Genomic DNA, 102,075 nt, shown 5'->3' with positions numbered 1-102,075 from the left:
CTGGAGCAACTAACAGGGACCACGGGCACTGAAATTGATGGTGAAGCTATTGGAACAAAAAAACATACACAGAAGGTGAGATGCAATCTTTAACGACAAACGTCAATTCAATTTACTGTAAGTGAATATATATATATATATATTACGTCAGAGTGAGATGATAGAGCAGATGTAAATTAGCATGATTTTGGTAGCACACTGTTTACTGCCATCATAACTGAAGCAAATGTTCAAATCTTGAAAGATTTCTTCGTGTTACAAGGATGTGTACAAAAGTGTTAAACTGTGATTTAAAAAATGAAACAGGATGTCCACATTTGTTTCAAAGCTATATCCTGTCAGATGCAAAATCATCCATGAACTGTCACTTTGTTTCAGAGTTATATTTGTTTCAAAGTTTTCTCCTTTCACGGTTATATACTGTCAAATGTCAAATCTTCCAAGTCTTCCAACTGTTAGTTTGTTACATAAAAAAAATAATACACCACTACAGAATAGTATGTTTCATACCTGATACAACAAATGTGAAGCTTTTTGAACCTGGGCATCCATCGGAATTGGTAACACTGCATGTGATTTTATGCGATCCTACTCCAAAGGTTCCACCAGAGGTCGTCACTCCAGTTCCGCCTCCAGAAGCAACACATGTGATGCTTGCACCCGCAGCATTGGTGGCAGTCACAGTGGCCCAAGTCACAGTTACTGTAGCAGAGCCTTCATCGGTACATTGCGGACCCACGCTGGGCACAGTCACAGATGGAGAAGCTGTGTCAAACACAATATCAAATGACCAATGTCGATTGATTTTCAAAATTTGATGCATGAAGAATGTAGGAAAATACTACATTGGGACACGAATCTGGGGTCTTCTGAATACTATTAGAATACTCAACTAAGCCCTATCTTGACAGTCTGCCAACCTGTCAATGTCTTTGCCCAGTAAGCAGCCATCAATCTACAAGCGCCATGTAGCCTGAAATCACACCAAAATACAGGATGCTAGCAGCATTTTGCTAGTAATTCTGCTGACCTGGGTTTGGCGAACAAGTATCATTCAGGAAGGATATTGGCTTGTTTTGTTTTGAAATTGAGCGCACACAAAAAGTCAATTAAAAAAGGGGAAAAGGTTTGGGAGCAAATCCAATGCATACTAGGTTGAATGTATATGCAATTACTGAAGGTGGACTCAAACTTCCATAAAATTTAACTGTTGCTTAACCAACTAAGCTATCGCCTAATTGTGGCAGAATCCCAATGTCCTGACCAATTCTGCCAAAAGTTGAAACGTATGATTAACGGGATCAATTTTCACAAACTTTGGCGGCTTAATTATTCTAGTCATGCTCAATACCTGCAACAACAAACGTGAAACTATTGGAGCCTGTGCAGTTGCCAGAATTAGTTACAGTGCACGTGACCGTATGCGATCCTACTCCAAATGTTCCACCGGTGGTTGTCACACCGGCTCCATCTCCAGAATCACTGCAAGAGATGCTCCCTCCCGCAGCATTGGTGGCAGTTACGACTGGCCACGTTACAGAGGCCGTAGATGCACCAACATCTGCACACTTTGAACTCACTGTTGGCACATACACAATTGGTGTCGCTGTGTAAAAGACAATTGATCAGTATCAATCAGTTTCAAGATTCACAACCAATATTCAGAAGATGACAAAGTTACTTTTGAGTTATATGTAGCACGATAAAGTGTTCATTATCCTCCATCAAATGTTGAAAATGAATAAGTGAAAAGATGTGCTTTGGACACATTTTAAGGGATCCGGTCACATATATTCAAATGAATTTGAAATACACAGCTGCCTTATTTAACATTATATAAATTAGAGATTCATGATGTGGTTGAGTCCATTCCTTATTCCCTTAGTATACTGACATGTGAGTTGTCAAAGTTGGAATCAATAAAAGTAAAAAACGAAAAAGAAACTGGTTACTTTGAATGTTGTGTGTTGAACATAATATATTTGGGTGTTTCTTTGGAGGGGACAAAAAGATATGTATACACGAATTTGACTCACAGGTCTGATGCAAGATATTTACTGTATACTGTTTTGATGAAATACTCAGTTTCCTTCATATATTTAGTCAGTATGTTTTTTCAAGCTCACGTCTATTCACCCACGAAATCAGATAAAGACTTGGTATTAACACTTTTAAGAATCATTTTTCAAAACATGTTTTTCCCATTATTAAAAAGCGTAAGTACCTAATACGAGAAAGGTGAAGCTATTGGAGCCATAGCAATACTCAGAAAGAGTTACACTGCACGTGATTGTGTGTGATCCTGCTCCAAAGGTGCCACCAGAGGTCGTCACTCCAGTTCCGTCTCCAGAATCGGTACAAATGATGCTCCCACCTACAGCATTGGTGGCGGTTACATTAGTCCAAGTCACAGAAAGTGTGGTTACACCAACAGCTAGACACTGCGGACCAACAGTCGGCACATTCACATTTGGTGGTGCTATGAAAGCAAAGTAAAAATTCAGTATGAATAGGTAATTCCATGGTTACAGGGACATGACCCTCCATCGTGTCCAAACTGTATCACTTTATATGCATGAATTTGTCTTAACGTCAGGTTTTTAGAACCGCTAGAGAAGAGGAAGCTCAAATCTGATCAGAAATGTGTATGTAGAGTTTCCAATAATGTTCACAGTCAATATTGGCAACCCAACTGCAGTGAGTATGTAAAAAATATGGCTTTGTCCCACACCAATAAGAGTTAAAAGGGAGATATGGGAATAACACGTTAAATGTATACCTGGTGATTTGCCCAAAACATCAAGTGTGCCCAAAAAAAGTTTCAATGTTTATAAACAGCAGGCAAAATGTTAGCAGCTTGGAAGTAACGGACATCCATTGTGTAGAATTGTTAGTAATGAAGAAATCTTACAAAAAAAGTATCCAGACTTTCTATGTAATTACTGAATGAACTGGATGCCGAGGGCATAAAAATGGTCAAATAAAAATAACAAATCTGCATTGTCAGCCAATTTTTATGCGTAAAATTTCAGTTAAAATGTAAAATGATTTTGTTAAGTGTAGATTTTAATCATCTTTCACACAGTTACCCTAAAACACAACTTCCAAATTGACCCGGTGTGAGCCTTTTTAAAAAATGACATAATACATCAGTATAAAAGGCAATATTTACCACATTGTGTTGTTACTTGGGTGGAGGTTGGTACTTGGGTGGTGGTTGGTTCTGGAGTAGTGGTTGGTTCCTGAGTGGGGGTTGGTTCTGGGGTAGGGGTTTGTTCTGGAGTGGTGGTTGGTTCTGGAGTGGAGGTTGGTTCTGGGGTGGTGGTTTGTTCTGGGGTGGTTGTTGGTTCTGAAGTGGTGATAGGTCCAGAAGTAGTGGTTGGTTCTGGAGTGGTGGTTGGTTCTGGAGTGGTGGTTTGTTCTGGAGTGGTTGTTGGTTTTGGACTGGTGGTTGGTTCCGGGGTGGTGGTTTGTTCCGGAGTGGTGGTTGGTTCTGGAGTGGTAGTTGGTTCTGAAGTGGTCGTTGGTTCTGGAGTGGTGGTTGGTTCAGGGGTGGTGGTTTGTTCCGGAGTGGTGGTTGGTTCTGGAGTGGTAGTTGGTTCTGAAGTGGTCGTTGGTTCTGGAGTGGTGGTTGGTTCAGGGGTGGTGGTTGGTTCTGGAGTTGTGGTTTGTTCTGGTGTGGTGGTTGACTCTGGAGTGGTGGTTGGTTCTGGGGTTGTGGTTGGTTCTTGAGTGGTGGTTTGTTCTGGAGTGGAGGTTGGTTCTGGGGTGGTGGTTTGTTCTGGGGTGGTTGTTGGTTCTGAAGTGGTGATGGGTCCAGAAGTAGTGGTTGGTTCTGGAGTGGTGGTTGGTTCTGGAGTGGTGGTTTGTTCTGGAGTGGTTGTTGGTTTTGGACTGGTAGTTGGTTCCGGGGTGGTGGTTTGTTCCGGAGTGGTGGTTGGTTCTGGAGTGGTAGTTGGTTCTGAAGTGGTCGTTGGTTCTGGAGTGGTGGTTGGTTCAGGGGTGGTGGTTTGTTCCGGAGTGGTGGTTGGTTCTGGAGTGGTAGTTGGTTCTGAAGTGGTCGTTGGTTCTGGAGTGGTGGTTGGTTCAGGGGTGGTGGTTTGTTCTGGAGTTGTGGTTTGTTCTGGTGTGGTGGTTGGTTCTGAAGTGGTGATGGGTCCAGAAGTAGTGGTTGGTTCTGGAGTGGTGGTTGGTTCAGGGGTGGTGGTTTGTTCTGGAGTTGTGGTTTGTTCTGGGGTGGTTGTTGGTTCTGAAGTGGTGATGGGTCCAGAAGTAGTGGTTGGTTCTGGAGTGGTGGTTGGTTCTGGAGTGGTGGTTTGTTCTGGAGTGGTTGTTGGTTTTGGACTGGTGGTTGTTTCCTGGGTGGTGGTTTGTTCCGGAGTGGTGGTTGGTTCTGGAGTGGTAGTTGGTTCTGAAGTGGTCGTTGGTTCTGGAGTGGTGGTTGGTTCAGGGGTGGTGGTTTGTTCCGGAGTGGTGGTTGGTTCTGGAGTGGTAGTTGGTTCTGAAGTGGTCGTTGGTTCTGGAGTGGTGGTTGGTTCAGGGGTGGTGGTTGGTTCTGGAGTTGTGGTTTGTTCTGGTGTGGTGGTTGACTCTGGAGTGGTGGTTGGTTCTGGGGTTGTGGTTGGTTCTTGAGTGGTGGTTTGTTCTGGAGTGGAGGTTGGTTCTGGGGTGGTGGTTTGTTCTGGGGTGGTTGTTGGTTCTGAAGTGGTGATGGGTCCAGAAGTAGTGGTTGGTTCTGGAGTGGTGGTTGGTTCTGGAGTGGTGGTTTGTTCTGGAGTGGTTGTTGGTTTTGGACTGGTAGTTGGTTCCGGGGTGGTGGTTTGTTCCGGAGTGGTGGTTGGTTCTGGAGTGGTAGTTGGTTCTGAAGTGGTCGTTGGTTCTGGAGTGGTGGTTGGTTCAGGGGTGGTGGTTTGTTCCGGAGTGGTGGTTGGTTCTGGAGTGGTAGTTGGTTCTGAAGTGGTCGTTGGTTCTGGAGTGGTGGTTGGTTCAGGGGTGGTGGTTTGTTCTGGAGTTGTGGTTTGTTCTGGTGTGGTGGTTGGTTCTGAAGTGGTGATGGGTCCAGAAGAAGTGGTTGGTTCTGGAGTGGTGGTTGGTTCTTGAGTGGTGGTTGGTTCAGGGGTGGTGGTTTGTTCTGGAGTTGTGGTTTGCTCTGGGGTGGTTGTTGGTTCTGAAGTGGTGATGGGTCCAGAAGTAGTGGTTGGTTCTGGAGTGGTGGTTGGTTCTGGAGTGGTGGTTTGTTCTGGAGTGGTTGTTGGTTTTGGACTGGTAGTTGGTTCCGGGGTGGTGGTTTGTTCCGGAGTGGTGGTTGGTTCTGGAGTGGTAGTTGGTTCTGAAGTGGTCGTTGGTTCTGGAGTGGTGGTTGGTTCAGGGGTGGTGGTTTGTTCCGGAGTGGTGGTTGGTTCTGGAGTGGTAGTTGGTTCTGAAGTGGTCGTTGGTTCTGGAGTGGTGGTTGGTTCAGGGGTGGTGGTTGGTTCTGGAGTTGTGGTTTGTTCTGGTGTGGTGGTTGACTCTGGAGTGGTGGTTGGTTCTGGGGTTGTGGTTGGTTCTTGAGTGGTGGTTTGTTCTGGAGTGGAGGTTGGTTCTGGGGTGGTGGTTTGTTCTGGGGTGGTTGTTGGTTCTGAAGTGGTGATGGGTCCAGAAGTAGTGGTTGGTTCTGGAGTGGTGGTTGGTTCTGGAGTGGTGGTTTGTTCTGGAGTGGTTGTTGGTTTTGGACTGGTAGTTGGTTCCGGGGTGGTGGTTTGTTCCGGAGTGGTGGTTGGTTCTGGAGTGGTAGTTGGTTCTGAAGTGGTCGTTGGTTCTTGAGTTGTGGTTTGTTCTGGAGTGGAGGTTGGTTCTGGGGTGGTGGTTTGTTCTGGGGTGGTTGTTGGTTCTGAAGTGGTGATGGGTCCAGAAGTAGTGGTTGGTTCTGGAGTGGTGGTTGGTTCTGGAGTGGTGGTTTGTTCTGGAGTGGTTGTTGGTTTTGGACTGGTAGTTGGTTCCGGGGTGGTGGTTTGTTGCGGAGTGGTTGTTGGTTTTGGACTGGTAGTTGGTTCCGGGGTGCTGGTTTGTTCCGGAGTGGTAGTTGGTTCTGAAGTGGTCGTTGGTTTTGGACTGGTAGTTGGTTCCAGGGTTGTGGTTTGTTCCGGAGTGGTGGTTGGTTCTGGAGTGGTAGTTGGTTCTGAAGTGGTTGTTGGTTCTGGAGTGGTAGTTGGTTCTGAAGTGGTCGTTGGTTTTGGACTGGTAGTTGGTTCCGGGGTGGTGGTTTGTTCCGGAGTGGTGGTTGGTTCTGGAGTGGTGGTTGGTTCTGGGGTTGTGGTTGGTTCTTGAGTTGTGGTTTGTTCTGGAGTGGAGGTTGGTTCTGGGGTGGTGGTTTGTTCTGGGGTGGTTGTTGGTTCTGAAGTGGTGATGGGTCCAGAAGTAGTGGTTGGTTCTGGAGTGGTGGTTGGTTCTGGAGTGGTGGTTTGTTCTGGAGTGGTTGTTGGTTTTGGACTGGTAGTTGGTTCCGGGGTGGTGGTTTGTTCCGGAGTGGTAGTTGGTTCTGAAGTGGTTGTTGGTTTTGGACTGGTAGTTGGTTCCGGGGTGCTGGTTTGTTCCGGAGTGGTAGTTGGTTCTGAAGTGGTCGTTGGTTTTGGACTGGTAGTTGGTTCCGGGGTTGTGGTTTGTTCCGGAGTGGTGGTTGGTTCTGGAGTGGTAGTTGGTTCTGAAGTGGTTGTTGGTTCTGGAGTGGTGGTTGGTTCAGGGGTGGTGGTTTGTTCCGGAGTGGTGGTTGGTTCTGGAGTGGTAGTTGATTCTGAAGTGGTCGTTGGTTCTGGAGTGGTGGTTGGTTCAGGGGTGGTGGTTGGTTCTGGAGTTGTGGTTTGTTCTGGTGTGGTGGTTGACTCTGGAGTGGTGGTTGGTTCTGGGGTTGTGGTTGGTTCTTGAGTGGTGGTTTGTTCTGGAGTGGAGGTTGGTTCTGGGGTGGTGGTTTGTTCTGGCGTGGTTGTTGGTTCTGAAGTGGTGATGGGTCCAGAAGTAGTGGTTGGTTCTGGAGTGGTGGTTGGTTCTGGAGTGGTGGTTTGTTCTGGAGTGGTTGTTGGTTTTGGACTGGTAGTTGGTTCCGGGGTGGTGGTTTGTTCCGGAGTGGTGGTTGATTCTGGAGTGGTAGTTGGTTCTGAAGTGGTCGTTGGTTCTGGAGTGGTGGTTGGTTGAGGGGTGGTGGTTTGTTCCGGAGTGGTGGTTGGTTCTGGAGTGGTAGTTGGTTCTGAAGTGGTCGTTGGTTCTGGAGTGGTGGTTGGTTCAGGGGTGGTTGTTGGTTCTGGAGTTGTGGTTTGTTCTGGTGTGGTGGTTGACTCTGGAGTGGTGGTTGGTTCTGGGGTTGTGGTTGGTTCTTGAGTGGTGGTTTGTTCTGGAGTGGAGGTTGGTTCTGGGGTGGTGGTTTGTTCTGGGGTGGTTGTTGGTTCTGAAGTGGTGATGGGTCCAGAAGTAGTGGTTGGTTCTGGAGTGGTGGTTGGTTCTGGAGTGGTGGTTTGTTCTGGAGTGGTTGTTGGTTTTGGACTGGTAGTTGGTTCCGGGGTGGTGGTTTGTTCCGGAGTGGTTGTTGGTTTTGGACTGGTAGTTGGTTCCGGGGTGGTGGTTTGTTCCGGAGTGGTTGTTGGTTCTGAAGTGGTCGTTGGTTTTGGACTGGTAGTTGGTTCCGGGGTGGTGGTTGGTTCTGGAGTGGTAGTTGGTTCTGAAGTGGTCGTTGGTTCTGGAGTGGTGGTTTGTTCAGGGGTGGTGGTTTGTTCCGGAGTGGTGGTTTGTTCTGGAGTGGTAGTTGGTTCTGAAGTGGTCGTTGGTTCTGGAGTGGTGGTTGGTTCAGGGGTGGTGGTTGGTTCTGGAGTTGTGGTTGGTTCTGGTGTGGTGGTTGACTCTGGAGTGGTGGTTGGTTCTGAGGTTGTGGTTGGTTCTGGAGTGGTGGTTTGTTCTGGAGTGGAGGTTGGTTCTGGGGTGGTGGTTTGTTCTGGGGTGGTTGTTGGTTCTGAAGTGGTGATGGGTCCAGAAGTAGTGGTTGGTTCTGGAGTGGTGGTTGGTTCTGGAGTGGTGGTTTGTTCTGGAGTGGTTGTTGGTTTTGGACTGGAAGTTGGTTTCGGGGTGGTGGTTTGTTCCGGAGTGGTGGTTGGTTCTGGAGTGGTAGTTGGTTCTGAAGTGGTTGTTGGTTCTGGAGTGGTGGTTGGTTCAGGGGTGGTGGTTTGTTCCGGAGTGGTGGTTGGTTCTGGAGTGGTAGTTGGTTCTGAAGTGGTCGTTGGTTCTGGAGTGGTGGTTGGTTCAGGGGTGGTGGTTGGTTCTGGAGTTGTGGTTTGTTCTGGTGTGGTGGTTGACTCTGGAGTGGTGGTTGGTTCTGGGGTTGTGGTTGGTTCTTGAGTGGTGGTTTGTTTTGGAGTGGAGGTTGGTTCTGGGGTGGTGGTTTGTTCTGGAGTGGTTGTTGGTTTTGGACTGGTAGTTGGTTCCGGGGTGGTGGTTTGTTCCGGAGTGGTTGTTGGTTTTGGACTGGTAGTTGGTTCCGGGGTGGTGGTTTGTTCCGGAGTGGTAGTTGGTTCTGAAGTGGTCGTTGGTTCTGGAGTGGTGGTTGGTTCAGGGGTGGTGGTTTGTTCCGGAGTGGTGGTTGATTCTGGAGTGGTAGTTGGTTCTGAAGTGGTCGTTGGTTCTGGAGTGGTGGTTGGTTGAGGGGTGGTGGTTTGTTCCGGAGTGGTGGTTGGTTCTGGAGTGGTAGTTGGTTCTGAAGTGGTCGTTGGTTCTGGAGTGGTGGTTGGTTCAGGGGTGGTTGTTGGTTCTGGAGTTGTGGTTTGTTCTGGTGTGGTGGTTGACTCTGGAGTGGTGGTTGGTTCTGGGGTTGTGGTTGGTTCTTGAGTGGTGGTTTGTTCTGGAGTGGAGGTTGGTTCTGGGGTGGTGGTTTGTTCTGGGGTGGTTGTTGGTTCTGAAGTGGTGATGGGTCCAGAAGTAGTGGTTGGTTCTGGAGTGGTGGTTGGTTCTGGAGTGGTGGTTTGTTCTGGAGTGGTTGTTGGTTTTGGACTGGTAGTTGGTTCCGGGGTGGTGGTTTGTTCCGGAGTGGTTGTTGGTTTTGGACTGGTAGTTGGTTCCGGGGTGGTGGTTTGTTCCGGAGTGGTTGTTGGTTCTGAAGTGGTCGTTGGTTTTGGACTGGTAGTTGGTTCCGGGGTGGTGGTTGGTTCTGGAGTGGTAGTTGGTTCTGAAGTGGTCGTTGGTTCTGGAGTGGTGGTTTGTTCAGGGGTGGTGGTTTGTTCCGGAGTGGTGGTTTGTTCTGGAGTGGTAGTTGGTTCTGAAGTGGTCGTTGGTTCTGGAGTGGTGGTTGGTTCAGGGGTGGTGGTTGGTTCTGGAGTTGTGGTTGGTTCTGGTGTGGTGGTTGACTCTGGAGTGGTGGTTGGTTCTGAGGTTGTGGTTGGTTCTGGAGTGGTGGTTTGTTCTGGAGTGGAGGTTGGTTCTGGGGTGGTGGTTTGTTCTGGGGTGGTTGTTGGTTCTGAAGTGGTGATGGGTCCAGAAGTAGTGGTTGGTTCTGGAGTGGTGGTTGGTTCTGGAGTGGTGGTTTGTTCTGGAGTGGTTGTTGGTTTTGGACTGGTAGTTGGTTCCGGGGTGGTGGTTTGTTCCGGAGTGGTGGTTGGTTCTGGAGTGGTAGTTGGTTCTGAAGTGGTTGTTGGTTTTGGAGTGGTGGTTGGTTCAGGGGTGGTGGTTTGTTCCGGAGTGGTGGTTGGTTCTGGAGTGGTAGTTGGTTCTGAAGTGGTCGTTGGTTCTGGAGTGGTGGTTGGTTCAGGGGTGGTGGTTGGTTCTGGAGTTGTGGTTTGTTCTGGTGTGGTGGTTGACTCTGGAGTGGTGGTTGGTTCTGGGGTTGTGGTTGGTTCTTGAGTGGTGGTTTGTTTTGGAGTGGAGGTTGGTTCTGGGGTGGTGGTTTGTTCTGGGGTGGTTGTTGGTTCTGAAGTAGTGATGGGTCCAGAAGTAGTGGTTGGTTCTGGAGTGGTGGTTGGTTCTGGAGTGGTGGTTTGTTCTGGAGTGGTTGTTGGTTTTGGACTGGTAGTTGGTTCCGGGGTGGTGGTTTGTTCCGGAGTGGTTGTTGGTTTTGGACTGGTAGTTGGTTCCGGGGTGGTGGTTTGTTCCGGAGTGGTAGTTGGTTCTGAAGTGGTCGTTGGTTCTGGAGTGGTGGTTGGTTCAGGGGTGGTGGTTTGTTCCGGAGTGGTGGTTGGTTCTGGAGTGGTAGTTGGTTCTGAAGTGGTCGTTGGTTCTGAAGTGGTGGTTGGTTCAGGGGTGGTGGTTGGTTCTGGAGTTGTAGTTTGTTCTGGTGTGGTGGTTGACTCTGGAGTGGTGGTTGGTTCTGGGGTTGTGGTTGGTTCTGGAGTGGTGGTTTGTTCTGGAGTGGAGGTTGGTTCTGGGGTGGTGGTTTGTTCTGGGGTGTTTGGTTCCGGAGTGCTCGTTGGTTCTTGGGTGGTGGTTTGTTCTGGAGTGGTGGTTTGTTCTGCAGTGGTGGTTGGTTCTGATGATGTTGTTGGTTCTAGAGTGGTTGTTGGTTCTGGGGTGGTGGTTCGTTCTGGTGTTGTCGTTGGTTCTGCAGTGATGGTTGGTTCAGGGGTGGTGGTTTGTTCCGGAGTGATGGTTGGTTCTGGAGTGGTAGTTGGTTCTGAAGTGGTCGTTGGTTCTGAAGTGGTGGTTGGTTCAGGGGTGGTGGTTGGTTCTGGAGTGGTTGTTGGTTTTGGAGTGGTGGTTTGTTCTGGAGTGGAGGTTGGTTCTGGGGTGGTGGTTGACTCTGGAGTGGTGGTTGGTTCTGGGGTTGTGGTTGGTTCTGGAGTGGTGGTTTGTTCTGGAGTGGAGGTTGGTTCTGGGGTGGTGGTTTGTTCTGGGGTGGTTGTTGGTTCTGAAGTGGTGATGGGTCCAGAAGTAGTGGTTGGTTCTGGAGTGGTGGTTGGCTCTGGGGATGTGGTTTGTTTTGGTGTGATGGTTGGTTCTGGTGTGGTGGTTGGTTCTGGGGTGGTGGTTCGTTCTGGAGTGGTTGTTGGTTTTGGACTGGTAGTTGGTTCCGGGGTTGTGGTTTGTTCCGGAGTGGTTGTTGGTTCTGAAGTAGTGATGGGTCCAGAAGTAGTGGTTGGTTCTGGAGTGGTGGTTGGTTCTGGAGTGGTGGTTTGTTCTGGAGTGGTTGTTGGTTTTGGACTGGTAGTTGGTTCCGGGGTGGTGGTTTGTTCCGGAGTGGTTGTTGGTTTTGAACTGGTAGTTGGTTCCGGGGTGGTGGTTTGTTCCGGAGTGGTAGTTGGTTCTGAAGTGGTCGTTGGTTCTGGAGTGGTGGTTGTTTCAGGGGTGGTGGTTTGTTCCGGAGTGGTGGTTGGTTCTGGAGTGGTAGTTGGTTCTGAAGTGGTCGTTGGTTCTGAAGTGGTGGTTGGTTCAGGGGTGGTGGTTGGTTCTGGAGTTGTGGTTTGTTCTGGTGTGGTGGTTGACTCTGGAGTGGTGGTTGGTTCTGGGGTTGTGGTTGGTTCTGGAGTGGTGGTTTGTTCTGGAGTGGAGGTTGGTTCTGGGGTGGTGGTTTGTTCTGGGGTGGTTGTTGGTTCTGAAGTGGTGATGGGTCCAGAAGTAGTGGTTGGTTCTGGAGTGGTGGTTGGTTCTGGAGTGGTGGTTTGTTCTGGAGTGGTTGTTGGTTTTGGACTGGTAGTTGGTTCCGGGGTGGTGGTTTGTTCCGGAGTGGTGGTTGGTTCTGGAGTGGTAGTTGGTTCTGAAGTGGTTGTTGGTTCCGGAGTGGTGGTTGGTTCAGGGGTGGTGGTTGGTCCTGAATTAGTGGTTGGTTCTGGATTGGTGGTTTGCCCTGAAGTGGTTGTTGGTCCTCCAGTGGTGGTTGGTTCTGAAGTGGTAGTTTGTACTGGAGTGGTGGCAGGCTCTGGAGTGGGTGTTGGTTTTTGAGAGGTGCCCATTTCTACAGTGGTGATCAAACAGAAGACTGGTCAATTATTACCTTTACATCAACATCGGCATTCAGCATGAACTTTTAGTCTAAAGACAAGTTAAGCTCCGCATATTCATATTCTGCTCTAGTAATATCCAATACAAAATGCTTGCTACATTCAAAACAAACAGATGAAATTCAAATTTTCAATATAAAATATAATTCACCCGAGTCCAGTGGATTTTTCAACTGGATTCGGAACCCAACTTTCATGGATTGATGATCTCAATCATTTACTGTCATTTCAACTAACAAAATTGAAGTAAACCGTGGTTTAACGTGTGTTCAGAATGCTGAATTTCTAGTTTTGATAACGTGAGGAAAATTCCAAATTAAATCTTACCGGTTACATCGAAGCAAAATTTTTAGTACCGTGGTACCGTGTATGGAAATCAATCAAAACACTACTTTAACAATATTGTTTAGTCGGCTTTTAAAATGGGTTATTTTTTTATCAAAACAAACAAACCTAGTGAAAGAAATCTGTTGTATATTAAAGATCGCCTCGTTTGGTTTTATGTTCAGCATTTTATTGCCCGGCCGGCCGCACACGAGAGCTACGTGCTGGGCAAAATGTCTGTCGAGGCCGTTTTTTTCAGCACGTAGCCCACCGTGGGCGGTGATTTTTTTCCCTTTGCCTCACAAGGCGAACCCTCTCCCCGTGTGCGGCGAAAGTGAGTTAAGTACTCGGTACACGCGGTTTTAAATATTTTTGTGCAAAGTCTTAAAAAGCCTGCTGGTGTTTGTCCCCATTTTTTTCACCAGACCGACTAACGCGAACAATGTGCTTTCATTGGTTAGTTAATCGGTTAAGCTCAGCACGTTACTCAAGCCCACCGCGCAAGAAAGATGGTTCGCCGCTCACGATGAGATTTTCGCCTAGCAAGGAGAAATAAATCCAACAGCACAAACGATCCTTAGCACGAACGATTAAAATGTATTAAGAATTATGAAACGAACTAGCGAAAATAAAATAGAATAAAACTTTCAGGGATTTATTAAAATTGATAAATTTAATGATAGAAACATCAATGTCATCACCTTTGGTTGGGGTGATTGTACCTGCAGTGGTGGATGTTATTGGAGGGGTGGCTTGTGCCAGAGTCGTGTCCGGTGGTGTAGGAGATCCATCTACTGGAGGGGTGGTTGATCCTGCAGCGGTGGATGTTCCTGGAGGGATGGCTTGTGCCAGAGTCGTGTATGGTGGTGTAGAAGATCCATCTACTGGAGGGGTGGTTGATCCTGCAGTAGTGGATGTTCCTGGAGGGATGGCTTGTGCCAGAGTCGTGTATGGTGGTGTATGAGATCCATCTACTGGAGGGGTGGTTGATCCTGCAGCGGTGGATGTTCCTGGAGGGATGGCTTGTGCCAGAGTCGTGTATGGTGGTGTAGGAGATCCATCTACTTGAGGTGTGGTTGTTCCTGCAGTGGTTGCTGTTCCTGGAGGGATGGCTTGTGGCAAAGTGGCGTCTGGTGGTGTAGGAGATCCATCTACTGGAGGGGTGGTTGTTCCTGCATGGGTTTGTATTGTGGGAGATCCATCAATGATAGTAGTTGAGGGAATGGTCCTTGACCATTAAGTCGTGCTTGTACATGTATATCACATACCCCTTCTGTGATTTACATGTACAAGTACTTTGAGTACTAACTTGCCTGAAAATAATCACCCTTTTGTCTATATGTACAACTGGAGCTATGGGAAAGAATTCTAGACAATACTTCGCTCAGACAACAAAATATTTATATAAGGACCATACAATTGAACGGATAAGGTTATGATTGGAGTTCAGTGGTTTCATAAGTGTTGATTATGTGAAAGAACCACAATCAAAACCTATAATTGCATATATACTTCAAAAAATAATTAGGGAAATTTAAGTTTGACTTGGTTTACAACAGGTCTTTCAGGTCTGAGCGATGAAACATGCCTCATCAATGAAATCTAAACGCATTATTTAACCTCAGAGTGTGGTTTTTGGATACATATGCCTTTCAATCGAAACACAAATAAAACAAAACAGTAGTGTCTGTTGTGTCATCATTCCTATATTTGTTATTAAAACTGATAACATGTTCATTTCAAGATCCTTTACCTTTTAGTCAAGCTTTGATGGAATAATTACAGAAAAGTAGTCAGTTATCCTGCTACTATAGTAGTATTTTGACAATCATGCGAGGGAACAAGTCAGATGACATGTTTGTGTTTCATTTTTTGCTCTTTACTCTCACTGTGGCACAATCAAGAGTGCACGCCATAGTTTGATGAGTGGTTCTTTACTCATAAGCGTTATCGAACAAGAGGCCATGTTAGTCGTGTATTACTCTTTACTCACGCGAAGGCACAGGTAATGGGGCATGATAGTGCATATTAGTGGTTCTTTACTCACTAGAGCACACAAGCAAGAGGGCGTGTTATTGTGTTTGATAAGTGGCTCTCTACTTACGCGAGGACACAAGCAATAAGACATGTTAGTGTTACATAGTGGCTCTTCACTCACGCGATTAAGCAAGCAGAGGACATGTTGGTGTTTGGTTAGTGGTTCTTTGCTCATAAGAACACACAAGCAAGAGGGCGTGTTATTGTGTTTGATAACTTGTTAGTGTTTGATAAGTGCCTCTTTACTCACGCGATTAACCCTAAAAGGGCCCCCTCGACTATTTCCGCGATAGCCTTGTAAAACAATTCTTTTTGCGACCCGAGCTGGTATGACGTTTTAGTCTCGAGCCATGCGCATTTTTTGATACCAAAAACATACAAATCGAACCACTCGCTACGCGCTGTGAAAACTGAATTTTCCCATATTGTCGTGTACAAATAGCAGAATGCACCATTCGTACATATGAAATATTAATTAGCCATAATTCCAAAACCCTTTGACCTATTTCTTGGATATGTTTATGATGAGTTGCTATGTGCATGTACTGAGTTTCAAAATCTTTTCGTCACTCTATGGCCGAGATCTTTGGGGAGGGGGGGGTGGCGGAATTCACCTCCTCCCCCTGCTGAGAGATGGTTAAAATAACCCGGCCGCTTTAGGGTTAAGCAAGCAAAATGACATGATAGTGTTTGATTAGTGGTTCTTTACTTATGCGAGGACACAAACAAGGGTGCATGTTAGTGTTTGATTATTGGCTCTTTACTTACGCGAGTATACAAGCAAGAGGGCAGGTTAGTGTTTTGTTAGTGGCTTATATACCTCATGTGAGGACACAAGCAAGAGTTGACTGATGTCGTTGGCTTTACAATAGGACAAGAACACACTTACCTCATAGAGTGCTTTTAGGTTTTTATTATTACAACTTAAATCTTAATGACTGTAGCAAATCTGTAGTATGCCGATGACATGGCTGTTAATGACATGGTTGTTTAAGCCTTAAAAAAACTTTGCATAGGTCAGATAATCACGTGGTCCGTTATTGTGATTGCAAGAAATATACAATGAAATGGTAATTAATACTACATTGGTTGTTGAACTCATACTGAGTCTGACCTCCAGTTCATTAAACAAAATTTGCTAAAGCAGCACAATCTTTTGGCCTCACTATCGGCATGATATAGAGATAGGACACAGTAGTCTTGTCAACCGCAGGTTCAGCAGCACCACCCCATGTGTTCAAATTGACAACACACAGGTGAAAACGGTTGACTCCTTCAAATACTTTGGCAGTGTAATACTATCTATTAGCTCCCTAGACAATGACATATCGACCAGAATCAAAAATGCCGGTGGGGCACTTTGCGCACATTTGCTGAACCATCCCAACATCAAAATACAAACAAGGTTAAAGGTGAACTAGTTGTTGAACGCAAAATTGTGCTCTATGGATGTGAAACATGAACTCTACACAGAAACAAAAAAAACACATCCGTCAATGTCATAAGTATTGCATGCATTCGTTGGTTGGATTAAGTGACCAACTTAATTTGCAAGTGCTGGACTGGTCTGAATTTACACGTCGAAACCATTATCCTAATGGAAAACAATCAAATTTGATTTTTGATATTCTGACCATAACTCATGGAAAGTGTTGGTCAATGGTCCCTACATGGGAGGTCCCGCACATCCTGTTTCCAAGCTCCCTCGTGAGTCATGGAAACAGATGGGCACTTCATTCCATGAAATAAGTTTGAATTGTTTTAATGTTCCATGAAATGGGTTTATATTATAAAGTGTGCTGCTCCGGCCGGGTAGCCTTAGAATAAATTGTTTCCAATGTGCCCAAAACAGATTGATAACAATTGTCTCCTTATTAGCTGTTGTAAACCGAAACAGCTCTTGTTTTCGTTAAGATTTTTAGCTGTTTCGGTGACACACCGAAACAGTTCTTGTTTTCGTTAAGATTTTTTTTCTCCTTTTTCAAACATTTTCTCTATAGGTTTTGTACACGTTTCTTCCACCAGTCTAATTTGGCACTTTTTTTTTTTAAATCCGATCGATTTCAGACTTAGTGCATACTTTAAAGATCACCACCCACAGATGGTCCCAGAAGAAATTCGCGATCGTGATGTCATCAGGTGTCAGGCTACGTCATGTTAAAGATGTATTTTTCCCTATAGGGTTTGTACACGTTTTAAAACACCCCACTTTGGGAACTTTCGTAAATCTGATCGACTTCAGACGTGGAATATACTTAGATCACCACACACAAAAGGTTCTAGAAGAAATTTGTGATCATTACATTATCATGTGTCAGGTTACGTCACATTAAATATGTATATTTCCCCATAGGGTCTGAAAAGGTTTGAAAACACTCCACTTTGGCACTTTCGTAAATCTGATTGACTTTATACTTAACACAGACTTAGATGACCACCCACGAATGGTCCTAGAAGAAATTTGGGATCGTGACGTCATGAGGTGTCAGGTTACGTCACAATACAGATGCCCTTTTTCCCATTGGTTTTGTACACGTTTTTCTTCAGACAATACATTTTCGCAGTTCTATATGTTTGATTGACTCTACACTTGTCAGACACTAAGTCCAGCTGCCGAAGATGGTCTCCAATGAATTCGTAACGATAACATCATCATGTGTCACGTGACGTCACATAAAATGTGCATTTTTTTCAAACGCTATAACTTCGGAAGTACAAGTCTGTTTGGGTTAAAATTTGGTATGCACATTTACAGGGATGTGTTATAGATGGAAATTGAAGTGACGCATTTTATTCTTTTATAGGTCTATGAATTATAATGTTCGATTTGGTTGTAACTTGACACGTGCTGTTATAGATGTCATTTGTAGTGATGTCACTAATTGTTCATCACGTGCACAGAGTATTTTAAATATCCGAAACAGCTTGTGTTTGTCCACAAACACATTTCTAGTTTTGTTTGTGGCTCATTAAAAGCACAGCTTCAATGGACTGATCATGAGATTGACATGAATGAGTCATGCATATCACGTTAGCTTATCTATGGAGTCCTCTCACCGGCCAAAGAAACCTCGAAAGCCCTAAGAAGCGGTACAACGTCTGCATTAAAGCAAACCTACAACGCTGGTGCTTAGCCTCAAAAGAGCTGGAGGTTTGAGCCTATATCAGGACTTACTGTCATGTTACCATGAATAGTACTTTGGTCTACTGTACGCGAATCAGCTTGTAATTTCCCACAGAATGGGGAAAAAAGGTGCATGCAAAGTAATGGGACAAAAAGTAAGCCACCAATGCATTTTATGTTCTCATGAAGTGCAATCAGGTTGCATTGCTTAACCACAAACAAATGATGATAAAATTCCAAAGAGTAAAGCATCAGCAAAAGGAGCGTGCAAAAAGGTTCTGAATTATATTACTGCAAAGTGGTCGAAAAGTTTGAAAAAAAAACGAGGATATACTGCAACAGCGATTTTGTCGGATTGAACTTTATTCCATATTCAAAGGTTGTTGCCACTTCGTGAGATCAGTGAGAAAACGGGGCAGCTGCGATAGCAAACTTTGTAATCTTACTCTGAAACGCTAAAAAGATCATAATCATTTCCCAAAAATTAACATTCAGTGTGATCAGTAATTTGCTCATTACTGAAAATTAATGCACGTACTTTTCAGATCCCGCTTAACTAATTTTGTTAATTTGGGGTGAAAATGGAGATATGGTATTTGACGGCGGGTAAATAATATGCAAATTGTTTGTAAACCCGTATTTATTAACGTTTCATCTGGTTCTGCAGTATTTATTAATCTTAAACTACGTTAACGTCGCGAGGGTTGGGAGAGAGGGGCACTCACAAGGGCGGATCCAGAACACATTTTTTTAGGGGGGGGGGGCAAAAAATGTGGGTCACAAAATATCACGGCTTTGGGTTCGAGGACCGCTTAAAGGCCCAGAAATTATTTTGGGATTCTACATGCTGTGTTTTTTCTGACCACTTTAACCATTTTTTTTTTCTGGAAATGAAAGTGGTGTACTGATTGCCTGCCTTTATTGCGAGGTAGATAAACACAAAATCACCATTGGGTTCGTTTTTATTTTTTTATTTTTTTTGGGGGGGGGGGCTGGCCCCCTATGCCCCCCCCCCACCACCACCCGATCCACCCTAAGGCACTCCTCCAGAAGTGGGAAAATGAAAAATGCGAACAAAATATATACAAACAATGAAAGGGGCGTAGAATTCTGTGGGGATGGGTATTGTATCTTGAGCGGAGACTAATAATAATATTAATAATAATAACTACCGGTAATGGGGTAATAGGGAGACTTTCTCATAGACTTGTGCACACAAATCTTCCGACTTAAATGTGCCCTAAACCGATATTCCCTGGTCCTTTTTCCACGAATTTCGGTATTTTTACTAATAAGACCACCAGCAACAAATATAACCCAATTTCGAAAGCAAAATGTTGTCTCTAAAGGGGGGCTGCGCCAATAGGGAGACACCTAGGTGTCCCCCTATTAAGCCCGTGTCTCCCTACTACCGAATTTTCTACGCTAACGTGTCTCCCTAATAGTACATTTGTAGGAATAAGCATAATGATAACACGATTTATAGCGCGCATTTTTGCGCAACTAAGGACAACTCCAGAAGACAAATTACAGATTTTGTGGGGAGAACAGATCAGTTTTTGATCTATCCTTTAAGATGTCAAGAGAAGTGATATTAAGGATGCTGTGTGTTTAGGAATTTCAGCATCGAGGACCAGAGACCGAAAAAGCCCTGTCCCATGCATTTTTGAAAGTGCAAGGAACTCTTAGGTTGTTACTGGAGCGGCGGCCACTCCGGCTGGGTGCATTAAGGTTAAGTGATCCCATTACGTACTGCGGCATGTGTTGTAAAGTGTTTTGTGCATGAAAACTGCTATTTTGAAGTTGATGCGTTGTCTAACTGATAACAAAAGTAATTGAATACCCGGGTAAAGGTCATCACGTGACATAGAGACTTGTATGTGTGTGGTACCGAGCAATAAACAAGCATGACAACGGACTTGTACACGTTGGATTGTTAATGTGATTGATTGTAGTCAGATCCTGAGTAGAACACTTCAGGTGCCGGTACCTGACTTTGAACTTGCCTAAATTGTGGTGCGGGCTCATGGAATTTGGACTACCTTAAGGAGTGGCTGAACAAACAGCAAAACAATGAATTAGCCTGCTTCACACAGCCAGACAATTTTCTTCTGGTAAACGTGGAGTTTATAAATATAACAAGTATCGATTATCGATGCAAATCGATTTTTTTCAGTACCCGAAACAGTCATAACTTCTGAATGCAATTGATGTCTATAAAAACAAAACAAAAAACATAGAGGCTCGAACAACGGGTGCCTTTCAGTGATTTATTTAAAGATGATTGCCACGTTAATCCCAAAGAATTGTTAAAATTGTTGTTTTGGTGCTACCAAAAAAAAAACTACCGTACGGCAGGGAGCTGGATACTCACCGGGATGACGCCACCTGGGTGCATATCATTTTAACTTTTCCGAAGCGCGTCGGAATCGGCCAATGACGCGCTCCAATTTGTTCATGAATCTATATAAGGTACGTATAGCAATTTGCTGTACACACAACCTCGTCCCTGGGGTGTCGAGCAGTACACGCCCACCACTACCTGCTCCCTCACTCTGGTATTGGATTATTTTTAGGTGCAAGATTTTTGACCACGTATGCAAATGAGGAATAGTCTGGTGCCTGCATGTGCGTTACATTAGCGTTTGTTTTTGTACGCGGTGTCTGGTGTAAAAACAGCATCAATTCGTCGCGCAGTGAGTTATGAAAACACGATTTTTCTTTTAAGTTAAAATGTTACAATGTGGCCCGACACTATGCAGTATCACATTTCATATATGAGCAAAGTGGAAAAAATGAGTATTATTGAAAAAGCGTGGACTTCATAATTGCAATGATCGTAAAAACACGTAACGCACTTTGAAAACAATAGGAACAACTACACGAAATATATCCATTATTAGCAAATTGCGATATCGAATCAGGATACAGGAAAAAAGTTCCCTATCTAGGACTTACTATTGGAAACGAGGTTGGAAATAAAGTAAGTGCAGGGGACAAGGTTGCTATACACATGCCACTCGATGTGGTATTAAACATATGCAAATAAAACAATTGCAGCATTTACTGTTTTCCAGGCACAACCCACACTAACACTTCAAGATTATGATTCGACCTTGTGACCTCATATGGTCTTTCCCTCATTGATCATTACGTCAGTCCACCTTTACTTGTATTTTGTAAATTATGTCATACTCTGTTTTCCCCCGCAATTGCCTCTCTGTAAATATAAAATGCCCAAATAATTTTCTTTAGTACAAAATGCATAACGTACCACCATTGACTGATAGTTAAGTATATTTTTTTTTTTACATAACTACACTATCGTTCAATTTTTGTTATATTATCGGTTAGTGATACGGTATTGGTTATTTTTTGTGACACTATCTGTTGTTGATACGTTATCGGTTTTTTTTTAAATTTCATATCGATCAAACGATTCACACAACGGGAAATTATAGCATGGAACTTTGAGGACGGAAAACTTATTCTATAACTTACCTTATAGCTGTAACTTCGCCAAATGGAGACAATTGCCCACGTTTCATTCTAACTCTTTTATATGTTTATATCAGCGGGAACATAGAAAATATACATTTAAAAGAAAATGTATGTGTATGACATCTTGGGTCTAGGACTCTTTGGGAGTAGAACCTCCCCAAACCCGAACATTTCCCAACCTCCCCAAATCGAAAACATTTTACCCTTACTAATGATACATTTTCCTGAGAGTTATTATTACGTACGTACGTATCGTATTAAGACATTTATTCGACTTAAAAGCCGTAACATTTCCACCTTTTCCCCATACTGATACATTTTCGGTTGATTCTTTTAATACGTTATCGGTTGATAAAGTATCCGGTCTGTAGGGATACGTTATCGGATACAGTTTTGTGTTGTTGTAACCACATCATCCGTCGACACGTGATACATACAATTTTACTACACTATTGGTCAAATTTTGTCACATTATCGGTTAGTGAGTATAGGTAAATTTGCAAACAGCCAATACTTACTTCAAAACGTATAATCAGTCAACGAGTTGAACTGCACACAATATCAGTAAAAACCTGCGTAGCAAATCTCCTTCTACCCGAGGCCACGTACTTTTCTGGTAGCAGAAAAGCAGATGTCCCTTTTTGAACCGGCAGTGAAGGGCAAAAAGTAAAGTCTTTTCTGGTAGCAGAAAAGCAGACAAGTAGAACAATGCATTTCAGCAAATACGTTCTGTCTGCTTTTTTGATAGCAGAAAAGCATAAAAAAATGCAATTAATAAAAACGTTCAATCTTATTATTTTATTAATAATTCCCCCCACCCTTCCCCTTTTTTGGGACGTCTGCAACCCTCTGATGATTTTTTTTTTGCCATAAAGACATCCACTGTGCGAGCGGATTGGTTCCCGGTCCGTACATTATCGATATTGATTGCGGGGCGGGAACCACCTTACCCGCGCGAACAGAATTATTGCCTGGCAGACAATAATGCAAAATATTAAGGCAGTCATTCAATAATTAAAACACGGCAAAATCTTTTTTCGTCGGTTGATGTATTATTCAAAAGTGAAAACCTTATGGTTGCAGACCAGTAAATCGGTCTGAAATTGCCTACGTCGGCCAAATTACGATTTGCATGCCCTCAAAATCGTCAGTATTTGAGCATGCTGTGGGACATGAACTTGAGGGTTTGTAAACAATATGGGTGGAAGCCGTGCAAAGAACTGTGAGCTTGTAGTTCCGTTCAATTTGGATGAGATTGGGGCCCTTAAAGTGCTCTATCTTGCAATGGAGTGTAGGCATCGTTTTTCAAAATGGCGATGGGCTTCAGGACTTTTTTCAGGGGTGATCATGTTCGGATGGAAATTTCTCCTAAAAGTCATCAGTTAACCCCCCCAAAATTGAAAAGAATATGAAAGATGATGCGATAAGCTTTAATTTGATGTGTGTCTTGAACACCTTCGAGAGTTGTGAGTATTTTTCCTGAATTTCTGAAGTAGGAGCATTTACCATTGGGGTCTATGGAAGTTTATTTACTGGTCTGGAACCTTATAGCCTCGGAAAAAAAAGAAGATAAATTGGCAATATGCTAGCGAATGTACCAGGATTTTTGTGGGAAAACATGTATGTTTTTCCGAACCCCCCCCCCCCTCGTAAAAATGACCTGATATAAAATGTTACATTGGGCTTAAATTAGTTTGGAAATTATTACCAACAAAATATGAGGGACATTGTGAGTGAGTTGCAGCGGCAGGTGGAGGACCACGACCTTGACTTGTCATGACGGGAGTATGGCGCACAGCGCGGTGGGCGGGTTGCACGGGTGGGTGCCGGTGTGGTTTTATTCCAACCCTTCATCTGAAAAGAAAACGATTGTTGTTCGAAAAGAAACACAATTCAAAGTCTAACGATAGTACATGCTGTCTTCAGAACTTACCCACTGACGCTTGGATGGTTACGACGAAAAGCAAAAAGGCCACGAAGAGCGCCTCCGAACTCCGTCGTCGACGCATCTTGCTAACCTGGGTTGGCCGGCGATCGCCCTGCCTTGAAATTCGCCCAAAAATCCCGCTGTATTACAGTCAATTATCCGGTTGGCTTACGTACAGGTAGCACTTGACTCCAAGATCAATAGGCCGCGGACTGATAATGTCACCGAGGCGATATGACATGATTTGGGGCTTAGATCCCAAGACCCCTCCCCCGTCTGTGATCGACAGCTCCGAAGTGATTGTCACGCATGTGCAGAGCATGTGATTCCGGATCCTTTTAACGGTTTCTTTTTCCCTTACAACTCGAAAGGCCTGGTACATCAACAGACCATTTTTCTCCATATCCCATTTGCACTTGATGATACTTCATAAAAACTGAATTCACAGACCGTGCCCAGGTCTTTCGAAAAGAAAAGCATACAGAAGTGATGACACGTAAAGGACGGCACGTAAAGGACTCAGCCAACACGCAATACCTTATAAATAAATGAATCATGATCCACTCATGAAACACTCACAGCTCATGTTCAAGTTTGGTAATATAGCTCCTGTATTTATAGAGAAGCAAAATCCTCGCCATACAGGCCCTTATCTGTGAATCGCGTTTTTGCATCGTTATTGAGCCACCATGTAGGCCTCAAGACTCATGTGTATTTTTTTTCACGGCAAGTGTTCTCAACATTACGAAATGCGTAAAATACAACTTGTTATTGTGTCTGCCGTACAAGAATGGGGAGATATTTTCTGTCATTTTTTTCCAGGATGGGTCATAGGATCATCCCCTTCAGATTTGTTTTTGTTGCCAAAAAAAAAAAAAAATTACACAGCCCCACAAACAGAAACACACACGCAAGTTTTTATCCATTCCAATGGCATGGATTTACACAGTTAACTTTTACAATCCGTTAGATCGTCCAAAAATGGGATTTCAAGAATCGTCATCACAATTGTCTTCAAACACCGCCAGCGATAAAGCCTGAGTTTAAAAGTTTAAAATATTCAACAAAATCCCTTCTTTTGAAAAAAAAAAGTGGATTTTATAAATCACATTTTTTTGTTCAGCAGGGTTGTTTATAAATATATTATTTACTGCAGTTGTTAACAGTTGTTGAAACAAGTTTATTTGTCATTTTCTTTGTTGTTGAGAACACGCAATAAATTGTTTTTTTTCCGAGACAGGTTTTAGAGCCATTGTGGGTGAATTGTGATATTCTTTGAGCGAATTGAGAAATTTAAGCATTTTTTTTTTATCTAGAAGTAGTTTCTGAAATTGGCTCTCCAGTTTTTTTTATTAAAGGTAAAACATATATAGTTTTTTAATTGGATTCCGCTTTTTTCTTTATTCACCCTGTGTGTGATCACTTGACTAGTTTAAGTACAGGTCATTATCAATAGTAGCTCCACCATTTATCACAAACGATCCGGCTCCAAAGGATTCAGGCGATAATGGCTGGGTTTGTTTGCGTTGAGACCGTTAGTCACGTACAAACCCACTCGGCTACGTGACGTGAGTAGTGAGCAAATATGTGCTTTACCTCACGTGGGCCTACTTATATTCGTGTTGTCGCCCGGTTCTGGGGATGTTGTGGGGGGTCTTTGGAACATCATTGGACAAACTGGACAGACACTAAGACAACATATCAATGGACACAAATTTGATATCAGAGAACAAGGTATACAAACACGTATCAATTAATCAGGCCTCACTTTAGATACAGTTTAGAGTAGCTCTACTCAAAACAGATGGAATTCAACTAGGCCTTAATAGGGATCGTGGCTTTGTTTAACTCTGACAGTACATTTTTAATCATCACCATTGATAATTGATTGATCACCACTCTCTGTTTTACTGTACATGTTCCCCTATGTAAACCTTGTGTGATGATTCACCTCTTTAGTGCATCTGATGAAGTACTTTTTGCTACGAAAGCGTAGGCAAATTTTCATTCTATTCAGTCGTTAAAAGTGCTACTTTACTATTCCTTTTCACGCGGCTGCCCACCACTTTTAGAATCAGGTATATGCTCTGATTTTTTGAATAAAAACAGGATTCTGGTAAATTTGGATTCGCATCAGTGTGTGGATTACAAATGCACTGTTAGACTAGTGTCTGCTTCGCGCAGCGGTAATTTATCTGTGAACGGGGATGGAGTCCATGCGGTTGGAGTTCAAGTTGGGTTTTCATGTAGCACTGATTCAACAAACCCCGTGTATAGTCATGTTTCAATACAGAATTCACGTTTTCTTCCACAATAACTTTTCGCTGACCTTTGGAGCCACTTCAATAATAGCGATTTTGAAGGACTTATTCTGAAAGCAACCTACCCAGTTATCAAAAAGCTTATTTAACACCCCCTGAAACTGTTCGGTCTGGGTTGCTGTCATTTAGAGGAAATCACCACTTTGGGGAATGATTTTCTTTGAGTGGAAATGTCCCTCCCACCAAGGCATCGGATTACCCCCAAACAAATTGAACGGACATTGAAAGATGATTAAGCTTTAGTTTCATGGGTGTCTGGAACTTCTGGGAAAGTAATGCCTGCAGCAAATGCCGCTGCTGGCAGTACAGGTTTTCATTTTCCAACTAAGAAGAGTTAACGTACAGGAGTACGCCAACACAAGCAAAGTGATAATTGACTATTCTCGAACAATGACGACTTGTATAAGACATGCCATGCGCGGGGTTCATGGCCCATGCAGTATTTTGCCAGTAACAATGACTCTTCCAAACGCGTTTTTATCATTATCACTATATTATTTTTTTTATTTTTTTTGTACAGTAGTAGGACTTGGCTAATATTTGTTGTACAGTTCAGAGTTCTATGTGTCGTGACAAACGGTGGAATAGGTATTAATAGTTATCTAAAGTTGCAAGCGGTCAATCTTTCGGATATTTACGAGGTTTTAAGACACGCAAAATGAAAAAAAAGGGGAAAAAAGCGGCTTGCACTGTGCCGATACCTTTTGTTCACAGGTCAACACAGCGACTGCAATGTACGTAAACACACGTTTGTTAATGTTGTGAATCGAGGATTTTATATTGTTCCTTTTCATCAAATCTTTGTTAATACTCTAACAACAATACCCGCTGGTTTTGAACACGTTTTTTTTTTTTATCGAGGACGTCCTTGATTTGAATGCTGTCATCTATTTGATCTAGGTCCACCATTGCCTGTCTTTACATACTCATGCATACCCATAACACCTTACCTACTTTCCTTTGTTTTCGTGTAGGAAAAAAATACTTAACTCGCACCGTGAAAACTCTTTCAACCCAAAGGTTAATCATGATTTCCTTAAAAGCATTCATCTTCATTTGGCGATGATAACCCTAACCCAGAATGCCTCTAAATCGTTTTTGTTTTCTCACAGAGGAGGAACCTTGTGTGGACGTGGGCAAGTTCATATAACGTCTTCACTACCTGCACTGTGTTGACATATTTTGTTAAGAGGTCCACACAGTGCCTGTCAACCCGTGTATTCGTGTTATCCTCTACTTATAAGGGTCTCTTATTGTTTCAGTTTTGTGTTTCTATTGTTTGTTTTTACATCACTTGTTCTCAATATTTCGAATACGGTTTGTACACGAAAACCTCCCCAGGACTTGGCTCATGTCCTCGGGGTTATTGTTATCACAAATCCCCCATTGTTTTTAGGTCCTTAGTAGTTAAGGATGACAAGATCACCTAGACACACACGTTTGTTTATGGTGTAAATCGAGGATTTTCTTGTGTTCCTCTTCCCTTATCCTTGGCTTGTACTTTTTGAACTTTTTCGCAACAGCTCTTATTGGTTTTGAACACGAGGTTCTCGAAACTGGAGGCTTGACATTTTAGGACGAATGGGAAATCATTTACTTCATAGATTTCATGATGAGTGCAGTAACATTGGTGCAGGCAGTCTCAGGGTCTGCATGCATGTGGGCTGCATTCCAGTCGGCTTTCTTGATGTCGTCGTTCAGGCGATCTCCATCGGCCCTCTGGTAGTGCCTCGAGGAACGAGTAACAGGCTAGTGTCTCTAAGCAGGCAATGAAACTGAAGCAATGACTGTTTGGTGATCAGGAGTTCCACAGGGAGAGAGAATCTCACACTTACATCTGACTGCGGGGGGGGGGGGGGTCTGTGAGGATGAAATCCAGGGTGTTAATGGGGTAAAGTCGTGTTGGTTTATCTACAATCTGGTGTAGACCATGCATAGCCTGCGTCCGTAGACCAACAGTGTCGGCAGATGACGGGGAAACAATCTGGTTGCCAACAATGAAGTCGTCAAGGGTCAGTATCTTCATATGTAGGGCAGTGAGACGAGAATCAAGGTAGTCAATCAAGCTGACATCCGCTCTGGGCAAAGATTCAGGACGATGGAGGGCACCAAGGAGCATCTTGCCATACTTCATGTTAACAGACAGGCAGATGAGCTCCAAGACGTCCGGTTCCTCATCTTCTAAGCGGATGGCATCTGCGCCATCCTTATGAGCCCACACAATGACAACTCCACCATATCGATTACGACCACAGCGGAATATTGTTGATACCCCGGGATGGCAATTAACTTACCTGTAGTTGAATCATCAATAGGGGTTTCAGTAACGACATTGTAAGTTGGGTTATGGCACGGTGCATAAAATTGGAGCATATCCAGATTACTTGCTTCACCAGGATGATGGCCAGACAAGCCGCAGATGTTAGTAAGCAGTACACAGAACCCTTCCGATGCATGTTGAGAATTGCGAGTTCGCCCTCTACGACCAAAACGTGCACTCATATCGGTTGTACATTCATGATGAATCTGAAAGTGGGTGGGAGGGGTAAAACTCTCAGCTGGACCAGTTTTCCTGGACAAATGAAAGACACTGCTCAGAAAGAAGGATTTATCCGCCGACTTTTATACACTTTTTTTGGCGGCTGAACGATCTAGTGCAGCGTGATTTTCCGCATGGCGCAAGCCGGGCCGGTACCTCCAGTGGACGGCCAAACATTGGCCGCCCGTGCACGGTGACTTCGTTTTTGACGGCGCGAGGTGCGTACATGTACGTACGTACGCTCGCAACCTACAAAAATAAAACCCACCTATTCGCAGTAATTCGTGAATCCTGTAAAACTATTTCTTTTTTTTAAATATCTCATTCAAATGCTGTGATAAGTGGCATGTTGGGGAAACTGGAGAACATTTGAAAAAAAAAATCCCAACTTTAACTGACCCTTTTTACCGATGATTGCATGGACATGGAAAGCAAACAACGATCTACAACGGCATTTTCCTACTTTTATTACAAAGTATGGTGAATAAAATAAAAATAAGGTCATTTTATTTCATCCGGTGGTGTGAATTTAACTTAATCTGGCAAAACGTACAGGATGTTTTCAGATGGAAATTAGTGTTGTGTTTTATTCGATTAACTTGTTGTTTTTTAGTTCGATTAATTAGACTAGATACAAAACAACAAAGAGTGACAACAAAAACAAGTGACAGTCACCATGAAATCTAGACTAGACATTCAGTCCTCCTAGAACAATACGTGTGCCTTGTGTGCCTTGCTTTTCTGAACTCATGAACTTGAGGTTTGGTGGAACTCACTGAACTGGCAGTTTGCACGAGCACAACTTCAAATAACTAAACTGACAAAGGAGGGAAATTATAGGGGGTTTCACGATTGAAGGTAAGGTGCATGTTTACACAAATGAGTGCTTCAGCGATATTGTCCTTGGTTACCGGTTATGCTCACTCTGATCGCAAACCGCTGTAGCGTTCAGATTTATGAATGAACGGTCGTCGCTGAGGTCACTGCATTGTTTACTTCCGCATTCCTCACCTTAGTGGGGTTGTTGCAACGAAATCAGTTAAGTCGCAGAACTATGCGATGACGCCCTCTATCGTCCAGCTACAAGTTTTGTTACAGAAATTACACATTTGTTGGCGCTCAATTTGCCAAAGTCTGGGTTCGCTTGGTCAGTGCAGTAAGCGCATACGTTTCACTCCGGGTCTTGACGTTGTATAAAAACAAGAGCAGTAGTGTGTTATTTAATGACAAAAATGGGGATGTTATTAGTTTCGTTGCCCAAATATGGCTCTTTGTTAACAGAACAGAATAATAGATGTCGTGTGTAGGTTACACTTATAGAAATATGTGATGCAACAACGGGTATATAACCGAAGACCAGATATAGAAAGCGCACGCTGAAAGGTCAAGGCGCAGTCTTTTTTTGCATAATTAATCGCCGATTCTGCTCGCATATCACAGACCCTTGCTCGAAAGGCTATATTGCATAAACTATGGATATATTATACCATTTAACATATTGAATAATGTTGTTATCATAATAACAATCATGAAAACATCAAACAATTTTCCCTTGCTGACCTTTATTTGAATACGTAAATGAATTGAAATTACGGAATAAAACATACCCTTAATTCCATCAAAACCCCAATTGATATTTGAAATTGATACCAAACTATACTTTCACAAATTGTGTAAATACCAAAATAAACTATAGATGAAATTCTGGGAGACACAAAATATATATTTCATTTATTTATGCTTTCAATAAGTCATACAACGCTGCTAAAATAAGATTCACATACAATCGTTCTCTTTGATTTGTGACAGACTGACATGACATCATCATGACATTGATATGCAAATTTTAAATACAGCTGTTTCTGTACACATTACAACAAAATATGTTGACCTTTTCATTAAATGCGTTCATTTGTAGGGAAATATCCGTATTACAAAATACTTCACTGCAAGTGACATACATGCATTGAGCTACAAGTAGCCGAAACAATCCAGTGTTGTGGTGAATACATTCATTTTCCAGTTGAATACGTAAACGAATTGAAACTACAAACTTAAACAAATACTTTTAATTCCTTGAAAACCCCAAATGTTATTTCAAATTGATAGAAAACTACATTTTCAACCATAAAACATATGGATATTACAATAATAAAATCCGATTAAATTAAGGAAGACCAAAATGTATATGTGTATATTTTTTTTTCCATTTAATTAGGCCTCCACTTAGTCATAAATGCTGCTAAAATATATGTAGGTTTCATATAAAATCATTTTTTTTTTCATGTTTTTTTGACAGCCTGGCATATATGAAATGATGCTGTAAAGTTTCGGATGAAATGTTTTAAATTTGTTAAATGTATTTTATTTGACCTCGGTAGCCTGACAGGATGTCAACGAAGTTTCCATTTTTTATTTGGGGGGGGGGGGGAACATTTCTTTAAAAGGGTACTTGCACATCCGTGCTGAAATGTAGACCTTTTTTTTCCCCTCCAGACACTATGAAAAATCAAATAGTGTGTGTGTGTGGGGGGGGGGGGGAGATGGGGGCGCTGTTCCAAATCGCCGATTATGCAAACTAACGGACAATATATGGTGCTTTCCAGGGTGATACAAGCGCAAAATTAAAACAAGGCACCCGTAACGGCCGTTGGCGCAAAAAGGGCACGATTTTTGTTGTTGTTAAGGACACTTGTTTAGAAAAAAAAAGGCACTTGTTACCAAAAGAAGGCCACTCTTTACAAATATGGGAAGGGGTGGTGGTATGCGCTGGTGAAAACATGGACATTTGAATGGAAAGGGGCAGTCTTTACAAAGTATTGGGAGAGGGGTTAAATACCCACTTACACCCCCCCCCCCCATGGAGGCCTAGGCTGTAATTAGCATATCTTTTGTCAATAATGACATTACTCTGAGTATTACAATACATTTTACGCAAACGTTTACCCAATTTCTATGCATTATTAAAATAAAACTGACTGCGATTCAAAACTGGTTCGTGTGCAGCTTGTGTGTCAGCTAATGTGCAGTACATGTAATATTGTACACACCGAATGCTCCGAATGTTCAAGATTTGACTGAACATTATTGAGCGTTGATTTTTCATTTCTCTCACCGATAAGAATACAATAAAAATAGATTACAAGATATTCTAACAAAAAGCTGATCAAAATTTACAGCAGAATATAATCCGTAAAAACAGCCTAAGCTTTTCCTTTTGTCCCACAATGAAAGACATCGGATTACATTAAACAAAATGGACCCCGTATACCTATTACAGATTAAATACAACAATTACTTAACACAGCAAATAAGTTCATGTTTTCCCCTTAAAATTATTGATGTTGGTGGATGGCTGAAGACAGCTATGTCTAATCTTGAATGCTCATTTTGGCCCCAAATTAAATGAATCTGTCTTGTAGAGTTTGGTGTATAAAATTAACATCATTGCAGGGGTAAAAAATAACCAAACAAGCCTCACCGAATCCAAAACCAGTTGCAACTGAGTTATTGCTTAAGTAAGATGTTACTTTTGGAAATGGCTGTTTGCTTTGTCCGCTCCTACAAGAATAAAACAATATATTAAAACTAAGAATAAGGGAGAGAGACACGGCACCTTATTGGGTAAATGCGATATGTGCGAAGATTAACTCTCTACTTGAACTTGGATAACTGTGGAACTGGTTATCATGGTAAAGCTGCAAGCCGTCGCTTACTCGTTCAGTCTACTTATCCCATGGGTATTACTTGTCACAGAGCAGGCTATTGTCGTAGTTTAGTAGTAGAGGGCGGGATTGTACACCACGCGGCCTGCAACGTCCCCTCCATCACGCTGTGAAAGAAAACACCAAATACATGACACGAGTCTTGAAATTAGAGTCGTGTTAGAATAGAAACAAGTACACCGAGGGTAAAACATTTAATATCTGAAACTTAAAATGTGAATGTTTTGATCCTGTAAGCTTACCGCTTCTTCTTCGCGGTAACGTTCCAATGCCTCGTTGCCAGTCACCATGTATGGTCGGATGAACTCTGAATGACTCTGCATAGTCTGTGCGTTGTATAAAAAAAAAAGTAAGTAATACATGATGTTACTTAGATCATACACATCCAAAGGCAGTATTGTGATTGTTACCATGCCTATCAGATACAAACATCTTGTAACAGGGTCCATTTTACCGTGCCCCTAAGCACACGATACGTTCTTTTAAGAGGCATCAAGCCTCGTTAAATGACATTGGCTGAGCTCTACTTTCCTGAATCCTACAGAAGACATCAATACCTCATGGCGGATTGGAAAAGATCTGAAAAGGCTGGGGTTATAACTCCAGCAACTTGACAGGCTCTTTCTTTATAAACCTGTCTTGGAGAAGAACACAGCTACCTGTCTCACCTGTAGGTAAGGTGACCGGCTCATGACATGAGCGAGACGATTCATCCGCCTTTCTTCCTCGCTGTAGTCAGCTACATTGTAGCTTTCGTCAGAGGACAAGCTGCGATCTCGGCGATCTTCAAAACCGAAGGGTTCCCTATTAGCTTGGAGCCGTCTACTTGACTGATGGTAGATTTGACTTTTAATAAGGTATTGACGCCTCATGCAGCACCAGATGACTATTCCTGCTATCACCAGCAGGAGAACAACACATCCGACTATGATGAGAACTGTAGCTAGAGGTGACACACCACCGCCTGCAACAGCGCAAAGAGTACATAATTTTTTTCCAAAACCTTCAGATTCACGAAAGAAAGCAGTTGAACACAAACTGATATACCTGGTTTTGGGGAAAAATAATAATAATTGCATCATTACTTGTTATTGCATAATAATCTGAGATCCATTTACCAGAAACAAAACTCAATGTTTGGAGCTGACTCTTTGTAATAAGAGAACAAACAGTAACAAGTTGTTGTGCGATTAATATGTGAACCAAGGGTGTAAAAATGTTGCAAAAGGTATCGCTGTACCTGCAGGGATCATGCTGCGACCAAGCCGCGATGCTAGCAACATGAATAAAGTTGCACACCACTTATTACTACTGATTAATTTTCCATTGATAACTTGGAAGACTGCCAACGCAAAAAATAGTTCAGCGATGGTACAGTTTTACAGATCTAAGATTAAATTCCTGCTGAAATCAATTTCTTGGCTATTTCAAGCTCAGTTCTTCCCATCGACTGCACCATGTTAAGAGCATTTTTATACCCTCTTAATATATTGTGTACTGTGTGAAAAGTATTTCAATCTTCATTCGGTCGCATAAACATATTATGGTTTGGTTTATTTCTTCGTTATTGTGTCGCAAAACTGACCTCCTTCTGTGGCTGGTGTCTCTGTTGTCAAGTCTGGTGGTGTCTCTGTTGTCAAGTCTGGTGGTGACGTGGTCACTGCAGTTTCGCACCGCTCGCCAGTGAACGATGCAGGGCAACTACAAGAAACATACAGATTGCATCCCACTTTTGCTTATATCTACATTTCTGAACACGGATTCTACATGTTTGGACTAAGAAAGCCTCTAAAATCAATGATTATCTACCATTCATTTCACAATTGTGTCATTAAGCATTCCTTACTAGCCGTTCATTCTTGATATGCATTTTGTGCATATTGTAAAGAAAGTGGGACCAAGAATGCAGGAATTTCTCCATCCTTTTTTATGATTAAATCAAGGATGTGATGAGTGAGATTTATTCAGTTAAACTCTCTGTACACAACAATATATCAGCTCAAGTAGTCTGTGTTAGTAACTATCAGAATTTGATTGACACTATTTCGACCAACTAGTATAATTTAAGATCAATATATCATACAGAATATAAACACAGTACTGACAAATTGCTTGGGTTAATTTTACCCAAGCAAGGTGTAGTAATCGATTGCAAAGAAAATGCGGAATAACTTAATATGACTAATTATATAGGAGTATTTTTTTTGTAAAAAGCAAGTTTTCTCCAACGCTGGTCGGCCGACCTGCGTTGGAAAATATAATTTTTCTTGAAAATGCCAGCACGCCAGGAGCCACGATTCTACAGAATGCTTCAAACTGTCATTCCCTAACAATCCAGTAAGGTATTTCGTGATAGTTTTATCATTTCGTTTTCTAATGTTTGGAAATGTTGTATCTTCCCTTTAACAAAACATGAAATAGCGTAAACAACTTAAGAAAAGTGGCATTTGAATTGTTTGAATAGGTGTGTTTTCAATCTAGTTTTGAAAGTGTCCAGAGTTTGGGAATCACGTATATGACGATAGGGAGATTGATCCAAAGTTTGGGAGAATAGATGGAGAAAAATCGATCACCGTATCAAGTATCAAACATCATTTGAAACACACGTTGTAAGCTCTCGCCAGGGATAAAAGTACATATGGGTATCAGGTTGATGCAACTTTAAAGACCGCAATATAAGCATTGAGTTTTCCCTGGGACAAAAAAGAATACCAGATGATATATACTCAACATTTATAATCAGTTTGGGACTTTTTTTCATTATTCAATTTACAATTACTCAACTGGGCGATACATCCCATACAAAAAAAAGTCAGACACCTTTCTGCCCTTTGTCATGTTCTACTTGTCATGGTTATATACTCCCACTCCTTTCGCACAATCCTGGCCCCGCCCCATAAGTTACCTGCAAGTTGGCTGAGGGGAGAATCCTGAGCTCTCGCATGTTCCGCCATTCATGCAACCATCTTGTGTGCAGTCTGATAACAATGCTGATAACAAAAAAAAAAATTAAACAAAAAGTTTCACTGTGATTCCACTGCATAGCAATTAATCCACTTAATGACCTATTGACACAGTCTACAATAGACCACTGCTTTACTGAGCACTTTGAGCGTAGGTTGTCGCAGGGATTGCATTTTCAATTCAGGAGGAGGTTTCTGGGTTCACCAGTTGTCCATATCCTTTTCAAATAAGTTGACACTGCTGTACACTGTTCAAAGTTTGAAACCATTTAAAATATTTGAGTGTCCCGTGTTTCTAAATTATTTATGTTTGTTTCATATTGATGTCGCTGTTTCAGAGTGTAACTGGTATTTCAATCATGGAGTGAAATATCTCAAAAATGGTTTAAAATCGTATTCGCCCTCCAATCAAAATGTTCCTGTAACCCATTAGCACTTGTATAACATTGTGTTATCACACTGCAATTTCTCATTAATGAATCCATAAACCATACAAGGGCTGGGGCAGTTTGGGGTACTCTCTAAATTCCAAAGAGTGACATTAGGGACGAGACGTTTTAGAGGGAAAATCACTCTCATTTTCGATTGAAAAAGTCTGAAAAAAAAAGCCACATCAGTCGAAGCTCGAGTGAAAACTCGATCTTAACGACTGAAAGAAGTTCACTCTAAACGTCTAGTCCCTAGTTTACGACTGTGGGAGTGAATCTTCACTCGAATGGAGTGAATGTTCACTCTTTGGATTTTAGAAAGTAGTACTGGCCGGTAACTGGCAAGTTACAGGAGCTAAGACATTACAAAGCCTTACATGTGTTTGTGTAACTGACAGAGTCCGGTACAAGAGCTATGTCGTCCACACCATCGTATAGTGTATCATTCTCTGCTATCACATTGCTGATGACATCCACCGAGGGTTGTTGCCCTTGGAATGCCAGTGCCGTCTGTGCAACCACACTGCCTTCTTCTAAGCTCAAAACTGTTACCCCAATCACACGGTCGGTCAAACTATCTCCCCGCAGCTTGTTCAGGATCTGGAAAAAGGAGAAAGTAGCGTTCAGATGGTAAAGAGATTGGCTTTTTTATTCTTTTACAGAAATACATTTCAACAGAGTGGAAATTTCGTTATGATAGATTCACTTCACATGACCCCATCTTGACTGTAATTTGTAGGAATGGGAAAACACCTGGGTATGCCGACTTTTCGACATAATTTCATGTGAGAAACTGAATCCGGTTCCATATTTCGTTTTATTGCCTGAAAACCTTCGCTGCAAAAACAGAAATTTTCTGAAAGCGAGCCACAACTTCAGTAACCAAAACGAGATGAAATAATGTGCCTTTTAATTCGTGAATGCTGATCAACTCATGAACACGCAGACAAGTGTATATATGTCTGCAATTCGGGACCCCTATGCACTCTTTTGTTTGTACAACAACTTTACAGGAAGACCTCCCATATGTTTTTATACAATATCTCCAATATCGGGATTTGTGGACCTATTGACCTCTATTGTTCAACATCCCCTATTGAATGCAAACAAAACCAAAAAAACTCACGCACACAAGCGTATATTTGCCTACAATCGAGGACCCCTATTGTCCCTCTTTTGTTTGTACTTTTTAGGAAGATCTCCCATATGTTTTGTAAACAATTGTCCTCTATTGTTCAACGTCCCCAATTGAATGCTGAAACAAACTCTCTCTCTCACACACACACCCCCACACGTGTGTAAACATTGGCAATCGTGGACGCCTTATTGCCCCTAATCCTCTTTCCTTTGTTTGTACTCTCGTTGGTTTTGTACACGATTTGAGATCGTGGACGTTCGGGAGATCGTGGACGTATCATTTGCGCCCCAGTTCTTTTGTCCTACGTCCACGATCATTGCCGGTGTTTACACAGGCGCACACACACGCCTTTTGCACTTGACAGTACGGTGGTGATGAGTACAAAATATCGACAAAGTGCTTATATTTTCCTTTTTTTTTTAATTTTGGCTATCGAACGTGTGGTGCGCAATACACGTGAACCTACGGTTTCGTCATGTTTTAGTTTTGGTTTAGTTTTGCAGGTTCTTGATCCTTACGACATCGGGTATCCGGTTCGCGATGAAGGCACATTCTCTACGCAATTTCCAGACCGTAGCGTAGGGATATGCTCTGTTGTAGAGGAACTCTCGTTTGTATCCTTGTGTGCAACACACACGTTTTAGGCTCATTTCACCAGGTGCATACATGTAATTAAATGAATGGAATTATTATAATTAATGGTATATTACCGCTGAAGTGATCCTCCTGGCAAGTTTTCTCCATGAAGCAGATGATGGGTTTCGGTAGGCACTAAGGAAAGGCAGGTCGAATGCCATGCCAAATCGGAATGACGTGCGTTCTGAAAAAAAAAAAACAATAACAGTGGTTGATTTTTTTCCTGTCTTGAAGTAATGTTACAGCAATACTTTTGAATGACCCTTGCACTGAACGTACTCTCTGTACACGGTCTGCTTGTGCATGGTGTGCTGTGTGTAAATAAGGGAATAACAGTGTGAGGAGCCGGTCTTCACTGCGTGATAATGACCGGGTTTTGGGGTGACCGCTGTTAATGGACCGAGACGAAATAAACAGTTAAAATGCTCCAATTTTGTGACTTTTTTACGGCGATATTTCCAGACTTTTTTGTGTTGATGTTCATGGGCCATATTTTAGCTTATGCGTGGTACCCTGTCTCTTCAATAAGCGTTATTTTATACACCACAGCCGGGCCCAGGCTGCGCTGCCAATTGCAACATCTTCATTGCGTACGCGTACGACTTCTGCTGCCGTAGTCAAACAAATTACAACAATGTTTTCATATTTTTACCTTATGGAGGAAGCTGAAATTTCGTTTACACATTCCTTGTGTCCAGACTTACAAAGATGCCTGGTTAAGGAAAGGTAAATTATGTCGATCGGCGAGGTATTTACAGAAAATAAATCGTAGATCTACGCTTTCGTCGTAACATCAGTTAAGTGCACTGCCGCTGTACGATATGTCGTTTCCAAACTTCCTTACGCGCGCGCACCCATAGCAACTGTGTTGCGTACGCGCGCGTCAGTCTCACGCGAAGGTGGTTGAGCGCATGGGCAGTGCTGTATTGTTACAAGCTGCCGTATGGCTGCTGTAAATTTGGCCAATCATTGCCTTCCATAGGGCTGGATCATTGCTGTTTCAGGGGCCATTTATTCGCTTGTTCTTTGAAGCCGGTCTTTATATCACCGTTAATGCCCGGCCACGTGATCGAGTTTCGACCAATCATCAACTCTCCAAGGTATTTATTAATGTAACTTAAACTGTTAGTAGGGTCGACTGGCAAATTGAAATTCGGAGGAACATTTTGGTTAACCGCTCCCCCCACAAACAAATGAAAAATATCTTGCTCTGCATGGTTTACTGTAAACTACTGCTTGTATTGTATCTTTTTAGATGCCACATACAGAGTAATGATTTTTGAGTGCAAATCTGTCTTCTCTCTACAGGTTTCTTCAGGCTTGCGAGCTACAGTGCCTATGGCACTTTTGAGTAATCCTTGGTTTCATTACCAGAAAGAAATAAAATAAAAATAAAAATAAATAATAGCTCCAACAGTGAGGTCATCAAGTGGAAAGCTCAATTTAGAGAACCTTGATGCATGCATCAGACCGAAGTCGTGCTCCAGTCACTTTTAAATAAAGATTGTGAAGAACCAATGCCGACTTACTTGAACATGAACCGTCACTGTTAGTGAAATATTCTGCAAACCCATTGCATTTGCATGTGTAGCCCGCAGCGCTGGTAGCCGGTTGACAGAACTTGCCATCAGTGTCTGGACATAGAGCGGTGTCTAACAAACATGGACTGGCAGCTGAAAAAATGGTAAAATATGGGACAGTAGGCCTACATGGTTTTGTAAGTTATTGTTGCGTTGATAGCAGTACATGTTGTGTAGCAGTACCATATCTTAGTAATCAATTTAAAATTTTACTTCTTGTAGCAGAGAACATGTATTTTTTTCTTCATGGATTGGCTAGCATGTATTAATTGTAAAAAAGAAAAGGGGACAAAAAAGAAACACAAAAACAGGTAAAGAAGTGACCTGAGTAAACTGAGTAAAAACAGAAAGATTTCCCGGAATATTTCCACAGCTGTGACACTGCATCTGCACTTCCTGCCAAAGTGCCCGTTCACACTATCTTGAAGCGAAACTAAAGCAAGTTAATGACGTCGACAACTGAAGTTTCATTGTGTCGTTTGCTGTTAACCGACAAGGGCGGATCCAGAACACAATTTTAGGGGGGGCCAAAAAAAATTTGGTCCCCCAAAAAAGTGGGTCAAAAAAATTACGGCGTGGGGCCCGCTTAAGGGCCCCGAAATATTTTTGGATTCTTGGTGCTCTGTGGTGCGATCTGAGGCAATTTCTGACCACTTTAACCAATGTTTTTTTAGGAAAAGATGGTGGTGTACTCATTGTCTGTCTTTATTGCGATGTTACATAAAAACAAAAAAATTGTTTCGTTTTTTTTTTTTTTGGGGGGGGGTCATGGCCTCCTTTGCCCCCCCCCCCCTGGATCCGTCCTTGTTACCCGAACGAATTCACTACTCGCATTATAATTCGCTTGAATAAGGAACTTAAGCATCATTCGATAAAATGGAATGCTCCAATAATGTTTGTGAATAAAAGAATTATCACGTAGCAACTCAGTGTAACCGCTCAGTGTAATTTTTGGAATCAGAAGAGAATATTTTTAGATGAGACCAGTATCGTAGGAAATATAATCATCATACAAATTACAAAAAAGCAAAACCATAACTGCTGAATTATTGTGATCACAAAAAAATATTTTAGTTTCAAAGACAGCTCAATGTAAAATCCTACCTATACAAGTTGGTCCAGCATAATCAGATGGACAAAGACACTGGCAGAATTCTGCATCAAATGTACCTCCATTCGAGCAACTTGATGCAGACAGCGGGCACTCTGATACAAACAAACAAGTTAGTTCTACATGGGAGTGCATGGGTATTGCATGTGACATAGGACCTAAAAGGATCATGCTTCAAGTCCCAATGCTAGCAACATGAAAAATGTTGCACACATTCTGTTTATGGCTTCGGATTACAGTGAATGTCTTTGCATTTTGGGAGACTGCCAATGCAGGCTGGATACAGCACATTCTGTTTATGGTAGAGCGCTGGTACAGTCTTAAAGATCTCATCAGGTTCTTTCGACTCATTTAAAGTGAGGTCCCATGGTATTACATGGGAAAGGAAATAACAGTGTAGGTGACGGGCCAAGATAGGGTTCTAACTATATGGTCACAGTGATAGGTGCAAGAAAGTATAGCTATGCCAAACTGATCCCCCATGGTCATGATGGATGATGTATATGAATGTATCTCCGGTTTTTAAATACCAAATTCAACTTCTGCTAACTATTGTATGGGAAATTATCACTTTTATGATGAACTGACGTATTGAAGCTTTGTTGAGAATGCCAGCCCCCTCAAAATATTAGAGCCCTCCCCGATAACTGTAAATTTTAAATGTCTAATTTCGTTCCCTTACCTGAACAGTTAGCCCCAGTCCAGCTCTGGGCACATGAACAATGGCAAGTAGCAGTTTTGAGCGTTCCGCCATTCTCGCAACTCAAGTTGCAGTCTGCAACAAACAATCTCCATTGGTCAATTTTCTGTTTTAACAGTACAACATTCCCCATCTACAGTGCTATACATGTAATATACAAATAACGAATGTTTATGAGTGCAACGGTAAGAATTATTTCAAGAGGTGGCAGATGGGACATTTCAATAAAAAGCTAGGGCTTTATTCGGGCGTTGTATAAATATCGAGTATGCTTATACACTGTAAAACACCTAGGTATATGACTAGAACCTGCAGCTAACTACAACAACGTTCAGGTCTGAACGAGATACGAGATGTCCTATAACCATTCATAATGATTATAACCATAATTGGGTCGATATAGAGGGCAATTTGTTTGTCTTCTAATGCTCTAGGCTCGCAAGTTTATCTTTATGTTTTTCAATCGATTAATCGTTCCCTTTTCGTTTACGGTTTCGATTAATCGAACAGCCTCATTTTTTTTGGCCGGAAAATCTGGGTTGAGCATAAAGCTACGATTTAAAAACAAAATCGCATAGATCTCGATGTTTTAGAGCTTACGTACGCGATTCCGATTTGTTTAGACAAACATTATAATTGTGACGAAATTTTCATCGTTTAGCGCTACGTGGAATGTTTTACATTTTAGGTTTTAACGGAAAGCTTTATTTTCACTACTTGGTTTTTGATTAATCGAATACAAAAATGTACATTAATAATCGACACAGCAATCGATTGATCGAGTAACCGAATAATACTTGCAGGCTAACAATGGTCTGTTTATATGTGCAAACAATTTAAAAGCCAAGAGAGAAGGTTCGTTTTTAGCCATATTTTGGTATGGTGGTGTTTTGTTATAGCAATGTTCTATTGTATAAATATAAGACTTCTCCATACTCACCAGTGCAGGTAATTCCCATCCAGTTTTTATCGCATTGACACTGACATGCTCCGTCATTCAGCGTACCGTTATTTGCGCAGGAAAGTGGACAGTCTGAAAAGAAAACAATCACAATACTTTAGCTTAAAAACGTATCTTAACTATTTTAAATAAACTAAACAACGAGGCTTGTGTTCTAAGTCACAAGTTTTCAAAAATTAAAACATGCTTTTAAATTTTAAGTAAAGCCATGAATCCTCGTTCTAACATTTCCACTATATAGCTAGTAGGATAGCCACTTGTTTTGTTCAATTAAGAAATTACCAATAGCTGAGAACATACTTTTTCACAAGATTGAATAATTATTTAAGAATACTTATGATACAGTTGTTTAAGTTGAATTTCCATTTTCACGCTTTTTAAGACGTAGCTTGTGAACAATTAAAATGACAACAAAAATGAAAATTGGCAACTGGCCGACTGGACCATCAGTAGGATTCCGTCGGTGGAGAAGACAATTACAATCGTACTTTTTTGTCCGTTTGTTTTGAGTACAACAAAAAATGATTTGAACATTTAGCTAGTTTAAAAATTGGCAAAATCAATCATTTCTAATGACACTCATTTTCTACGATTAAAAGCAAAACTCACCAGAACAGGTGGTTCCAGTCCAGCTACCTGCACATGTACACTGACATGTCCCACTGTTGAGATTTCCTCCATTTGCACAGTTCAATTGGCACTCTGTAAAGGTTCAAATTCATATTTTTCACATCATAGTTGTACTAATTTGTTTTTCCCTTTCTTTATTTTATTGAAAACCTCAATACCTCATCGATTTTAAACCTACATCAATTGCTGAGTTCACAAAACTGACTTCAGTTCACAACATTGTCGAGTCTACATTACACTTTCTTGAAGAAGAAATGTAGCCTCGAAAACTGCGGCATAAAACAGGGAACTATGCCTTAACAGCTAAGTTACTACCACTTGCTTGACAACATCTTGTTAGGACTTTTGAGATTGTAAACAGGTCGCGGCTTCATCACATTATACACTGAATAACATAAACTTTTTCCATGTTGACACAGACAAAGCTTCCGTTGCCGTAACGACAAATAAATTGTCCAATTATTCTCTATTTGTCAGCTTCAAATTTACACCAACAAAAATCACTGCGTCTGATGTGTTACAAGATCGATACACCCACATCAACGTGTACTGACATCAAGATGCCCCTCATTCAAGAGTTTGCATGATTTCCAAACTCTTAAACGAGGAAAGATGATTGGCTTTCTGTGAAATATTCAATGATAAGAAACAGAAAGACAACAATAGGGTAATTTGAAAAATAGACACAACTCTTACCAGAGCAGGTTGTTCCCATCCAGTTACCTGTGCATGAACATTTACAGGTCTGACTTTTAAGCTCTGCACCATTCGCGCATTGTAACGGACATTCTGTAAACAGAACAAATGACAGATTTTAAATGCTATGAAGATATTTAAACAGTTAACATAAGTTAGAGTTTTATTTGACAAGAAATGTTAAAGTTGGGATGTGTTACCACATAACTGCAAATGAGCTACTTTCCCTGATATAAACACATTTTGAAGATGCTGAACGTAATTTGTTATCAAGATGACAACATTTCATCAGGCCTCATTATGCCAACGAATAGTAATTCTGCTCACAAGGGCGATAATTTCGCCAAGTATTAATGCAAGCTTTACTTGGTTGGAATGGCTACAGGGCTTGGTTTGTGGACAGTGAAGATTCATTTCCTCTGTTAAAATGTGTGGTTTATCTTGACGATTGTTTGGCAAATTTCATGGAGCATTCAATTTGGATAATTTTGTTAACAAAAAAATGCGAACGGCGCGCCACCAAGTGTATCAACCTGCTAAACATCCTCCACGAATTCTTCTCTATTGCTTGAACGAAGGCATTTGTACATTTTCGTGGTTGATTTGTTAAAATTATGTTTATTCATGAAAAACAAAAAAACATAACGTCATATCAAAGTAAGTATTTAGTCTATTAATTACATTTAAAGTATTTTAAAGAACGACAGTCGTGGAGCTGCCACAGAAGCCTAGTGGTTAACGAGATGAGCTTTGTATTAAAAGGTCCCTGGTTCGAATCCTGTCCATTTTTCCAAAGGTCATTTTTCTCCATCGACTTCATCGGTACTTTTAATTGAAGGAAAGCGGGGAAGAGAACGAAACTTAAAGTGTCTTGCTGTGATTTCATGAAATTCCCGCATTATTCGTGTGGATTCAACCACCTTTGCATTAGATGTCGAGTGGTGCGCGGTGCGCCTTTCGTCCAAAAATGAGGAGGCAAAACAATGGTGTGTCGTCACAGGAAGATGTTAAAACTGACGAAAGGGGTGTCAACCTGAAACGCCCTTCCCCTTCCTGGGAGAGTGATAGCCAAGGTTGGTATATCTTGTTTAAAAATTGCTATATTTGTTGTACGGCACAGCGGACTGTGATTTCAGAGCAAGAGGAGAGCTTTCCTGCTCAGACAAATGTATACATGTAAGTTAATACAATAGAACCAATAATGGATGTTCATTTACCGGAACAGTCATCCCCTGTCCAGTTCTGGTCACTGTCACATGTACACTGGCAATTCTGCTCCTGCACTCCATTATTGAAACAGGTGAACGGGCAAGCTGACATACATACAACAAGAAAAGTGAGCAATGAGTAAAATGAAATGGTATTGCTTTACATACAAATATTTCTATTTATAATTAATGAGAGCGCATAAAGGCAACTGTGTTATTTCTTGCACACATTAGGTATAGTTCGGCAGGTTCTTGTCATTTTGTTTAATTGAGATTGAGAATAATGTTAAAAAAGGAAACACCAAAAACACTGTCACTTGGAAAATAACGACATAGTGGGGTCATGTAGGATTGTTAGCCAAACTCTGCAAATTCAAGTTGTCTTGTGAATATGACAAACATGAATCCATAAAGGGGAGGGAAGTGTCTCCAACGTTCAACATTGTCCTTATTTGCCTATACCTGAGCATTGACAAGTGCTGTTGAACAGATCCTCTCCTGGTGGACAGCTAGTTAAGCCGCAGTCTGAAAAATAACAAAAAATGAGAACAAAGATTATCCCAATTTTTTTTTCTGACTGAAATTAGTCTCAGAAATTTAAGAAAGTCTATCTTTATAGTAAGCTCTTTAAAACAATTTTTTTAACACAGTCGAAGAATGCTTGGTGAGCTCAAATGATTTTCTGCAAACAGAGCATCTGTCTATTTAATGGACACTGCAAGTATGTAGGCACAGCAAACAGTCCGCATGAACCATGACTTTAGGGACAGAATTTATGTCCAGGTATTGCAAGGTCAGCACAACAGTTTCTGCTACAACTAGCACAACTTGTTTGCCTAATAAAATTGGTTGCACCATGACATTGGAGGCAAGTACACATCCAAACAGAACAAAGTGTGTATGGTATTAAGCTGCAATCATGTACCCCCATTGTCCCTCATTTGTTTGTACCTTTACTTGTTTGGAAGAACTCATATGTATTGTACACGATCGTCAATAATTATGGACCTTCAGGAATTGTGGACCGTATTGTCTTCCATTGTTCCCTATAGACCGTTATCATAATGCGGCCATAGTGATTTATAGCCATGCAAATCAACTTAACGAAAGAGAGGCTGGAAGGAAAAATAGTCTGGTTCCCTTTTTGCACAAAATATATTATCATTCAGTACTAATATTGGATACAGGGAACATGACTGAAATGGTGGCAGCATGATAAAGGTATATGGAATACAGAAATGGAGGTATAATTACCAGTACAGGTCGTTCCCATCCAAGCGTTTTCACACATACACTGACATGTTGGCTGATTCAGATTACCACCATTCATGCAGTCCAATGTACAATCTGGTGTCAATCACATAACATTGAACCGATAAACACCTACTCTACTACAATGTATTTATTTTTTGATGAATCCATGAGACGACGCAGTGCTGGGGCTTTGGAGGCAATCACGTTGGGCAGTATAAGGCTTTAATGTGACTATTAAACCCGTGCCTCAAATTTCAATGCATGAACAAATCGGCCACATGTCTGATGTTAATCTTTAATTCCAAAGTCCGTAAGATCATGTTTTAAACCCGCTACCCCCACAAATCCATGTTAAAGCCCAAGCAAAATGCAATGCTAACTCCAATTATATCTAAAACAAAATTACAACCAAGCAATGGAACCAATAAGGTGGACATACAGGCTTTGTAATAAAAACAGGTCACAGGTTTGATATCCTTTTGAAAACTGTATACACGGCATTAAACAGAAATCAAATTCATGGCCGTAAACTCTGCGTCCCTGGCCCTTCACATATCCCTTGCTACTCCCCCCCCCCCAACCCAAAAAGTATAATGCTGTATTTCGTTTATTTGTTTTGACTGTTTTTAACTGACCGTCACAGCTCAGTCCACTCCAGTTGTCGGTGCATGTACATGTGCATGCTGCAAGATCCAGTGTTCCGCCATTCGCACATGAAAGCGTACAAGCTGAAACGAAAATACGTACATATTCGGCAGTCATTATTTATTCTTGTTGCAAGTCTCATGACATATTTTTAAGGGATTGTTGCATATTACAATTCTGTTTCCCAGAGTGACTGCAAATATATGACTATAGCACATTGCATACCTTGAAAAACAGCAAGAAACTCCTCAATCATGAAACCTGAAATTATACCTTAAACCTTCACCACCTTCGGAATTTCAAAAAAACAACAACACCGTTTTTAAACTGCTGTCATTATTCAAAGGCATAGATTGGACCTCCCACGCAATTCCTTTTTTATTATTGAAATATATCAGCTAGACAGTTTGTAAGACAGTTTTTTTGCACTTCTGTACTATTTTACTGTCACTGATGTCATTGAACCCATATGATATATAGGAACGTTCAATATTTTCAAAAACACAAAACAGATTGAACTAAAGCGCAATTCTTTTCCAACAAGCATAACAACTCCAACTCGTTACCTATTTCACAGTTTTCTCCCATAAATCCTACGTCACAGCTGCAGGTGTATCCCCGAGGGTTGTTGAGATCGTTGACGCAAGTTGCTCCGTTTACGCAGTCGTTGCCCATTTGACAAGGTGCTTAGGAGAAAATAAAAAAAATAAAAAAAATAAAAATCAAATAGAATCATATCCTGGAGGCGGGTACAGCTAAAATAAACCAGAGATGAAAATCCATTTTGGCGTGCTCGTTCAATTTTAAACAGAAGCAAGAGCAAATACCGATAAATTCTTAAAGCAAAACATGAATATATTTTGTTTTCAGCCATCAATCAACCAGGTGGCTTACCTTGGATTACACTTTTTCTTGGGGGGGGGGGGCACCTGGAGGTGCATTACATTTTTCAAGGCGGGGCAATGAAGGCAAATGATATCATTACGTTCAATTCAAGATTCTAAAAGGGTGATGGGGGAGATGGGAGGAGGCATTGCGATAGAGGGCAGGGAGGGGGGGGGCACCCGGGAGGCATGGACATCCACTGGGAGGCACGTGCCCCCGTGCCTCCCCCTACCCGTAGTTAGCCACTGCAAACAACCCGTTTGAGTCATTACCGCGCACAGATGCACGTATACCAGAGCATTACAGGACAAAATCTGTGCCCTTAAATAACAAGGTATGTTTACAATAAGCGTGAAATGAGATATCGAAATCTAATAACAGTGTTGTAATTACCATAAAGCCTTTACATACCAAGTAACATCATAGTCATATATATATTCTTGAGTTTACATGAAATGATCTGTATATTTGCAAGTGTTGTGGTCCAGTCAATCACAAGTCCTTTCCTGAAGTCAGTCACAAGTAACGAGTTGAACAATGACAAAGGAATTATTTTGTTGCATTTCACTGAAATATAGCTAGTGACTTGACTTACGACTGAAGGACTAATGATACACTGGCAGGGACTTGTGATGGACTGGACTACAGCACTGATATTTCCTTTAATCCCTCAACAGTTGGTCATTTGGCACATGCCTACTCTGCTTTTGATTAAAAAAACCACCAACCAACATCCTGACACTGTATCTCTTTAAGTGCTAAGCTTCTTTATTAAGAAAGTTACCTAACGTTTCACACCGAGGGCCGCTGAATCCTTGATCACATGTACAGGTGTAGCCAGTGTCTGATGAAGAGTTAACTGCGCAATTCCCACTATTCATACAAGGGTTGACATCACAAGGTGCTGAGGGGAAAACACAAACACACATGATAGCCTATATCACCAAAAATATAAGAAGAGGCAATCATGCACAAAGTTTCCCTATTTCGTTGAGTTCTGTGGCAAATTGCCGATCCCATAATTATGAGCCATTTTCCCAATAGTCTCTCACCGAAAGATACAAATCACGCTATTTTGTACAGAAGTTCACTTACCGACTTGGCAGTTTTGTCCGCTGTAGCCCGTCGGGCAGGTGCACGTGTATCCTCCCGTGGCCAAGTTGTCTTCAACACACTCACCACTGTTCTCGCAGGGCGCTGAATCACACTCTGGTTTGGAAAAAAAAACCAGCAGAATATGAATTATTTTACTGTGAATGTCTCCTCTGCTCGCTATTCTCCTTTGTGAGAATAGACATTATTATTTGAGTTTGAAACGCACTTGACTTAGAAGCATTCATCTTGAGTTCGAGGACTTACTGGGGACACCGATGATGAATGTCCGTCTGATCAGCTGGTGGTTGGGAGCCAGCTGACCCCCATTGCTACCCGTCAGCTGGGCAAGCAATGCCATGATGACGTCTAGATCCGAGTGCATAGAGCCACTCTGGAAGTTGATGACCAACTTCAGTAGAGCTGTTGTTGAGTCCGAGTTCAGCGTCAAGGATGTGATGACGACATCCCTGAAGGAACTACTCAGAGAAGAATCTCCGAAGGCTGCCTCCATCTGATTTCAACATGATTCATAAAGAGGACCAGCAATTCAAGATGGGAATCCATTTCTATTTTATGATGGACGTTCAACAAAACTTTCACGCACTGCAAAAGTTGGAAATGTTTAGTCCATAGTTTACAAAAGCCACCACCTGCCTATGGCATGGGCAATGAGCATTGATCTTGTTGAAGCAAAAACCCTTTGCCATTTTTCATGGGCATTATTAACGGTTAACTCATTTTTCTTGGGATGTCATCAATTTATTTGTTTGCTCCTAATTATATACATTGTTGATCTCATTGAAGTGCTGATTTAATAAATTCAAGATTCCTTTATACATGTTTGGTTTCATTTTCTTAAATTAAAGCACAACGGCCACACTCATATCAGTAACCACCAATCATGCAATCAATATTATGGAGGAATATGTACCGAAGTCTTCAAATCCTGGCGATATGTGACGGAGCCTGTTGCCAGATCAAATCCAGCACTGTCCACAACCAAGCCACTGATGATTTCAAACACGGCAGATACCTCCTTTGAATAAGCCGCTGAGAAAAAAAGCACATTTAATGTTGGCGACCTAACAAAGTATTGACAAGTTTGGCCACACAGCAGAGTTGCAATGACTCGAGTCATTGACTCGACTCGATTCCGACTCGATTCACAATTTTGGCGACACGACTCGACTCGAGTCGACAAGTCGATAACTCGAGTCGATAACTGACAAGACTCACTCGAGTCATTGTTAGCAAATGACTCGACTCGAGTCGAAGGCTAATCACTCGAGTCCCAAACCTGAGCGAATTTTTGAAGTGAAGTTATTTCTGTTTTCGTACTTTGCGTTTCTGTCAATTTTTTCCCCGCTTATCGCATACAAATATACGCCGTATAACTGACTCCCTCGTGGTTTTATATTGTAGCGCACAAACTACTACTCCGGAACCAGGCTTTAAACGCATTTCCCAATTATTGGTTTCAGCATCGGCATCTGGCGATTTCTTAAGCCCTTGATGCATACTCCGACTAAATGTATGTCCCGTTTTCAACAACTAGTTACGTTGTCTGCGTAAAAATATTCCAGACCCGAATTTCAACTTCTTATTAACTGTTACGTAGATTTTCGGTAAACGTCCAGCAGAAGAGTCTATTTGGTACCATGCAACATATTTTAAGTCTTTGGATCGTTAAAAAAAGTGCCGTGTGTTCCTTCTTCAATTATTTATTTGATTGATGCACAAGTACCAGTGACTCGAATTGACTCTACCATAAATTTGACTGAAATCGACTAGACCTTTTTGAGGTAATGACTCGACTCGAATCACTTCCTTGAAATGACTCGACTCGACTCGAGTAACAAAATTGGACTCGTTACAACTCTGCCCCACATTAATGACAAAAAACAATGTCTTAACTGCTTTTACAACAGGTATTCCAAACAATAGTTGCCACAATGCTTGCTTCTACGAGTGCACCGTGATGCACACTGCAACATTGTCTTGCTGTATATCGACTTCTGTCTTCTATCTTTTTTCTTTTCCTTTTTTATTTTTTTTGTGACTATAGCGTTTGGGAAGTTTTTGTCCACATTAGCATAATAGTCATGCTCACACCTTAACTTCCCCTTTTTACCTGTACAACATTTGTATGATAATTTCATCATTATTTTAATGGCCATTTAAAAAAAAACAAATCATCAATAAGAGTTACGATTTCCAGCAAATCTGGAATAGCAAAATATTACCCAGACATGTTGCGCCTTGTTGATAGAATCCTAACATGCAGTTGCACTCATATGTCCCTGGCAGATTGGCGCACATGGAGTTGGCCATCGTACACGGAGTGTCATCACATTCATTCACATCTAAATAATTGGGTAAGATGTCAACAAACATTCCATCAACCCCAAACTCCTTAAGCATTTTGGCCAAGAACCTTCCTGAATCCTACAAAAAAAATTAACATTTTGCAAGAAAACCAATGACATTTTTTTTCTTTATTTACTGATGTAAGTGGTTTGGATCATCCTTCCCTCAATCTTGCAAAATCCTTCAAACCTCTTTTTTTTTTAAGGATGTAAGTGTTACGATATCACAATAAAAATGGTAAATTGAAGAACAAACTGGACAAAGTTTTGTAGATTGAGATAAGTTTATACATAAAGCAAAACCAAATACCTCATTTTACGCACTGCCCCGAGATTCCCAATTGGGAATGACAGTAAATTTTGAATGTTTTCATTAATTTGTAGAAAATATAATTTGTCAGTTTAGGCGGGATAATTGCCACCTCAATGAAATTCACTCTTGGCCAGACATTTCTAGTCCTTATACTAAAAATCAACATTTGAAATTTAATAGTGAAAGATGGTTGTTGTTTTGCAAGGTTTATCGCCCAAAACCACAACAAGTGAAAATTCATCAGTCGTAGTCCGTACATCACTAACAATGTGCAGCATAGAACTGTTGTAACAATTCAGGTATTACCTTCACACTGGCTCAATGCATTCTTTTCATACCCCTCCTTACAGTCACACATGTAGCTGCCGATAGTGTTGTTACATAGCGACACCGATGTATCGCAGGTGTCAAGATTCAGCGCACACTCATCAATATCTATACAGAGTCGGAGCCAATAAAACATATCATGGAATATTCAGTATATGTATAATAAGGCACAAAACACTAGTAGGCAGGTTTCTAGCTCTAGGCGCGACTGACGAAAAGAACGCACAATGTAGTTTCAGTCTTTCTCCAAGGGAATGTTTTTCAAAGGAACTTTCCCTAAATTCTGTAAAATCCAGAACTGTGCTGTACAGGAACTCAATGGTACAATCTTTATACTTCATCTTTTAAGAAGAGTCAAGCAGATATTTATCCAGTAATGGGAGGGGGGTGCACAGGTGGAGCACTAGTGGAGGGGAGAAATGTAAACCCTGGCGAAATGTTCCCTTCATCAGCATTTTAGTATCAGTACTGTTTTAACAATTTTTCAAAAAAATATGAGCGCCCCTCCTCCACCGAGCAAGACGTGGACATGCTACTGGCATCAAGCATTTTGCAGTTACACGGGCTTAGATCTACCTTCTAGAAAATCCTGCAAAACCCTCTGAAACATTTTGAATGACCATGATTTTTTTTTTTTTACACATTTACATCACGAAACATTTGAGGACCCAGTTCACTCAAGTTTGAATGTGCTTGTGCAAGTTCACACCACATACATTTTGTTTTCTAAGAAAAGAAAATGTGTTTACCATCGCACTGTCTACCAATTGGGAAGCCTGCAGAGACATAACCATCTACGCAGGAACACATGTAGCTACCGACATTGTTCGTACACTTAGCAATGTTGGCTGCACACTCATCGGAACCGGTCATGCATTCATTCAAATCTGCAGAAAACCAAAGATCAATTCTCAACGCTTACATTTGACTAATGTACATTTCATTTTTTTTTTGATGTAAGAAAGCAAGATAGCACTATAAACTGATTTACAAAAGCAGTGGCGCTTTTCAAATTCGGTGTATATCGTTGTGTACATGCTATACATTCTAGCAGAAATAAAGGGACATATAAGTGGCGTCTGACTTTTGACACCTGTTTGACAAAACTCTGCTAACTTCGTTAGTTTCCACCTGTCGTCACGAAATTAATTTTCTTTTTTTTCTATTTAACATTACAGTCAGACAAACCCAACTTTTGAAGGGCCAGTCGACTTATTGGTTTTGAGGTTAACCTAAATCTATAAGTCTTCTTTTACTCATCAAAATTAGCTTTCAATTCAGTCAAACATTTATACAACGTTTTCATTTTTACCCATTGCAACTGTTTCTTTATGTCTTGATCCTTACTTTTACCTGTACGTCTTGTTTCTGTTCAACCTTTGCCTCGTGACAGTAGCCATCAATGAAGTCTGGTTGTTTGTGTTTCCTTTATTACCAATATGTCAATTCTTTAAAAGAAAAAGTCAAACTCTCAGCTCATTTCGTGGAGACAGGTCAGAAATGACATAAATAATAATTGTTTTACCTTCACAATATGTGCCATTTCCTTGATAACCCTGGTTACAGTCGCAGCGATAGCTTCCCTCGGTGTCTGTGCACGTCGCTAAGGAGTGACACACGCCAGGGTTCTCCTGACACTCATTGATGTTGACGCACGAAGTAAAGCCATCACCACGGAAACCATCGTCGCACGTGCAGAGATAACTGCCTTGGTTGTCCGTGCAGGTACTGTTGGTAGCGCACGCGGAGATCCCACTCTCACACTCGTTAATATCTGGTGAAGGAAAATGTGTGAAACACACGTGATTTTATACAGCGGCCAAATACATCTGGACGCATCAAGTCTTAAGAGTGCCTACGCCAATGTTTTCTTTATAACAAAAGGTAAAGTAATTGAAAAAAAAATTGAACTTTTGTTTTAACTCAAAATGTGTCATCAAAAAAAGGCCTAAAAAATTCCAAATGAAATCTATTTCTCGAGGCAAAACAAAACTGCTTTACGCTTTCAGGGTTAAAGTGCTCAACATAAACTCTCCCCTCTTTTTTCCCTTTCTTAAAATCCCTCATACATTTCTTGAAAATTGCTTTTTAACTATGAATATAAGATCAATACTGTGTTTACTACTTTATGCTAGCTTCACATCATCTGTCGTAATACAAATCTAATTGGATGGTTGCAAAGCTTTAAGAGAATGGTCCGGAATGGTTTCACATTGTTTCAATTAATTAAGGTACACTCACATTCAAACACACTGTATGACCAACTTCAACTATGCTTGGTATCATGTGAGTAAATACAAAGGTTCAGTTCACCAAACAGTCTTCTGCCATATGGCTATACGAGAAATTGGGATAACTTATATTGATTCCGTGCATAGTATACAATGATTTCTCACCAATCACAGGAAAAAGGGGTTCACAGCATTGGTGCACTTGTCAATTTGCATATGGCATGCAATACACAGGTTTTATGTATTCTTGGTATTATGTACGACCCCATCGAAAAATACACAGGTTTTGTGAATTCTTTATATAGTTTTTTTCCCGGCCAATTTACTAAAATGCTCATTCACTTCTGAAAATCGGTCATTCAGTTAAGTCTGAACTTGAGAATCGCTCTGAACACGAGTTTTTTGTTCGCTACCACAGCATTTGATTCCATTTCAGTTCAATCAATTAAGTGATTGAGCAGCACCTTTCGTTTATGCTCATTCAGATTCATTTACAAGACTTCTTTTTCACTGTCAGAGGGCGATTTCAAACAGTGATCATTATCTTTTACTTGAGTTTAATGTTCTGTGATGTAATCTGCTATATTGAATGAGAGAAACGTACTTTTGTTTGCACGTTGACGAAATTGAATTCCAGAACTCTGCGCGAAAAGGTATGCTTGCTTGAATGAATGCAAAGGTAACGTAATTGGCCGTTTGTTTCTCAAAACCGAATGCACCGACAACAAAAACGATTGAAGTGTTGTTGAATTGAAATGAGATTGAAGACGTGCATTCAAATTCGGACGAAAGGGAATGACCGATTTTCAGAAGTAAATGAACATTTTAGGAAATTGGCCGGGAAACCTATATGATGTACGAGCCCATCACCATCGAATCTTCACTTATTTCTTTATAAAAGTGTCCGCGCCGTAGGCAATGCATTCAAGGCTCCCTCCCATCGGTCACACAAACTTCCTCTTTGAAACCATTAAAGGGGCACTTTTGCTACACGGTCCACTTATCGATTGTATCTGCTATATATCCCAGCATTCAAGGCGAACCAAAAGAATACTTAATCACAAATATATGCTGACACTCATCTATTGTTAGTCTGTACGCAGGTTATTTTTTATTTGCACATACTCTGGCAAGTCTGTCCATCCCCTTCGTATCCCGTGTTGCAGTTGCATTGGAATGAGCCAGCCAGGTTGGTGCACGATGCGAAGCGACTGCAGTTGGCGTAGTTCGGGTCGTCGGTAGGCAAGGAGCATTCATCAATATCTAGAGGAAAACAAATTCAATTCAAATGATAATTGGATCGTGTAGTTAAATTCAATCAACTTCACATTGAGCCGACCACGATGCTTTTACGATTTTCTGATGAATTTTAAAAGAAAAGACAAAAGTCTGCAAGCTAACCCAGATTTTCAGGAAAATTAGAACATGCCAAACTTACATGTGTATTCCAATTAATCAACACCAGAAATAAAACAGGAACATATTTCAATTACTTGCTGGCGTATATGATATGTATCATGTCAGGTGTGACTTCAAAGTATGCTACAGCCTAGCGTTAATACTGATGAATAAAGAACCCACAGTTTGTATGTGATGTCTCAGACCCGCCCCCCCCCCCCCCCACACACACACACACAAAGGACCATCAAAGGTCTTATGTTGTTACAAGTACCTAACTGCATAATACATGAGTGTATCAATAGAGTAACATGAAAAAAGAAAAGAAAAAAAAAACATGAATGGAAAACACCAAACAAACACTCACATTAAACTTGAATAATACCAAAACATAAAAAGTGCATTACCAAAGCACAGCTGTCCGGTGCCAGTAAATCCGTCTTTGCATTGGCAGGTGAAGAAACCGTTATTGTTCAGGCAGTCAGCGTCGATGTGGCAATCATTCAAGGTGTCATTTAAACATTCATTGATGTCTGTCAAAATTAACAAACATGAATCACATCTTTTGAAGAAAATTTAAATAAATTGAAGCGGGACATGTGCACGATTTCCGAACGTTTTTTTTTTGTTTTCTTTGAATAGAGTGGTTTCCGTTGCGGCTCTGGGGATTTCTTCAGGCAACATGTTGCAGTGATTATCCGTATATCAATATTGACAGATTTGCAGATGCAGCTAATTTGCTTTCACAGGTTGTGGTTGAATACAGGTAATTAACTGAGTTTCGAAATTTGTCCAACAAACGAAAGTCCGAAAAAGGCCTTCAAACCGATGTCAGCTTTGTTCTTCTCCTGTTCATAATAAGAATCTTCATGTGCATTTTGTGAATCATGTTTGCTTTTAGATATTTATGTTCAGAGTCATGGAACAAAGAAACAAATGAGCCTACTTCTGACATCTCATTTAGTTTTGAGTCTTTTGGAATACATGCACTGCATTTTCCCCGTTTTACTTACACTCACAGGATAGCTGATAATAAAGCTGTTGTAAAGTGCACAACAGCCCCAATCCCTAAACTGAGATATGAAAGTTAAGGTGGTTCAGACAATCCCCAAAGTGGAACTTAATTTGTAAAGTTTTCCATAGGCCTCTAGATATACACGCCCAGGAGGAAAGTTTCCTAACCAGAGCAGGATCCGTTGAAAATCTCGCTGCTGAAGCCAGGCTTGCAGTCACAAGTGAAGTAGGGTTCATCGTTGACGCACATCTGGCTCATAGCGTCGCAGTTATGAGTACCGGCTTGGCATTCATTCACATCTAAATATCATGAAATTATGACCGGAACGTTTGTCAGAGCTCAGATTTCAAGTATAAATCCAGTGGACTGCAGTGCTTGTTAATCTATACACATTCTACCAGACAAGAAGTACTTTTACTTCAACAGTCCCCCCCCCCCAAAAAAAAAAAATGCCCGTTGATTCATAGTACCTTTGGTAAGCAATATTTTTGCTCAGCAGCCACGCTCAATTGAATCATAGTTTCATTGTAAAATTGACATACCTGAACAGGTCCGTTGGTCACTATTGAGAGTGTAGCCGGGATAACAACGACACTCGTAACTGCCTGCCAGGTTAGCACACATGGAGTTGGCACCACACCTGTGAGGGTCACTCAGGCTTGTACACTCATCAATATCTGAAATGCAATCAGAAAACGTGAAGTTAGAAGAATGTTCTCTGAAAGCCAGTGAACGGTTTGGCGTAGAAATATCTCAATTCTTGTAAAGAAATATGACTCTGTTTGACAGATCAAAAAGTTAAAACAAGTTGAGGAAGGAAGACACTGTTGAAGAATATTACCTTCACAGACTAAGGGATTACATCGATTGCGTATCCTGGGTAGCAGAGGCACACGTCTGCATTGTTGGTACTGTAGCACTCACCCTGTGTGCAATTTGTACCCGAACACACCATTTCAGCTGTGGGAGAAAATAAACCCAGACATTGTGATGGCAAAGAATTGTACTATGTTGTATTTACTCACTGATGAATCTATAAAACCGGACAGTGCTGGGCCATTTTCGGGCTGTACATGGACTCATGGGTAACGATATTTGGTAATAAAGAGACAATTACGAAAAAAAGTTTTGTCATGTTTGTTTACCACTTGAACTTTCTTCATTTTCTTAATATTTATTTACATAAATCAGCAAAACAGGTTTTCCCACTGGAAATACTGGTCATACGATAAGTAATAGGTAATCTTGATGAATTTCTCGATGCGCTTCATGCACATTTCGGATGCCAAACTGGCTAAATAGTTTACCTTGGCAAACCCCATCTTGAAGGGTGAAACCTGCACTACAATTGCAATCAAATGATCCTTCCGTGTTAAAGCACTCTTGCTGGCAGTTGTCTAATTCAAGAGTGCATTCGTCAATGTCTGTGCAAAAGGGAGGGGAAACCAGATTTACAACAAGTATTGGAGTTAAACGCTGATAACTGTGAAAAGGGCCATCGTTCTGTCATTGCAAGTCCCCTGTACTGTTACTGGACTTGGAGATCGACCTGCACTTTATACCAAAGAAAAGATTTGTGTTGAGCAACGGACTCCATAAAAATGGAAAGGGATGGTTACACACAGCTTGCGAATAAATGGCAACAAAGGCTTTTATAGTAATGTTGATACTAAAGTAATATTATTGCCACATCCAGTTGGAAAGTTTAGATAAAAATTAGGAACATTCTTCACATCACTTCTTCAATGTCAGATAATTTATCGACTGAGTTTGATGGTGTTTGATGGCATTAACAGCTGAGACACTTAACCAAAACAATCGCACTGTGACATTGGTTCTAAGGAAGCAATTTACAATGGTTGTTTCGCCTTTTACGCAGATTTAGTTACAATGTCAAGGTACTAAATTGTATATATTAGTTGATTTCTCACCTGTGCAGGTCTGTCCGTCCCCTGTGTATCCAGTCACACAGTCACACTGATAGCTGCCCACCGTGTTGGTGCAATTAGCGTTTTCAGAACAATCATTGCTTCCCTGACACTCATCGATATCTACAAGGATCAAAGTTTGTGACAAGAAAGAAAATGGTTGGATAGAAATAAAATACTTTCATTTTAATTTGTGTCAATGTCGTATTCATTTGTCAACAAGCTGTTTGCCGAGCAAGGGATTTGGCAGCGCATCCAGGAATGTAGCAAATGGGGCGGGGTGTCACCAAAAAGTATCCCGGTCAGCACGTACAGCCTCAATTGACAAATGAACCACCGTGAGCGTTGCTGTAATGAAGAGAGCCAACTATTCTTCGATAAGGTCCAATGGATTTGAACATCGCCTCCTTGAGTCAGACAGGGTACAGTTCCCCTCCAACACAACATTTTTTTTTGCGTTTGCAACGGCCGGCTATTTGCCGCTTCCTAGCCACCTCCCAACACGGAGGAACAGTCAGCAAATTTGGTGTCGCACATGCTCCTGAGCACATATTCCAATCTTGTCATCTCCCTCAAGTCTACACATTTAAGAAGCAGTCCTTCGACACAAAAGCACTGGCAACAGAACATTTTCTTTTCCTTTTGAGACAATTGTATGAATACCTGCGAAGAAGGTTTTGGTAAAAAAAAAATAGAGGATAACTCCCATTTTCAGTCAGCTAGCTGTTTTGTTCCCGTCGCAGGCCCAGTATTAACAGTGTGCACCTAAAAGGGACACTAATAATACACGTATACAGCACACTGAGTATGTTTGATTTACCTGTACAGGTTGTCCGACCGTCCCCGGTATATCCATCCTTACAGCTGCAGTCAAAGCTACCCACTGTGTTGCTGCACTCACCAGTAACGGCCAAACAATCGTCCTGACCAGTGGTACACTCATTCAAATCTGGAAATCAACGGTAATGGCAGAAAAAATTAGGCTGTGCTGAAATATGGTATTTTGCAGCCATGGCTTTGTCTTTGTCCCACGATGGGCAACAGTGCATACTTTTAGTCATGGACAACAGTATCTGTGTTGGACATGACCTAAGTTGGTGAGGGTGATGGTGTTATGTTGGGAGTCGACAAATCAGATCGACAGCCCTGGAATATATGTTCGCCGTGCACAGAATACACTGAACAGAGCATATACTCTTTTCCACTGCATTTCCTCGAGGAAATAAAACACTCCAAATATCGCTATTGCTGGCTAGGTTCACTAACTGCAATCAATACCAAACAATTTGTACACTACAAAATTGCGATAACATTACTTACCCGCACACATCATTCCGTTGCCAACATAACCAGTGTTGCACTGGCATAGAAAGCTACCTTGAGTGTCCGTACACTCAGCGTTCTCATCACAGACTGGTAACGGTGCAGCACATTCGTTTATATTGGTGCAATTTGTGCCGTCGCCAGTCCAGCCATCCCCACACGCACACGTGTATGATCCCACAGTGTTTGTACAATCGGCTTCAGCGTGACAATTATCATCCATGTCCCTTGCGCATTCATTCAGATCTAGTGACATACATGAAGACGAAAGTAGTGTTTCGAGTGACACTTTCAGCAAAATACGACTTTGTGACGCTACAGAAAGTTTTCACGCTGCCTTTTCACAAAAATATTGAACGCAGTTTAACACCTACAGATTTCACCATGAAAGTTTTGTTATACCAAATTTAATTCACATTTGCATTGGCAATGAAATGGAAATTACCACCTGATGTATCCACTTGGTAAAATCCACATTGTTTGCGTCTATTTAAGACAATTAATTCAAAAGTCAATTAGTTCATAAGGCCTTACCTTGACATGTCTTGCCATCACCTTCATATCCCGCAATGCACACACACAGGTACGAGCCGATGGTGTTTTCACATTTAGCTTTCTCGTCACAAGTATAGCTACTATTGTCTGTGCATTCCACGAGGTCTGAGAGATGTATAAAAAAAACACTATTTGAAAAATCAAACTTTGTTTTCAACTTCTTGTAGATGATGGTGTTTTGTATGCCTCCACTGACTGTAGTGACTGTAAATTAGCTAATTTAATACTGACTTCACAGTAAGGTGAGAAAAACCCCTGGAAACAGGAGAATTTCCATACATTGTTTTTAGCATCATTTGTTTGTATTGACTGAATTTCCACAAAGACTCTTTTGAGCCTTGATTAACTTAAATCGAAATTTAAGAAAGTAAAAAGAACAGAATTTTGGTGCCATTACTTTGGGTTTCAATTCTCCTTGGTATATTATCTACCAGCCTAGCCTAAATTGCTTAGCTACAACCTTTGAAACACCTGAAAATATTTAAACACGAGTTCTCACAAGTTCTCACAAGTTCTCCTCAGTCATCACAAGTAGTGAAACTACTCAAACCGATAACTAAACAAACAGTACTTCTTTTTCTTTGTCCAATATTCCTTCGCTACATTTTTACTTGACTATGGTAAAAAGTACTTGTAAGGTAACTTATGAATGATTTGCAATTGTCTTGACATTTACTTTAAGATTGTGGTACGTTCAGCATCATCATTTGCACAGTGAAAAGGCTAAATCACAAACGCTGTGTTATCAAACATTTTTACACCAATAAAAACAGCATCTGTTTTTAAACTGTTTTGTGCTTCATCATATTCATAAATTTTTTTATAGTTTGCTTACTGTACAACAAATGTTGAAAACTTCTCTACTACTTTCCAAGAACACATAGGCCTACCTGTACACGACGTTCCATCCATAAAGTCGTCCCTGAAGCCTGGCTTACATTCACACTCGTAGCTGCCCTTGGTGTTGTTGCACACAGCGTTGACGCTACAGTTGTGCAGGCCCAATTCACATTCGTCGATATCTACACCATCCAAATCAAACACAAACTTCTAAATGGGTGGTTTCATAGCTAGAGTGCGAGTCTGACAAACAAACACAAATTGGTTATTCTGTATATCTGTTTGTCTGTTGTGTATGTCTGATTTGTATGTCTCATCAACTCACATAGTATTTCTTTAATTAGTTATTATTTAAAGACATCTCTTCATACAGGCTTCGGCTTCCAGAATATGCCTCCATGTGTGTGCCGGAACACTTTTTCCGTATATATTGTTATTTCTTGTATTATTCTATTGTCCGGTGCAGAATGGAAATAAATGTGAACGGGGGAAAACATTGACATGCCCAAAATCCTCGGATAACACAAGGGTAAAATCAAATTTGAATTAAAAATGGCTGACAATTCCAATATGCCTTCAAATAAATATAATGCTCAATTTTGTTCATTTCGTCTCGTTTTTTTAGGTCAGTAGTAGTTTCGTAAGCAAATGATTTTAGGATCTGTTTGCCCTTTTTATTTTCTTTATATCAATATGGTGTTTTTGAAAATGCGGCAGAACGCTTTGCCCCTATCTATAACATATTAGCTCAAGTTGACTACTGACAATCATCCAAATGGGCCATGTTTTGTCGACCATAAACTTAAAAATATTGACTCTCTATGGCAAACTCTTGGTGGCGCACTGCATTGTGAATCGCCCAAATTAGGACTTGTGGATTTTTGGGGAGAGGATGGCAGAATTTGTAGCCAATGATATTTGATATCAATGTCCGTATCTCACAATGTAAAACGATAACTGCATCTGAGGGAAGTTCGAGGAAAGCTAAGCTAATATCTGTCACAGTTGGACTATTGAGGATAACCTTTTCTTCACCTTATCCAGATATTTAAAGAGAAAACCTCTTAGGTATTGTGCCCTTTCACGTTCGCAACCAATTTTCTTTCAACAGGTACATCTGTAACTTTGCAGGTTTTTCTTTGAATTTCATTGCATACAAAGTGCACTGCATACCAATGCATCGCCTGTTGTCAATGTACAAGGAGTAGCCAGATTCACAACTGCAGTTGTAATCCATGAGGGTGTTGTTGCAGATCTGATCGCAGCCGCGTCCACCGCTGCTGGCTGGCTCGTCTTGGTACAGCTCACACTCGTCAATATCTGCAGGAAAATCGACATAGAGTCTTCAGGACAACACGATACATCATCCACAGTTAACGTGAGTTCCATATCATTAATACAGCAGTCACTATCAAACTATGTTAACTAATGACAACAGAATCATTGTGCACTTTACTGATGTAATCTATCACAACAGGGAATTGTAAGGGCGGTGAATTGATGTGGCTAACCATGTTATTTCCTCTGGGGGAGGGGGTTGTAGTTGGCCGACCACTCCCCTCCAAGTTTATTCCAAGGCCATTAGTTTCCGTATATGTTGATGATGTGACTCCATTTGTGACTCTATTTATGACTCCATTTGCAAAAATCTTGATTTAGATCGGGCTGTTAATTGTGGTCAATCCGAACAGTTCTGGCCTGCATTGGAAGTACATCTCTTAAGGTGTTAAGGGTCGCCCATGGGCATGTCACAGTTGAAGTGGTCCACAAGCAAGTTGGTCTTAGCCAGTAAAGGAGCTAGTGGTTTCAAATAAATACTCAAACCAAGAACTCTATACTTACCCTGACAGAACCTGCCGTCACCCTCAAGTCCTTCAGGACAAGGTCCACAGGTGTTGTTCAACGACGGTGGCGCTTCATCAAAACAAGCCACGCCCATGAAGCAGGGGCCGTCCTCACAGGCGTCGTAATCCACTTCACAGAACTCACCACTCCAGCCAGGCTCACACTCGCAAAGCACCACCTAAATAGGAAATGAATGACAACGTTAACCAACATACTACACAAATAAATGTGCAGAACAACAATTACAACTTGATCTCTTCGATTGTATCGCTACATTCATTCACAGACCCCATTGTATAGGTAGTGTCTTTCGAATTAGGAAAGCCTCTGTCTTCGAGCAGGACACTTTTCTTACAAAAAGTTATACTTTCCATTAACTGCATTTTAGGCCTAATTAAGATTAACCAATAGCTTATGAGAATATTTGTTACACTAGAGCAAACATACTACACAGCTCCTACACAGACCCACGTCGAATTCATCATATACAGCGTGGATAAAAAAAAAAACGAAACCGATATATTATTGCTAATTTGAACAGAAGTAGGGCACATGTGAATCAAAGAGAGATATCCTCTGTTAGGGTTGAATCTCCTCTTTAAAATGACAGGTCACAGGGGAATAGGCTAGCCCGTTGGGTCCAGCAAAAAAACACACACACACACTCGTCTGTGCAAGGTATTTGTGGGGACCGAAAATGCTATGGGGACAGCAGAAAGTCCCCATAACTCGGTCCTAATTTGCCTAACATTAACAAACTTCCCCATAACGCGGTGTATGCCTACCCACACACACAATTAGCACTCACCCCAAAACTGTTTTCGACAACATCCGTGCCCATCACAAACTCATCCCACAGGCACGTGCCACCGTTCTTGCAGTCACAGAGCTGTACAGTAGGTTCGTGTGTGGTATTAGCTTTGCCATCTGTTGCTAGGAAAGCAACCATGACCTTTGACTGGTCCGCTGGCGTCCATGTGAAGAGACCACCTGTAAGATAATATGGAAGTGGAAAAATATGGTGGCTTCTGAAACTTGAAAAATCGTAATTTGCTGTAGGCCTACTCATGCTCTTATAATTATGTGGTGTCCAAAGTATTTAGTGCCCAACATATTGGACTGGGTGGGTTGGTTTCTGCCACCTATCATAATGGGTAAGGTAAGGGATACTGACCGCAGGGAAGATCAATAATAAGAGCCACTTTTTGTCAGAGGGTTGCAGGAGCCCAAAATTTAATAGAGGGGGGTAATTGTATATTAAAATAAAACACAAGAGTTGAATATTCCAAAAGCATAGATAGAACATAAAGTCTTATGGAATACGACATCAACACTGAAGTAGGCTAGCAGTGGTAGATCCAGGATTTTCATGACTTGTGTTGGCTTGGGATAATAGTCCGCATACTTTTCAAGAGTGGATCGATAGATGAGGCGCAGGACTCAACGCATAAAACGATCGAATGCCTTTGGCTAGGAATCAAGATGTGTAACAATGACTTTTTCTTGGAACTTTGTGAAATTTGGGATCGTCACACTTGTCAGAAGTGGGGTTGGAGTTGGAGAGGGGTGGGGGAGGGGGCGTGTTAGCCACCTAATCATATAGGTCATGGGTTTAATTCAAACGCAATTAAGCTGATTTTTTTTCTCAAAGATTAATTTGACGGCAACGCGTACACTGCTCTCATGAAAATAATGCTGACGGAAGGCACAGCCTAAACTACTACGTAAAGGTTAATTGTTTTACCATCTTCGGTGATGGATGCACCTTCGATTGGCTCCACCAATGAAAATATAACATCGTCTTCATCAGGATCCATGGCTTCCAGTTGCTCAGTGAATTGCACACCCACCGTTACCCTGAAGGTATCCGAAGCGGTTATGTTTGGTGGATAGTTGGCTGCAAATTGTTTAAAAAATAAGTGCATTTTATTGCATTACAATATAATGCCACTTTATCAAACACCGATATACTGGACATATGGCCAAAACAATCACCGTAAAATGTGACCCCCAAAAGTTTGTGCAATCCTACAGGTCAAGTGTGGCAGAAAATGGATTTAACCTATGACCAGCAAACAAAAATGTTGGGTTTTTTTGAGGACCCCATTATGCCCATTTCAGTGATTCTCAACTGCAAATGATCATTTGCATGCACGATTGTCAGTGCAATGGTGAGCACGTGTACGTGCCCTGAACGCTGATGATGCATGAGCATCGTATCAGCGTATGATGTCGACGGTATCAACACGATTCCGTGCCCAACCCTGCCTTCGTCACTAAAGAAGGACTAGTCATGAACGACAGCTTTACTTACTTGCTGCACTTTCGGTTTCAGAGTTCATTTCATTCAGCATCACTGTAGACTGTCCGATGCTTTCATCGTCCGTCGCCAGTGTGTCAAACAAACACATCTTGTTGTCCCCGCATAACTCTTGAGCCTTTTGAAGCTTTTCCGGAGTGGCAGCTGCGACAAGATCTTCATAGAAACTTGGCAGGAAGGAGTGGTCATTTGATAATGCCCAAGTTTCGTCACCCACATAGTAGAAGAGAGAATCCTGTTCAGTGATACGCCCTATGTGTAGCCAAAGGAGAAACGTACATGTAATCTAAGAACACTGAGGATCTACTGTGGCAAAGAAATATTTAATTTGTCTGTCAATATTCAGCAGCTTCATAAAGAGTTTCGGATAGGATTGCGTTAATGTATAGGATCATATTTTGCAATTAAATCACTTTGACCTTGGTTCCAGTCATGTGAAATGTATTTGTGACTTGTACCCGATTGTGTGGGTATTCATTGGAATGTCTTTGCAAATTTCCTCCAACCCCTTCCCGATCTATCTATGGTTTCGACTGGAAAAGGAAGTGTACAAGCTTGCAGGGGTATCCCGGCTGAATACTAAACTATGACGAAATCTAGATAACCAGGCAAAATGATTTCACCAAAGTCAACAACAGTACGGTGATTGACTTACAGGTTTCACCAAAATTATAGAAGTCTCTTTCAATCATCGCTCCGTTGTCACCGGTGGCTGGTTGTATAGTACCATCACGTCTGGTTGCATCATTGCCTTGGTCGCCATCCCAAACGCCTGTACAGCAGACATTTAATCAATCATTCATGCTACACAGACTGAGAGCCTGCATGACCTCTAATTACACACGCATTTGTGAAGGACAACACCTTCAAAGTTCATGGAATCTTATGGGTTGCTTATTGGTTGCTATAATGAGCCTTGACGGCGCCTACTTCCCTGTAGCCTGATCGGGCTACTCCTGCAACACTCTTTTGTGTCATGTGGAATGCACGGCTATGATGTGCATGTTTTTGGAGATTTTAGTTAAGTAGGCCCTATAAGGCAGTACATGGAGATCAACATCGCACCCATTTTTCTCAGACAATAACGTCTACTTTTGTACTTGAGTCTATCACAACTAAATCACAATATTGTAAAGAACAATAACAAGTCCCCGTCACAGTTCATTTGAATGCTTGACTTGACGCTGGACTGTATCGGACTTCCATTGACTTGTAGTGTACTTGTGAGAACTTGTGAGGACTTGAGCAAGACTTGTGTACATCGGACTGAAGTCAAAGTGAAGTGTTTAAATGCTGTCTGTTCAGGCAATCAGTTCCGCACGGAATGTTTTTGAATAATTTGAGTTTTACTCACCCAGTAGTCCCTTGGTTTTTCCCCGATACGTTTGCCCTAACTGGACAGTAATGTCTCCAATGCTGTTGTTTACTCCTACTGTAAACTGAATATCGCCAGGGAACATGGTGACCACTTTGTTAGTTGAAGCATCCCTTTTGACAGTAACATTGCCAATTAGCAATCCTAAAGAGAATGAATGATAATACAACTCACCACTACTTATCAAAAGGTCAGTGATAAATCGTAGGCTTTAATTATTAACCCATTAGTAGATAAAATATGCTACCCAAAGATTAAGACTTCTAAAATTAAGAAACTCACGACAGGCAAAACGGTTGATTGCATGTTGCATTCTAAATACACTACTGAAAAATATTGTAGAGGTATGATGTAATCTGAAAGGATCAACAGACGACTTGTATGAGGTTGTGTTCAATGAAGTATAACAATAATACCGGAGTCTTATATAGTGCAATTAGATACTCAAGGCGCTGGATATGATGTCTATTATTATAGACATGTGAATGAAGTATACGTGAGAGAAAGACCCATTATTTAGCACCTTTATAAGGGTTTACAGGGTGCTGCGGCGCATTAAGCAACCACTTTCAGAAACACGGGGGCAAACCCCTTTTCTTAGCGATAAGTGTTACTGGGTTCTTTAACGTGCATTACACAACACGCGGGACCTACGGCTTTACGTCCCATCCGAAGGACGGAGCAATAATGGTAAAGTGCCTTGCTCAAGAGCACAAGAACAACGTTCCCACGGTCAGGATTTGAACCCATGTACCACGCACACGAGTCGAACACCGTAATCGTTGGACCACAGCACCCCACTCCCAAGTAAAGAATGGCTTGGTTAAGTATTTAACAGATGTAAGGGCGGGGCTACCAGTTAACATTTAAACTCCACCAACTGCACATGTACCTGCTGTTGTAGGCGTGACAACATCTCCATTGACAGTTGTTATCAGATCATCAGCTTCCTGCCTTTTGTTTAATTTCACTTCAACCTGGGAAAAAAAATACTTGTGACAGGTTCAGAAAGCCAATACTTCATTTCCTTCCATCTTGAAATATTTCGAAAGTGTAGCGCTTGATCCAGTGGAAGATACGTGCAGAAAATGTGAGATTTCCGTTAGTTTCTGAAGTAGGTTCCTCCGTTGTGTAATACGCACCAACTACTCAGAAAATTTTGAAGGGGAAAAAAGTCAATTTCAAAGAATAGTTGCGAGTTTCAACATTCAAGAATTCCTCAAAATTTCAAGATTTTAAGAAAAACATTTTATGTCGTATAGACAATGGAGCAAGGGATGTATAGTTATCCTTTCCAAATCTACAAATCAAAATTTTAAAATATTTCTTTAAAAATTTTTGGGGGCAGGAGAATACTGAACTCATAGCATGCAGATTCATAAGTATTACCAAGCTCAGAGAAGCGTGCCAAAAGGTATGTCAAATGAACACTTAATTAGCTACAGCTGGCAATTACTCAAGTTTAATAATCGGGTGCAACTCAAAATATTTTTGATGAAAGTAAAGAGTTACAAACCCGTCCTTCTCCTGAATACTCTGCAGCAAACCCAGAGTAGAATGTTGCATCCGTTAGTTGACCAGTTTCTACATTGGTAGCTCGCTGCGTCCGGCCTTGTAGTTCAAAGATTTGTGCTCCGTTCTCATCTTCAATGAGTGCTACCGTGTATTCACCAAGGCCATTGAAGGTGTACTCAACTCCGTCCAGGGTTTTGATGTGAGGGTCTCCCCAAAACCAGACTTTGAGAATTTGCAAAAGAAAACAAACTTAACAATAAAACAGATTTTACTCAGTGCCTGGTTTTCCACCTGCTCTTCACTTGTTGTCGGTATGAAATCATACAAAGGTATCAAAGGTTTCTCTTATTACTGACACTATTACACAAAGTAAATTGGACCAACCATTATTTCAGCATGTAAGGCCAAGTTCGTGCAAGGACTATAGTTGACCAATGGTTAACTAACGTTTGCCAGACCTCTGTCTAGTCGACGGTAGTTGGCTACGCTAGTCGACTATTTGTAACCAGCCTACTGGGGTTGCTTCGCTGGTAACCAATAGCTGCGCGCATTCATAACGCTAGCAGAGAGCCAGGATCCAGAAGTTTTGCGATGACATTTCGACCAGCGTTTGACTAGAGACGTTCGCACGTTGCAATCAGTGCGCAGGCGTAAGGTACGTCACAAATTAACCACTAGTCGACTAATGGTCCTTGCCCGAACTTGGCCTGAGATTTGTTTGTGTGCCTAAGCTTGTAAAAATGTACCAATTAACAACCTTTTCCATGAAAAAGTTGTGACCTAATGCATGGACCTAGAGATTGAAAAATAACAAATACTAGTTTTATTTCAATGAATGGAAATTGTGCAGATGTAGTAAGCACAAGATCGGATGAAGAACACAATTTAAATTTTTAATGGGGGCCAAAATAATCAGGCAATTTCTGACGATTTTGACCATTTTTGTGTATGGAAAAGATGGTGATGTACGAAGTACCTGCCTTTATATTATGGTGATGTCACTTAAAAAAAAGTAGGGTTTTTTTAGGGGGGGGGTGCCACCCCCCCCCCCGATCCGCCCTTGAGTAAGCATGGATATCTACGACTGGACAGCCGAGATCTGAAAGGCAATTTTCTGTAAAATTAAAAACAAAAATGACTTGCTAGGAGTTCTAAATAATGCAAACTTACACCACCATGGTGGTCGGTAATTGTAGCAACCCATGGCCGGTCTGTAGTCATCGTAGAGGTGGCAGAGTGTAGAAGCCTGACAGCAGTAATACCGAGGCAGTACTTCCTGATCTGTGTACAAAACACGAAGATTGCTTTTTGGTGTGTTGGTGTGTTGGTGGGTTGGGTTGGGTTGGGTTGGGTTGGGTTGGGTTGGGTTGGGTTGGGTTGGGTTGGGTTGGGTTGGGTTGGGTTGGGTTGGGTTGGGTTGGGTTGGGTTGGGTTGGGTTGGGTTGGGTTGGGTTGGGTTGGGTTGGGTTGGGTTGGGTTGGGTTGGGTTGGGTTGGGTTGGGTTGGGTTGGGTTGGGTTGGGTTGGTTGGGTTGGGTTGGGTTGGGTTGGGTTGGGTTGGGTTGGGTTGGGTTGGGTTGGGTTGGGTTGGGTTGGGTTGGGTTGGGTTGGGTTGGGTTGGGTTGGGTTGGGTTGGGTTGGGTTGGGTTGGGTTGGGTTGGGTTGGGTTGGGTTGGGTTGGGTTGGGTTGGGTTGGGTTGGGTTGGGTTGGGTTGGGTTGGGTTGGGTTGGGTTGGGTTGGGTTGGGTTGGGTTGGGTTGGGTTGGGTTGGGTTGGGTTGGGTTGGGTTGGGTTGGGTTGGGTTGGGTTGGGTTGGGTTGGGTTGGGTTGGGTTGGGTTGGGTTGGGTTGGGTTGGGTTGGTTGGGTTGGGTTGGGTTGGGTTGGGTTGGGTTGGGTTGGTTGGGTTGGGTTGGGTTGGGTTGGGTTGGGTTGGGTGGGGTGGGTTGGGTTGGGTTGGGTTGGGTTGGGTTGGGTTGGGTTGGGTTGGGTTGGGTTGGGTTGGGTTGGGTTGGGTTGGGTTGGGTTGGGTTGGGTTGGGTTGGGTTGGGTTGGGTTGGGTTGGGTTGGGTTGGGTTGGGTTGGGTTGGGTTGGGTTGGGTTGGGTTGGGTTGGGTTGGGTTGGGTTGGGTTGGTTGGGTTGGGTTGGGTTGGGTTGGGTTGGGTTGGGTTGGGTTGGGTTGGGTTGGGTTGGGTTGGGTTGGGTTGGGTTGGGTTGGGTTGGGTTGGGTTGGGTTGGGTTGGGTTGGGTTGGGTTGGGTTGGGTTGGGTTGGGTTGGGTTGGGTTGGGTTGGGTTGGTTGGGTTGGGTTGGGTTGGGTTGGGTTGGGTTGGGTTGGGTTGGGTTGGGTTGGGTTGGGTTGGGTGGGTTGGGTTGGGTTGGGTTGGGTTTGGGTTGGGTTGGGTGGGTTGGGTTGGGTTGGGTTGGGTTGGGTTGGGTTGGGTTGGGTTGGTTGGGTTGGGTTGGGTTGGGTTGGGTTGGGTTGGGTTGGGTTGGGTTGGGTTGGGTTGGGTTGGGTTGGGTTGGTTGGGTTGGGTTGGGTTGGGTTGGGTTGGGTTGGTTGGGTTGGGTTGGGTTGGGTTGGGTTGGGTTGGGTTGGGTTGGGTTGGGTTGGGTTGGGTTGGGTTGGGTTGGGTTGGGTTGGGTTGGGTTGGGTTGGGTTGGGTTGGGTTGGGTTGGGTTGGTTGGGTGGGTTGGGTTGGGTTGGGTTGGGTTGAGTTGGGTGGGTTGGGTTGGGTTGGGTTGGGTTGGGTTGGGTTGGGGTTGGGTTGGGTTGGGTTGGGTTGGGTTGGGTTGGGTTGGGTTGGGTGGGTTGGGTTTGTTGTCCAGTATTCCTTGTCCGTTCGTTTTCGTAATTTAGTTTGGCAAATAGGAGAAATAATTTGGGAATTGTGCCTTTGATAAACCGTGCATGGAATTTGGCAAACAGACAGAGTATGTATTAATACAGATATTTGGCTCTAGACTAGGGCAAATTTGTATTTCCCAGATTTGTTCTTTGCAAAAAATGTAGTTAGAATAAGATTCAGTTTTCAAAATTTTCAAAATAGCCATTACTTGTTATTCTACCTATATTTTTACAAAGGACAAATCTGCGATGGCCCGATAGCAAAACATCTTTCTAATGACATACTCTGACTGTGTGCCAAATGCCATGCTTGTATCATCAAAGGCACAGTCCCAACACCTATCTGCGATGCTTTTTATTGTTATTGTCTGAGTAAACTGTCCTACACTGTACGTGTTTGTGTAAGGCGTTTCTATACAAGCATCGGTTAACATGATCAGGCCCATACTTTGCACCCACCTTTATTATCTCCAGTCGTTTAGAAATGTTTCAACAGATCAGATTCACGATAACAATACTTAACTGCCACAACACTAGAGCCAAATTTAACGAAGCTTCTGAACAGAAACCATTTCTTATAGCAGATGGACAGGCTATATATACAATTTGGCTGAGCACGCATCAGCTGAGTATCAGTCATTAGTAATATGCACTGCTTAACATTTGGCTGTCACTCATCACTTCTCTCCATCCAGGAGTAACTGGGTACATGTGGGGGCAAAGATGGTTATTGTGGTTGATTTTAGCTGTTTTACGCCGAAATGTCACCATCGAGCTGTATACTCCCCAGGGAGCTGAGTTTGTCTTTGGAACGTTTCATTGGCCCAGTGTGCAGGGTAATAATGCTTCGTGTAATGGTGTCATTAAGGAGACACGTTATATTAATTTCTTCGCACGATGGGAGACATCGGTCATGAGGGAGGCATTTTTATGTCTCCCTAATTTCACAGCCCCCCTTTAGAGGCACAATTTTATCGTCGCAATTAGATTATATTTGTTGCTCGTGGTCTACTTAGTAAACATACCGAAATTCGTGAAAAAAGACCACAAGGGAATATTGGGTTAGGGCACATTTAAGTTTGAACAATTTTGTGCACACGTCTATGGGGATGTCTCCCAATATGAACGAATAAAGGGAAACAGACAAAAAACACCAAGCCATCAATTCAGATTTTTTCTTTATTTGTTCCCCTAGTACAAAACACAAACCTGACGTACCATTAATGTTGTGTCTTGACTCGCATTATTTAAATCTCATTTGTATTTGAATGCCTGTGTGTGATCTCTGTGTACTCACTACGTTGAATAGCTTCAAAGCATTGAGCATTCTGTGGACATCTGTAAAAATGGGTTATTTTAGTAAAACGTGCATAGCATTGTTCGATTTCAGTTATTCTTATTTTTTTCACATAAGCGGAATAACATGCTCGTTTAATACACGATTTATTGGTGTGTCAAATTTAATCAGACGTGAGACATGATGACATTTTTCTTTTTTTACTGTTTACTTTTTTTCATTGGAGCTTTAGGTGGGTCTTGAACTCAACATGCTGCTTTTCATACATGTGAACAAAGCAAGATGTGATTGTGTCACAGGCCTATTGGCCTCTAGCTGATCTAAATGTAATGTTGCAAGCTGCTGGGTACATTCAATTAGGTGTCTGCCTATTAGGTGCTTACCATACCGCCGGTTGAACAGACTAGGTGAATAAAACCAGGGACTGACTGGATAATGCTCAAAGACAGAAGCAACTACAGCATTCCTGACGCCCCGGAGAAGACTCCAGGTCCATGTGCTGTAGCAACATACCGGACCCGGGGTATAAGGAAACTGCCAAGCCCGAACATAGCAAACAGCAGCTGCATGAAAATTGCATTCAATTGAAAAAAAAAGAGAATAGGTTATCAGTGTGAAAGGGATTATACGTAAACAATAGAGGGTAAAATATTGAATATTCTTTTCAAAAAAAAAATGTTGAGTTTACCAATAAAAGAGAGGTTTGCCGGAAACACAATTGGAATAATTTTTCAAACTAAGAGAATTGTTCTGAAATAAAACCTGTGGTAAAGACAGGTCAGAATTCTCTGACCGTCTTCAGGAGAAGACGGTCAGAGCTGAAAAGAACCAGAGATATAAACTCGCAGTTCCGGTCAGTATGCTCTGACCGTTCTCCTAAAGACGGCCACAGCATACAGACAAGAACGTCGAGTTTATGCCTCTGGCCAGAGCATTCATGCCTGGGACGTCGAGTTTATACCTCAGGTTTTTTTTTTTTCAGAACCAATCTCTTAATTTGAGAAATTATTCCCACATTATGTTTCCGCAAACCTAGTATCCCCACCAAGCAAAGTCTCCAATTTTACTTGAGTAAACCATTTTGGCTTTCAGAAATTGAACTGCAAAATGTATTTTGAGAATGTAAGAAAAACCTTTTGGTATATCGTGTCTGCATTTCGTCAAGTTTGAGAGACCTCATATCTCAGCATCCAGTTTTTGGAAGAATACTCATCAAACATTCAAATAGTTTTAGAAATGTCTGGCTTGTGTTAATTGTCGTTTGCTTTACAAAAGAACCACACCGTCAAATGTCAAGAAAAAATGAAGCGTCGAGTCAACCGCTGCTAATGAACTGATCACTGTTCATTTAAACATGTACTATCGGGGGTGGGGCTGGGGGTGGGAGTAGATAGCCTGTACTCACCAAGTGATGAGCTGCTTCCTGAATTTGGGAGGAAATAACTGTAACCGATGTATGTCCACCTTGGGTCCCAAAAAGCTTGCCACCAACTGCATGGACAAGTGTGCGCGGTCCTATACCAGTAGTAAAGGATCTAACTATTAACAACCTGCCCACTGTACCAATTCCGACAGAACAAGCGGGGATTGACAAAATTGTCTGGTAGGCTGTCAAGTCGCTGGACCCAGCGCCCGTACATCCCGGTATTTCCAACAACACTTCCAGGGCGGAAACGCGAGTAGCTTGGTACGTTCAGGTAGAATTTGTTGCCATATTGTCCGCAGGTAAAGCCCTGGATGACGTTGTCGTTTGGCAGAAGGTTTTCGTTCCAGTTCATGCCGCAGCGCTCGTAGTTGAAGATAACATAGCCATGAATGTAATCTGTCACGAGCACGGCTTGGAAAGAGTTAGTACTCTAAACAGAAAAAAAAAAGAAACAATAAAGCAAATGCATTGTTAATCCCAAATGATTTAGAAAGCAGTTCAATACGATTTGCCTTCACTTACCTACACAATCCAAAAGCTTTATTTAATGTCAACACTCTGGTTTAAATATAATTATTTTCAAATAATATAGGGTATTGAACTTGCTGTCCATTTAACAAAACAGCGTAGAACAAAATGCATGGTGATGCATGCTTTGATAAATAAACTGTTCATTTGCATACACATTGTATGCTGCTATTTAATAACGTGATTATTTGTCACACAAGTTGTGTACTTGCACCTTTTTGCACATGATGCTTAACAAAACGTTGCACAGGCAAAATTAAAATGTGTACGAGGTTACAGAATGTAGGCTACGAGGTTACACAGAGTAGAGCAGACTGAAGTTGGCTACAAACCTATGTTGGTGTGGAGAAATGACTTATGATAGTGATTTGTTGTTGATCATTCACAAATTTGGCCAACAGAGGGCGCTCGCCTACTCACCGTTAAATTGCCAAAAGCTGGCCTGCCCAGGTGTGTGCACAATATTCTACAAATAGAATGTGTATCCATGCAGCGCAGGGACATGTCTGCAAAGACTGGCATTCGGTGTCGTGTAAGATAATATAGGGCCTCATTAAATATTGTTTGGTGGTAATAAAAGACTGTATCTTACATAATTTGGTAGTTAAGTAAACTCTTTGAATATTACTAAGGTTCTTTAGAGGGATACAAAAGCTGTTTATTCTAAGAGAAAGGAGAGGTAACCCAGACAGCGGTAAACAGGCTTCGCGGGGCAGTGCTCCGGAACTAGTGTCAAACGAGAAGGATATAAATCTGGGTCAGTCACGGGAAGAGATGAGAGGAATGGCCTCCGAATTGGGGAAAATACAGAGATAATTCCCCTGAATACCGCTGAAAATCATGATGAAAGCTACTGTTTGTCGTGCTTAGCCTGGTGCAGCGACTGGCTACCTCCTTCCCTTCGACTCTGAGCAACCAATGAAGACGAATGAACATTAATGAATGAATAAATAATCAGTGATTCTCGCCCCCAACGAGACTCAAGCCCCACGGCGCTACTCCGCGCTCACTACATTGGTAAAGCGATTGTAATGATGAACCCAACTCTTCACCAACCAAATTAACGATTCGCTTCTGCACCAGATGTAATAGAGAGACATGATTTAAATCAAACATGCCTGTTACAAATACTTACTTTGTCGGGTGAGAGGGCTTCTACATAGCGCCATGTGATGACAAGAGCCCAGGCTGCAGTGAAGCTGCCATACCGGGCAGACACGATGCTACTCAAGGTAGATAACATGGTTGAGCCACTGCCAACATATACCTGAAAAAAAAAGCAGGAGAACTTATGCCTTGGTGTTGTAGGCTAAATATAGTACTGTGTTTTCATAGTCTTTTTAAATGAGCTGATGAGATGTGCTAGATCGGATGTTAAAGGGAATTGGGAAGACTATTCCACAGACTTGGGGCAGCTGTAGGCCTATACGAAAAGATGTTCGTTCAAGGATCGTTAAGACCTTGGTACATCCAGAAGTTGTTGGTTAGCAGACCTGAGACAAGAACGACTGTTATTACAAAGAGAACCAGGAGGGTGATAAATAGGTATGTGCATAAAATGACTTTGTTTCATACACTTGACAATCAGTGTGAAAGTGGCATTGTGTCCATCCAATATAGCTGCTACTGCTTATGCAAGGAGTCGATTAAGTGACAGTTATTACAATTCATGATGATCAATAACTTTGATTTATTATTTATGTGGGGATGGATGGGGGGGGGGGGGGGCGATGGACTAGACGTGTTCGCCGCCATGCCACCACGCCCCCAAAGAAAGGTCCACATTAGTTAAAGTTAGTTTCAACTGAGTAAACCTACTACTTTAATATGTTTTTATGGGGGGGGTAGGGTTAGGTCCAGATACCACAAAATGAGTCTTAATCAAGTTCTTAATCACCACTACGTCTCTATAAAGCGCAAAGGGTGTACGCAAATCTGTAAGATATAGGGTCTTTGGCATAATCAAGTACGAATCTGCATGGAGCCTCAAATAAACAAGGCCAAATAAGGTCAGTTTCGTAGTCTTATTGCGGCATTTGAAGTGTACTCAATTGTGCAGTGATCACGCGCGAAGCCTGCAAAGCCTGCGAAGTAGGCAACATGCAGCAAAGCAGGCGACAGGCAACGAAGTGGCCCCATCCCCACAAAGCGGGCGAGGAGATCGAAGACTAGCTTTTCTTTTGCATTACAATGAACATACCCTGCTCTCAATCTGATGTATCATTCCGTTTGATATCCTAATGCCGATGGACTTTAAGTGGTTGAAAATATTGAGTTACTCCTATAGATTCCAATTGTGCAAGATAAAATTGTTTCGGGGCTTGTTTATACTCCAAGATAGCTCAGGCTAATGTAAACTCGTTTTGTTCAGTTGGGTAAAGAGGATATTTAAACGCATATATTTTGCCAGGCAACTTTATGAAAAAGAGAGACTAGACAGAGGTTAAGGACTGCTGAGCTTTGTTGTTAATAATCTGGGTCAAGGGTAGCTTTGTTCGATTGGCTCCAATCTTACTTAATAATTTTGTTCGGTTGATTTTGAAAGTACGCAGTATGATTTTGAGGTTTACATGACGGAATGCATGAGGTTACATCTTTTTTTTTAAAAGATGGACAGGGTACACTGTCCTCAACGACACGATAGCACAAACCTTCAACTAACTCACCTGGAAGAAGACATTCTTTGTCTGAGAAAATCTTCTACTGTTGACGTCTGCCCAAAAAGGAGCTATCATTTTTGTTGGGCCTCTGAAGAAAGTTTTGGTGGTACCTGGGTAACCTCGTTTGTACAGACTTTGGGCATTGGAGAATACAATGACACCGTTATCTGTGAACTGTAAGAACAGTCAATCAAAGATTTGTCAGGACCGTGATTAATAGTTCAAACGTAAGATTTGGATATGGTTCCAATTCATGGCACTATAAGCACACATTTTTGTGTTAACAAAATCCCTTGTCCACTTCACAGAGACCATGATACAGCCAGCTAACTTCAATTCAGGGGCAAAGTTTGTTTTCAATACCAACATAAATCTGCTTGCGCGTGCCACCGTAAGCGTACGGCGCTGTAAAATCTACTGGATTTTGCACTGCTTTTCTGCTACAAAAGGCACAATGTTTGTGCTTACTGTTAAGTAGCACGTTGACACCTGCCTATGGTGTTTACAACCCACTGATGTGACCTGTGTCTTTTTCACACAAGTCAAAAAATGACCATCTTTTAAAAGGCAATGACAAAAGTAATAAAGGTAAACACACAAGTTATAAAGGTTACACAAAACCAAGTTTTTCTGCTGATGGTACCACGATAGGCCAGTTTTGAATGGTAAACTTGTCTTGTCGGACAATTCTCAAAGAAGTGGTATTCAAGACGATTAAATACACAAGGCATCAAGACTAGTTGTTTTCATTATACCTTTTATTTTTCTTAAAACACGCATGTTACCGCTACCATCGATCAGAAATTACATAATTAATGTTTTCCTTTATGCAAGGGATACACTGTAATAAGCACAATATAGCAGAACGTCGTTCTATATATACAAGAATGGGGTCTACCACAATCTAGTCCAGTAAGTGTTTGTTACAGCAATGCGAGTGCTTGTTACAGCAATGCGCAGTATAACAAGGGCAGATCCAGAATGTTGTTTTTTTTTTAGGGAGGGGGGGGGGGCAAACAAATTGTTCCCCAAAATGTGGGTCCCAAAAATTATGGCTTGGGGTTTGGGGCCCACGTACAGGCCCCAAGAAATGTTTGGATTCTAGATGCTCTGTGGTGCAATCTGAGGCAATTTCTGATCATTTAAACACAATCTTTTTGAGGAAAAGATGGTGGTGAATGCAGTGCCTGCTTTTATTGCGATGTCACTTAAAACAAAATTTTCTTTACGGGCAAATATTAGGCGCACGTGGTTTGCATTATAGTACAGTGCTACTGCGTGTGATTAAAAAAAATAAGGTATTGCAGATAATGCAGATGTTCCGTTCGAAAAATAAAAATTTCTTCATGTTTTTCACCTGTCATACTTACATAGATTTGTTCATGCAGCTCATTGCAGTAGGGAAAGAAATTTGGTGGGCTGATGGTTCGTGAGATCAAATCTTTGTTAGATGATAGTGATCGCTATTTAGACAAAAGAGGTTGATTGTATGAAGTCAGTGGGCAATCGATATGATTAAAATAATAAAGAACATTTAATAAAAAAAACAGGATTATTCACCCCAAAAATCATACAGACTCTTCAACCAACCCATCGACGTGCAACAGACAGACGTGTACATAGCAAAAATAAAAATACACTAAATATTAGCGACTAAGTTTTGTAATTTATTTCAAAGAAAAGTACTTCCCTGCATTTTTAATGTGTTTTAAATAGTCTCTACCTACCCCCCCCCTCAAAAAAATAGTAATTTGGTGTAAGGCCACTGTGTACCCCAGTACTATCAACATATTTCCTGTTTCCAACTGAAACAGGTTATCCACAATTTCACAGGGATTGAACATTTATGTAATGATTTTACAAAACATTGGTCTTCACACCTTCCCCTTTTTCACGGGAGCGGGTGCAGAAACTAAGCTGGTTCATGAATAAGTACTTTTAATACACTTTATTTATTCTGTGGTAAATCCATAAACACAAACAGTGATGGGGTTGTTTTTGGGTGGTACAGGGTGTAACAGGTACATGTAGCGTTATAGGGAACACACCTTGTTCGATCACGAGGAAGCCATTATTGATCGGGTTCCCTGAACATATTTTATGAATTGTAAACTGTAGAAAGTGATGGTGCCAGACTATATTTATGCGTTCCAAGCATTACTTTCATTTATGTTTAAATCTGGCTTAAAACATTAGGGTATGATTAATCACACCTGATTAATCACTTATCAGAGCTGACCGGTATTACTTTGTAAATAAATTTGTGTCGTTGTGTTTTTTTTCTAATCGCAAGTTCCAAAAAGGAAGAATCCACCTTGCTTTTGAATCAATATGGCTGACCCGTGAACGAAGCCTATTGTGTGGTATGGTGACTAACGGGTAATACCCATACTGTTTTGTAAGGTGAACACTTAGAATGAGGTTCAAAAGTTGATACAAATCAAATATCCAGAAACTCCTGTTAAGTGATGTGTTACTTACTGGTTGTTGTTCTTGTGAAAGACGCCTATCTCCGACTGCGGTTCCAAAAGGAACATAATTGCCCTCTGTTTTGAGAAAAGAGCAAAATCATTTACAAATGTGTATCCTTGCACTCCAATTTTACACACCAACACATTGCGAGTAACTTCCAGAATAAACTTGTGAGAGAAAACAGTCAATCTAACTGTAAACTGGCCAGCCCTCTAATCTATCTTAAACTTTTGTCCAAACAGTGGCTTTATAATCCCTAACACTTAGTGTAATCAAGCCACATTTGCTGTCACACAACTGATATTGACAGTGCAGGGGATAAGCAGCAGTATCTGATAACATGGGCCAGTTTGTTGACAAAGGGATTAACACGATAACAGAGTTCCGCTCTAAGTACTGTATTCTTTCCGAGTTTACAGGCCCTAACTTGGGAAGCTGCTAGAAGCACTTATAACTGATGAGTATTTGTCTTTGTCCGACCAGTGTCAAGAATTCCATGAATGGAACACATCTCGTAGACGTGAAATGTGACAAGGTTCATGTGCATTTGGCGTGAAGAATGCGTACATCTCAAATGTGAGTGGCCCATGCAGTTTGAAACGCTCTGAGCATATCACGAAATATTCTGTGGAACAACAAATCCTAGACATAAACGTGAGCATTCCAGCGTCAAAGTAAATGGTAGAAAATAATCTCCTCAATGCATGGTCAACTTAAACTTCCAAAATTTCTGCTACAAGGCCAGCACATCTTTGTTCTGCTGAGTGTTGAATATCGCCATGTAAATTGGACCAGAATGTGCTTCTAACAGAAACAATTTTCTCACCATCACCATCGCCTTATTCTCATTAATGGGGTACCAACACTCATGTATTTCTTACCATAGACACTGAACGAGAAGCTCTCTGATGTGCTGCAGATTTCAACCGTAACACCGCAGGTCACTGTGTGAGATCCAACACCAAACGAGATGCCTCCGCTGAGAGGCACACCATTTCCGTTCTGATCGGTACAACTGATGGATTGGTCATCCAAGTATCTGCCAGTCACTGCAGGCCACGAAACTACGACATCATTGTGTCCAGGCAGTGTACACTGGTTAGTAACCAATGGCACCGTTATGCGGGGCTTTGCTGTGGAGACAAAGGAAGTATTGAATGAATGTATGAATCTTGAGGTATAGGCATGTTTCAAATACTCAAATAAACCCACAGGTGGAAAAAAATAATGTTACATTTTCAAAAAAACCACGGAGGGATCCAACTCAGAAGGTGAATAGTTATAATGTTTTACTTTACAGGAAATTGTACCTTAGGGAGCCATTTCCATGGGGTTGTACACACACTTGTGTCCAACTTTAATGACCCCTATCTTTTTTTTATTATCCTACCCCTAAGAATGTTAGTATTTTTATATTTTCGACCACAAGCAATCGATCTAGCCCATCTGCGACACTACAGTTTCGCCTCGAAAAAGGAGTGGTGACATCAGGGAGATATTGCAATGTCTCCCTTATGTCCGGTCTCCCAATGGTATGACGAACAATCTACAACAAAAAGAATGTTTCCCTTTGGGTACATTTACAAGAATTTATACAAAGAAATCGATTGGGGTACGGTTTGAATTTGTGACCTGCGGATCACCGTTTTGACACGCTACCAAATTAGCGATTAATACACTTTAGTCACACACCTACATTAAGTCATATCATGGTTGAGTTAATAGAGACGCTGTATTGCCAAGTTTAAGCCATATTTGATCATGAAAATAGCCTTGCAATTACTGTACACATCCAACACTGTCTCAGATTTTTCATTGATGAATGTATCCCTTTCAAAAAGCAAATGAGTCTGATATGTTCTCGGTCTTCAAATGTGTGACAGTCTTTAAATCACGGATGCCACTAAGAAGCATTGATGTTAACCCGTGCAAGCCTTGGGTCCACGTATCAGGTACCAACAAGCTCTGAATTAAAATGTGAGACACCTAGTTAAGTTACCCTTTCCAGGTTTTGACTGCATCCTTGAACATTGTACTATTCCTTACCAAAAACATAGAAATCAAAGGCTCCCACTGCTGTGCAACCAGCATTATTGGTGACAGCGCAGGTGTGGACGTGTGTATAGTCCTGCAAGTACCACCAACCCCCTGTGAGCGGCATGGAGATTCCCCACGCTATACAGACGATTTGGTTGTTGTCGCTGTGCGTGGCGGTCACTCGGGGCCATGACACCTGGGCATACACCCACCACGAGACTGCACAACGATTGTCGACAATTGGCAGGTTAAGAATCGGTGATTCTATATGGGTAGAAAATGATAAACAAAAACCATAACATGTCAAATTATTATGAAACACAATTTTCTTCACAATGACAGAGCCCAATTTCCCCTGAAATTCGAACTGAAAATCGAACCAGACAGCCGACCCCGACAAGCTCGGTGGTCGAGTGGTAAGACGTCTGCACGAGTAAGGTCATGGGTTATCTAGAGTCCCACTCAAGGGATTTCTTCCACTTTCACTCGGAAGCTAACACACTGAGTATACAGTGTTTATACGTCGGTGAAGGGCACATCCTTAATTGGAATTTACATCACCCCAACACCAACTCAAGCTAGTGAGTAATGACACAGACTATAAGTGGACACACACAAAGATGGACAATTGGGCTACTGGTTAAATCAATCAAAAGCAGATATGTGGATGGCGCTGTGTTCCAGTAACTCTTGGACACAGGGCGGAGTACAGGTGCACGGTGGCGACGGTGCTCAGAAGTAACCATCATCTCCTTCTTCAGTGTTGAGAGGGTACTGATGCCCTGACCCATAAAGGGGATTGAAAAGATGAGTTCAAATACACTGAAACCTTTCCTAACTTTACTGTGTGTTCTTACTTACGTCGGACAGTGAACGAGAAGCTTTGCGAAACGGAACAACCATTATTGGTGACCTGACAGATCACGGTGTGAGCGCCCACAGCAAATGCGATACCGCCACTGAGAGGCACGTCGATTCCTCCTTCACTGCATGAGATGGCTTGTCCACCCAGGTTGGTGCCATATACTGCAGGCCAGCTTAAAGTGGCAGTAGCCACACTGAAATCAGTGCATTGGTCGGCAACGTCTGGTACTGCTAGCGACGGAGATTCTGTGGATAGAAAGTACACATCGAAAGTTCTCGTTATGCAGACGTTTCAGTTTCATCCCAAAACGCCTTTCCTGCTACTCCCTGTGCTGCCTCAGCACTGACCATGTGCTTCCCTGAGCTAGCTGCACCCAATATTCTCAGCTAAGGACACGTTTTCTACTGCAAGGATTCGCCTTGACTGTTTTCGTACGCTTTGCTTAGATTGAAGAGCAGGATGAGATACCTCTTTGTCCAACAGACTAAGATAACGGAGATGCAAACCTCACCTACAACAACAACTGCGAAGCCTTTTGATGCCATGCAACCACCGCTATTGGTCACTGTGCAGGTTATGGTGTGACTTCCTACCGGGAAGTTACCTCCAACCAGAAACACGGGCAATGCACTGGATGTACACTGAATGGCTTGACCGTTTGTGTTGGTGCCAGTTACTGGACTCCATGACACTGTAGATGTCACCTGATTTGGACTGGTGCAACTAACAGGGACCACGGGCACTGAAATTGATGGTGAAGCTATTGGAAAAAAAAATACAAAGAAGGTGAGATGTGACCTTCAACGTCATTAAACGTCAATTCAATTTACTGTGAGTGAATACATGTATTAGGTCAGAGTGAGATAATAATACGAGTAGAAGTTAATCAGCATGATTCTGGTAGCACACTGTTTACTGCCATCATAACTGAAGCAAACGTTCAAATCATGAAAGATTTCATTCGTGATACAAGGATGTGTACACGGTGTTAAATTTTGATTTAAAAAAAATGAAACAGGATGTCCAAATCAGATGCAAAATCATCCATTTGTTTCAGAGTTATATTTGGTTCAAAGTTTTCTCCTTTCAAGGTTATATCCTGTCAAATGTCAAATCTTCCAAATCTTCCAACTGTTAGTTTGTTACATCAAAAAAAATAACACACCACTACAGAATATTTTGTTTCATACCTGATACAACAAATGTGAAGCTTTTTGAGCCTGGGCATCCATTGGAATTGGTAACGCTGCACGTGATTTTATGCGATCCTAATCCAAAGGTTCCACCAGAGGTCGTCACTCCAGTTCCACCTCCAGAATCTGTACATGTGATGTTTGCACCCGCAGCATTGGTGGCAGTCACAGCGGCCCAAGGCACAGTTACTGTAGCATAGCCTTCATCGGTACATTGCGGACCCACGCTGGGCACAGTCACAGATGGAGAAGCTGTGTCAAACACAATGACCAATGTCGATTGATTTTCAAAATTTGATGCATTAAGAATGTAAGAAAATACCATATTGGGACACGAGCCTGGGGTCTTCGGAATACTGTTAGAATTCTCAACTGAGCCCTATCTTGACAGTCTGCCAACCTGTCAATGTCTTTGCCCAGTAAGAAGCCATCAATCTACACGCGCCATGTAGCCTAAAATCACATCAAAAAACAGGATGCTAGCAACATTTTGCTAGTAATTCTGCTGACCTGGGTTTGGCAAACAAGAGTCACTCAGGAAGGATATTGGCCTTCATTGTTTTGAAATTGAGTGCACACAAAAAGTCAATTAAAAAGGGGAAAAAGATCTGGGAGCCATTCCAATGCATATAGGTTGAATGTATATTCAATTACTGAAACGGGACTAAAACCTCCATCAAATTTAACTGGTGCTTAACCAACGAAGCAATCGCCTAATTGTGGCAGAATCCCAATGTTCTGGTTAATGCTGCCAAAAGTTGAAACGCATGATTAACCGGGTCAATTTTCACAACACTTTGGCCGACTTAATTATTCTAGTCATGCTCAATACCTGCAACAACAAACGTGAAACTACTGGAGCCTGTGCAGTTGCCAGAATTAGTTACAATGCACGTGACTGTATGCGATCCTACTCCAAAGGTTCCACCAGTGGTTGTCACACCGGCCCCATCTCCAGAATCACTGCAAGAGATGCTCCCTCCCGCAGCATTGGTGGCAGTTACGGCTGGCCAGGTTACAGAGGCTGTAGATGCACCAACATCTGCACACTTCGAACCCACTGTTGGCACATGCACAATTGGTGTCGCTGTGTAAAAGACAATTGATCAGTATCAATCAGTTTCAATTTTCAAAACCAATATTCAGAAGATGACAGAGTTGCTTTTGAGTTATATGTAGCACGATGAAGAGTTCAGTATCCTCCATCAAATTCACAAAAATGAATAAGTGAAATGATGTGCTTCGGACACATTTTAGGGCTTCCGGTCACATATATTCAAATAAATTTGAAAGACACAGCTGCCTTATTTAACATTAGATAAATTAAAGATTAATGATGTGGTCGAGTCTATTTTTATTCCCTCAGTAAACTGACATGTGAGTTGTCAAAGTTGGAAAACGAAAACGAAAACGAAAACGAAACTATATTTGGAGGTGTTTTTTTGGAGGGGGCTAAAAGATATAAACACGAATTTAAGTCACAGATCTTTTGCAAAAAAATCGCATTTACTGTATTTTATTTGATGAACTACTTAGTTTCCTCCATATATTTAGTCAGTATTTTTTTCACGCTCACATCTAGTCACCCACGAAATTAGATAAAGACTTGGCATTAACATTTTTGAGAATCACTTTTCAAAACATGTTTTTCCCATTATTAAAAAGCGTTAGTACCTGATACGAGAAAGGTAAAGCTATTGGAGCCATAGCAACCCTCAGAAAGAGTTACACTACACGTGATTGTGTGTGATCCTGCTCCAAAGGTGCCATCAGAGGTCGTCACTCCAGTTCCGTCTCCAGAATCAGTACAATTGATGTTTCCACCCTCAGCATTGATCGCGGTTACAGTAGTCCAAGTCACTGAAAGTGTGGTTGCATCAACAGCTAGACACTGCAGACCAACAGTCGGCACGTTCACAGTTGGCGGTGCTAAAAAAACAGTTACAATTTAGAACAAATAGGCCATTCGATGCTTACAAGGACATGACCCTCCATCGTGTCCGAACTGTATCACTTTATATGCATGAATTTGTCTTAACGTCAAGTTTTTAGAACCGCTAGAGAAGAGGAAGTTCATATCTGATCACAAATGTCAATTTAAAGTTTCCAATAATGTTCAGAGTCAGTATTGGCAGCCTAACTGCAATGAGTATGTAAAAGTTAGGGCTTTGTCCCACACCAATAAGAATTAAAAGATAGGGAGCAATGAGAATAACACGTTAAATGTATACCTGTTGATTTGCCCAAAACATTTTCAAGTGTACCAGAAAAAAAAGTTTCAATATTTAGAAACCGAAGGCAAAATGTTGGCAGCTTGGAAGTAACCTCCATCCATTGTGTAGAATCGTTAGTAATGAAGGATTTCAAATCCGCTTTGTCAGCCAGTTGTCATGTGTAAAATTTCGGTTACAAGGTAAAATAATTTTGTTATGTGTAGATGTTAATTATGCATTTGTGGAAAGCCTACTACATTGTATATACTACCAAACAAATCTTTCATACAATTACCCCAAAACACACCTTCCAAAGTGACCCGGTACGAGCCTTTTAAAACAGAACATAATCCATACACTATGAAAGCAATATTTACCACATGTTGTTACTTGGGTGGAGGTTGGTACTTGGGTGGTGGTTGGTTCTAGAGTGGTGGTTAGTTCTGGAGTAGTGGTTGGTTCTGAAGAGGCGGTTGGGTCTGAAGTGGTGGTTGGTACTGAAATGGTGATTGGTCCTGAAGTAGTGTTTGGTCCTGAAGTGGTGGTTTGTTCTGAAGTGGTGGTTCTTTCTGGAGTGGTGGTTGGTTCTGGAGTGGTTATTGGTTCTGAAGTGGTGGTTGGTTCTGGAGTGCTGGTTGGTTCTGGAGTGGTGGTTGGTTCTGGAGTGGTAGTTGGTCCTGAAGTGGTGGTTGGCTCTGGAGTGTTGGTTGTTTCTGGAGTGGTAGTTGGTCCTGTAGTCACTGTGGTGGTAGGTTGTGTAGTCACTGTGGTGGTAGGTTCTCTAGTCACTGTGGTGGTTGGTTCAGTAGAAACTGAGGTGGTTGGCTCTGTAGTCACTGTGGTGGTAGTTTCTGTAGTCTCTGTGGTGGTTGGCTCTCTAGTCACAGTTGTGGTAGTTTCTGTAGTCACTGTGGTGGTTGGTTCTGTAGTCACTGTGGTGGTTGGTTCTGCAGTCACTGTGGTAATTGGCTCGGTAGTCACTGTGGTGGTAGGTTGTGTAGTCACTGTGGTAGTTGGTTCTGTAGTCACTGTGGTGGTTGGCTCTGTATTCACTGCGGTGGTAGTTTCTGTAGTCACTGTGGTGGTTGGTTCTGTAGTCGCTGAGGTTGTTTGCTCTGTAGTCACTGTGGTGTTAGGTTGTGTAGTCACTGTGGTGGTTGGTTCTGTAGTCACTGTGGTGGTTGGTTCTGTAGTCACTGTGGTGGTAGTTTCTGTAGTCACTGTGGTGGTAGTTTCTGTAGTCACTGTGGTGGTTGGCTCTGTAATCACTGTGGTGGTAGGTTGTGTAGGCACTGTGGTGGTTGGCCCGGTAGTCACTGTGGTGGTTGGTTCTGTAGTCATTGTGGTGGTTGGCTCTGTAGTCACTGTGGTGGTAGGTTGTGTAGCCACTGTGGTGGTTGGTTCGGAAGTCACTGTGGTGGTAGGCTTGGTAGTCACTGTGGTGGTAGGCTCGGTAGTCACTGTGGTGGTAGTTTCTGAAGTCACTGTGGTGGTAGGTTCTCTGGTCACTGTGGTGGTTGGTTCTGTAGTCTCTGTGGTGGTTGGTTCTGTAGACACCGAGGTGGTTGGTTCTGTAGACACAGAGGTGGTAGGTTCTGTAGACACTGAGGATGTAGGTTCTGTAGTCACTGTGGTGTTTGGTTTCGTAATAGAATTGAAAGAAAAGAAATATATAGAAAAAAAGAAGACAAGGCAACGTGTTAATGTGCAGTTTGACACTGTCTTAATCGAGATAATTTGGTTTAAAACACATGTTAGTGAGCCATTGAAAGAATAAATTATGGAGTACAATACCTGAAAACACTTTTTTTATGTAAAAACAGACTTCTGATTTAACCCGATAAAAGTCTGGTTATGATTAACAGGTCCTCAAAGGCATCCCAATTAGGAAAGTGACGGTGAAAGTTTTCACCCTTTCAAAGGCACAAACAAGAGAGCGTGTTGGTGTTTGCTTAATGGCTCTTTACTCACGCGAGGAAACAAGCAAGATGGAATGTACGTGTTTGATAAGTGCCTCTTTACTCATGCTAGGACACAAGGAAAATAAAATGTTAGGCTGGGTTTACACTATGTTCCAGGCGGCCATGACAATCACGTTTTTGGCCACCGTGGACAAAACGGAATGGACGTCAGACAGCGCCGGGGGACGGGATGGGCAAACGTGACAGTCCGTGATTGCCGTGGATGCCGGGCCAGATTTTTAAACCGTCAAAAATTTGCCACGGCAGTCACGGTGCTGATGAGAAACCTAGTAGGCCGTAGTAAATCGGGGTGAACGCAACAAAACGTGACAGTACGTGATAGGCCGTAACAAAATTTGGAGACGGTCCGTAGTGGGACGGGAAGCATGTACATTCCCCGGTATCTTTCCGGTCCTTTCAAGTTTGTCAAGCTTTGCTTCGTTTCTATGGCAAGCTAGGGTGAACGGTAGCCGTTTCGTCGCGTTCAATCACGGCGCGTCCAGATGTTTGACAGTTAACAGGCCCGGTGCGATGCGGCGCGTTGCGTTCTACTACGATCTGATACGGCGAGCGCTGTCTGGGAGGGAGTATAAAAGCAAACAATGATTGTCATTGCTTGGGAGGCTTTCTTTTTCATACCGTGGGCATAAACTTGCTTCGAAGCTAACCCGGCGTACACGTTTCATCCATAGAAAGCCTTGACAGGACGCAAAAAACGTGTCAGACTTTGATTAGAAGGTGAGGAACGTGAGGGACCCCAGAGGGACCCATCAGAACGTGACTGGCCAGGAGGGAACATACTGGCATTCTTGGTAGACCGCGGGCCGAACCGTAGTGCGCATATGAGCCTCCGGGACTCAGCAGCCCTTTCCCCATGGCCCATCACAGATACTGTGAAAGCACCTAACACTAACACGTTTTATTTCAATCGACAAAAGCTTCTTGAAAAATAGCCGTCTTCGATTGAATATATACTTTTCATTATATATCACTGTTTATTTATATCTGCATTGTCAGAAATATCAACAGTTCCTGATTGTTCAGTTAAAATAGCTCACGATTTTTCATTGGAACTTGGAACACAACTTTCATGGATTAATGATCTCAATCATTTACTGTCATTCAAACTAACAAAATTGAAGTAAAACGTGGTTTAAAGTGTGTTCAGTATGCTGAATTTCTTATTTCAAAAACGTGAGGAGAATTTTAAATTAAATCTTACCGATTACATCGAACGTGAAGTATGCTGATGACGTGCAATTACCATCATTGGTCACAGTGCAGTTGACATTATGAGACCCTGCTGGAAAGTCTCCAGCTGTGACTGTCACATTGGTTCCCCCTGCATCATCTGTACACGTTATTGCATGACCATCTGAGTTGGTTGCGTTCACTTCATCCCATTGCACTGGAATTGATGCTTGCCCAGGTGCAATGTACTGATCATCAACAGCCGGCACGGTGAATACAGGTATTGCTGTGAGGCAAAATAAAAAAACTTCATTAATCCTTTCAACCAAACATGTACACTCCAACTTATTGAACAACTCCATATATTAGATATTCTATAATGTAACACCTTGAAGTCTAATAATTTGTTTAAAAAAAAACGAAGAATAATCAATTAACAGTTTTTTCTTCAAATAATCCTTGGTGACACTGTTTTCAGTATTAAAACATATTTTCAGGGGTTGTTGACTATGCTGCTTTGTTTAAATCAAATACTCTTGACAAATGGGCATGTTCAAGTATATGTGCACTGCGCAAATCAAATTTTAACATTCTCAAATCGACACCAACTATTTCAATAAAACTGTTCGCTCTCAGGTAAATACAGTGTCAATCTGAAACTCAAGACTTTATGATGAAAAAGATAGAGATCTTCATTTTGTCATGTAGGGCCAATTTACGCACAAATCAAAGGATACCTTTACCTTCAATGGAGAAATAGAATGATTCTTCTATTTTGCATCCACACGGGAGAGTAAAAACGCAGGTGACTGTGTGACATTCTACCCCAAATAAGCCTCCTGTCAGAGACACTACGTTTGCTCCAACAGAGTCTGAACAACTGATGTTTTCAGCAGCAATGTTTGTGGCAGTGACTTTGTCCCATGTGACAGAAACAGGAGCTTGAGATTCATAAATGCATTGATCTTCAACAGTAGGAACAGTGACAACTGGCGGTTCTCCATCTGCAAGACAAAACAAAATACAATGTGTGTTTCTCGGATTTCTGAAAGCAAAGAACAATTTCTTTCAATTATTCAATTTCAAGCACAGCATGCGCATACCTTTAATACTGTATTTTTCTAGCTAAAAATGTTTGTGTGTGTAAAAGTACCAGTCTTGGTTGATGTTAAAATGATAAGCACAAGTTTTAATAGTTTATTACATGCGGCTGTGTTATTGTGAACACTGGTATCTTAATCCTGCAGTACGTAATTGTTTTCCCTTATTTCTTTGACATTTTTTTAAAGGATTTTGTCTCTGATCTTTAAATCAGTAGATGAAATGCACGTCAATCATGATCACTGTACAGCATACATGTATTACATGTACATCAACGCATGCCTATAGAAGTAGTGTCTAGGTCAGACATATCAATAAACGTTAGGGAAAAAACGAGATTAGAGGTTTACATTATTGATGTATATAAAATTCCATGTCAAGCAATTAACCAACATGCTTTCATAACTGATGCTATTGGAACTACATGTAACTGTGAAAACTCCCACCTAACAACACGACGAATTTAAAACATATAACAATAGGATATCATTTAATTTCTCACCGCATTGGCAGGTAGTTGTTCCTGTGGTCACCGCGGTGGTTGGTTCTGTAGTCACTGTGGTGGTTGGCTCGGTAGTCACTGTGGTGGTAGGTTGTGTAGTCACTGTGGTAGTTGGCTCGGTAGTCACTGTGGTGGTAGGCTGTGTAGTCACTGTGGTGGTTGGTTCTGTAGTCACTGTGGTGGTTGGCTCGGTAGTCACATTGGTGGTAGGTTGTGTAGTCACTGTGGTGGTTTGTACTGTAGTCACTGTGGTGGTTGGCTCTGTGGTCACTGTTGTGGTAGGTTGGGTAGTCACTGTGGTGGTTGGCTTGGTTGTCACTGTGGTGGTAGGTTGTGTAGTCACTGTGGTGGTTGGTCCTGTAGACACCGTGGTGGTAGGTTCAGTATTCACTGTGGTGGTAGGTTGTGTAGTTACTGTGGTGGTTGGTACTGTAGTCACTGTGGTGGTTGGCTCTGTAGTCACTGTTGTGGTAGGTTGGGTAGTCACTGTGGGGGTTGGTTCTGTAGTCACTGTGGTGGTTGGCTTGGTAGTCACTGTGGTGGTAGGTTGTGTAGTCACTGTGGTGGTTGGTCCTGTAGTCACTGTGGTGGTAGGTTCAGTATTCACTGTGGTGGTAGGTTGTGTAGTTACTGTGGTGGTTGGTACTGTAGTCACTGTAGTGGTTGGCTCTGTAGTCACTGTGGTGGTTGGCTCGGTAGTCACTGTGGTGTTAGGTTGTGTAGTCACTGTGGCGGTGGGTTGTGTAGTCACTGTGGTGGTTGGCTCGGTAGTCACTGTGGTGGTAGGTTGTGTAGTCACTGTGGTGGTTGGTTCTGTAGTCGCTGTGGTGGTTGGCTCAGTAGTCACTGTTGTGGTTGGTTCGGTAGTCACTGTGGTGGTAGGCTCGGCAGTCACTGTGGTGGTAGTTTCTGTAGTCACTGTGGTGGTTGGTTCTGTTGTCACTGTGGTGGTAGGTTGAGTAGCCACTGTGGTGGTTGGGTCTGTAGTCAATATGGTGGTTGGCTTGGTAGTCACTGTGGTGGTAGGTTGTGTAGTCGCTGTGGTTGTTGGCTCAGTATTCACTGTGGTGGTTGGCTCGGTAGTCACTGTGGTGGTAGGTTGTGTAGCCACTGTCGTGGTTGGTTTTGTAGTCACTGTGGTGGTTGGCTCTGTAGTCACTGTGGTAGTAGTTTCTGTAGACACAAAGTTGGTAGGTTCTGTAGACACTGAGGATGTAGGTTCTTTAGTCACTGTGGTGTTTGGTTTCGTAGTAGAATTGATAACAAAAAAAAATTGATAGAAAGAGAAGAAAGGACAACGTGTTAATGTGCAGTTTGTCATTGCCTTAATCAAGATAATTTGGTTTATAACACATGTTTTGGAGTACAGTACCTGAAAACACTTTTTTTATGTAAAGACAGATTTCTGATTTAACCCGATAAAAAGTCTGGTCAAGATTAACAGGTCATCAAAGGCATCCCAGTTAGGAAAGTGAAGGTGAAAGTTTTCACTCTTTCAACGGCACAAACAAGAGGGCGTGTAGGTGTTTGATTAATGGCTCTTTACTCACGCGAGGAAACAAGCAAGATGGAATATAAGTGTTTGATAAGTGCCTCTTTACTCAATTATATCTTATAATAGTTTATGCGGTACCTGCTGCTATGTACATCGGATTCTAACCGGCCAACCGATCCCATTAGCTCGGTGGTCGAGTGGTAAGACATCTGCACTTGAAATCAGGAGGTCGTGGGTTCGAGTCCCACCCGAGTGATTTTTTCCAACTTTCACTCGGGAGGTAACTCACTTAACTCTTTACTTAAACCGATAACAAAAGCCTAGACAACATGTTATAGTGTTTGGTGACCGGGTCTTTACTAAAACGAGGACACAAACAAAAGGGCATGTTAACGTTTGTTAAGTGGCTCTATACACCTTCGAGGACACAAACAAAGGGCAAGTTAGTGTTTGTTTGTTGGCTCTTTACTGACGTGAGGACACATTTCAAAGAACAGATTAGTCGTGAGATTCCGCATTTCATTAAACAACTAATCAATACTGGTTAGGCCTCATGAAAATGATATCCCTCTTCCCAAAGTTTAAAAAACTGTCTTGTCAAGAAAAACATCAATGACAGTTCTTGGAAGAAGACTGTAAGCACAATAATATTCAACGTTTACTTGAGCTTCACCATCAATGTGCATGCAAGGCTAAAGTCAAAATGGATTTGAACTATATAATTTGATAGACAATAGAGTTTTAGGGTTTTGTGGTTAGGGTGATTTTACCAGTAGTGGTGGTTAGTTCTGGAGTGGTGGTTGGTTTTGGAGTGGTAGTTGGCTCTGGAGTAAGTGTTGGTTCTGGAGTGGTAGTTGGTTCTTGAGTGGTATTTGGTTCTTTAGTGGTGGTTAGTTCTGGAGTGATGGTTGGTTCTGTAGTGGTGGTTGGTTCTGGAGTGGCAGTTGGTTCTGGAGCGGTGGTTGGTTCTGGAGTGGATGTAAGTTATTTTGTGGTGCAAATGTATAGAGTGGTTATAAAATTCATGATGTAATAAATATTACATGTTCATATCAGTAAGAGTTGATTTTTAGTCCAAAGACTGGTTAAGCATCAGCATTCCGATCTAGCAATATCCTATGTAAAATGAGATTTTTGTTACACAAAACAAAATTAAATTAAAATGTTCATTATAAAAATAAAAATTGACCCAGCTAAAATTAGTAATTGTATTGATTTCGACCGACAGAATGCATCCATATGTATGTATGGTAAGGCTCAGCTCCTTGAAAGCTAGCCGTCTTCGATAACATAAATCACATCATTCAGCATTTGCACTTTTCCTTGTGTATAAGTTCAATTTTTTTTTTTGCAGTTTCGGATATATCAACAGTTCTTGATTGTTTGGTTAAAAAGCTCATTAATTTTCAATTGGGCCTTAAACACACTAAAATATTCGATAACGTAATGAGAATTCCAAACTCAATCTTACCGATTACATCGAATGTGAAGTATGCTGATGCCGTGCAACCACCATCATTGGTCACAGTGCAGGTTATATTATGAGACCCTGCTGGAAAGTCTCCTCCTGAGACTGTCAGACTGGTTCCCCCTGCATCATCCGTACAAGTGATTGCTTGACCATCTGAGTTGGTTGCGTTCACTTTATCCCATGTCACTTGAATTGATGCTTGGTCAAGTGAAATGTACTGATCATCAACAGTTGGCACAGTAAATATCGGTATTGCTGTGGAGCAACATATGCAATCTTCTTTATTAACAACTTCAACCATACTTTTATACTAAAAACTATTAATAAATACCTTGGAGAGTTGATGGTTTCTGATTGGTCGAGACTCGATCACGTGGCCGGGCATTAACGGTGATAATGGACCGGCTTCAAAGATCAAGCGAATAAACGGCCCCTGAACCAGCATTGATCAAGTCCCGTTCAGCCCCATGCAAGCCAATGATTGGTCGAAATATAGTAACAGTCCTGGGGTAGCTTGTAACAATAGAGCACTGCACATGCGCTCAACCTCCATCGCGTGAGACTGACGCGCGCGTACGCAACACAGTTGCTAGGGATGCGTGCGTGCGCGTGCGTAAGGAAGTTTTGAAACGACTTCGTACAGCAGTGCAGTAAATACTGAGGATGTTTACGACGAAAGCGTAGATCTACGTTTTATTTTCTTTGAAACAATTCACCCACCAACATATTTACCTTTCCTAAACCAAGCATCTTTGTAATTCCGGACACAACGAATGTGTAAACGAGATGTCGGCTTCCTCCATCAGGTAAAGATATGAAAACATTGTTGTAATTTGTTTCGCTACGGCAGCAGTTTCTGCTAAGTTTACGTCGTTATATACTTCAATTCCTTTGCTATTTTTTCCGCAAAATAAAAAAATATTTTGTCCCAGTCACTCATTATCAACCTGAGAGTCAAGGCTGATTTTCATGACAATTCTGAAAAATATAGTTTGTCATATATGGCCAATCTATTCACCAATTAAATCTTGTATCTATAATATAGAAATCATTTCTTCTATACCACCTACACATAGTAGACTAATAACCCAGGTCACTGTATGGCAATCTAAACGCATGCATGTATGCCCGGTTCAGTGATGGTGTGTTGACTTGTTTGGTGCACCCTGTTATGTTGGACATGTGCCCAGATTACTTTTTTGTGTATGTTAAAAAAACCTAGTCCACTGTACCGGTTAGCCTAATGAAAATAACCAAACAGCAACGCATGTGGATTTTTATTTTTTACCAAGCCCATTTCGATTTTCAATTAGTTTCCTTGATTCACCCTCCCACATGTTTGAAATATATTTGAAAGGTAAGAAGTTGCTCACTAAACAATGGCGGAGTTAATAAACATTAATTAAAAACGTACTGACAGAGTTAAACAATGAAAATATGTTTTAATCTAATGAACGATCAATGCCGGTCCGAGCTGATGAAAAGGTCGATGCTCAATTATTTTCCTTAACACTAAAGGGGCTGGGTTATTTTGACCATCTCTCAGCCGGGGGGGGGGGCGGATTCCGTCCCCCCCCCCCAGATCTCGGCCATCGAGGGACGAACAATTTTGAAACTCGGCACAAGAAATTTCATGACTATAGGTCAAAGGGTTTTGGAATTATGGCCAATTAATTATTCATATGTACGAATGGCAATTCTGCTCTGTGTACACGACGTATATGCGAAAGTTCAGTTTTCACGGCGCGTAGCGCCGGAAAATTTTTCCGCTACGCGGCAACCCGTGGTCCGATTTTTATGTTTTTGGTATCAAAAGATGCGCAAAGCTCGAGGCAAAAAAGTCGTAACAGCTCGGGTCGCGATTTTTTTTTTTTTAGCGGCTATCACGAAAAATGTTGATTCCACCCCCCCCGGCCACTTTAGGGTTAAACCAAGCACCCACATTTTCGAGTTCATGAACAAAATAAAGATTTGACAATATTTTTACTTTTGCTTAAGACGCTAGAATATAATTTCCTTTCTATTCAAACAAAGGATGCGAACGTATCACTCACCACATTGGTAGGTGGTTGTGATTGAAGTGGTGGTTGGTGCTGCAGTGGTAGGTGCATCTGTGGTGGAAATTGTTGAAGTTGTGGAACAGGATTGATTTAAAGTTATACAATGGACAAGACATGTAAACATGACAAACATGAATATTGTGATCGTATTGCCATTTGAATTGCTCCCGGATCTTAGGCGCGATTAATTAAACTAGTTTCTTCCAGCTGGACGTTCACGATGATTCTAAAATAATGTAATGTTATTTAACAGTCCCCTATGCTGTGTGATAAGAGGTTATTGGCTTTAATCAACTTAACACACCATCCTTTCTCACAGAATGGTCTTAGGTTTTATTACTACCAATTCAGTCTTACCTAGTACATCAAATGCGAAATATGCCAATGCCGTGCAATTTCCATCATTGGTCACAGTGCAGGTTACATTATGAGACCCTGCTGGAAAGTCTCCTCCTGTGACTGTCACACTGGTTCCCCCTGCATCATCCGTACAAGTGATTGCTTGACCATCTGTGCTGGTTGCGTTTACTTTATCCCATGTCACAGGAACTGATGCTTGGCCATGTGCAATGTACAGATCATCAACATTCGGCACATCAAATCTTGGTATCGCTGCAGAGCAATTTACAATATTTATTTATTATATCAATGATGCAAACGAACTACAAATCACTGAGCAACGATCGATAATAAAATGAAAAAAAAAATCAATTGATGTGGAATTGCCAACCTTCTCTAAATTATCAAGGATGACATTGTTTTAAGTGATGTAGTGTATTTTAAGTTTGCGTAATATTGTCATGTCTAAATTTAAAAAAAAAAGTGACAAGTTATATGAATAGCTACCCGACTCATTACACATTTCAAATGCAATATTCTGTTGTGACCATTTTCAATAAATATATTCGCTTCCAGGTGAATGCATCATCAATCTGAAAAACAAGCCTGATTTTATGACAATTAGACAATAAAAAGGCACGACTCATGAAAGATCAGTCGAAATAAATCAAATTATCTTACCCCAGATATAAAAGGTAAAAGTCACTTCTTTTACGCATCCACATGGTAGAATAACGATGCAGGTCACTGTATGACATTCTACTCCAAATGAACCCCCGGTCGAAGACACTTCCTGTCCTCCCACAGAGTCTGTACAAGTGATGTTTAAATGTGAAGCGCCTACAACGGTGATTTCATCCCATGTCACAGACACAGATCCTTGAGATTCTGCGATGCATTGATCTTCAACTACCGGAACGATAACTGTGGGTAGTTCTGTGAAGGTAAATAATCAATTTTCATTAACCATTTAAAATAGTTACCTACCAAATATTGATCAACTCAATCTATTCGATGTATATGATATAACACTTCAAGGTTACTTTTACATTGTATATTTGTTATTTGAGCAGTATTACTATTTATGACAGTGGCAACTGGTTTTACTTGTGGATCATAATGATTTAGCTCCTTTGTATATTCTACTTTGCACCATACCATTTTGAATGACACGATAAAGCCTTCACTAGCTCATGGCGGCTGTCTCAGACCAAAAAGCCATCTTACATTTATATTGTCATACAAGTTCATTAACCCTAAAGGGGCCGGGTAATTTTGACCATCTCTCAGCCAGGTGGGGGGGGGGGCGGATTCCGCTCCCCCCCCCCCAAGATCTCGGCCATTGAGTGACGAAAACTTTTGAAACTCGGCACATGCATAGAGCAACTCTTCCTAAACATACCCAAGAAATTTCATGACTATAGGTGAAAGGGTTTTGGAATTATGGCTAATTAATTATTCATATGTACGAATGGCAATTCTGCTTTGTGTACACGACGTATATGCGAAAAATCAGTTTCAGGGAGCGTAGCGCCGAAAAAATTTCGCTACGCGGCAACCCGTTTTCCGATTTTTATGTTTTTGGTATCAAAAGATGCGCACTGCTTGAGGCTAAAAAGTCATAAGAGCTCGGGTCGCGAAAAAAAATTGTTTAGAGGCTATCACAAAAAATGTTGAGGGGGGCGGATTCCGCCCCCCCCCCCACCCCCGGCCCCTTTAGGGTTAAGGCCAAATAGAAAGAAAATAACATGTTTCTTGTCCGCACTTGTTCCAGTTTTAAATTCCGCGCCCAGCTTTTGGTTACTAAGGATATGCACAAAAAAAAAGAGGCCAACAATTAAACATTTAATTCTAAAACAAAACGCATGTGGGCCTGAGAGCCTTTACAATGTTTGGTGGTTAAAATAACACACACATATACTTTAGCATTGCAAAAAGTTGATTAAGAGTATGTGATGTGTTATAATTGGCCCCAACAAAATAAATGATCTGATTACCCCAGACATAGAAAGTGATCTCTACGACTTTTATGCATCCACACGGTAGAATAAGTACGCAGGTCACTGTGTGATTTCCTTCTCCAAATGAACCTCCAGTTGGAGACACTGCCTGTCCTCCCACAGAGTCTGTACAAGTGATGTTTTCAGGAGGGCCTTCGGCGGAAGTGATTTCATCCCATGTCACGGAAACAGATCCTTGAGAGTCTTCAAGGCATGCATCTTCAACAACCGGCACGGAAACTATAGGGATGACTGTGAAGCAGAAATATACAATCTTCATTAATCATCTCAATAATACAGTTACTCTGCAAATTATTGAATATCTCCATCTATTGGACGTTAATGATGTAAAACCATCAAGATTATGTATTCAAATGTGCAACTGACAGTCATATCTCAACTAATGCAGGGAGGCATCATATTTAGTGATTACTTTAGTTTTTGGGGGGTTGTTGATTTATGCTGATGTGTCTAAATCAAATAATCTTTACCGAGAGACATCTTAAGGTGCAAAGCACGATACAACTGTTAAATTTCGTGCAATAATTGTCATAAAAAGATGCTCAGGCGCAAGTCAATGAAGAATCACTCGAAAATACAATACTGCATTTTCTGACAATGTTACGAATGTTTATTGCCAGAAAGGTTCATTGATGTCAAACGGCAATAAATGACGTTTCTTGTCCCACATACTCCAAATAGTATGTCCAGTTTTGATTACGGCACCGACTTTTTCGTTACTTATAATTTGGGAATAGATTTTAAAAAGCAAAAGGAAACACTCAATTACAACACAGCAGGCAATTTGATTCATATCGTATGTGCAATCAGAGATTTTGAAATTCACTTCTTTCAAAAGCGTCTGACCTTGACATTTTTGTTTATAAGTGGCATCAACAAAGTAACTGATCTGATTACCCCAGACATAGAAAGTGATCTCTACGACTTTTATGCATCCACACGGTAGAATAAGTACGCAGGTCACTGTGTGATTTCCTTCTCCAAATGAACCTCCAGTTGGAAACACTGCCTGTCCTCCCACAGAGTCTGTACAAGTGATGTTTTCAGGAGGGCCTTCGGCGGAAGTGATTTCATCCCATGTCACGGAAACAGATCCTTGAGAGTCTTCAAGGCATACATCTTCAACAACCGGCACGGAAACTATAGGGATGACTGTGAAACAGAAATATACAATCTTCATTAATCATCTTAATAATACAGTTACTCTGCAAATTATTGAATATCTCCATCTATTAGACGTTAATGATGTAAAACCATCGAGATTATGAATTCAAATGTGCAACTGACAGTCATCTCTCAACTTATGCAGGGAGGCATCATATTTAGTGATTACTTTAGTTTTTTGGGGTTGTTGATTTATGCTGATGTGTCTAAATCAAATAATCTTTACCGAGAGACATCTTTAGGTGCAAAGCACGATACAACTGTTAAATTTCGTGCAATAATTGTCATAAAAAGATGCTCAGGCGCAAGTCAATGAAGAATCACTCGAAAATCCAATACTGCATTTTCTGACAATGTTACAAATGTTTATTGCCAGAAAGGTTAATTGATGTCAAACGGGACTAAATGACGTTTCTTGTCCCACATACTCCACATAGTATGTCCAGTTTTGAATACGGCACCAACTTTTTCGTTACTTATAATTTGGGAAAAGATTTTTAAACAGCAAAAGGAAACACTCAATTACAACACAGAGGGCAATTTGATTTATATCGTATGTGCAATCAGAAATTTCAAAAGCGTCTGACCTTGACAAGAATTATGTTTTTTGTTATAATTGGCCTCAACAAAGTAAATGATCTAATTACCCCAGACAAAGAAAACGATCTCTACGACTTTTATGCATCCACACTGTAGAATAACTACGCAGGTCACTGTGTTACTCTCCAAATTATTTTCAAATCCACCTATTAGGCGTTTTTGATGTAAAACCGCCAAGATTATTTGTTCACTGATTTGTTAAATGTGCAGCAATGCAGAAAAGTGCGTAACGCCATGATGACGTTTTTTAACACATACAAGGGAAGGTCAGATAGTCATTCAAATTGGACGATATCTAGTTAATGTCATTATACAATATAATATTTAGAAAAATAGAAGTGACTCAAAATGACGTCCTCAGTTGATTTAAAAAAGAAGACGATTCTTTTTCTAATGCCGATTTGAAACTGCCTTTGATGTGGTTACTCCAAACTTGACACGGCCTAGGAACAAGATTTTTGTCACTATGAAGTCATCGGAAGTCAAGTCACGTCACATTAAAGGTGCATTAATTTTCCCGATAAGGTTTGTACAATTTGCTTCCACCAATACACTTTGGCATTTTGCAAACCAGACCGACTCCGGACTTGGAACACACATAGACCACCACCCACGGACGGTCCCTGAATATTTTTGTTGCAAGGACGCCATTGTGTGTCAGATGATGTGTCATTAATTGTTCGAGGCTTTTTAATTTCTTGAGTACAAATCCGATTTGGGGTTGAACATTTGTATAGATACAGAAAGGGATATGATTTAGGTAAATATTTTAGAGACTTTACGATGACATCGTCACAGGTCATGTGACGTCAAATTAAATGAGAATGTTCTGAGGCCAATATTTGTAGAACCAAAGGTCCGAATTTGTTTGTAACTTGGTAGGTATATTTACTTTTCAGTCGGCAACAATGTACCATTTGTGAACTTTGCAACTAGCTTGACTAGTGGATAAGTCGGCAATGTAAATAATGTTGTTCTACATCGCTCCATATAAACTTAAACAGCACCACCAAACAACGTCGGGAAATAACTAAGGTCTTCCTCACGTATTTTTAAAACGTCATTTGACATAAAGAACTGAAATGAAATTTTTACCCACGACATAGAAAGTGTTATTGTAAATGTTTTGGTTCTTATTTCTGACCAACCCTGTTTTGGGCTCCCGAACAAACACCAACCCGCACCCTTAAACACACCCAAAAAAATAAAAACAAGAAACAAACAAACAACCCAACATATAAACAAGCCAACGACCAACCCAATAAACACACGAGCACCCCACCCCACATGCAAACAAACAACATATTACCCCGTCCGATATCAGAAATTACATTGAACAAAATGCCAAATTTAGGCAACAAGGTTTGACAAATAGTGTTCCTTTATATGTCATGCCAGCAGCTGCAGCCGAAACGTTTGTAAGTTGTATGGTGAAGATAAAATGTAAGTCAACGATGAATTACCCCCCCCCCTCCCTTTATATCAACTCCTGCTTAACCCTTACGACAATCACTTTGCATCATTTAATTTGGCAATAGAGCGCAAATGTATTTATTTTTTCAGAATTGTATTTCTTGCAGACTGACCAGCACTACTTCAGAGGCAAATAATTAATGCTACGAGTTTTACACCGCAACACTGTGGAATAGTCATGCATTTCACTGAATGATTTTTTCTCCAACAAAAAAGATCCTCCGTATGAAAATCGAATTTTGGCGCTATATGAGTTTCTGTTGTCATTGTTATTATCCACAGAGTACCAGTGATGTTCTGTAAATCTGAGATTAAATTAGTCTCAATATCCTTTAAGAGTATTACATTTGAAATGTCTTTGAAACTGGAAACACTTTTTGATGTCTCTTTTTGAGATTGATCCATTTTTACCCCCCCCCCCCCTCCCAAAAAAATGAGAGCATCAGTCTGGTAGTTGTCAAAATGATAAGCAAATAGTCAAAAAATTCTCAAATTAATCACATGTGACTCTCGTGTGAACATCATTTACAACATAACTAATGCATTAAGGTGAGATGATGAGGTCTGAAATGTTACTCTTATCCATACTGGTTGAATCAACCTTAGGCACATTATTTACTTAACAAAAAAATAAGCGCTTCAAAAATTACACTGGTTCCCGCCAGGGACCTTCATACTCATTCTGAATTTAAGTAATATTTTCAAAACGTCTTGATTTTGAAAAGGTAAAAGATATCTTCAGACCTGAACATAATATTCAACATTAAAGAGTTTTGTTGTTACATACCCCCTTCAAGGCAAACAAACAGAATAAAAAGGCATTTACACTGTACTCTTGTAGCTGTTACTCCTATTTTGTATTGTCTTGATTACTTGTCGATTAGAAATACAATCTCACCTTTTATAACGAATGTGAAGTATGCTGATGCCGTGCAACTACCATCAATGGTCACAGTGCAGGTTACATTATGAGACCCTACTGGAAAGTCTCCTCCTGTGACTGTTACACTGGTTCCCCCTGCATCATCCGTACAAGTTATTGCTTGACCATCTGAGTTGGTTGCGCTCACTTGATCCCATGACACTGGAATTGATGCTTCCCCCGGTGCAATGCACTCGTCACCAACAGTCGGCACGGTCAAAAGTGGTGTTGCTGTGAAGCAAAAAATACAATCGTCACTTATAATTCCTACAACATAATTACATTCCAAATCATCAAATCACTCTATTGATTAAATGATAAAATCAGTAATACTATAGGCACGTCAATTGGAAAGATTTATTTTTAAAGTGAAATTCACTGTGTTCCAAAACATTACAGGATGATGTTATATTAAGTAATTAATTTGATATTAAGGGCTTCTTGGTCTAAAATTTTAAGCCATGTCGAAATCAATATAAAAAGTAACAAGTTCAAGTACACTAGACTGCTCCATACGGATGTTAACATTCATGAACATATTTTGTGACTAATTTCAATCAATGTTTCGCCGGCCAAATTAAAAAGATTGGAAGATTTGCATGGTAAATTGGGCGATGAAGCAGGTACAATTAAGTGTAACACCTAGTCTCAAAAGATCCATCTTTTATCAAAATGCTGGCCTCTAAACAATGCAAAGAACTTTCGAAAAAAAATCCGGTTGACTTCAATCATATTTCCAAGGGTGTCAATTACAAATCAAATCTTACCGATTACATCGAAGGTGAAGTATGCTGATGCCGTGCAACCACCATCATTGGTCACAGTGCAGGTTACATTATGAGAGCCTACTGGAAAGTCTCCTCCTGTGACTGTTACACTGGTTCCGCCTGCATCATCCGTACAAGTGATTGCTTGACCATCTGAGTTGGTTGCGCTCACTTGATCCCATGACACTGGAATTGATGCTTCCCCCGGTGCAATGCACTCGTCACCAACAGTCGGCACGGTCAAAACGGGTGTTGCTGTGAAGCAAAATTAAATACAATCGCCACTTATTATTCCTACAACATAATTACATTCCAAATCATCAAATCACTCTATTGAATAAATGATATATTCAGTAATACCATAGGCACGTCAATTGGAAAGATTTACTTTTAAAGTGAAATTCACTGTGTTCCAAAACATTACAGGATGATGTTATATTAAGTAATTAATTTGATATTAAGGGCTTCTTGGTCTAAAATGTTATGCCCCGTCAAAATCAATATAAAAAGTAACAAGTTCAAGTACACTAGACTGCTCCATAAGGATGTTACATTCATGAACATATTTTGTGACTAATTTCAATCAATGTTTCACCGGCCAAATTGAAAAAAATTGGAAGATTTGCATGGTAAATTGGGGGATGAAGCAGGTACAATTAAGTGTAACACCTAGTCTCAAAAGATCCATCTTTTATCAAAATGCTGGCCTCTAAACAATGCAAAGAACTTTAGAAAAAAATCGGGTTGACTT

The 102,075-nt window shown here is 41.4% G+C and overlaps 4 protein-coding genes and 1 non-coding gene across 5 annotated transcripts; 1 reads left to right on the top strand and 4 right to left on the bottom strand.

Annotated features, from left to right (window-relative positions):
* Positions 1-1,334: 1,334 nt before the first annotated feature.
* Positions 1,335-11,282, bottom strand: LOC119720464 (mucin-2-like; the record flags this gene model as incomplete). Its single annotated transcript, XM_038190136.1, has 9 exons — positions 1,335-1,606; positions 2,225-2,479; positions 3,173-4,487; positions 4,893-5,851; positions 5,966-6,719; positions 6,912-8,911; positions 9,008-10,150; positions 10,670-10,762; positions 11,147-11,282. Coding segments are annotated over 9 exons (6,927 nt in total), but the record flags the coding sequence as incomplete, so codon positions are not given.
* Positions 11,283-11,345: 63 nt separating this feature from the next.
* LOC119720463 (mucin-2-like) lies at positions 11,346-22,937 on the bottom strand (the record flags this gene model as incomplete). The annotated part of the gene is made up of 4 exons (XM_038190135.1): positions 22,862-22,937; positions 12,989-13,438; positions 11,462-11,896; positions 11,346-11,428 (listed from the first exon to the last, which is right to left on the bottom strand). Coding segments are annotated over exons 1-4 (1,044 nt in total), but the record flags the coding sequence as incomplete, so codon positions are not given.
* An 8,292-nt stretch (positions 22,938-31,229) lies between these two features.
* Positions 31,230-72,641, bottom strand: LOC119720462 (fibrillin-1-like). The gene is made up of 48 exons (XM_038190134.1): positions 72,404-72,641; positions 72,224-72,286; positions 67,892-68,002; positions 66,723-66,943; positions 66,099-66,183; positions 65,186-65,350; positions 64,487-64,603; positions 63,826-64,083; positions 63,256-63,408; positions 62,320-62,501; positions 61,509-61,689; positions 60,840-60,986; positions 59,717-59,848; positions 58,806-58,931; positions 58,269-58,517; positions 57,769-57,897; positions 56,952-57,071; positions 56,328-56,444; positions 55,563-55,697; positions 55,188-55,319; positions 54,413-54,538; positions 53,733-53,870; positions 51,902-52,150; positions 51,126-51,263; positions 50,356-50,484; positions 49,614-49,733; positions 48,302-48,420; positions 47,635-47,881; positions 47,371-47,484; positions 47,060-47,179; positions 45,957-46,076; positions 45,381-45,473; positions 44,746-44,838; positions 43,954-44,016; positions 43,501-43,596; positions 42,284-42,376; positions 41,567-41,659; positions 40,937-41,029; positions 39,979-40,071; positions 39,290-39,415; positions 38,135-38,278; positions 36,680-36,789; positions 35,209-35,431; positions 34,346-34,430; positions 33,026-33,141; positions 32,109-32,404; positions 31,683-31,766; positions 31,230-31,547 (listed from the first exon to the last, which is right to left on the bottom strand). The coding sequence occupies exons 1-48, from the start codon at positions 72,639-72,641 to the stop codon at positions 31,491-31,493; spliced, it is 6,639 nt and encodes a 2,212-aa protein (XP_038046062.1). The 3' UTR covers positions 31,230-31,490.
* Positions 72,642-73,667: 1,026 nt separating this feature from the next.
* Positions 73,668-97,798, bottom strand: LOC119720461 (mucin-2-like). Its single transcript, XM_038190133.1, has 25 exons — positions 97,789-97,798; positions 97,296-97,550; positions 96,375-96,629; positions 95,059-95,313; positions 94,396-94,650; positions 94,033-94,089; positions 91,278-91,475; positions 89,251-89,546; positions 89,013-89,151; positions 88,153-88,413; positions 87,483-87,695; positions 85,503-85,885; positions 84,585-84,588; positions 83,719-83,973; positions 82,877-83,131; positions 82,042-82,296; positions 81,363-81,611; positions 80,848-81,096; positions 79,996-80,250; positions 78,831-79,082; positions 77,959-78,023; positions 76,848-76,940; positions 75,484-75,651; positions 73,953-74,084; positions 73,668-73,724 (listed from the first exon to the last, which is right to left on the bottom strand). Exons 1-25 carry the CDS (start codon positions 97,796-97,798, stop codon positions 73,668-73,670), a joined length of 4,866 nt encoding a protein of 1,621 aa, XP_038046061.1.
* Trnas-uga lies at positions 90,691-90,763 on the top strand. Its single transcript has one exon. It is a non-coding gene; the product is annotated as a tRNA-Ser (tRNA).
* Positions 97,799-102,075: the final 4,277 nt, after the last annotated feature.

Source organism: Patiria miniata, unplaced genomic scaffold (genome assembly GCF_015706575.1).
Source record: "Patiria miniata isolate m_02_andy unplaced genomic scaffold, ASM1570657v1 HiC_scaffold_9, whole genome shotgun sequence".
NCBI classification, from domain to species: Eukaryota; Metazoa; Echinodermata; class Asteroidea; order Valvatida; family Asterinidae; genus Patiria; species Patiria miniata.
The sequence above is the reverse complement of the archived record's forward strand: the minus strand, read 5'-3'. Positions and strand labels throughout refer to the sequence as shown.

Coding starts and splice junctions, on each gene's coding strand:
- LOC119720461 (XM_038190133.1), bottom strand. Junction 83,132..83,718: donor CTTTACCTTTCTCGTATCAG/GTACTAACGCTT, acceptor TCTTTTACACAG/CGACACCAATTGTGCATGTG. Junction 79,083..79,995: donor CTTTGATTTCTATGTTTTTG/GTAAGGAATAGT, acceptor TTGTCTCCACAG/CAAAGCCCCGCATAACGGTG.
- LOC119720462 (XM_038190134.1), bottom strand. CDS start 72,641: ATGAACTGGAACGAAAACCTTCTGCCAAACGACAACGTCATCCAGGGC. Junction 57,898..58,268: donor CAACGGAATGATGTGTGCGG/GTAAGTAATGTT, acceptor GTTGATTTCCAG/ATTTGAATGAGTGTACCACT. Junction 41,030..41,566: donor GACTGGAACCACCTGTTCTG/GTGAGTTTTGCT, acceptor TTTTCTTTTCAG/ACTGTCCACTTTCCTGCGCA.